Source organism: Halichoeres trimaculatus, unplaced genomic scaffold, assembly GCF_033239565.1.
Source record: "Halichoeres trimaculatus isolate MK-OKI-2021-1 unplaced genomic scaffold, fHalTri1.1 fHalTri1_scaffold_12, whole genome shotgun sequence".
Classification (NCBI taxonomy): domain Eukaryota; kingdom Metazoa; phylum Chordata; class Actinopteri; order Labriformes; family Labridae; genus Halichoeres; species Halichoeres trimaculatus.
Window position 1 is genome coordinate 33,001,354 of NW_027437190.1, and position 114,483 is coordinate 33,115,836.

Sequence of the window (114,483 nt, forward strand, 5' to 3'; positions counted from 1 at the left end):
GAGAGCAATAACAAACACAGAAAACAGTGCAAATAGCGATGTGAAAGAAAAAAATGAGAAAAAAAGGGATGAGAGGGAAAGAAAGAAAGCAATGAGACAGAGACAAAAGGCAATGAGGATGAGAAAAAAAGAAATGAGACAGAGAAAAAAAAAAGCAATGAGAAAAGAGGTAAAGCAATGAGCGAAAAAAGCTCTGAAAAGGAGAAAAAAGCAGCAAAAAGAGAAAAAAGAAAAGAGGAAAGAGAAAAAAGCAATGAGAGCAAGAAAGCACCAAAAAAGGAGAAAAAAAGCAGTGAGAAAGAGAAAAACAATGAGAAAGAGAAAAAAGAAATAAGTGAAAAAGCAATGAGAGAGAAAATCCAGACAGAAAAAAATCATTAAAAAAAGAGAAAAGATAGTGAGAAAGGGAAAAAAGCAACAAGAAAGAGAAAAAAAGAAATGAAACAGTGAAAAAGGCAATGAGAAAGAAAAAGTAATGACAAAAAAGCACTGAAAAAGAGAAAAAAACAGTGAGAAAGAAAAAAAGCAATGAGACAGAGAAAAAAAGCAATGGGAAAGAGAAAAAATGAGAAAGAGAAAAAAGCAAAGAGAGAGAAAAAAAAGCAATGAGAAAGAGAAAAAGCAATGAGGATTCTGTTTATAAACCATGTCAAACCACTCCCTGAACCTTTGAGGCCACAGATGTCTTAACTCGTGTCAAAGCATCGGCACAGTACGATACTTTTTTGTTTTCCTTTGATGAAACACACAACCACAGCCTGTAACTCAGTTTTTACTCGATATGTAACACAGTTCTTGACTTTTCCAGGTCATGACTCCTTCGTAACACACAGATGAAGCGGGGTCTTGAGGTTGTGTTTGTGATCGATTTATTTACAATACACAGATCATCAGGTTCACACCAAACACCTTCCAGTCAAACTTTTAGTTCCCTGAGATCTCTGATCCACGTTTCAGTTTGTGCAGAACCTCCTTGGTCAAGTGTTTGCTGTAGCGGTTGATCTTCCAGTGCCCAGGCATCCATCCCAGCAGGAAGCGGTGAAAATCTGTCCAGGCGTACGCAAACATCTCTCTCCACTCTTTCTCCAGAGCAGCAAAGTCCACGTCTTTTTCCACAGATCGCTTCAGCTCTGCAAAATAGTAGTCCAAGAGTCCTGGCACCCTCCTTTCACACTCCTTCTCATCCATGCAGCTTCCTAAGAAATACACAACATCCTTCATCCCACAGCCTCCGCCCACGTACTGAAAGTCCACAGCTGCTACGTCACATCCGCTGTGGGGGAAGCAGAAGTTGGCTAACTTAGCATCTCCGTGAACGATGGTTTTAAAGCTGCACTCGTTGAGTTTCCTGTCGATGTCTCCAGCTGCTGCTTTGAGCTCAGCATCATCCATCGCCTCCAGCTCGTCTGGCCTCGTCTCGAGATGCCAGTAGGTACCGACGGGCCAGAGACCCTCAGGGGCCACACCCAGGAAGAGAGCGTGGAAGTGGGCAAGCCAGCTGAGACAGGCCTTTATTTCTTTGTCCTTTACACTCGTCCTACAAAGAAAAGAGACATTTAACTGATTATTCACCATCTTTTCAGCCAATTCATTCATTTAACAAACCTAAAAACATCCTATAATTTCAGTTTTCTCTTTGCACATACCTTCTTAGATCATAACCAGCCACATCCAGATCTTCAAGCACGATCAGCATCTCATCTCCCTGAGAGCAAGCGGCCACGCAGGCAGGGATCCGACAGCCCTGGTTGGTGGAGTAGTTCTGGTACCAGTGCGTCTCCACTTGGTAGGATCTGACTTTACGTGCATGAGAGCGATCCGTGCTCCAGCCTCTGGGGTGCTCGGCCTCTTCTGGAAACTTGACGTGTTTGACGACCACAGAGGAACGATCGCAGCCCTCCAGGTGCAGCCGGACGATCTCCCCGTAACCGCTCCACAGAGTCTGGATGCTCTCACCGACATGGAGGGAAGAAGCTCCACACGCCTTCAGGATGAGGTCCTGGTACTCCTGTTTCATCTCCACTCAGGGCTGAAAGATGAGGAAGAGGAAGAAGAGATCCTGATTCAAAATGTAATCATGTGTTAACATTTAGTTGAACTAAATCTTCATCCCATCTGTCAATAAAGCCTGCCACCGCTCTACTTCACCTGCTACAACATCAACAGCCCACCAACTTTCCATGCACCTGTGGCTAACCTCAAGTTTTACAGCCCTGGGAAGATAACTACATCTACAACAAGACAAATCTGGAGGAAAATACTGATTTTAATTCTGTATGCATGGATTCATTTAACTGAAAACGTGTCAGATTAATATACATGCTTGAAAAAAAATAGCAAACAATAAATAATGATGAGTTGAGCTATATTATCAATATATGTCATCAAATTCAAGCATTCTTTAGTGTATTTAAATCTATTTTGTTATTATTTTTCATTTTCAATTTTTCAGAATTGATTGCAATTGTTGCATATTTTTTATATTTTTTTTTATTTATTCTTTTGCCATTTTTTAAAACTACAATATTTTAATATTTGCAAAATTTAGAAAATAAAGAATGATTTGTTTTTGTAATTTTTTAATTTTTTTTTTTTTTTTAAAAGGTCATTTCATTCCATTTTTTTTTCATTTTTGCAAAATTTCGAATCAATTTCTTTCTTAATTTTTTATAAATTTATCAAAATAAAAAATCTTAAGACATCACATTTAATTCAAGAACTAACATCTTGTTTAGGTAATCATTCACTAGATTTAGCCATGTATAGAATTTAATCCACTTTATAGTCTTTATTGTGAAGATAAAGTAGAGTTTTGTGGCTCTTGAATGACTTTAATCCAGGTGAACTGAAGAAAATGGCTCCTATGAAAGTTAAGGTTGCGGACCCTTGAGCTACATCAAAGTTGCCTTTTTGTGACTTTAGCCTTTAGAGGGAGAAATGTATCTAATTACGGCTACAATAATGACTATCTTTTTTCACTAATTCAGCTCATACTGGTCTTTTAAATACACTGTCAGTCATTTCTAGCATGACCACTACTCCTCAGCTGTGATGAAACATCCTGCAGACGATGCTAGGAAGGTTGTAAGTACAAAGATGATCAGTATTTCTTTTCACCCTGGAATAACCTAAGAGTCAGAGCTTTATTTTAGGTATTAATAATACTTAACAGCTGTTTTCTTAACTTTTAGTCTTCAGTCTTACAACTGTCTGCTCACACATCACCATCACACACCAGTTATATTTATCACAGCTGTCTTAAAGGGCAAAAAGAGTTGAATATAAATAGATAAATAGCTACATGCCAATTGGCTATTAAAATAAAATATCTTGATAGGAAAATAAATGATCAATAATGACTAAAATCTATTGATTTTGCCTTAGAAAAGCTGGTTCAACGCCTTTAAACCGTATCATTACTGTAAATAAAAAGGCGGGAAACTGGAAGTGATGATGACTAGGGATTTTCTTGATCAAAATTTATGAATAAATACGAAGATAAAATAAGATTAGACTTATTATGTTTGAATGTTTTCAAGTGTATTGACTCGGCTACGTTTTTACTTCTTACTCTTTAAAGCAAAAGGAAATGGTGTTATAGTGCTTTCTGATGAAATTTTACCTGCTTTCGTTGCATCTGAGGTGATAAATATTATTTACATATTCAAATTAAAGATCTCAATTTATAAAGGACATTTGTTCAGAGTGGTTTTCATGATGAACCACATGCCGATCTTGAATGCGACACGATAAATTTTAGGTTATTAAAAACTGTTTTATGAGACTTTCAGCATTTTAAGTTTTTTATTAAAAGTAATTGTTTCTTATGCTATACTTTTATCTGGAGTGGGATATGAAACAGGACTTGAACCCACCAGCTGACAACTTCTTACAGTCGTTCGTGGACTTTGTCTCTATCACAGTCACTCACCTTAATCTCGAGCGATCCTGACGAAAAGACGTTTTATTCCACACACATGTAGTTTAATCCGACAGATTTGCTTCAATATTTCTCATATATTCAGGAAAAACCCCGCTTCTGTCTCAGTGGTGAGTTTACAGGAAGTATTTCTACTGCAGTCAGTGAAGCGACACACAAGAAGCAACGTCTGCCCCCTGGTGGACTGGAGTGGAACTATAGATGTGCTCAATGCATTTGACTGTATTTGGTTCATGAGTCAGTTTTCATTTTAAGGAAAGAATTATTGAAATGCTTCTGTTCAATAAACAGATTTCTAAAATAGTAAATTTAAATATATGTATGTTTAATAAGTGTGAAACATATATTGACCCCAAAAGATTTATAACTAAATAACTAAAAACAACATTTTGAAATAAATACTATTTCAATAAATAACAGAAAAATATATAATATGGCTTTTGAATTGTGAAATAAGGTATTGTTATCATAAAATATGTTTTATAATTTTTTGATACCAAATTATTGTAATGAAATATTTATAATGATAATTTGAACATTTCATACTTTTTCATTTCATTTCATACTTCATAAATGATGACTTTCAAGTTTTAAATAAAATAAAATAAAATTAAATTAAATTAAATTAAATTAAATTAAATTAAATTAAATTAAATTAAATTAAATTAAATTAAACATTTTTGACTGAGTCAGTTTTTATTTCATAATGTTGTTTTTCATCTGAATGACTTGGTCTGTCAATCAAAGTCAGAGGTTGGGACCTTTGCTTGATCCTTTAAGACCAATTGGTTCGCGAGGGGGTCTAGCTGCTAAATAAAAAGTCATTATCTTAAAAAATATGAAATTGTTAAAATAATCAATATGAAATATTTAATTATAATAATTTGATGTAAAACAACAAAAAAACACATTTCATAATAATAGTGTCATATTTCACAATTTAATGGCTGTATTTAACATATTTCTGTTATTTATCAAAATGATATTTATCTAAAATGTTGTTTTGACTTATTTAATTATTAATATTTTGGGGTTCCATAGAAGACAAAAAGAAAACATAGAGTTAAATAAGTAAATAATAAATAAATAAATAAATAAATAATTATGATAATAATAATAATAATAATAATAATAATAATAATAATAATAATAATAATAATAATAATAATAATAATAATATATAAATAAATAAATAAATAAATAAATAAATAAATAATCGAGTCATTACTGTCATCCAATTAATAGCATTTGGGATTGTTTAACTTATTGAGGTCAACTTAAAAGGCTCTTAGTGAGGAAATGATTTGAAGACACTCTCCACATGATTTAACTAAGACTTGAATAAAAGGTGATTTGCAAAAAGGAGCATCTAATGATCATTTAAAGTACTTTTAATGGTGCGAACAGGGCACAGAGCAGCAAGAAGAGTTCTTATTTGTTGTGTTAAAACTGATTCTGATGCCTCTTCATGAGCAACAGAAGTAAACCAGCCTATCATAATAAAGAATACTTGTTTTTCACTGAATTTATCACCTCAAAATAGAAAAAAAATGTCTTTGTGAGTAAAACAAGTTAAATTTTTGTGCTGCACTACTTGTTTGTAATTGTTAGAGGTTTTCTGTATGTTATCATTTGTGTTTCCTTTGTTTTTTTTCCGCTGCAGAAAGACGGTTGGTTGTATAGCTGCTGAGCAGGGTTTCAAAAGGGAAGTGGTTAAAGGTTGTGCACTTTATACAGTCTATGGTTGTGCACAGTCTGATCTCAACCTGAGATCTCTGAGACAATAAACTCAAGTTCTTTTCAGTGATTCTTCCTTTTGCATGAAAAAAGATCAAGTCTGTGGTCCAACCTAAGGATTTTGGGTCCAACCCCGATAGTAAAAGTTTCAGTTCTTGAACATTGTTGAAGCCACTTTGAATTTCAGATAAGTTTGCAAAGACAGACGGCAGAAACTGGGTTAATGATGATGGCTGAAGGTGATTTGCAAACAGGATCAACTAATGATCATTGAAAGTACTTTTAATGGAGCAAATAAGACAAAAAGCTGCTGAGATGATCTTTTTTATTGATGATACACTCTGATACTGATCCCTCTTTATGAGCTACAGGAGTGAACTCCACCATATCTATTAGATTTATTTATGATATAATATCAGCCTGTGTTTATATTTTCTACAGCCAAGATCTCAAACACTGACTTCATTGATGGATTGACGATGATGATGATGATGATGATGATGATGATCCAGGCAGTAGGGCACGTCCTGTGAGTCGATTAGTGTCAGGATGTTAAAGAAATAAACAAATGTTTATTCTAATTCCTTCAGGAGTTTGAATACATTGAAGGATATAAGAGACGATGACACTTCACAGATGAGCGTCCAAAGACATGAGGTAGGATCTGTGGTTGGTAAAAAGATTATTTTTTTAATAAATGTGAAAGTAATTTCTTTTTTTTTTCTTTGAATATTTTGAACAGTTATGGACAAAATTCTTCTGCTCCTGCTTCTTTCAGGTCAGTGTTGTTTTGACCCTTCCTTAACTTTGTACTGTTCCCTGAGTATTGTGAGTGAGGGAAGGTGTTTGTTATTTATTGTATTTCATAAACAATGTTTTGGTTTGTGTCTCAAGAAAACTATATAATCTACAAAAAATTTCATCCCCTTAAGCTAATTATTTTCTTGTTTCTTTTAATTATTTTTCTCATCTACTGTTTTGATGTGATAAAGTTCATTCATCTGTCTGCCTCATCCCCAAAGTCCATTTATGGCCCTTTTCCACCAGCACGCCTTGGCCCTACTCTACTCGGCGCTACTCGATTTGCAGCGTGTTTCCGCTAGCCTGGTATCTCCTAAGACAAGCCAATTTTAGTTCCTACTCCACTCTCGCTAGTCGATACTAAAAGATGACCTCATGGGCCACTGGCTACTGATTGGTCAGACAATGTCGTCATCAATGAGTCATGAGCGCGACACTCAAAACAAGATGAGACATTAGAGGACGAGCATTTTTAAACAACTGCAAGAATGGTGTCCTGGCAAGTTTCTCCGTGGTCCAACGACAAGGTCCAGACCTTTTGGGGTTTGGTGGCCAAGGACAGGATGGACAGAGCCACGAGAACTGAAAAAGTCTACCAGGAAGTCTTGAGGCTAATGGAGGAGCATGGCTGCCACCGGACTTCCAGACATACGTGTCTTCTTTGCAGCTCGATTGCTCTTGTCTTCGGCTTTATACTGTTGTATAGCTTCCAAAACTCTCCTGTACTTTTCCAGGGTATTTCTTCTCGCCGCCTGCAGCCTTCTTCTGCTTTCTTCTTCCATTTGGTTTGTGGCAAAAAGCCACAGACAGAGCAGCAAGCACACTATTGCCTCCAAGTCCTCCATTGTTAGGGATTGTTGTGTCGCGCACAAAATGATGTGGATGTGGTGTCGCCCAGCTGTTTTATGGCAACCCCGCCCTCCGGTGGTCAAAGAACCAGGCTAGTGGAAACACGCTGCATATCCAGTAGAGTAGAGTCAGGCCAAGGCATGATAGTGGAAAAGTGCCATTAGTCCATGCAGGAAGAGTAGAAAACATGTTTCCCAAAGAAGCCAGAAGGAGCCAGCCACTTATCTAAGGGTGTTTTCACACCTGATAGTGCGCACCCTGGTGCGGCTTGGAATGTCATATTGATACTTTGTTGCCATTTTGCAGTTAGTGCGGTTCCTTTCACATCTGCTTTTTGTCACTCGGGACCAAACGCCGCAGTATTTTGAGAGCGTCATGTTTCCATGACGACAACGGCTAGAGCGCATGTAGCGTTCATTCAGTTGGAAGCTGGAAGCGCCGAGAGAACTGTTTGCTTAAATCAGAGATGATGGAGAGTCAAATAGGCCTACGCCGAGTTTTTATAGTGCTTAAAATTCATTTCTGTATTGTTTGTGTGTATAACCATCTGCAAACGGTAGTGTTTGAAAATGAAGCGGAGCTGCGGCTTGAAAAAAGCATACAGATGCACTGGAGACGCCAATACTTTTTTTTTTTTATCCCCGAGGGGAATTCAGAAATAATGATTCTTACCATGTACTGTGAGATGCCCATTAGACGCAGATACAGACGACCGACAAGGTAATGAATGCCTGTTATATGATAGGCCATATAAAACGATGTGTTTTTGACGTGAGGAGTCAGGGGAGAGCTCTGCTTTTTAGATGAGTATATGAGGGAAGTTAAGGATGTTGGAGTGCGCAGCTGTCCTGCATCACAAACAAAACTTCACGGGAGCCCTCTAATGTCAAACTCGCCGAGTTCGCCTGACAGTTGCATCGCACCATAGTGCGGCCGGAGCCGAACCGAGATCACCTCCTCTGGCCGCACCAGTTTGGTGAGCACCAGAGTCCGATTTTGGTTTCACACCAACCCAAACGGGACCAAATATAGGTCGATCTAAATTTGGGTCGACCTAACACTGCAGGTGTGAAAACACCCTAAGCTTGAATTTAGAGAAGACTGAAGCCATTGTTGAATCAAAAAACCTCAAAGAGACTTCTTCTGTACAGTTCACCGCCTTGGACCACATCAGTCTAGCATCCAGCACCACTGTTAGGAACCAAGGACTTCAATTTTTCATCTTCATAACATCAGGAAAATCTAACATGTCTTGTCTCAGAGTGATGCTAGAAACTGGTCCATGCATTTATATTTTCCAGGCTGGACAATTGCAACTCTCTTGTCATACCAAGGGTCTCTAAAAGTAGTCTGGGAGGTCGAGCCTTTTAGTCATCAGGCTCCAAATCTTTGGAATCACCTACTGGTTGAGGTCTAGGGGGCAGATGCAGTCTCTACTTTTAGAGAGACCGGCTGAAAGCTCGGGACCCCATTGAAGATAGCCGAGCAGGAGAATAGAACTAGAATAGAATGGAACTTTAATTGTCATTGCAACAAGTACAACGAAATTGCAGATGCCAGAATCTCACTCATTATAAGAATTAACCACACAAATCACTTCACCTACTAAGAATGTTCATGCACCACCACCCACGCAATCAAGAAAGCCCTCAGTCCGTCAACCCTTTCGGAACCCAAAGACTTTGGTTTCCGATTAAGCTGCTGGTGGGTCATGGTGAGGACGCCGCCGGATCGCGATTCGGTATCATTTATGGTCGGAACTACGATGGTATCTGATCGTCCTCGAACCTCCAACTTTCATTCTTGATTAATGAAAACACTTTTGGAAAATGCTTTCGCCTCAGTGCGTCTTGTGCGGGTCCTAGAATTTCACCGCTAGCGGCGCAGTACGAATGTCCCTGGCCATCCCTCTTGATCATGGCTCCCAGTTCCAGATCGATCGACGATGAGACGGCGGCAGGAGAGGAGAAGAGGTGTAAAGAGGAGCCTGGAGGAAGAAGATCGGGGTTATTGTATAGGTGTGAAGGAGATCAAGGAGGTACGAAGGTGTGAGGTTATTGAGAGCCTTGAAGGTGAGGAGGATCTTGTAGTCAGTGCCCCCACCCCCAAACCAGTCTCCTCAGGTGTCTGTCTAACATGAGTCGGGTTTACCCAAGGTTTCTGCCTGTTAAAGGGAAGTTGTTCTTCTCCGTTGTAATTTGCTAAATGCTGCATGTTGGGTTAAGATGAGATCAGATCCTGCTACGTACCAGTGACTAACCACATACCACCGTGATAAAGATTATGTTGTTTTCTTGATGATGATGGTCATTTGTTCCCATGTCTCCCTCAGGCCTGTGCTCCTTGTCCTCGTGTGTAATTCGGTATGAGTTTTCTCAAGAAGCAAGAAGCTTCTGCAGAGAGAAGCGTGGAGACCTGGCCACCATGTACAACCTGGAACAAATGCAAACTGCTCTTGAAGCCGTGGGGGGGCAATTCGGACAGGGCGTGTGGATAGGACTCCACATGGGGACTACTCTGAACTGGCACTGGTCTCTGGTTCTGGAGGATTTCTACAAGGTGGGAGAGAAAGACTACTTGAATTGGGGCAGTAAAACTGGTCAAAGATGTGGTGCTTACAGAAAAGGGTTATTGTATCGAATTGTCTGTAGAGCTTTTTATTGCCCAGTTTGCTTTGATGGTGAGTGCTGATGAACAAACAAAGATTTTTACGCATGTCACCCTTAAACTGTCTAAATTTGAGTGTGACAAACACTGGATGCTCACAGACCATCAGACTGAAAAACATTGTACATGATAAAACAAACATGACTCGTGTCTCATTTCTCTTCTCTGTTTATGTTCTCATTCAGTGACAAAACAAGGTCTTCAGCAGTACATCCTCCGCTTAGAAAGAATGAATTGGCCGAGCGCTCGAGAATACTGCAGGACTCAGCACACAGACCTGGTTAGTGTGAGGAACGAGAAAGAAAGCCAGATCCTGAAGGAGCTAGTCGGTGAACACACAGTGTGGACTGGCCTCTTCAGAGACCCTTGGACGTGGTCTGGCGAGAGTAACTCTTCATTCAGATACTGGACAGCAGATACAGAAGTTCACAAGGATGACCTGGGAAAGCAATGTGTGACTGTGAGGGAAGACCATCGATGGGAACAACGTGACTGTGCCCAGAAACATCAGTTCCTCTGCTCCTACGAGAACAGTACGACATTTACATTCTGTCTACTTTATGTTTAAAGACTTTGATATCAGCTGATCAGGTAAAATTATCTTGTAATGAGTTTTTTTCATGATAAACAGTTACAATCTTTGGGTAAATCTACGAACCCAGAGCTAAAATTAGACATTAGTTTTGATCTGTCGTTCTAGGGCAGGGGTCTGCAACCTTTACTTCACAAGAGCCAATTTGACTCAGCTCACCTGGATTAAAGCCATTCAGGAGCCACAAAATCTGCTTAATTTCACAATAAAGACAAAATGTGTTTTTAAAAAAAAGTCTCAAATAGTAAAAATCTAGTGAAAAATTATTTAAACAAGGAAGTTTTTGGTGTTCATAAAATTATAAATGTGATATGTTAGTTTTTTATTTTAACATATTTGCATTTATTCAGAAAAAAAGAAAAAAATTATGTCAAAAATTTCATGAATTTACAAAATTTATGAAATTTCAAAAAGCTGCAAAACTTTTTGAAAAAAAAAAAAGAAATTAAAAAAATCTGTAAAACTTTGCAATAATTCCAAAAATGTAAAAATATGCCAAAATTTTGAAAATTTGCAGGAAAATAAAAAGATTAATTTCAAAACCTTGCATTTTAATTTTTTTAATAATTAGCAAAAAATTGGAGAAAATAAAAAAATGTAATTTCAAAACCTTGCATTTAAAAAAAAAGATTTTAAATAGTTATCAAAATTTTTTTGCAGAATTAAAAAAAAAAATCAAAGCTGCAAGCAGCGTTACATGGGTCTTCAGGGCTCTTGCCAGTATCCCCTGCCAGTCTGTCTTACCAGTTTCCCCTCCACTGTCAAGGTTTTACCTCCACTGTGTCGAACAAAATGAGCCAAACATTTTGGCGTTGGTTTCATCTCTTTACGACATTCCTACTGGCTGCTATGGCCATTTCAGTGTGCCTAGGTGGCACTACAGAGCATATCATGGGATGTTGGGGGTCATGTTTGGTATTTTATCGAAATTTCTGCATTTGTAATGTGTGTGCCAATTTTGGTGAGTTTCTGAGCATGCTTACGGGATGTAATAACGATCAAAGAGTGTAGAAAGGGTAAAAATGTGTCAAGATGTTATTTTGGAAGGTAAATAGCTGACTTCCTGTCTGGGATAGGTCAGGGTGTCAGGGTTTGATTTTTTAGTGTCAATGAGACAAACATTTGACGCTGGTTTGATGTCTGTGCGACATTCCTGGTGGAAACTAGAGGAGTTTTAGTGTGTCTAGTTGGCGAGTTGGCGTTAAAGAGGAAATTATGGGATTTTGGGGGTCATGCATGAATTATATATAATACATTTATAATGTGTGTGTATGAAAAACATAGCATTTTCCCTGCTGTAGTTAGCAGCCACACTGAACTCCAATATAACAAGTGTGTCTAAAAAAAGGTGGAAGCAGTGTTGGATGAGTTTTGATGCTCTCGCCAGTCCCTAATGCTGGTTCCACCTCCATGGTTTCATCTTTTTCTGGCCCTCTTAGTGCTATAACAGTTGATACTAAATATTATTTCCTCTGCAGAGTCACATGACCAGCTGGATGGAACTCCTAGTCAGTGGGTGACACCATCACAGAACTGCAGAGAGAGGATCAAATTCCCAAAAGGTTCGTCATATAAGCCAGAATCTTGACCTAATCTGTGTAAAAATGCTGTATGACTTTGACTTTCTGTGTAGAGGCCCAAATGCGGCAGCCTGTCCAACCTGAAAAGTGTTTTCCCATCTGTTTACATGGAGGGAGCTGAGAGCGTTGACCCATTTTGAGGGCTCGCCATTCCAAAACCGGGTCCGAAACGTCAAAGTCACGCACATCATTTGTAGAGCAGGGTCTAGTCTGTCATGTGAGCGAATTTCAAGCCAATATCTCTTATGGTGTCGGAGGAGATCATTTTGGGAGAAAGGGTAAAAAAGTGGCCACATCTTATTTTGAAAGACAAACTTCTGGCTTCCTGTTCGAGATAGGCAAAAAACACCTCCAGTCTCCTTTGTGCGTCTCAATGAGACAAACATTTTGATGTTGGTACCATCTCTCTACGACATTCCTAGGCCCTGTCAGAGCCATTTTAGGGAAAAAAGTCTTTATGGAAGATTTAATACCCTGGAACTAAATTTAAACTCTAGTTCCTGTAGTCAAAAGCCACATAGTTCCAGGGTAAAGTTCCTGTGGTTGAAAAATCACCTTTAGTTGCTGAAAGGGTAAAGGATCTAGTAACACCAACAACGGGGTTCCAATCCACTAGGTGGTGCTGTCATAAACAACAGGGGTCTTAGAATTGCAGTCCCTGAATCTGCAGCGTCTGTGTCTGCAGACTCCTGACATAAACTCTAACTTGATACTTTTGAGAAAATCGAGATTATCTGTTTTCGAAGAAAGTAAAATTCTTAATGGACAAATTTGCTATGAATGAATTAATTGTGTTTCTTTGGTTTCAGCTTACATGCAGGTTTATAAACTGAAGTTCACCGTAGAGGACTCAGATCTGGATCTTAATGCCCCTCAAGTGAAAGAGGACATCCTGAAACATGTGAGTCTGACACTAAAGAGGGTAGGGATGTGGGTCTGGGTGTTACTTTAATCTGTTGTTTTTGTTTTTTTCCTCAGATCAAGCAGCAGCTGAAAGGAACCAGTGTTGAAGGTGTACGATGGAAAACTCAGCCTGATGGAAGAGTTTTTAGGAAGGAGGAACCAAAGAAGCAGGACGGCTCAGTCTGTAGACCTTAACTGGGAGATTTCAGCTGAACTTGATTCTGATTGGTCGATACATGAGCTGTGTACGGCAGTTTTTCAGGATTTAAATCAAGTGTGTGGCTTTAATCTCTGATTCTGTTTGTATTTATCATATCAGGTCCTTGTGTGAAACTTTGATGAAAGTTGCAAATGTTTTTTAACGTGTGTTGTAGAGTATTTCCACGGAGCCTCTTGATAAAAGAGGAATCCAAACTCGGATGACTCGACTGTAGACTCCCTCGTGTGTTAACCCACAAGCTTGTGTCAGCAACCTGAAACAAAGACCACCAGCCCAAGGGAATCACAATATCTGTTGAAGGCACCTGTTATATGTAATTGAGACGAACTTTGGGGCATTAGGTATTTCCCTAAAAGCTGTGTACTGTGTGACTCAGATAGATTAACTCAGACCAGACGCTGGAAGCAGCTCTGTGTTTTCACTGTACGCCTAATGAGGCTGCTGTAATGAGCTAATTAGTGTGAGATCATTGATATGAGATCACCAGTATGAGGTATTGTTTATCTGCTTGTGTGAACATACAAAATAACACATGTTTCACTTGTGTAAACCTTTTGTAGCCTGAAAGCCTGACCGGGACACCATTAAAATTGATAGGAGAAGACCAAGGAGATTCGTGCACCAATAAAATCTGTAGTACGTGGGAAGGATGACGGGTCATGACATTTGATGAGATCACCATTAAAAACTAAATGAACAGTTCTGCAAGAATTGGAAAGGGGGCGTAGGGCCGCCCCTAAGAAAAAGGTATATAAGAAGCTGAATAAAGACTTTTTGGATGCATTTTGAAGGCTCTGTCTCTTGATTCTTGATTTTTATTGGACCTGAAGAAATAGAGACGTCAAATAGCCTCAACCTGAATTTTAGGACACAACAGTGTCTGCACAAAATCTCTGACCACTTCTGCTTATGTTGTTGTCCCTCTTGGGCCACTATAGTCGAAAGAGTCTAGACAGACCCCCTGCTGTGAGCACAGCTCAGACTGGGGGTGTGGAAAAACGTTTTAATTTAAAAAATGTAAATTGTTTTTAAACTGATTAAACTATTCTACAGTTTGTTGTAAATGGGAAAATGGATTGTGAGTAGGTTGTTATGATGGTTAAACTCCTCTAAGGTAAGCTCAGAGGTGTCTCTATTCTTGGCTTTTACAGTTTTCTTTAGTCACACATCTGAGACACACCCACACACCCCTGAGTACACTGATTTTCACACTTCTCCATGCTGTTAATGTTGAATTTGGTTTGACAACTTGCTATATTAGAAATTCCTAGGTTGGGTTTAGTATGGTGGCCGAGACCCGCCACCGATTGCAAACAAAAGTACCTACAAACAATGAAGAAACACTGCAAACAAAAATAAAAAACCGCTGCAAACAATAAAGAGACCCTGCCAACAACAACAACAACAAAAAAACGCTGCTGCAAATGAAAGAAACACCGCAGCAAATTAAAAGTTCACGCTGCAAATAAAAAAGGCACGCTGCAACGGAAGTGGATTACCGGGGACCATATTTGCCGACACACCGGCGTTTCCTGAGAGGAGAAGTTGGCAAAGAAGAAGAAGACATTGGAAATTGTTTAACGAAAAAAAAAACGAAACGAAAAACTTTCTACTGTGTTGTTGACACTTATTTTCTTTTTCGTTAAACAATTTCCACCCGTCTTCTTCTTCTTCCTCAACTTCTCCTCTCAGGAAACGCTGGTGCGTCGGCAAATATAGTCCCCGGTAATCCACTTCCATTGCAGCGTGCCTTTTTTATTTGCAGCCTAAACTTTTTAATTTGCTGAGGTGTTTCTTTTATTTGCAGCGGCAATTTTTGTTTTTGTTTTTGTTTGCAGCGTCTCTTTGTTGTTTGCAGCGCTTTTTATTGTTTGCAAGTACTTTTATTTGCAGTGGCGTTTTTTTCTTTGTTTGCAGCGCTTTTTATTTATGTTTGCAGTGTTTCTTTATTGTTTGCAGGTACTTTTGTTTTCTTCGGTGGCGGGTCTGGGCCACCGTAGTTTAGACCAAATAAAAAAGTAAAACAGAATAGAACCAGAATCAAATTTATTCACCAAGTACCTCAAGAAAACAAGGAATTTGACTCCGGTGAACCACACTTTCTGTAGAATTGTTATAAACAGACAGTATATATTTAAAAAAATAAAAAAAAATAAAAAATAAAAAAAATAAAAAAAATAGAATAATAATAATAATAATAATAATAATAATAATAATAATAATAATAATAATAATAATAATAATAATTTAGAATAAAATCAAAATTAAAATATCTAAAAATAATAATTATTTATTCCATGTATCTATCCTGATGATTGCTCCGCTCCTTCATGTGGCAGAGAGAGCACACATATAGATTATATTTCACACTTGCAACCATCTGCTTTTGGCTAAAAATGTAATTATGTGCGTGCCAACTGACACACATTTCTCTTCAGAGAATGTGTCATATTTTTTATTGTGTGTGATTTTCTAGGATGTGGGGGAGCGGTGGGAAGGATGAATCAGGCTGAAAAATGAAAATCTTATAGTAATTCAATATAATTTAATGACAAGAGTATATCATATCAGGGACAGAATTCATAAGTTTGACTCACCTTCCCCTTCCACTTGCTTAAAGTGCGGTAGAAGTGACTCCCTCATCCATTCCCTTTGGTATTGTGAAAAAGTACAGAAGACATGGTTGGATATTGAGAAATGGCTTTATAATATTTGTAAACAGAAATTTATATTTACACCAAAAACATGCTTATTTCAAAATGTGATAAAAATGAAATACCCTATGGGATGGCAATTAATATTTTCCTCACTTGTTTACAAGAAATTGCAGTATCAAAACTGAAAAAATAACAAAGCTCAAAGTGTAGACAGATGGAAAATCCTAACGAGGTACTACTTGAGGATTGAGCAAACTTTGTCAGAGGACAAAAATAAACAAATGCAGTTTGACTCCGTGTGGAGACATATTTTTGAAGCTTTGTAAACAATTTAGCTATATTAGCTAAAAATTTAGCCCAACACCACCTGTTGTCTATATGTATGATAAATGTATCAACATTTTTTCTTTTCTCTCTCTTTTGTTTCCAACAGTTGTACAAGTACAAGAACAAAAGAACCACCAGAAATATAACAGCATGAATGTGTGGGTGTGAATGAGTGATTAAGTTTGTTTTACATTTTTAGTTATTTCAATGTGAGTACATTGATTTTTATTTTTATTTTTTTATTTTTTTTTTTGCATTAGGTGTCTTGTCTTATTTGTGATGTTGTCTTGTGTCCTTTTTATTATCATTATTTTTATTTAAAAAGGGGGAAAAAATAAAAATAAAAATAAAAGTGGGTTTTATGTTTGTTGATAAGCAAATGGAATGTGCATTGATTAACTTTGTATGAGCGAGGGAGGAGCTTCATTGTTGTTTTTGTTGTCAAATCCCTTGTACGATCCTTAAAATGTGAAATAAAAATAATTTAAAAAAAAAAAAAAAAAAAAAAAAAAAAGGATGAACCAGGCTGTTCTCCTTATCAGTAGAGTGACCTTGCCTCTCTACGCTCAAAACTTGTGAAAAACTAAACTATGTAACCTTGTGGAGCACACTGTGACATTACACAAAAACCTAAAACACAACATTAATAACAATTCTTTTTACACAAAGCTGTGGTGTCCTGCAGTTTGTGTTAAACTGAAAAAGAATTGCAGAAAACAGCCCCACCTTGAGTATTTTTCACAAACTGTCTCTGATTTACGTTTATATTTGAATTGAAATAAATAAAATAAATAAATAAAATAAAATAATTAAAAAAAAAAAACAGTGACATATATTAATTATAAGTCCACGGTCCAATGGTGTGTACCATTGGTGACCCTTTTTTCTGTTTATGAGGAGTTTATACCTCTTAGCGAACGCTCAATGGGGGTGTTATAAACATGTCTCTCCAGCAGGGGGCGATGATACGCACCCTCGCTGGTGTCGGCCGTTGGTTGAGGAGCCTGTGAAGGTGAAACCACAGAAGAAGGTAACAAAGAAAAGGAGTATGGGAAATACAGCAGCAGCCCGTAGGAAATAACTGTAAAGAATGTAAAGGTGTTGATTTTTAGAGCTCAGTAAAACGCTGCTTACAGATTCAGACGCCTTTAACGAGCATGCGCAGTAGTTCCCGCGTTGGTTTGTGGACTGTTTGACGGAGGATCTTCAAGTTTGGTCTCACTTTGCTTTTCCGTTTGGCGGAGAAGACACCAGGAGCGGCTAATTTATGGTGAGCGAACACACACACACACACACACACACACACACACACACACACACACACACACACACACACAGACACACACCTTTATTCATCTCACAACGGTGAAATCCACATTGTTACAGCTGCTAAAACGAAAGTGTATGGTGAAAAACGTCACTATTAGAATATATTAGATAAAATACTACAATAAGATCATAAGAGTACCTTAAAAAAAAAAAATTTTTTTGTATAAAGACATGGCAAAAATTATCAACAATCCTTGTTTTTTTCAATTTCTAGTTCATTTTGATGCCTGGTGCAACTCAAGGTATATTTATTTGGACAGATACAACTATATCAACAAAAAAAGCTCATTAGAGTTTAATTTAAGGGCCATTTTCCATGGTTTCCTTGATAATGACCAAATGCACTTGTTACCAAAAACGTGCTTTCAGGCATTCCATGTTTTTATATCTGTCTGTTTTAGTCACACACACACACACACACACACTGATGCTGGTGTTAGTTTCAGGCCAGTTGCAGTCAAAAAAACTTGCAATATATCAGCAATATTTCTGTAAACACTGAATAATTATATGTATAGAGGGATTTTTGTTGATCAACAACACTGCATGCACGCGCAACTGTGGTCCAGAGTATAATGGTTTGCAAACTGATGCAGATAAATCAGCAGTCATACAGATGGTAAGCGGCTCCCAGGTTTGTGAAATAGCAGTGAGTAGATGAAGATATCAGCAAGTGGGCAGATATTAGGTGGACAAACCGTGGACACTTACCAGATTGTGACAGACCAGGGGCCTGTACTACGAAGCTGGATTAGCTCTTAGAGAGATAACTTCCAGAATAAGTTTAAGGTTTTCCGTACTATGAATGTGGATCTCTTTTTATCCAGACACGTTGCCCCGGTAACTGATGCTGAATGCCAAACCTGGTCCGGAGCAGGTTAAGTTCCAGGATAAGAGCTTATGGGGTGTGACAGACCGCCTGCTGATCAACTGGTACTCTCGGGCGGGCATAAAAGACCGCTCAGTCACCAATTTGCTCAGCCGGAGTGAAGTCCTCCGGCGTGGGACCGCCCCCTGTCTTTTTTTAGTGATCACACTTCTAAATCTCTTAAGATAATAAATGCTACTGTGCAAATGACTTGCGTGTATTCCAATTATCATGTCATTCTCCCAGATGTAATCCTTCTGGAGTCAGAAGAACATGGAGCAGATAAAAAACAAGAACATCATCACGTCTGATAAGTCTGTTTCAAGCAGTGGCGATTGCTCTAAGACTACAAGGGAAGCTCAGCTTCCCCTAAAATGTTCCCAAAAAAGTGGTGATATGTTCTGCTGTGTGAACATCTCATTGACAAAATCTGAGCTAGAATTCCTTCATCTTTTGTTCAGAATCAGCTACCTATCACAGGTAACTGGCTCCACCTCCTTCTCATTCATCCTGGGAACGCTATGAATTCGTCCCTAAGTTACGTGAGGGCAGCAGCCAACACGGGATGCCGTAAACTTGCTCAGACGCTCCACATCCCCGACAGAGTACATGAAGCTGCCCGTGGCAAAGAACCGCAGGGCGATGCACAATGTCTGTGTGTTAATTCGCATTTTGTGTGTTAGTTGTGTTCCTTAGCCAAACTGTTTTGCAGCTGTGTGACCCATGTTTGTGTCTGTGAAGACACTTGTGGTTTTGAGACGGTTGTCTTTGTGATTTTGTGTGTTGCTATCATGGCATTTGAGTCAGACAGGTTTGTGAAAGAGTTTGATGCCGCTTTTTGGGTTTCACAAAGAGAGACCTTTGTTCAATAGCAGAACATTATGGTTTTGTTACTTTTAGGGATGGATATTGATAAGATTTTCAATACCGATGCCCTTATTGATTCTGCTTGTTGATCTGATTCTTTATCAATTCCTGTTGTGAATTTTCTTGGTACAAAAAGTAGCTTTACAGGTTTTCTGTATCAACAACATTAAATTGAGTTTATGCTGTAAGTGAATAAAATGTAATTGGTCCCTGAGTCTGGATATTTCTGGGCATAATTAAACAGAAACAGGTAAAAATTGCACACAATGTGACGTTGATGTACTGTGTTGTGTTATATTAATAATTCAAGTAGGCCATCTAGTGTCTCTAAGTGGTTATAGCAATGGTTTAAGTTGTTTGGAACCTTTCTGTAGTTATGAAGTCAGCCATGAGCCTTTCATTAGCCTGTTAGCTTTTGACATTTGAAATTGTCAGTAATTTTTACAAAGAGTTGATGTGATATGTTTCTGTGATGAAAGTTGAAATTCTATTCTGAAGCTGAAGTTATACTGATGTATGCTAACTGCTAGCATATCAATGCAGTTTCCCATATACGTTAGCACCAAGCTTGCACTTTTTTGTTATTTTGGTAAATAAGGTGATTTATACCATTTTGAATGTACTGAATATGAAGCTCCTGAGAGAGAGTGATGAACATTTCTTTATGAAGTCAGTTCTTCAGGAAAACTTCAAGCTGAAAATCCTGAATCAGAGTTTTCTTGGGAAATGTTATCTAACTGCTAAGCTAAGATAGCTGCAGCAGACTAGTCGACGTAAGGCCCGGTGGCTACGGCACAATGTAAAGAATTGATAATGAAATCGTTAAGCTTAAAGGCTAACGATATCAATCGATTATGACATTTCTTATCTATTCTTAACAGGAACCCTTTTTCGATTCCCATCCTTTGTTATTTTGCAGGGCTGAGACTAGGGATGGGTACCTTTCACATTTGAACCGGTACGGTACCGATGCCTGGTACCTGGCAATTGGTATCGGTGCTCAACGGTACCAATTTCCAGTACTTTTTGTGTTCATATGGTAAAAAATGTCAATTTCAAAAAAGTTAGGAGTAATAAAATTTCAAATTTCTTTAATTTCACATATTTATTCTTCAATATATAACCTTGCAATGCTGTGTTCATGGCCGGCATGGAAAATTACCTACTCTTCCAGTCCCTCAGAATTTGGTCGGTACCTATAAAAGAGCCTACGATTTTTGAATTTTTTTATTTTGCTTTTTTAACACCAGATAGTGTAAAAAAAGTTAAATGATGATGATGATAATATCGACAGACGATATCAGGAGCCATATTTTCCCATAAAATGCACATCACGTGGGCCAGAGAGAAACATTCTGCTCTCTACTGGAGAAAAGTGGTAACTTTTTTCCAATTCAGTTTATAAAGAAAGACTGAAATGAAGTATTTTAATTTGAAAAAATAAGGAATCCCAATTTTGATATTGTCAAACAAAAAATCTCGATGTATATTTTGATTTTTTTCTCCTGCCCCTCTTATAAAATCATTTACGGGTTAATTGAAAAGGGCATTCTCTGTAAAAACTGTTTTTGTCATGGTTGTTATCTTCTTCAGGTGATACACCTTTAGTGGCACCAAGCATTAAAGTTAAAAAGAAATTGAAGAGAACAAAGGTGGTCTTATCATTTTTTCAACTGGAATACCGGGAGCTGACAGAGACACACGGACACCATCAGGCACAAAGAAGACCATTGTTTAGGATGTTGAAACCAGATCCATCACACCTGGGGGAGGGCTGGGAGAGTAATGCTCCACCAATCCTGGACCTCTGGGGAGAGATTAACTACCCAGGGACTAAAACACCTGGAGCAAACAAAATGAGACCTTTGATGGTCTCCAGACCCCCGGGACCCCAGGTGACTCTGAGAGGCCACAGCAGTGAAGCCTAGAGCTCTGCTGAAACTCAAGATGAGTCCTCACTGACGGAAACCCAGACCTGGACAGACCGGGTTTGTCTGAGAAAGAGGAATCCAACAGACACAGGGGGGCTGGGTTACAGAGACATCACTTCAAGACCCCCATCACTCTTCACTGGAATCTGTGTGGGAGTGATCTGTGTGTGCGTGTGTGTGTGTGAAGGAGTGATCTGTGTGCCCTTCACCCACTATGTTTAACCCTTTATCACCTGAGTCTCAAAAAGCCTTGAAAGACGTTTGCACTTCAAGCTTGAAGTGACTGTACTGGTAAACTGGGTCTGAGGAAGGAAGAATATTTACAGACAAAAATGACTTTTTGCATTTTATTTAAAAATGGTGAGCAATTAACTAATATTTTGGAGGCCTGTATGAGCCAGGCGCCATCTCCTGGACAACGCTGGCAAGTGAAACAGGAAGTGACTTCCTCCAGGAAGTGACTTCCTCTTTAGGCCATGTTGATTCTGCAGGGAACAAAAGGAGAAGCTTCCTTTGACAGGAAGTGTTTAACCACAGACTCAGCTGTAAAATAACTGAGTCTGTGCCGGTCTGGAGCAGCAGAGGGCGGTCTTCGATGTGGACTGGTTTCAGGGATTAAGGGTTTCAGACACGCCGACCTCGTCTCTCTGACGTCTGACTCCTTACATCTCTGTCTGTGTTTCTGTGTTCCCGCAGGATGCCTACTCCTTCGCCATCGACACTCTGGCTGGGACAGGAAGCTCTTCCAATCAGAAGGTAACTCAAACTGTGGTTCAGGGACCCTCAGAGGGCCGTCAGGATTCCAGGGTGGGGTCAGAAAATACTTATCTTTTCTCTGTTCCCTCGTTGATTCCTAGCTTCCTCCCTTCCTTTTCTCTTCCTGTCCTTCCCTTGATTGGTTTCCTCTCCTTGTCTCCTCAGTGCTCCAGCTGTGATGGCACCCAGGCGTGCAGCTGGTGCATGAACTGTAATGAAGCTCTGTGTTTGCCGTGTGTGGCGGCTCACCGCAGAGTGACGGTCACCAGGACTCACCAGATACTGGACCAGCCTCCTGCAGGTCAGAGGTCACATTGAGGTCAAACTGAGGTCACTGTCTCTGTCCTCTGTCAATGAGTGTTAATAAAGTTTAACCTCCGTCTGTCTGTGACCAGGAGCCGTCGTGACTCTGCCCACCAAGTTCTGCAGACTCCATCCCTGTGAGCCGCTCAAACTCTACTGCTCCACCTGTAAGGAGCTCACCTGTAGGGACTGCCAGCTCAGCTCCCACAGGAGCCACAGGTAGGAGGAGTTCAGGCACAAAGAGACGCTCCAGAAACATCCATACACCATCAGAGGAGGTAACAGTCTGAGCACTCTCCTCTCCTCTCAGGTATCTGTTCATCATTGAAGCCATCGTTGGGCTGAAGCTGAAGATGGAGGAGTTGATTCAGCCGGTCGGAGCGTACGGAGACACGATAAGTCAGAGCCTGAAGGACATGGAAACCAGGTAAAGTGTCGGTGGAGCCTTAAAAAAGTATTAAAAGTTGATAAATCACTTGTGGGAAAATTAAGTAATAATTAAAAAAGTCTTACTTGTAATTTTATGAGGTATTACATTTTATTGGTTTCAAGCTTTGACTCCAGAAGTATCCATGAATATTTATTTTCCTCCTCACGACTGTTACAAACTAACCTGACACAGACGTACAGCTCCATATATCTGCCATGAGAATAATCAATTCAAACGAAATTTCAGACATTGATATTAACTCAAATAATCCACACATGAAAAGAAATCACATCGTTCAGGTCCATAAATAATGATTATGGTGAATTAAGTACGATAACACAGGAAAAAAGTATTGAACACACCATGGAAAGGCTGTATACTTTGGCAAGGAAATGCACCATACCACCTGAAATCTGTCAGTAATTATTACTTGAACTTCCAATTAGTGCAAACCAACATCAGCTGGGCTAGAGCAAATTGATGGTCCTATAAAAAAGGTTGTTTTTTCACCAAGCAGTTAAATACCACACACCTCATGATGGGTAAAGGCAAAGAGCTCTCTGAAGACATTCACAACCTGATTGTTGCTCAGCATCAGAGTGGAACTGGTTACAGACTTATATCAAAGCACCTGAATATTCCAGTCAGCACCATTGGGGCCATTATTCACAAGTGGAAGAAGCACCACCTTACCATCAACAGGCCACGCACAGGAGCTCCTTGAAGATTTCTGACCAGGGAGTCAGAAAGATAGTCAGAAGAGGACTCAACCAGCCAAGGACCACCCTGAAAGTGCTCCAGAAAGACTTGGAGGCAGCAGGTACAATTGTTACAGAGAAAACAATAGGCAATGCACTCCACCGCCATGGCCTCTATGGACGCTCAGCCCGCAAGACTCCATTCCTCAAGAAAAGGCATGTTGAAGCTGGTTTAAAGTTTGCTAAACAGCATCTTGACAAGCCTGTAGAATACTGGGAGAATGTTGTCTGGTCAGATGAGACCAAAACTGAACTTTTGGGCTGTCATACTACAGACCATGTTTGGAGGAGAAATGGCTCTGCACATCAGCAAAAAAACACTACACCAACAGTGAAGTTTGGAGGTGGAAGCATCATGGCATGGGGTTGTTTCTCATCTCATGGTGTTGGCAAACTTCATCTAACTGACGGAGCAATGAATGGAGCCATGTATGGGGAAATTCTTGATCTGAATCTGCTGCCATCCACCAGGATGATGAAGATGAGACGTGGCTGGACCTTCCAGCAGGACAACCATCCAAAGCACACGGCAAAGTTGACTCAAATGGTTTCAGAAAAAGAAAATCAATCTGTTAGAATGGCCTAGTCAATCACCTGACTTCAATCCAACTGAACATTTGTGGAAAGAAGTAAAGAAAAGGGTTCACCAGAGGGCACCAAAGAATATTCCAGATTTAAAGACAATCTGTGCAGAGGAATGGGCCAAAATCACACCTGAGCAGTGTGGGCCATTAGTTCAAACATACAAGAAGCTTCTGGAAGCTGTCATTGCAAACAAAGGCTTCTCCACTAAGTATTAGATGAGTCTCAGTTAGTGCGTTCAATACTTTTTTCCTGTGTTATCGTACTTAATTCACCATAATCATTATTTATGGACCTGAACGTTGTGATTTCTTTTCATGTGTGGATTATTTGAGTACACTTAAGTACAAATTTAGGAAACAATGCTGTGAACTATTTGCACTACAACAGGAAATGTTAGATATTTTCCACTCTGTGCTACTGTCGAGTCAAAAGTTCACTTATGTAAAGCTCCCTTAATTAAGATATATCATGCATGGTTGGACACATAATGTAATGAGAAGGTAATAATCTGAGGTCTATACGAGCCTAACTTGATAAACTGAGGCCTGTATGGGCCTAATTTTTTAATTAGAAAGGTCAGAATGTTAGGACACCATTAAAACTGAAGACTGTTACAATAATATGGGAAATGACGAACAAAAAACATCTTGCTGGCACTTTCCACACTCGCTATTACTGTTTCATCCTGCATCAGTCGTCTGACAGCACTCAGGAAACAGGTTTCCCACACTCTTTGACAGAAAAGCTTTTAATGCTAGTAGTCTGACACACTGTATCCAAACCATCTTCAAATAATTGAGCCACCATTCATCTTTGACTAACGTCTCTTCAGCGAATGAATCCATCTCATGTTGTCGCGGAGTGAGGGGAGGGGGTAGAGGAGGGGTCTATTTAAAAAAAACGTCTTTAAAGGTTTTGAAATTAACCTCAGGATTTCAGCAGATACCCTGCTACAGCACTTTTCAGTGTGTGTGTGTGTGTGTGTGTGTGTGTGTTACAGGCTGCAGGACATCAGTCACAGCCTGGGGCAGCTGGCCATGGAGCTGGGAAACTCGTACAACATCCTGACTCAGCAGATCATGACCAGGATGCAGGAGTTACTGAAGGAGGCCAAGGTACGGAGTAGGAGGGTTATTGAAGATGGTTTCTGGGGAGATGTTTACTTTCAAAAGGGGCGGGGCCTGCACTCTTAACTGTTTCTGATTGGTGGAGCAGCCACAGTGTTTTTATTCTTCCCTTCCTCCCCCAGCTGTGATGGATTAGGTGTACTTCCTCCTAATCAGTGGTCTTCTTTGAGCCTGACAGTGTGAATGTGTCTCTGTCAGCTCCTGGTGTTTCAGTTTAAAGAGTGACCCTGTAAACTGGAGACCTTCAGCTGAATGTGTCAGTAGATATCCAGGTTACAGCAGCAGCTCAGACACAGAAGAAGTCCTGGGGAAGTTGTCCTGGTCTAGTCATCAGGGGCGGGCTGGCCATCAGGAAATTCTTCTGTTTTTGTTTTTAAATTGATGACGTTGATAGAACAGAGCCACAGCAGCCTGCCCTGCCAGCAGCAACCCCCGGCAGAGTTGGTGAGACGTCATGTCAGACCGGGTCAGTGTAATATTTTGCAAATTAAGGGGGGGTACGAGTGGCCTCTTTGACATTGGACTGATCCATTTTCATGTTTTGTTTTAAAAAAAAGAAAGAAGAAGGATGGTATGAGTAAGCATGGCGAAAAGAAAGAAGCAAGAAAAAGAAATGGGTAGGGTAGAGAAACTAAGGGCAAAAAAGGTTCGCTGACAAGATATTGTTTATCAAACTTTAAACCAGCTTCAACATGCCTTTCCTTGAGAAATGGAGTCTTGCGGGCTGAGCGTCCATAGAGGCCATGGTGGTGGAGTGCATTGCCTGTTGTTTTCTCTGTAACAATTATACCTGCTGCCCCCGAGTGGCACGGCCACAGCAGGTTAGCAAGTGCAACCTACATGACTTGGCATGTAACCTGCTTGTGTTTTTGGATGTGTTATAAGGAATTTAAAGGTATAGTAGCCATCAATGTTACACCATGTGGATCACTAATCTGCTTTATCGATTGAACATAAAATCCACACTAGTTGACCAGAAACTATATAAAATTCTTTATTACAGAAATATATTTTAAATTATTCAAAAAATACATTTCAGGAGAGTCTCTCTTTGCTCAAAGTTAAAAAGATAACAGTATATTTAAATTCAGGCTGTGCATAATGTTTTCTATGTTTTAAATAGATATGTTTTCTCCCCCCAATATAAATTACTTAAAGCTAGTTTTTATTATTACCTAGTTACAAACGTGGGCGGATAAAAGGCCTCTTGACACCAGTCTGCCCCTGTGTGTCAATATCTCCTCGTCAGATCAGGATTTAATGATATAAAGCTGTTAGAGAAGAACGCATTTTCTCAAAGTCTTCAATGAGCGGGCTTCTTATGAAGCTCAAACACTACAATTTATATCACGGTATTTTTGCGTCATATTGGAAAAACTGTATTAAATCGCAGTTTTCCAACATGAAACAAGGGAAGTCTTTTTTTTCCATTTGGGCTGATAACGCTCTGCCCTCCTGGATGGTATTCGGACTAGGGATGGGAATTTCGACTAATTTCCTAGCCGACTAGTCTCAAATTTTATTTGCGACTAGTCGACTAGTCTATAAGCAAGAAAACTTGCAATTTAATACACATATTAAGTTACAAGTTTTAAATGCAAATGTGTATTTAGGAGCTATTTTAGCCCAAACATTCAGGACAAACTGTTAATTTAAATTTTATTGATGTAACAACTGACTGAATAAAGTTGAACAAATTAAAGAAAAATCCATTTCCCTGAAAACCCTGGCACTTAAAGTGATAGTCCGGGATAGAACAAGTTGGGTCCTATCACAAGGTTTAGGGCAGAAATGACCCCTACAGCAGTGATTTTGTGCAGCAGAAGCCCAGAGCGCTCGCACCAAACACCCCCTCCCTGCTCCTCTGCAGGTTTCCTCTGCACTCAGACGGGGCCATATTTTACTTGACCAAAAACACAAATAAACGGACTCCCACAGAAAAAAATCTGATATCAGTCTGCATTCACGCTTTATTTAGAGAATTTTCAGCGCGTTACTTTCACACAAAAACACCGCTAAATAAGGCTCTAGTTCTCATCATGTGGGAAAACGGCGCTACCTCCGCTGCAGAGCCACAGCTGGCTACGAGGCGCTCGCTGTTTAGTGTATCAGTCCGCACGCACGGTGTGCCAGATATAAACAAACGCAGGTAGTCTGCCAGGACGAAGAGACACGATGAGAACTAGAGCCTTATTTAGCGGTGATTTTGTGTGACCGAGCCTGGTCTCACAATCTTCGCCCTGCAGGTCAACATTGAGGTGTCTACTATGAATGTGGTTTCTCATCGCTCCGGTAGAGTGGTTACAAGCAAGTGTCTGCTTACACAGCCGACAGGCGACCTTGCTGTCATCTGCTGCGTCGAAATACTGCCAAACATTGCTGATTTTGTTGCGCGGTTGCGTCGTCATTTTCCCGCTTCACCTTTCCAAACTTTCTTCCCCAAACTTTGATGCTCTGCCCTCTACGTGACGTGTGGGGGGAGCATGTGGGGAGGTACCTCTCCCTGTCTGCTCCCCCTGTATACAAAGCAGCCGAGGCAGACGCGTGCAGCGATTAACCGACGAGTAAAATACTAAAAGTTTAATGAATGAGTAGGCGGTTAAACGATTAAACGACTAGTCGCACACATCCCTAACTCAGACGGATGCTCTACCCCTCCTTCCCCATCACCCTACTCCTGTGGGCTTGTCTCTGGTTTAACACTCTCTAAGGTCGTCTCCATGGCAACAGCCGTGGCCTTGGCATCATCAGACAGTAGGGACATTATTGAGTGTGGATGGAGATGAAGTCCAAGGCTTAAACATGCACACACATGACCCCAGACTTGTCTGGGCCTGTCTGTCCCACAGCAGGACTCCCAGGTACCACGGACTGAGTCTGAATGATCAGTGACTCAATCACTGACGAGATCTCTTTCTTTCTGTTCTCTCTGGTCTTTCTCTGTCTGGTCTCTGTGGGGGCAGAGGGTGGCAGACTCTGAGAGGGAGCAGATCATGCAGAAGATGATAAAGATGAAGCAGGCTCAGCGGGACCAGAAGTCTGTGTGTGAGGCGGCAGAAGCAGCCAGGAACACCAACGAGCTGCCCGAGCTGCTGAAGCTCTTCACCCAGGTAGGTCTCAGGGTCTCAGGGTCTCAGGGTCTCACCCAGACCCTTAATCTTGGTCTAACGTCACAAACATGCTGACCCACAACACACTGTAGCCACGGTCAGGGTCACGCTCTCTATCTCTCTGCAGGTCCAAGGGAAGGTCCAGAGTCTGTCCAATCAGGACCTGTCCCCCCCTCAAAGGATGTCCCAGATGAAGGTCATTTCTCAGCGCCACGTTTTGGAATCCATGTTAAAGTTCGGTAGGTTTGATACATGGATGGACTTAATTCTCTGACCCGGCGGTGACAGAAGTTCCTCTTTGGCATGGCTAAAAACACAGCATGTACAACTTCACCAAAAAACACGCTTAACACGCTTAACACACTAACGAGCCGTTTTAGCAGTCGCTAGCAGAGCAGCGCCCCCTGGTTCACTGTTTCTCTTCCTTTCTGAGACGTCAGGATCACATGATCAAAGCGTCACATGTTCTGTATCAAAAACAGTGACGTCAGTAGTGGAGATCACCGCATTGGAAACAGACGATACTGAAATCCAGTCCATGAAAGTTCTGATTGGCCCTCAGGGACCTGATGCTGGGATCAGGAGGTGTGATATCTGGTCTTTGTGTTTCAGGATCTCTGGACGTGTCGTGGATCCCCTTCCTGGTGGAACCGTACTCAGGTCAGAACCCCAAACAGACCTCTGACCCTCAGTCTGGGTCCAGCCAGCTCACCCCCTCCACCTCCAGTCCTCCGACTGCCCCCTGGCCCCTCATCTCCTCAGTCTCCACCTCTGTCCCCGCCCTCATGGCCCCCTCTCAGACCTCAGTGACCACGAGCACTAACCAGGTACAGGTGGTGAACCAGAACAGTTATCCTGGTCTTGTCAGTACCTCAGCGGTCCTTCAGTCAGTCTCAAAGATCTCCAGCCAGCTCTCCCCTTCCACTTCCTGTCCTCAGGCTGCCCCCCTGCCCCTACTCTCCTCTGTCCCTGCCCTCATGGCCCCCTCTAAGACCACTAGGACCCAGAGCACCAACGAGGGTCAGGTGGTGAACCAGAACATTTATGCCGGCCCTGTTGGTACCTCAGCAGCCCTTCAGCCGGTCTCACAGACCTCCAGCAAGCACTCCAACTCCACTTCCTGTCCTCAGACTGCTCCCCCGTCCCTCATCTCCTCTGTCTCTGCCCCTGTCCCCGCCCTCCTGGCCCCCTCTCAGACCTCAAGGACCCAGAGAACTAACCAGGGACAGGTGGTGAACCAGAATGTTTATCCTGGTCCTGTTGGTACCCCAGTAGTCCTTCAGCCGGCCTCACAGTCTATCAGTGTAGTCACACTGGTCCAACAGGACCAGCAGCCTGGCCCCCCTCAGAACCAGCCCGCCTTTCTAGACATGACACAAAACCAGACCATGTACCAGGTCCCCGGTTTACCCGTCCCTCTGCTCCTGAATCAGATAGTCCCTCCCTCTGCCCCTAAGCCCCCCAGGCCCACATCCAGAAAACCCCAACACCAGTTTAGAATCAAGTCCATTTCTACGCTGACCACCACAGGAAACCGGACCACCGCTGGACCGGCACAGTTCCCAAGGTTCAGACTGGCACCAGTGTACCAACCCCTGCTCGTCTCTCAACAAATACCAAGACAAAAACCAGACCAGAAACGGCCAGACCAGAGACAACAAGACCAGGGACAACCAGACCAGGGACAACAAAACCAGAGGTCAACAGTTCGGATACCGCAAGACCTGGGACAACAAGACCAGAGACCACAAGTTCAGAGACCACAAGACCAGGAACAACCAGACCAGGGACAACAAAACCAGAGGTCACAAGTTCAGTGCCCACAAGACCTGGGACTAGGGCTGGCCCACACACCAGTGGACTTCAGTCTGGCTAATCAGAGGTCAGCAGACCAGAGACCAAGGCCAGAACACAGACTAGTAGAAAACCATCCATCACTCAGTCCTCAGGAACAACCAGACCAGAAACCAAAGCCAATCCACATCCAAACCCAAGACCACCAAACATATGTGGACAGTGGGTCTACAGTCCCCCAGGAGCAGGATCCCCAGGAGCAGGACCTTCTGTCAGCTGATCTATCTTCACACGACAAAGACCTAATCAGACTGCATCCTATTCTGAGCAATGAACTGCTGAACGGACCGAAACCAGACCACCAGCCCAGCACAAAAACCCAGCCATCAGGACACTCTGGACCGGCTCCTGAACCTCCTTGTCCTCCTCCAGCCACCAGACACACCAAGGGCCCTCGTGGTCTCAAACCCTCGCCGTCTCAGCGCCTCATCTCTGATTTCCTGCCGCCCTCGTCTGCGAAGCCGCAGCAGCCCAGTCCCGTGGTGAGGGCGGTGGCGGACTCAGCCTGTGACAGCAGCGTCCAGCAGGTGGCGCTGAGGCAGCATGAGCCGTCAGAGAACGAACCAACCTCCACCGTGTCAGAGGAACCAGAACCAGAAGTGGATCTGGCTCCAATAGAATCAGAGAGCGACGATGAGGAGCCAGAACCTCTGGACTCTAAACTGAACCAGTGCCAGCCCATTGTGTCTTTGTACCGCCTGCCTCTGGGTCCGACCCACCAAGGAGGTCATATGACGGGGTTTCGGTTGATCCAGGGTGAAGCTGAGGATGAGATTTATGTGGAGGAGATGAGCGAGGACTCTGAGGTAGGAGTCACACACACCATCAGGTGTTCCTCAGGGTGTGTCTGAAGGTGTTTATGGTCTCATAGCTCTGCTAATGTCTCATTCTCAGGACGAAGACCCCGTGGACCAGCTGTCTCATTCTCAGGACGAAGACCCAGTGGACCAGCTGTCTCATTCTCAGGACGAAGACCCCGTGGACCAGCTGTCTCATCCTCAGGATGAAGACCCCGTGGACCAGCTGTCCCCTCAGGAGCCTCTTCTTACCCTGCAGCCTGTCAGCTGCTCCGCCTGCGGCTCAGCCAACGGATCCACGATCTGCTCTGGGTGTGGTCGAGGTTTCCACAGAGACTGTCACATTCCTCCTGTGGGCTGTGACGTCTGGTGAGAACACACACACACACACACACACACACACACACACACACACCTGTAGACCTGACTGAGGATTGTACACTACACATCAAGGTGAAGAGAAGTGGTCTAAACCCTGAGCCCAAATAAAATAAAATTGAAGTCACAGCAGCAATAAAGAAAACAAAAGTAAGAAAGTGTATAGAAAGTGCAAAAAGCTCCATAATAAAATAGATGATGACAGCTTGTCCATCATTGTCCAGTCAGCCAGCCTCCACCTCCACAGGGTCCAGGACTGAGCTTCTTCAGCAGTCTGTTCAGTCTCTGTCTCCTGGATCCTGTCTGCTCACAGCAGGTGAAGCTCTTCCAACGTGGCGTTGGCGTCTGGTGTTAGCTCTGTTAGCCATGTCTGTGAATAGCATGATGCTACTCTGCCTTCTGGTATTCCCTCTGTTGCTGGGTTAGCACAGCTAGCTCGTCCATCTTATTGGAGATAGATCTTACGTTCCCAATAACGATGGATGGAAGGACAGGTCCATGTCGTCACTTCTTAGCTCACACCTGAGAACCAGCACGTTGTCCTCACCTCCTTCTCCTCACCTTGTGGGGAAACATCCGGCCTTGCACCAGTTAGCATTGACATGCTACAGGCTGCTAACAGCTGATTTCACATGTAAACAATGCAGCCATGGTTACATGTAGGATCTCCAGACAAACACAGGAGAAAAAGTAGTAAAGATAATCACTTCTTCCTTATCCCATTTTGAACAATTCCTGAAAATTTTATCAAGATCTGTTTGTTCCTTTTTGAGTTGTGTTGTTCACAGAAAAATGAATGAAAATTGACAAGATTCCAGAGCATCTTGAATGATCTTTTAAGACCCAAATAATCTTGTTTTCAATAACTATGTAAACACTAAAACTACCTAAGAAGAGTGGACTCTTCATTAATGTCTCTCTTCCTGTTTTTGATCCAAAAAACAGACAAAACATACTTTTTTAGATCGCGATCTTCTCCATGATCTCCGTCGTCTTTTCTCACAATGGCGCCGCTCTTTCTCTCTGAACTACGGCGACACATCCCCAGTTGGAGCGTGAGCTGCCTGAACTTTTCTGACTTGCAGCGTCTCTGTGTCTCTGTCATCTCACATCTTCTCCTCATATCCATGCTGAGCTCTCGTCCAAAGAGCACACCGCTCTCACCCACAGTAGTGTATGAGCAGGATTTTGATTGACAAGCTCAGCCACACCCTGCTTCCAGAATTTAGATTCTTTATTTAGGGACCTTAAGCAGATATGAGATTAAAATGTAATTAATTCGATTAATTAATTACAAATCCTGTAATTAATTAGGTTAATTTTTTTAACCATCTGACAGCACAATGAAGAATACTGCTTTGAGCTAACAATAGGAAATGTGACTCCTCAGTCCATGTGTGCCTGTCCGTTTCTGAAACACAGCCGTTGCTAAAGGGGTCAGATTCGTGGGTTTGATTTAATGCGCTTGAAGCTTTTCCACAACTGGTCCTCAGAGGTCAAGAAGAGTCGTTTGCACTGGGACAGGACGGACGATAAATTACACCAACGAAATTCCTCACGTTCTTGTGGTGGGCTGCTTGAGTTTCAGCAGTTTTACTGTCGACCTACAGTTGCTGGTTTGGGTTTTGGCTTTGCTGTTTTAAGATGCAAGAATCAAGATCTACTTCCTCTCTGTGAGCACGTAAACACGTCTGACCGTCTCATCTTTCAGGGTCAACTGGATCTGCTCCCTGTGCCAGGACTTGAGCGACCCCACAGACCCCTACGGCTTCAACAGACCGCCAAGACCTCAGGGACCCTGTCTCAGTGTGTTGGAGCAAAGGGTCAGTGCATAAACACACACGCGCGCGCCTCTTCTCTCTCAGCAAAAATGGCGTCACTCGCCTTGAGACTGAACAGGAGCATGGTTTATCAGAATCCACAGAGTAATGGCGCCCTCTTGTGTCTGTCTCGTGTGTGTTTCAGAGGTGTGAGAGACTCCTGCTGTATCTGAAGGTCGAAGGCTGCAGCCGTCTGTCTAAGGTCAGAGGAAGCCAGAGTCCAGATTAAGGTCTAACCCCTTGGATCAGAGTCTAACGGCGCCCCCTGTTGGTGTGTTTCAGATCAGTAGTGTTTGGTCCCATCTGAAGACGATGTCGGAGCGTCTGAGTCTTCATCGCCCTCCTGGGTACCAGACGTCTGCTGAGGTGCTTTATGACATCTGGAGGCTCTTCAAAGACGCCGCTCAGGTGAGAGTCCAGCTCCTGGATCAGACCAGATCCTCACAGACCATGGGTTCAGCTCTTTGTGCTTTGTAAATAATTATCCTCATCCCTGCTTTGACGCGTTTCCGTCTCACATCTTCCTGAGGTTTTAGTGAATGAATGAGTGAATGAGTGAATGTGCTGATCCTTTGCTCTGGTGTCCAGGAGGACGCCACCATCAAACACCTGCAGGAGTGTTTCCAGGACAAAGTGAAGGAAACCTTCGCCAGTCCTCAGCCTGCAGACACACACACACAATCTGTGGCGCCACCTGCAGGACAGGAGGGGGAGTGTGTGAAGTCAGAGGATGACGAGGTGATGGAGGTGAAGGATGAGGATGGGGATGAGGTGATGGAGGTGGTTGAGGTGAAGGATGTGGAGCAGGTGAAGCAGCAGGAGCAGCAGGAGGAGGAGGAGGAGGGGGAGGGGAGTAAACTGAGCACACTGAGGAAGAGGCTCAGAGACTTTATTGACCTATCAGCTGCTAAGAGGAAGAAGGTGGAGCACGTGACTCCGCCTTCTTTACCGTCACATGATCAGGACCCCTGCCCCTCCTGAAGTGATGGATTCTGGGAGCTGGAGTTCAGCAGTATTGCAGCACTCCTGGTGAGAGTATGACTGACAGCAGAGAGGAGGTGGAGTTTCTCCACAGGTGATTTTTTTTTTTTCTAAAGATGCTCAGAGTTCGTCTCAGACTGTGTTTTTGTGTTTGTTTGAATAAAATATTCATTTCAATCATCACGTCTCTGGATAATCCACTTTATCTGCAAATAGTTTGTTTTTTTTTTCTTTCAAGAGTCTAATCACTTCTTGACTTTACCTTCCGACATATTTTACTATCCCCTAAAAAAATACACAGGAACGGCAGCTGTCAATCATCATTAAACGTTAAAATCTTGTTTTTAACCTCTTATAACTATGGAAAACAAAACTTTTCAGAAAAAAAGGACTTGAATACAAGGCAGCCAAACAATATCTTCAAATCACTTTGTCTTTCCTCCCAGCCCACAAAATGTGATGTTTAATGAAAAAACCTGTACATAGTAGTGCTTGTGAATGTAAAATCCTGACCTAAAACAAGCTGTTTTCCTCCTCCCCGCTGCTGGAGAGAAATCTCAACAGCAGCGTGGAGGAAAATGCCAAAGTTGAAGAGCCATCACTGCTCTGTTTTGAGTAGTGATTGACAAAAAACACCAGATTCTTCTCTTAGACAGCAGGGGGCAGCAGAGTGAAACTGGTCAGCAGTTAGACTCCTGCAGGTCCTGTGTGTGTGTGTGTGTGTTTGCTCACTCGGCGCCGCAGACACAGATCAGAGCAGAGATTTATTTCCTCCTCAGTCTGAAAGACGAACCTGCCTCCCTGAGTTTATAAAGAGGAAGAGGACCACACACACACACACACACACACACACACACACACACACACACACACACACACACACCCACACAAACTTTCTGGTCCCAGTCAACCTCTGTTTAAACTCATCCACCAATCAGACACACTATCCACTCTGAGGCTCCGCCCACATGGTCTATATAAGGACCTGTCTGAGTCCAGCAGCTGATCCTGGACTCAGACCTGAACTCAAACCCCGCTGTAGTCCAGTTCTGTGTGTGATTGGAGATGGTTGTGGAGGTCAAAGGTCGTGTGGAGGCAACGGAGAGCAGCCAGCAGAAGGTGGAGGTGAACCTGCTGCTGCTGGGCGCCAACAACGTCGGGAAGTCTGGTAAGAAGCCACCAGACCGTAACAGACCTTTTTCTATCCTGAGGTCAAACTTTAATTGTTCTTTAACTTTTGTTTATTTTTTCTCAGATTTTTTTTTACCTAAAAACAAAACAAAAAACAAAATCAAATATGTTTAAAACAAATTTTTATCAGCTTCTGACTCTGAACACACACACTCACTGTGCTTCTCCTCTGTGTGTGTGTGTGTGTGTGTGTGCAGCTCTCACCGTCAGGTTCCTGACTCGGAGGTTTATCGGCGAATACGGAGAAATGGGTAAGAACAAATTTGACCTCTGACCTTTGACCTGAGACTGGTTGAGAGTCTTCTCTAAGTCCAGTCTGTGATCTGTTTCAGAGTCCGTTTACAGCCGAGTGGATCAGATCCACGGACAGGAAGTCAGCTTCAACGTCTGGGACTCTCTGTACACACAGGTAACACACACGCGCACACACACACACACCTCCTCCTGATGGATCTGATTGGCTGACAATCTGACGAGTTCTCTGATTGGTCGTTGTGTGTGTCTGTCAGGACGAGGAGAAGAGTTCGTCCGTCAGCGACAAACAGCTTCAGTGGGCCGACGGGATGATCCTGGTCTACAGCATCTGTGACCATCGAAGCTTCGACGTGGTCCGTCAGCAGCTGCAGTACATCCGCCGCCACAGGAAGTCCGTCCCCGTGGTCATCGTGGCAAACAAACGGGACCTCCGACATCACCGTAAAGTCTCTGACGAGGAAGGTCGTCTGCTCGCTCAGTCGCAGCGCTGCGGCTTCTACGAGGTGTCCGCGGCGGAGACGTACCACGGCGTGCTGCTGGTGTTCCACCGCCTGGTCGACCTCGTCAGAGAGAGCCGCGCGCTCAGGAAGAGCTCGGCTGGCGTGCGAGGGATCGTCCGCAGCGTGTCGGCCCGGTTCGGGAAGAAATGGGTCGAGTAGAATAGGAAGAGGAACTCCACTGATAGAAAAGCTTCTGTGACGGAGGGAGGAGCCTAAAAGGTCAAAGGTCAGAGACATAAAGGACAGACACAGGTGGACAGGAAGTGATGATGTAATAATGGTGGAGAAAAGTCAGAGAGCTGTGTCTTTAAGAGAGGGCTGAAGCTGATTGGATGAGGGAGGAGAACGTTGGACAAAAGCTCGCGGACAGACCACGGTAACGTGCTCCCTCAGAGTGAAGCTCACAGACTTTGATGTTAAGACGTTCATGTTCAGACTTTCACAGCCCGCTCAGGATGAACTTCACAGACTTTAATGTTTTGGTGTTTTGAATAAGATAAACCGGAGCCTGTAATTCAGATCTGTGACGACTTCATTAACAAATACAACCAACAACTGGGATAGTTAGTCAGGCTAAGTTTAAAATAAGTAAGGCTAAGTTTGGGTTTAGTTGGGCTTAGTTAAATATAATTATGGCTAAATTTGTGGTAAGTTAAACTAAGTTTAGGATTTGTCCAGCTAAGTTTGGAGTTACTTAAACAAAGTTCAGGATAAGTTATGCTCAGCTCTGAGTTAGTTGGGCTTACCTCAGGGTTAGTTTGTTAGGCTAAGATTAGGATAAGTTAGGCTAAGTTTGAGGTTAGTAAGGCTAAATTCAGGATAAGTTAGGCTGGGTTTGGGGTTAGTTAGGCTGAGTTTTGGATCATTTTGGCTAAATTTAGGGTTAGTTAAGTTTAGGATAAGTTTGGCTAAGTTTGGGGTTACTTAAATAAAGTTGGGGTTAAGTTAGGCTCAGTTCTGAGTTTGTTGGGTGAAATTTGGGGTTAGTCAGGCTGAGTTTTGGATAACTTTGGCTAAATTTTGTGTTAAGATGGGCTAAGTTCGGGATAAGTTAGGCTAAGTTTGGGCTTAGTTAGGCTTTGTTTGAGGTTAGGCTAAATTCAGGATAATTTTGGCTAAATTTTGTGTTAAGATGGGCTAAGTTCGGGATAAGTTAGGCTAAATTTGGGCTTAGTTAGGCTTTGTTTGAGGTTAAGCTAAATTCAGGATAATTTTGGCTAAATTTAGGGTTACTTAGACTAAGTTTGAGGTTAGCTTTAATTCAGGTTAATTTTGGCTAAATTTAGGGTTAGTTAGGCTAAGTTTAGGGTTACTTAGACTAAGTTTGAGGTTAGCCTAAATTCAGGTTAATTTTGGCTAAATTTAGGGTTAGTTAGGCTAAGTTTGAGGTTAGCCTAAATTCAGGTTAATTTTGGCTAAATTTAGGGTTAGTTAGGCTAAGTTTAGGGTTACTTAGACTAAGTTTGAGGTTAGCCTAAATTCAGGATAATTTTGGCTAATTTTAGGGTTACTTAGACTAAGTTTGAGGTTGGCCTAAATTCAGGATAATTTGGGCTAAATTTAGGGTTAGTTAGACTTAGTTTGAGGTTAGCCTAAATTGAGTTTAATTTGGCTAAATTTAGGGTTAGTTAGGCTAAGTTTAGGGTTACTCAAAGTTGGGGATAAGTTAGGTCCAGTTCTGAGTAAGTTGGGCTAAGTTAAGGGTTTGTTAGGCAAAGGTCAGGATATGATAGGCTAAGTTCAGGGGTAGTTGGAATAAGCAAAGGTGAGTTACGGTTAGACAAAGCTAGGTGGGTTCTAGGTCAGTGATGATTATCTATGATAAATGACCTAGCTAGTCAAGGAGAGTTAACAATGAGTTTGGTCTCCTTGGAGACTTAACTTTTGGCCTCTCTTGCAATTTCATTGTACTTGATGCAATGATAAATAAAGTTCTATTCTAAGGGTTAGCTAGATTTGTGTGTAGTTCAGTTTGTTTAGGGTAAAGTCTTATTTGTTAGTTAGTTGAATTATTAGTTTTAGATTTTGGATTAGGATGGGTCAGGGTAACTCAGGGTAACGACAACATGGAGCTAAGTCAAAGAAACTCCAGAGACCAGCATCTGAGCTCTCTGATCAGGTCTGTGTTTAGGTCCAGGTTTGGATCTGATCCAGGTTCTGTCTGTAGACCTGGATCTTTCTCCGAGTTCTGTTCATTAAAGATTTATTCAGGTAGTCTTCAATCTGTTTTCCATTATGTGATTAATAAAAAGTTTTATTTACCTGAGCCTGTGTGTGTGTGTAGGTGTGTGTAGATAAGGGCTTTTTATAGTTTTGCATTTTTATTTAATTTTAGTTTTTATATTATTTTGACCTTTTGTTTTGAATTCCAGTTAAATTTCAATTAATTTCAGAGATTTAGATAGAAATACTGTTGGTTTCCTTTATCTACATTAATGTGATACTACACTTTATTATTATTATTATTATTATTATTATTATTATTATTATTATTATTATTATTATTATTATATTTTTATTTATTTTTTTGATAGTTTTAGTTAGTATTATTATTAATATTATAATCATTATTATTATATTAAAGTATAATAATAAATGAGCTGTGTGCAGTAAATAATTGAAGCTGGCTCCATCCTTCCAACCTGAAACACTTCAGTAATCAACACAACATTTTCACATAACAATATTTAAAATTCTGTCAAAGTCTCGTAGATAACACTGAGATATTTCCATCAAAGTCTGACAGAGAGTCGGAGAGGAAGTGCAGATTTGACAAAGCTTTATTTAAACAGGAAGTCACACACAGACAGGAAATCTTTCCACAAAACCAAGGTTTAACTTTAGCATGAACATCCAATCAGCTTTCAGCGAGTCACAAACATCACCATCAGGAATCACCTGCAACCCTCAGCTCACCTGCAACCCCCCCTCAATAACGACACAAATTTTTATTTAAACAGACTGAGACGACGAAAGAACAGAGAAGAATCTGTGACAGGATAACGATGTCGGGATAACGATGTCGGGATAACGATGTTGGGATAACGATGTCGGGATAAAAATGTTAGGTTATTACTAATTAACAGACTTAAACAAGCAAACAGGAAGTGTGGCGAGGCTAAAAACCTTGTAGACATAAAGCGTTGACGTTTGGGTCAGATCTGTGGCTCGATGGTTTGAAGGTTATTTCGACGTTTTGGTCATGGTCACGTTTGGGCGGGGCTAGCAGCGTGCCGTCTAAAGGTCGTCTGTTGATGTGGTGCTGGCGGCGTTGTCGGTGCTGTTGGGGCTCAGGTACTCAAAGGCCTTCTGGCTCTGAGTGACAAACTGTTTGAGCGGCGTGAGGAGCAGCTCGGTGGCCGACGGGCGGCGAAGGTTGACCACACTGTCAGAAGGGGGCGCCAGACTATCCACCTCCACGGCAGGGGTGTCTTTCAGGCTGGAGCGGCGGCGGCCATTAGGCGGGTCGGGGCTCTGGGCGCTTCCAGATGTTCTGGTGGCGCGGGAGTAGAGGCTGCGGCGACGGCGAGGACGGCCATCCATCGCCTTCAGGAAGAGACTGTTGGCAGAGCTGCGGCGAGATGAGCTGCCGGTGGTGAACTCCTCCTGGTTCAGGAAGTCCTCGACCTCCTGAGCCGAGGGCTGCTGCAGCTGAGGGACAGACAGGGAGGAGTCAGTGAATCAGGGGGCGCCATGACAGGTCTGATGTCACCTGGAGGTCAGGTGAGAAACTTACTGACCTCAGTATGTGACCTCTGTGTTTGACCCCAGTGTGACCTTAGTGTGTGACCTATGTGTGATCTCTGTATGACCTCAGTGTGTGACCTCAGTGTTTGACCTCAATGATTGACCTCTTTTTGACCTCAGTGTTTGACCTCATTGTTTGACCTCAATGTTTAACCTCTTTTTGACCGAAGTGTGTGACCTCAATGTTTGACCTCTTTTTGACCTCGGTGTTTGACCTCTCTGTTTGACCTTAGTGTAACCTCAGGTGTGTGACCTCAGTGTTTGACCTCTTTTTGACCTCAGTGTTTGACCTCGGTCAGTGACCTTTCTGTTTGACCTTATAATGTGACATAACTGTATGATTTCTGTGTGTGATCTGTTTTTGACCTCAGTGTGTGACCTCTGTGTGTGACCTCACCAGGCTGTAGAGCGGCGTGGCGTTGATGACCAGCTGCAGGAGGATCCTGGCGAGCTCCTGCAGGTCTCCGAGCAGCTGCTGGATCTGGAGGGGGAGGTCTCTGATCTGACGGATCGGACGCAGCTCCGCCAGCATCATGGCCTGATTTTTGACCCCGCTCAGGGTCAGCTCCCTTAGGCTCTCTGCGCGGTACACCAGCGCCACCAGCAGGCCCTGCAGGTACTGCAGCAAGTCTCCAACCAGCTCCAGGACCCGGCCCAGACCCAGCTGCAGGGAAAAGACAGGGTCATCAGCTCAAAGAGAGAAACCAGGAGGAGGGCCCCCCCTGAGGAGCTGCATTGGTTTAACCCTCAGTCTGACCCTCTGACCCAGACTGGATCCTAAAACACACAACTACGAAACCAGAACAACATGAACCAGACCTGGATACAGACCAGCAGAGGCGTGAGGATGGTGACTACACCCACAGAGACCAGGACAGAGACCAGGTCAGTTCAAGTCTAGAAGAGGACTCTAAAGCAAGTCTATTTCGCATTTCTGCAGGTCTCTGAGGTCTTCCTGAGGTCTCTTTCGGCCTTCAGGTCTCTCAAAGACAACAGGACCTGGACTTTGACCTCTGACCTGCTTCACTGAAAACAGATAGCCAGAAACTCATGAGGACCTGATCCAGGACCAGTGCCACCTCTCTCACTGGCTGCCTAATAAGACAGCTGATGGGCTCTGAGACCTGGTCCTGGGTCAGACCTCCTGGATGCTGTAACCCACAGCTCCAGGTCCACATCGAGACTGAAGTGATCCAAACAGTAAAACGGTCACGGAAGAGGATCTGAAGGATCTGAGGACCCATGAGGACCTGCACTGTCTGATGAGGCTGTATCCAAGCCTCAGGTCCAGGTCCAGGTCTGAGAGTAGACCATCTGCTAAATGTACGGCTTTGTTTGTTTTAAAATACTAAACAAGCAGTTCTGATTCTCTTTGTGTGTGTGTGTGTGTGTGTGTGTGTGTGTGTGTGTGTGTGTGTGTGTGTTATCTCTGCATCAGTTCAGACTCTCTGAGCGGCACGTAGGCTCACAGATGGATCTGTCCTCAGGAAACTGACGTTTATCTTCTGAACTGGAGCTCATTAAACTGGACACAGTGTGTGTGTGTGTGTGTGTGTGTGTGTATGTGTGTGTGTGTGTGTGTGTGTGTGTGTGTGTGTGTGTGTGTGTGTGTGTGTGTGTGTGTGTGTGTGTGTGGAGCAGCTACGTGACAGTTTAGCTCCTCTCAGACTCTTACATCCTGCAGCTCCGAGCTTATCACAGTACTAGAGTCCAAAATTAACCTGCTGAAGTCACACACACACACACACACACACACACATATACGGACACACACACACTCCATCCTTTGGGTGTTGTGAAGACGTGTCTCAGATCTCCGTGCTGATTAAAGGGACGGCTCAGTTTGTTTTGGAGCAGCTGTTCATAAACAACACAAAGGGCTTTTACATAAAGCTGTTTGAAATCGACCAATCAGGAGCCAGATAACATCCAGCTGCTCTCTGCTGAGGTCAAAGGGCGTTTAGAGAAGAAACATGTTGGTGTTTAATGAATGAATTAATTTATTATCTAACTTTAACCTGATTCTTTTTTATTTTTCATCATCAGCGCTCATGGCATCTGATGAATATGAGGATGAGGAGGGTAGAGTCAAGTTCTTCCTCAGGTAGAATACTTCATGTTGACCTGATTGAACCACAAACTTTCTTCAACCTGAGTTTTCGCCAAGCAGCAACCTCCGGTCTGAGAATATGAGACAATGCTGAAGTGCTAAAATCTGCTGTTTCTCGAGCGTTCGCTTGAGGCTAGCTCCAGAAGTAGCGGAAGTCACATACACACCAAGCCAAAAAAAAGCCGTTTTCAAAGCAGAAATTAACATATTTACAGCCTGGTTCAAAAAACGTCTCCTGTCTGAGTTGCTAATTTTACTACCGGCTCCCACTGTAGGGGGTGAATCTTTTTCTAACTCGGCCGTTCAGAGGATATTAAGATTGCAAGCTCGCCCAATAAGAGGCACAGCTGAGGGTCACGTGACGGCCGGCGCCCTATGGCTGCCAGCGAAGCCCTTGCCACTACCAATATGGCCGCTATAGCCGATCTGCTTCGTTTTCTGTTTCAGAAACAGACGGGTGACGTCAGCGAGATTACGTCCATGTTTTATACAGTCTATGGTTTTCACCTGAACACCTGGGGAATGAAGATAAAGTGTGTATGTGTGTGACTCACCATGTCTGCAGCGCCCCCCAGTGTCCTGACGGCTCTCTGCAGCTGCTCTCGCACCTTCATCATGCGGTGGTACAGCTGCAGGCTGAGGCTCAGCAGGAGCGAGCGGACCCTGGTCCACAGACTGGGCTCCTCGCCGTCATCGTCCTCCTCGTACTCCTGCACCCGCATCTCCCACTCACGACCTGAAACACACACACACACGTTAAAAAACATGGCGTTTATCATGGATGTGCAGTTTCTGGACTCAGTTTCCCAGCATGCCTCTGTACTTACGCAGCGTAGCAGGGAGAGGCAGGTAGTAGGCGGTGGCGTCCTCCAGGCGGCTCAGCACGTCGTCCAGTCCTGAGGTGGCGACTCGACCCACCTGGCTGTCCTGCAGCAGCCGGACGGCCCCCCATGCTGAGTCCGAGAGGCGCTCCAGCTGGTCCAGAGCCACATCCAGACCGTCCACCACCCAGACCTGCACGTCGTCCAGCGTCAGGAAGAAGGCGTCCTTCAAGTGTCCCACCACCTGAGGGGGAGGAGACAACACCTGGTCAGCCTCGATCTGTCCTCTACGGCGCTGATATAAGGTTAGAGCGCCCCCTGTGTATGTGTGTGTGTGTGTGTGTGTGTGTGTGTGAGTGTGTGTGTGTTTGAACCTCGTCTGTTGATTGGTTCAGGATCGGGAAGTTTTTCTCCAGACGATCGAGACCGACCAGAGCGAAGTTGTTGGCGACCTCAACTGAAACAGAAGTAAATATCAGACAGACGACCAATCAGCATCCAGCATTCAGGAGGCATCATTAGCATTAGCATTAGCATTGTTACAGGTACGCACTCTGCGGCTCCAGACTCTGGAGAAGGGGCGTGGCCTGCGTCATGGCCACATTAGAAATGCGACGGACGCTGACCTCGGCCACGCCTCCCATCAGGCCTAGCAGAGGGTAACGACCTTTGACACCCGTGTAGGCTGATGTCATCGTCTGGAACGCCGAGCGGACCAGAGGCAGGCGGGAAACTCTCCACACAGCGCTGTTCTGGAAAATAGGGGAGTGAAGGGGCGGAGTCAAAACACAAGGATGGAGATAAACTGAGCAGGGGCTGATGGGAGATGTAGTCAGTGAGGGTTTGGATGTTTTTTGTAGTTTTAAATGTAAATGCTGTAGGTTGTTGTAGTTTTTATGAGTGTGCTGGTGGATGTTGTAGTTTTTACCTCTTGATGATCGCTCATGTCTCCTTCTCCGAGTCTGCGGAGACAAACAGAGGAGAATTCAGGGGTCAGACTCGGCGTGACGTGGCGGACTTTCTTTAAAGTCAGCGTCTGGAGGAGCATGAGGCAGTCAGCTGCCGCTCCTCCACAAAGATCTCGACTGTTCACGACAAACCAGCATGAAAATCAGCTTCGCCCTGCGAGGAGGGACAGGACGCCATGTTGTTTGCAGAGCCAGGGGGTCACGTCACAAACGCCTCATTCAGGGTTTCTGACGAAGCTCATAACGAGGAGCTGAGACGCTCGGAGGCTGAAGATAATCAGGTTTATGACTCCAGGAAGCTGGGTCTTATAAAACCTGGTTCAGACTCATCCCAGAAACCTGCATCAGGACTTGGATCTTGATGTCAAATCCAGTTCTCACAGAAAGACGTTGGTTTTAGAGGACGAAAAGTCTCAGAATATAAACTGAGGAATGAGTCGAGGCTTTGACGCTGAAAAAAGTTCAGGTTTGTGTTAAAAAAAAGTTTAAAACAGACTTTAATCTTCTGAATTATGTAAAAAACATTTTAGTTTTTTTTTAAGTGGAATAAAAAATTAAATTTCCTGAACCAAGAATAAAAAAACAACATCATAAAAGCTGAGGTTAAAGCTGAGTCAGAGCCACAGAAACAGGATGACTGCACCGTCACAAATCAAACCACAGAAACTTCCAGAGCAAGAACAGGCGAGGCCACACCCAGGTGGCTGATGGGAAAAACAAATCTGATGCTAATTAAGACACGTAAACACAAAAATACTTCTCAAAAAGTGACAAAAACAGCAGCAACAGTTAATCAAAACCAAAAAAGTACAAACTAATTTTTATCGATCTCCTGCTTTAAAAACTTTTTTAAATTTTCTTTCCATGCGTCACTTTTTCAACACTCTTTTTTAAAGCTGAATGAAATGAACTCATTTTTACTGATCAGAAAGTTTTTGAGACTAAGTTAAAAAACCTCTAACGAGCTCGTTAACCTTGTTTCCGATTGGTGGTCTGATGGTTCCTGCTGGTCTACGGGTCAGAAACAAAGATCAGGTCTTACCCCATTAGAGAGTCTGAGGTGCAGTGGAGCAGCTGAACCAAAGGAAGATGATGAGGAAGATGAAGATGATGAAGACCCTCTGACTGTATGATCTGATGCTAAAGAGTCTGGATACTTTTTGAGGTTTGGACGAGCCGCCCGATTGGCTGGATGTGACTGATGATGTCACCGATGATGCTTGGAGCTGTTAACAGAGAAACTGAATCAGGCGCTTGGTGGGCAACGAATCGATTAACAGATCCTCAATGAAGTCATTTAGTGATACACACACACACACACACACACACACACACACACACACACACACACACACACACACACACACACATACCAAATGGTGTTCATGTCTCTTCATTAATTAGGCATCACTTCCTGCTGTCAGTGAAAGGTCACAAACACCCGGCATTCATTCTCAACTTCCTGGTGCTCAGAGAGGCAACATGGAGACAGCAACAGAGGCAACCACATGGAGTCAACGATAGGGTGACAACATCATGACATCATGACATGGAGTCAACAACCTAAAGTCAACAACATGAAGTCAACGACAGGGAGAGTTAACAACAGGGAGAGTCAACAACAGGGAGAGTCAATGACACAGAGTCAACAAAACAGAGTTAACAACATGAAGACAACTACAACACGAAGTCATCAACTCAAAGTAAACCACATGGAGTCAATGACAAAGAGAATCAGTGACAAACAGATTCAATGAAACAGTCAACAACATGAAAACAGCAACATGACATTATGACATGGAGTCGACAACCTACAAAGGCAACCACAAGGAGTCAACAACAGGGAGTCAATGACACGGAGTCAACAACACGGAGACATAATCCAACATCATGAAATAGAGTCAACAACAAAGAGTCAACAAAACAGAGTTAACAACACGAAGACATAATCCGACATCATGAAATAGAGTCAACAACAAAGAGTCAACAAAACAGAGTCAACAACACGAAGACATAATCCGACATCATGAAATAGAGTCAACAACAAAGAGTCAACAAAACAGAGTCAACAACACGAAGACATAATCCGACATCATGAAATAGAGTCAACAACAAAGAGTCAACAAAACAGAGTCAACAACACGAAGACATAATCCGACATCATGAAATAGAGTCAACAACAAAGAGTCAACAAAACAGAGTCAACAACACGAAGACATAATCCGACATCATGAAATAGAGTCAACAACAAAGAGTCAACAAAACAGAGTCAACAACACGAAGACATAATCCGACATCATGAAATAGAGTCAACAACAAAGAGTCAACAACACGAAGACATAATCCGACATCATGAAATAGAGTCAACAACAAAGAGTCAACAAAACAGAGTCAACAACACGAAGACATAATCCGACATCATGAAATAGAGTCAACAACAAAGAGTCAACAAAACAGAGTTAACAAAACAGAGTCAACCAAATGGAGTCAACTACAGGGAGTCAATGACACAGACTCAATGAAACAGAGTCAACAACATGAAGACATCATGACATCATGACATGGAGTCAACAACCCAAAGTCAACCACATGAATGACAGGGAGAGTCAATGACACAGAGTCAACGAAACAGAGTCAGCAACACAAAGAGTTCAATATGATATTAACATCACAGAGTCATCAACAAAGAGATGATACACTGAGCCAACAACACAGGCAACAACACAGAGTCAACAACATGGAGTCAACGACAGAGAGAGTTAATGACAGAAAAGTATAAAGACACGGACTCAATGAAACACAGACAACAACGAAGACGTCAATATGAAAACATGACATGGAGTCAACAACAAAGAGTCAACTTCACAGAGTCAACAACACAGGCAACAACACAAAGTCAACAGCACAGAGTCAACAACACAGGCAGCAACACAAAGTAAACACCACAGAGTCAAAACTATTAAGTCAACCACATGGAGTCAACCACAGGGAGAGTCAATGACACAGAGTCTATAACACAAAGATGACAATATGATGTCATAACATGAAGTCAACAACACAAAATCAACAATATAGAGTCAAAACAACAGAGTCAACCACAGGAAGTCAATGGCAGGGGATTCAACAACATGGAGTCAACAACACAGAGTCAACTACTAAAAGTCAACCTCATAGGGTCAGCAACATGAAAGCAACTACAGGGAGAGTCAGTAACAAGAAGTCAACAACCTGGAGTCAACAACATGAAGTCCAGGACAGGGAGAATCAACAACACAGAGTCAGCCTCAAAAAGTTGACAACATGTCAACAAGTCAACAACAAGGAGTCAACGACATGAAGTCATGACATGGAGTCAACGACACAAATTTAACAACACAGACAGCAACACAAACTCAACTACATGGGGTCACTGACAGATGGAGTCGACAACACAAAGTTAACTACATGGGGTCAAAGACATGTAGTTAACTACAAGGAATTTATGGTAGGGAAAGTCAACAACAGAGAGAGTCAATGACACAAGGTCAAGAACACAAGGACAACAACATGAAGTCACAATATGGAGTCAGCAAAAAAAAGTCGACAACATGAGGTCAACTATATGGATCCCACATCAGGTAGAGTCAACAACACAGAGTTGATATCATGCTGTTGACTACATGGAGTCAACCACATAAGTCAATAACATTAAGCTAACTACAGGAAGTTAGCAATACAAAGTCAAATTCAATGAGTATATGAAATGAATGGAATCAGCAATGTGGAGTCAACAACATAGGGTCAAAAACATGGAGCCAAAGACACAGGGTCAATCACACAGAGTCAACACCATGGAGTCAGCGATGTGGAGTCAGCGATTTGGAGTCAGCAATGCGGAGTCAGCGATGTGGAGTTAACGACATGGAGTCAGCAAATTAGGGTCAAAAACATGCAGCCAAAGACACAGGGTCAATCACACAGGGTCAACCACACAGAGTCATTGCCATGGAGTCAACGCCATGGAGTCAGCGCCATGGAGTCAGCAACATAGGGTCAAAAACATGGAGCCAAAGACACAGGGTCAACCACACAGAGTCATTGCCATGGAGTAAACGCCATGGAGTCAGCGGCGTGGAGTCAGTGATGTGGAGTTAACGACATGGAGTCAGCAACATAGGGTCAAAAACATGGAGCCAAAGACACAGGGTCAATCACACAGGGTCAACCACACAGAGCCATTGCCATGGAGTCAACGCCATGGAGTCAGCGGCGTGGAGTCAGCAACATAGGGTCAAAAACATGGAGCCAAAGACACAGGGTCAACCACACAGGGTCAACCACACAGAGTCAACGCCATGGAGTCAGCGGCGTGGAGTCAGTGATACGGAGTTAACGACATGGAGTCAGCAACATAGGGTCAAAAACATGGAGCCAAAAACACAGAGTCAACCACACAGAGTCATTGCCATGGAGTCAACGCCATGGAGTCAACGCCATGGAGTCAGCGACGTGGAGTCAGCGACGTGGAGTCAGCAACGTGGAGTCAGCGATGTGGTGTCAGCGATGTGGAGTCAACAACATTGACTCAGTAACACGGGGTCAAAGACAGGGGTCAGTCTGGGGGTGTTCTTAAGTCTTTGATTCTATGGACTGTGATTGTGGGTAAATCAGGATCTCTAGTGGATCCCAGTGCCCCCGTCCTGGTCTGTAAAGGTTTCCCAAAGCCCTGGTACAGACTTCTCTCAGTGAAGGGATCAGCTGTTTTAATGTCAGATGTTACGCTGATGACACTCTACATTACACGCCTCTCTGTCTGCTCTTCAAACGCTCTGTTCCTGAATCTGATACGGGATAATTCACATTTCAAGCATGAATATCCACAACACTAGTGGTCCTGGACTCAGATCCTCATGTTGGGAGACCCAGAGGAAGTCTGGGGGGACTCTGATGACCCCTAAACTTAAACTTAGACTTCTTTTTGACTCTTCCTGGTGTGTTCAGAGTTCAGTCCTCCAGGTTTGGTTTCTTAGAGAGGACTCAAGTTTACGGACTGAAAAACAATTGTTCCACATCCGTGAATGACTCCCTTGTGTTCAGGATCAGACTGGTCCTCTTTTTCTTAACTCTGATCTGAGTGAATCAGCAGCAGCTGTAAATCCAGAGATCATCCATGAAGCCACTGAGCCTCTGGCTCCAACAGATGGCTCATTTTCATCCCAAGATCCGCCTCATTTGGGAAATGTCATCTTTCTGATAGGGAAACTCTGAGTGTTTGAGGTTAAACTCAGAGATTAAGGACGAGTTCACACATCGTAGATCACAGCCTGTCGCTGCAGGGGGAGGCAAAGCTCTCAGCAGAGCCAGAGCCAGACCCAGATCCTGGGAGGCTCTGAGGGTCAGCTCACAGACCCAGAGCCCAGTCCCTGATCAGAGAGGTGTTTTACCACCTGATCCAGATTCTGACATGTCGTTGTTTTTAAATATGTGAGGCCAGGGTTTTTAGAGCTCACTCACACACACACTCACACACACACACACACGCCCATGTGACTGCAGTGCTCACAGAGTCTGATCATGAGCTGCATCACATGATCTGATGGTTGATGGTTCTTATATCAGACAGAGAGAAAGACTTTAATCTAATGCACTTACTCAGGGGTCTGCAACCTGTGGCTTTGGAGCCTTATTCAGCTCTTTGACTCCTTTGCAGTGGCTCCTTGTAGCTCTGAAAATATCATTAAAATAAAGGTCTTTTAATATTTTTCTTACCGAGGTTCTTCATGATAATGAAACAGACACAAAGTAAAAACATAAAATAATATTTTTACTGAAAATGCATCACCTCTTGAAATAAAGCTTTTAATTTTTTGTGATTTTTTTTGCAGTTTTCTTTTAATTTTTGGGGGATTTTTTTTTATTTCAATTTCTTGACACTTTTGCAAATTAAGAAAAAGAGTTCCATATTTTTTTGAAGATTTAGCAAAGTTTTGAATCTTTAATATAAATCCCTCTTTTTTGCAATTTTAAAAAAGTTTTTACAATTTTGGGAAATAAAGCAAAATTTTGAAATTGCATTTTAAGTTGTTTTTTTTGCAATTTATGACATTTCAGCATTTTTTTTGTGAATTTGCACTTTTTTTAAATAATTTTTTTTTATTTTGCCTTTTTTTAAAATTTCCAACTTATTGAAATTTCATACATTTTGCAAATTTATAAAATCTATGACTCTACAATTTTTTTTAAAATTTGCAAATTTATTAACTAAAAACTAAGAAATTACATGTGCAAATTTATAAACACAAAAACTTCTCATTTAGATACTCATACAGCAGACCCCTGCACTAACTTTACCCAACTACCAAACTAATCGAAACCAACTGATAAAAACCTGAATCCAATCTTATTCAACTAACAAAACTGCCAAACTAAATAAATTAATCTACCTAAAAACAAACCTCAAACCCAAAAAGTTGTAGTTCCTGGTGTGTCCACTAGAGGCTGTCTCTACAGGTCAGTCTTTGTGGCTCCTCTAGGTGACACAGACTGCAGTCAGGTTGAAACAGCATCTTGTTTTCACTCTTAAAGGATGATTCATGATGAATCCTTTCCTCATGTTTCTGTACAGCTGCAGATATGAAAGACAGGGATGAAGGAGGACACCTGCTGGACAGTCAGAGGTATTACATCCATGTTTAAGATTGAGTCAACACGCCTGATGTCTGTCAGGATCATAGACTGAAAAAATGGATGTCATTTTGCTTGGCTTGAAGTGGGGGCACCACAAAACTGCTCCCCCTGGTGGCTGGCTGCAAAATAGGTAAAAAAATAAAAAAATAAAAAAAATAAAAAAATCCATCTCCCCAGTCATTCCAGATGGGCTGTGGCCAAACTTTGAAAAATTAATACACCTTGTAGAAATGTTTCTCACATCTGATTGTTGTGGTGATTTGAAGATATTAACCTGCTGTTTTGTATCCAGGTCCACTGTTTTCTGAAAAGTTTTGTTTTCATTAGTCATAAGAGGTTAAAAACCAGGTTATTAGTCACATTTAATGATGATTGACAGCTGATGTTTTTGTGTATTTTTGTCACCAGGCTCCACTCAGATTCTTTGCGCCGCTGTGGCGGGGGTATTTTGTCTTCTTTGATCAGAATGAGCTGAAGCTGTTTTTGTCTCCTCCTTCAGGTCACATGTTGATGGAGAGAAACTTGAATCTGACAGTATTTGTAACCAGTGCTGGATGCTGTGTGACAGCTGCTGTCTCTCAGTCAGCTGACTGAGTGATGGACTGATCTTCATGGAGCTCATCAGAGCTGATCTGGACCCTAATTTCCTTCAAATGTCTGAAAATCCCCATTTCATGCTGGTCTGTGGTCTCCATTCAAAGCCTGCGGTCAGGGCTGAAGGAAAAACAGAGCTGACATAAGAGGACCTGTGGGGAATTTCCTTCCTCATCCAGTTACATCAGAGAAACCAACAAAGGTCCTACAGTCAGTCCCACCAAGCAGACCGGTTCGGTTCGTCTCAGTACGGCGCAAATTTTGTGGTGTTTCCACTGACTCATCCAAATAATCGAGACGAGCCGTCCCACTTTTTGGGACCCTTTCGTATGGGTGCCAGACTGAACCGATCCGCTCTCTGAAGGTGGAGCTACAACACTGCAGACCGTTGATTGGTCAAAAGAATCGTCACTTATCAGCTTGGCATCTGGCTTACACGCCACCTACCACCAGAGGGCACAGTTTGCTGTGGAAACACAAACGGGTCAGGCTTAACTGTACCAAACTGCTCTGAACCGAACCAGACTACTTGGTGGAAACGTGGCTAAAGAGACCAGAAACCCCTGAGGCAAAACCTGGACTTCCTTCTGTGGACAAACATCTGACTCTCTAAGCCTGTTCTTCCTGTACAGACAGGAAGTAGATTTATTTGATGAGTGTCTGCCCAGAGACGTGTTAGAGACGTGACGCTCAGCGTACGGTTAGCTAAAGAGTTATCACACAAAAAAATGAAACCCAAACGAGGCCCCGCCCCTTCCTGCACTAAATCCACCTGCCATTGATTCAAAGTGAACTTTATTTAAAATGACTTCTGGGACATACACCAGCATGTTAAAGCTACGGTCTACGATCTGAAACCCAGCTCGGCTGATGAGACACATTTGAAAAACGCTGCCTCACTCACCCCTCCCCTCCGTGTTTAAGACCCCGCCCCCCAGCTCGTATCGCCCTTTTTCGCCTCCTAACATGCACCCTCCGAAAGAGCAAGAAGCCGGCCGGCAGAAAATGTAACCAACAAGACAGTCATCCTCCTTGTAACACACAGTGGTAGCTTTTCAATTAGACCGGCGTGATCAAAACCATGAATTAGCCGGCGAAGCAGGTCTGGCGTTGCCAATGCCAGCTGATCAGAGCAGAGTCGACTGTGGGCGAGGCTTTACCTTTTTCACCAGCTCAGTTTAAAATGCTAAAGATGTGTGGCTAACTTACGCTAAAATCTGTTGACAGAGCCGACCCGTTCCGACCAGCAGCGTTCAGTCATTAGCCAGTACAGGCTCAGACTAACCAGAGTTATTCAGCTGACATCTCCCACTGTGGTAAACAAAGTCATTACCTGTTCAACAGAAACTCAGCTGTCTCGGCGTCAGTCTTCAGACCCAAATCCCTCTGCAGATTTTTCCACCGGTCGTACATTTCTCCAGTATTAAGTCTCTGTTGGCACCTGTATGGCTCATAATTCTTCCTTGCTTCAGCCTTTTCCTTGAAACTTTTTTGTTTTCTTCCCTTCCCTGTGGAGGGTAACAGTAACAGCTTCCTGGTTTCGGTCTTCTCTGGCTCCATGACGCTTCGGTAGCTGAGCAGCTAGCTGACGTGAGAGGGGTAGTGGGGAAGGACGAGTGGGATGATGGGCATGACGGTGCGTAGCGAGGGAGACAGAGGTTTGGATGGACTCAACTATTATGCAGCTTTGCAGTGGATATACTGAATGGATATTTTTCATTCCTTTTTGGTCTTTATATTGTGTAGATTGGACCAGAGGACCACAACAACCCTATAAACGGTGTTATTAAGATGAACAAAGCTTCCAAATCGTAGACCATAGCTTTGAGAGCCAGCTGTAGAGACAAGAGCATGTTTGAGGAACTTTATTGTCAGTTAGATTTGGGTTTAGCAGTTTGTCTCCTGTCCCATCTGCTAACATTGAGGGGGCGGAGCTTATGACTTCAATGTTTTGGCTTCAGTGGCAGGGAACCGTCATGTCATCCAGCTTTTAAAGAGAAGAAAAGTAACAGAGAAAACCCTCCTGCTTCCTCTTCTTCCTCCTCTCTTTGTCTAATGTAAATCTGATCTTGTCATAAAAACTACTTCCTGAGTCCCTCAGAGAGTCTGAAGTCACAAAGTTAGATGCTCTATTTAAAACTCATCATGGTTTGATAATCAGCAGCTGGGGGGGCCGTCATGTGATGAGAACAGCCAAGCATTCAGGAGTTTTCTAGGAATTCTTCAAGGTTTGAACTATCTTTTTACAATCTTTTTGACAGTGGGGCTTTTTTTTTTGTAGGTTTATGTAAGCGTTTGAACGCACTTCCTGTTTTATTTCCCCACATGTTGTGATTGATGTCTTGATACTTATCTTACTTTAACCGTCAGAAACCTGAGATGATAAAGTCTGTTTACGATCAGTTTCAGATCAGCTGTTGGTAAATAATCGAAAAAAAAATCGTTTAAATATCTATTTTATGTTTTATATTTGAAAATGAGGGGATGTTGAGAAATTAAAGATGTTAACTTGTGATAAAAAAATGCATTTATCAGAAATTTGATTCAGCTTCTGGTAAAATCTTTCAAAGTAAAATACCAGCTGACAACAGATTAAAGAAACTAGTCTTATTCTTATTCATGATTTTCTTTTAAAACTGACTTACCTGATCTTTAGGCTCTGGATCGTTCATCTTTGGGCATTAAAAACAGACATGCTCTGTAGTGGAGATCACTGCATTAATAAAAACAGAGATAGGAATGTTTCTTATTTCGCGATAAAAGTGTAATTCAATAGAAAAAACAAGCATTGAGACGAGGCGTTCAGGGCTAACTTGTTTTTATTTGCACGTCCAATTAGTGTTAACAAACCTAACAGAGAGGTTAGCATCCAGGTCTACAGCAGGGGGCGCTCAAACACACTAAAGCTCTGAGGACATCAGACAGGAAGGAAACCAGCAAACATGGCAAACATCTGTACAAATCTACAGTCAGTTCATCAGAGTGAAGTTTGGTTTATACACGTTGTTAATCTGAAGGTTACTGAAGGAGCCCAGGCCTCCCAGCAGATTAGACTGGGTTAGACCGGGTTAGACTGGGTTAGACCGGGTTAGACTGGGACTAAATGTGCTTTAAACTCAGAGAGGAACAGTCATCGCTTTAAAAAACTCTGATCAGCAAACCAAACTGGAACAATCACTAAAAAACACTCAGACCACTTCAAACAGCTCAACAGCGCCACCAGCAGGCAGGTTTCAGCAGGGGCATGATCACAGGGAGGGAGGGAGGAGGGGGAGTCTGGAAGGACAGGTGAGGGTAAGAGGACAGCTAAGGTGGAGAGGGGGAGGAGGGAGCTGCAGCTGCTGAACATGTAAATCGACATCATTATCTCATTATGTCATTGTTTACATCAACATTATCGTCCAATCAGGATCAGGGAACACACCACAGACTGTTTATCTGCAATCTGATTGGTTGGTTTTCTTAAAATGTCCCTTTTTCTCCTCCAACATCATCCTGAGTCTAAAATCCAACGAAGCAGTGAGATTAGCTTAATGCTAACAGCTTTAGCCTGGTTTAAACTTCTAGGTTTATTAGCGTCATGCTAACACAGATGGTCTGAAGACGTAGCTTTTCATGCACCTCATAATAAATATAAAGAAGCACACACTCAGACACACAGCAGAGAGATCACACTGCCACCTAGTGTTGAGGTGGAGTACTGCAAGATGGTGCAAACAGAGACATCACTAATGCCTGTAACGCTCGTACTTGCGTTGAGCCAGCAAGTTGCTTTCTGCTAACATCTCAAGTTGTTATTTGCATGTTAGCCAAGTGCTAATGCATTACTGCAGAAGCCTTGTTTTAGTGTGGAGCTTAATGCAAACATTGTAGCTGTCTGCTTAAAGCTTAGCCTCAGATTATATTAGCATCATGCTAATTAATGAGTCTTATTTCACCATAACTTGTTTTATCCTGTTTGGAAAATCTCAACATTGCATTTTCAGTGTTGGCTAGCATCTTTTTCAATTTCTAGCTTCATACCTTCAGTTAAGCATTGTGCTTATCTCTTAGTTTTGTTTACACACATAAACTTTAGCGTATCATGTTTTCCCGACATCATTCTGAGTTTAAAATCCAAGGAACGCAGTGAGATTAGCAATTAATGCCAAGAGCCTTAGCCGGGTTTACACTCCTCCATCAAACCCAAACCAAAGCACACAGTGCAGGTTTATTAGCCTTGTGCTAACACAGAAGGTCTGTCCGTAGCTTCTCATAGCGATATAAAGAAACACATACTGCCATCCAGTGTTCAGGTGGAGTACTGCAAGATGGTGCAAACAGAGACATCGCTAACCTATATAGCGCTTCTGATGGCGTTGGGCCACCACAGAAGTTTGAACCAGGCATGTTGTTATTCTGCTAACATCTTAAGGTGTGATTAGCATGTTAGCCAAGTGCTAATGCATTATTGTAGAAGCCTTGTTTTAACATGGAGCTATATGCAAACATTATAGCTGTCTGCTAAGAGTTTAGCCTCAGATCATATTAGCATCATGCTAATAAATTAGCCTTATTTTACCATAACTTGTTTTATCCTGTTTCTCAGTAGCATTTTTTATTTCAGTGTTGGCTAGCATCTTTTTCAATTTCTAGCTTAGTATTGTGCTAACCTCTTAGTATTGCTTAAACACATTAGCATTAGCGTAGCATGTTTTTGTAAACAACACAGGTGGTTCCTCAGGTGCTCGTGTTTCATACGTTTGGTTGTTGTTTAAAGTCTTCAGCTGCTAACTACATGGAGAGACCTGAAGTAGCTAACCGATAACGCTAATCTTAGCATGCTAGCATGTCACCTGTCTGACTGAGGTGAGAGTATGGACAGGTGATATTCAGAACAGCTGAAAAGGAGACATGAAACCTGACCAGCAGACCTCACACCATCAGGATCTATGAGAGTTACATCCTAGCTCAGTTAGCTTAGCATAATCAGACATTAACTTCTATTTTGAGATGTGACACACATTAATCTGTGTGATTCTGTAGTTAGTTCTGTCATGCTAGTTTGTGACGCTTCAGTCTCTTCCTGTTTACACAGATGGTTTCTCCTGATTGGACGGCGCTGCAGGCGTTTTCATGTAGGTATTTAAGCTAATTTGCCCATTTTAACGAATACACTGATGTTTCTGCTTGTGTGTTCTGAGGTTTTTAAGGAGCTGCTGTGATAATGAGATACTGAGATAATGAGGTCGGTGTCACACACGGCTCAGCCCCACGGCGCCCTCTCACAGGATCTGCTGAAACATCAGAAAATTAAATATGGTTCATGTTACAAAGAAGTATTTTACAGGGTGTGTCAGTCTGCTCGTCTTTGGAGCTGATCTGTTAGCGTCTACAGTTCGGTCCGGAGGAGGTCATACGGTGATGTCACCTCCTCCTCGTCCTCCTGCAGGAGGTCAGGAGGCGTCGCTCTCTGGTCTGCAGCAGCGATGAGCGGCGTGGCGTCTGATTTCTTTTAGAGGATCTGTCACACTTCAGGCGGGGAGCATGCTGCCTAAATCAACCCAAACAAAACCCCGAACACGGAGATGGCTCAGCGAGTGGAGGAGGATCAGGTTCTGGGTCTGAAGCAGGTTCTTATGGGGTCCTACGGAGGAGTACTTATACTGGAGTATATCGTTAATAAGCAGTGTTAGTTTCTGCGTCTCATGGAGCTGAGTCCTCTTCCTGTGGGATGTTTTTCTTTTTCTGGGACAGACATGCGATGAACTGCATGACAACAACAGCACGAGGGGACTTTTTCTTTTTTGAATCATTGAAGCATTCCTTCCCCCGTCCACACACACACAGCCGAGGAGACACGAGAACAGTCGTAGAAATGGACGTCATGGTTTCTTTTAAAAACTCTGCTTCTTTTGTTTCTGCAGGATTCTTTTACACTCGCAGACGTGGTAGAGAGATAATACAGACAGAGAGAGAGAGTGTGTGTATCTATGATCACAATAGTGTGTGTATGTGTGTGTGTGTGTGTGTGTATGTGTGAGGTGTGTGTCTGTGTGTGTTCTGTACACTGAGTCTGTTTCTCCAGGCCTCTATCTGCTGGTCTCCTCCTCAGTACTCGCTCAGGTTGTGCCATTTGGAGATCTGCCGGCGCGGGTTTTCACAGACCTCCCTCCAGTGGGAGGCGCCAGAGGGGGCGGGGCTGTGGAGGCCGAGCAGCAGGCGGCCCAGCACCTCGTTCTTGGTGGTCCGGTCAAAGTCGACCACCAGGAACTCCACGGAGATCTCGGGCAGCAGCTCTGGCGGGATGTCGTAGATGAAGGACTCGTTGAAGACGGGGTTCAGCGTGCACTTCTTCACGTGAGTCTTCTTCTTGGCGATGCGTTTACGACCGTAGAACACGTTCACTTTGACGTACGGGTCTGAGGAGGACACAAGGAGGGAGGCTGAATGTACAAACTGTTTGTAAACATACAAAATCAAACAGATGTCTGAAAATCCTGAACTGCATTTCTGATAAATGTTATTTTTAACGTTTCCTCAGCTCATTTATTGTTCCTGTGCTGTTTTTAGTTGACCAGCTGCAGCAGCATGAATGTTTCAGTCTGACAGAGACTGGAAATGCACCATGAAGAGATTTTATTCTGAGACAGTCACAGTTTCACAGTCATTTGGATTTTAATGCGTTCATTAGTTTCATGATTTGTAGTTTAGTAAACTCCACCAGTTTGCAAGGAACTATCTTTTTTACAGAAGGAATTATTTTGTTAAAGGATGTCTAAAACTTCCTGTACATATGTCAGATTTCATGATGGCAGCCTGTCAGGGTCAGAGTCTGATCTTTAGATTTTACGAAACAAGAAACTCTTCTTTTATACTTATATTACTGCAGGTCATTTTTGCCTACGGCAGAATTTGGGGGAATGAAAGGATGAAATGTGGTTTTCGATGCCAGCCTGTCCTAAAATCTACCTGGAAGCAGGCAGAGAAAAAGAGAGGGGGGATTGCTATTTTTACAGTAGAAGAAGAAGACAGTGCTTTTTTGTTTTTGTTGAGGAAGATGAAGAAGAAGAAGAAGAAGCAGAAGAAGCAGAAGAAGAAGAAGAAGAAGCAGACGAAGAAGAAGCCGAAGGAGAAGAAAGAGAAGAAGCAGAAGAAGCCGAAGAAGAAAGAGAAGAAGCAGAAGAAGGAGAAGCAGACGAAGGAGAAGGAGATGAAGCAGAAGCAGAAGAAGAAGGAGAAGAAGCAGAAGAAGAAGAAGAAGAAGCAGAAGTAGGAGAAGCAGAAAAAGGAAAAGAAGCAGAAGAAGCAGAAGGAGAAGAGGCAGTGAAAGAAGGAGAAGAAGGAGAAGAAGGACAAAAAGGAAAGGAAGAAGAGGAACAGAAGAAGAAGCAGAAGGAGAAGAAGCAAAGGAAGGAGTGTATTTCTGTTGTTTTGCTTGAAAGAATTGGTATTGAGTAGGGGTGGGTAAAAAATATTTAGGAATCAAAATATTTCCTCGCCCAATTTAATATCGATTCAGCAAATCCTCTAAATCGATTCATCTCCTGGCAAGTGAGGGGGACTGTGAGTGTTATGTGCGTTGTTTGGACGAGGGCCACCAGAGACCAAACAACAAAAAAATGGCAGCCAGAGCATCAACAGCAGCATAGAGCCAGGTCCTTTAGCTTTTAAGTCTGACCTTATGGTTGTTTTATATGGTTGTTTTAAAACGTGAGGTGACATACCACATATGTTCACATGGGGCATAAATCCTGAGGAATATCGAAGCTAATTGTGAGGTTTTTGGCAATACCCAGCTCTAGTATTGAGAGTTTTTTTTCCAATAGAGAATCACAAACATGCATCACACGTGTGTAAACCATCAGATCTTGGTCCAAAAAGATCAGGAAGAAATGAAGAGAAACTGGGACTGACAGGGACTAAAAGGAGATTCAACTTTATCATCTATCTCTGTCAAACAGAACGTGAGCTGTCAGAAGGTGATGTGATCTGTCATGGAGCTTTCTGCCTGTTGCTTCTCCAGCTATTAGACACGTCCCGCAGCATCTGCACCATCAACATGATGATCAGAAAAAAATCTGAACCCGCTATGTGGATAAAATTCTCATTTCTACACACTGCTCCTTCAAAGTTATTTGTTTTTATTCTAATTGTAAACTATTTAAATGTATAGGTGAATGTAGTTTGCCTTTTAATCCAGCAGGGGGAGCTCCAGAAGCCCTTAACCAGCTTCACATGTGGCCTGCTCCACTGACCTAAAGTAACCTGAGCCCTAATGTGGGGTTTATCTTATATTTCAGACCCACAGGTCCCTGTAAGCAGGAACTGTCTGTGCCTCTGATTGGATGAGCTTGTGATCTTAACGTTTTTTCTAAACCACTGATTTCTTTTTTTTGGCCTGGTGTGTTTGTAGTTTCTGGTCTTTCTGCTGCCTCAGGTGGACACTTGAAGAACTGCAGCTCTTAGAACTTCCTCTCAGGCTTTATTTTCATAAACTCCTTGATGTAAACACTGCTCTGAAGCTCCCACAGCGCCCCCGTGTGGTCAGCGGTGTGTACTCACTGGCTGACAGGCCTGTGATGTCCATCTTAGGGAGGTGTCGAGCCTTCAGGACGACCACGCTGAGGCGGTGAGACACGGGCTGGTAGGACAGAGACGCCAGGAGCTCGCCACGGCTCTCACACTGAGAACACACACACACACACACACACACACACACACACACACACACACACACACACACACACACACACACACACACAGGGTAAATAACTGTTAACATGTAGAGAGTTAAATAACATCTTTGTTCAGTGAAACAACATGATCACATTCTGGAAACCTGAGGTCAGACACACACTGAGAGCAGTGTTTACACACACACACGCACACACACACACTTCCTGAGGAAAAACAGGAAATGTCCCTTTAACCCCGCCCCCTCACCTGCATGTTCCTCTTGCTGATCTGCTGGCTCAGGTGGACTCGGCCTGTGCTGGGGTCCACGCCCTTCAGTGGCACCACAGCCTCTCCAATGACATCATCGCGTGCAAAGCGGTCGAAGCTGAGCACCAGGAAGTGCAGCGTGAGCTCGGGCAGCGCGCTGTACGCCACGCCGTAGAAGGTGAAGGTCTCATCGAACAGCGGGTCCAGGGTCTTCCTCAGCACGCGGGTCTTCACGCGGTGCTTCTTCTCGGGCAGGATGGTCATCTTCACGTACGGATCGGAGCTGCCCGCCTGTTCGTCCATGGCGGGGAGGCCCCGGGCCCCTACGATGGTCACCACCAGCGCCTTCTTGGGGAAGTTGTAGTCCACGGTGAGGCTGATGGTTCCCAGGCTGGGCTCCGGTTCAGGCTCCGAGGAGGCGGGGGTGAAGGGGGACGCCGTCTTGCTGCTGGTCTGGCTGCTGCTGGCGGAGCTGCTGTCCAGACAGCAGTAGTCTGCTCGCACCGGCAGCGCCCGCTCCAGACGGGCCTGGCTGTGGGCGGGGCCTGACCCAGAAGGCGGGACCAGATGACTCATCTGGAGCTGCCCCGGGACGTCCAGGATGTTGTTCTCAGCGTCCACTAACACCATGCCCCGCCCCATGGCGCCAGGACAGCCTCGCTCCCCGTCACGGTCCGAGCGGTCTGCGCGCCGGATGCCCCGTACAATCCTCTTACTGCTGCTGAGGGATTCTGGGTAAATGCTGATGCCCTTCAGCATGTGGATGAACTTGTAGGGGGGGTCCTCTGCGTCGCAGTAGCGGTCGCCGTGCAGCTTGTAGCGCCCAGAGATCCTCAGGTATCTGCGCTGACAGAAGGACCAGAGCAGGACCAGAACCACCACCACCAGAACCAGAACACCAGCCCCCAAGAAGCCCGCCAGGACCGGGGACATTGCTGAGACACAGAGACAGAGACAGAGAGAGAAGGGTCAGATTCTGTTTTTAAGAAGCAAACAACATATAAATCTCCCATGATGCACCAGAAGAGGATCAAACACTGTCCAGAGGCAGCACAGAGGTATGACATCATCATTTTTTCACAGTGACATCAGCAGAAAACACAATGATGTCACCACAACAAACCTCCTGAGATCTCATTAGGAGCATCATGGGAGGAGGAGGGAGGAGGAGGAGGAGGAGGAGGAGGAGGAGAGGGGGAGACGGGGGGGTGAAGACGAGCAGCAGCGGTGGCAGGAGGAGGAGTCTGTGGAGCTCTTTGTTCGCTGCGCACAGAGGAGGATTGTTGTCCCACAAGGACATTCTGATGCTGCAACACACACACACACACACACACACACACACACACACACACACACACACACACACACACACACACACACACACACACATATGCCTTTAAATGTCCTGTGCTTTGCTCCTCTTCCCTGTTTTGACCTTGTTCAGCTCTTTTTCCTTCAGTTTCTCTAATGCACCAAAAACTCCCTCCAGTCCTCTTCCTGTGGACTGGGCTGAACCTGATCCTCAGGATCTCTGGTTTTAAAGATGTTTAGCTGAAGCCTGATGATGCTGCAGCAAAAAGCAGCTCAGATTTCAACGCAACTGTCTTCATGATTCTCAGAGCTACAACACACACTTCATTGTGAGCAGCTGTGTGTTTCTCCCTGTATGTTAACGAACATCATGGTGTCGTTACAGGAGATGACTGAATGAATGAGAGAGGAAGACCATCCCTCACCTCATGGCTGCTCTCACACAGGTGAGTCTACATCACAAAACCTCAACTCTAATCAAGTGTCTCTGTCTCATTTTTAGTTAAAACAGTCTCATTACGCATAGAGGTCGACCGATATGGGTTTTTTGGGGGCCGATGCCGATGCTTTCCAAATTTGGGCAGCCGATGCCGATATGCATAGCCGATTTTTCCAGTTTGATATTCAGGCCGATTGTTAAATAAATATATATTTATCACATTTTAGTGAAACGCAGCAATTTCTGAGCAACTAAAAGAAATCTATTACAACAAGTCGTGTCCAGTCCTCTGAACATTTATTCAGCTTTCAAAACAATGAAATATTTTGTCTGAGTAAACACACAATGTAACAAGCAGTAGTAAACATTCACACTCTTCTTAAAATGTCAAAAAAGAAATTTAAACTTATTAATTTAATTTGAACAAAAGTATGTAATGTATCCAAGTGGTTCCACAAGTTTGAGGTGCTCATCTTTTTTGTGCCTGATCAAAAATTGCGTCATTTTATACAACGGATCAAAAATCGTCTCTTTAAAAGAAAATACGGCCGATGGCCGATAGAGACAAATGTCCAAATATCGGCCCGATATATCGGTCTACCTCTAATTACGTATTGATTGTGAACTGCACTGCACTGACGTCCATAAAGTTTATCTTATCTTAACTTTTTCTTATCCTAATCTAAGTCGCACCCACCTGACAGCTCCAGAAACACCTGATTAAAGACATTCATGGACAAAGATGAGGCCTGACTTGTTCTAATGTTCGTTCGCTGTTTAATTTTCACATGTAGCTGTTTGAAAATTACGCAAAGACAAAGAGTTTTTTTTGTGTTATTTAGCAACATTTTGTTTTATCCGGCTTCATTTGCCCTGTGATGTGACAACCATCCCATCTCCCATCTCTACTAAACACTACAACACGGAGACCACCAGCAAAGAAGACTTCGTCCTACACCCTTTTGAACATGCAACAATGAAATAAAATAAAATAATAAACTAAAGAAGAGTTGGTTAAAGATAAATAATAGTTTGATAAATTTGACTCAATACTGATTTAAATGATGTCGATTCAGTAAGAAGCAGAAAAACACAAATGAACAGAGCATCTGTCCACAGCTGTTAATTATGAACTTGTGTTGTATGTCAGTGGTCCCTAACCCCCGGGCTGCGGACCGGTACCAGTCCATAGGTCAAACGGTACTGGGCCACACACAAAAAATACTCAACCTACATTATTTTAGTTTGATTTTTATCTGATTCTGAATGATGTTTTATTTTGTGTAAAATGACCAGATTCTGCCCGTCATACCGGTCTATGACTCATTCTTGATGCCAATCCCCCAGCTAGTAAAATGGACAAAAAAACAAACACTTTATAAAGTTTCTTTGAGCAGGGTAAGAGTCAGTGAGGAGACAGAAGAAGAACTGGTCCGTGAATATATTATCAGACATTAAACTGGTCAGTGGTGCAAAAAAGGACGGGGACCGCTGTTGTATGTCACCTCACATTCTTAATAGAGATAGGTTGATGTGGAATTTTTGGGGCCGATACCGATACAGATTATTTGTAGGCAAAGATGCCGATAACCGATATTTGAAGTCGATATTCATTCGACGTCAAAGTGAAAATATCGGTGTAAAATATTTTGAACAATACAAACTCCAACACTAAACTGCAATCAAATGTCTTCAAGCATATGGTTATTACACAGCTCCCAGGCTCAGCAGCATGTTTTATGAAGTTAAATAAAAACTTTAAAAAATAAATAGGTTAAGTTTCTACAGTAAATAAAGTTTTCCAAAATTTTCACTGTAACTGCAATAAAACTGGACAGAGTTGAGTTTGTGCTGCTTTTTACAGGCATGTAATGCAGTTAAATTAATTTTCTGTTTGGTTTTACGTGACTGATTTTAAATGACCATCTAGGGCTTCCATAGTGTAAACAAAGAGAAACTGTGCAGAGAAGCATCAGAGCCAAAACAGCACAGTTTTGAATGGGTTTCATATCGGCCGTCGGATTCAAAAAAGGCCGATATGCTCCAAAATGCCAAATATCGGTCTGATAATTGGCCCAGCCGACAATCAGTTTATCTCTAATATTTAAGCAATAAACCAACTCAAACATCAGACTTCAAAGTAGAAGGAGCTGGTTTTACGCCTTCGTCCAGACAACATAAATAACACGCACAAAACCTTCCAATGGCCAGGAGGTGAATCTCAGAGGATTTGCTGATTGGATACTGGATTAGGCTGGGAAATGATGCAATGCATTCATTGATCAATATTTTTCCCACCCTTATTCCCTGCTGGTGAAAAGTGTGTGCTAAAAGTGTGACCTTAAGCATGTTTAAATTGTGTGTGTTCAGTTAAAACTTTTTCCAACTCTCTTTTTTTTTCTTTCAAAAATGTGGGTTTAGTGAGATCATACATTTCATAAATGAATAAATAATTAATATCAATTATCATAATAACAATATCTATCAGTAAATTCTGAGTACTGCCATTCTGCATCAAAGCTTCATCTCAAGACTTAAAGTGATACTCGGGGATGGAACAAGTTGGGTTCTATCACAAGGTTTAGGGCAGAAATTACCCCTACAGCAGTGTTTTTGTGCAGCAGAAGCCCAGAGCGCTCGCACCAAACACCCCCTCCCTGCTCCTCTGGCGGTTTCCTCTGCACTCAGACGAAAACCAAAAACACAAATAAACGGACTACCACTGAAAAAATCTGATATCGGTCTGCATTCACGCTTTATTTAGAGAATTTTCAGCGCATTGCTTCCACACAAAAACACCACTAAATAAGGCTCTAGTTCTCATCGTGTCTCTTCGTCCTGGCAGACTACCTGCGTTTGTTTATATCTGGCACGCCATGCGTGGACTGATACACTAAGCGGTGAGCGCCTCGTAGCCAGCTGTGGCTCTGCAGCGGAGGTAGCGCCGTTTTTCGACACAATGAGAACTAGAGCCTTATTTAGCGGTGTTTTTGTGTGAAAGTAACAAGCTGAAAATTCTCCAAATAAAGCGTGAATGCAGACCAATATCAAATTTTTTTGGTGGGAGTCCATTTATTTGTGTTTTTGGTCAAGTAAAATATGGCCCCGTCTGAGTGCAGAGGAAACCGGCAGAGGAGCAGGGAGGGGGTGTTTGGTGTGAGCGCCCTGGGTTTCTACTGCACAAAAACACTGCTGTAGGGGTAATTTCTGCCCTAAACCTTGTGATAGGACCCAACTTGTTCCATCCCAGAGTATCACTTTAAGCAAAATATCCAGATATAGATCGAGTATTATCATCTGGCCTAAAAATGTGGAGATGCTAATACAAAGATAAACCTAGCATCAGTCCCTGTACAAGCCCCTCACAATGCTGTGACCGCGCCCCCCCTCAGTCAGAATGATCACATTGGGCAGACACACACATGAACATACATAAACACACACACATCCTGAGGTTTGAATCAGTACCCACGGCTCACTGTGACACACCAACATCTCCTCTTCCTGTTGTTGTCAGCGTTCATTCAGACTCAGCCTCATGATGTCATGTTTTGGAAAGAGCTGAAAGAGCTCACTGCTTAGCAACACACACACACACACACCACACACACTCCCCTCTCAGAGAGCCATCAGGAAGTCAGCTCTGTGCCATAAATTCTGAATTTAAAGAAAGTTATTTAACTGAAACCTGCTTGTCTGGTGTCAAATCCTCACAGGTAAGAGTATGATCGAAGTCCAAACTCTGTGAGAGTCAAATAAAGCAGATACTGAGCCAATCATTTGGACGACTCAGCCAGACTTGGTCAGAAACCGGTGTCAGGTTATTCAGTCTGATCAAAGACGACAGGAGCAGAAAACAGAGGCTGTTTGAGTCCACTGCTTCACTTGTGACTCCTTTAAAAACTAACAAACAAAGAGAGACAGATTTAAGGCTCTGCAGTCACCGAAACCTGGACCCAGCTCGTTTAGAAAGCCGTCAGTCACATGACAACAGCAGGTTGTGAGGGCATAACCTCAACCCCCACAGCTGTGTCTGACTCAAAGTATGATTCAGAGCTCTACAGGTGTCCCAGTCCACATCCTGACAGGTGGATGTGAGAATAATGGTCTCCTCACCTGGTCTCAGTCTGGTTCTGACAGTGAAGGCTGTGATTGGCTCCTGTCATTAATAACTCTAAAAACTCTGAATCAGTCCCAAAGCTAAAGCGTCAGAGCAGTTAGTGACGCTCTTGTTCTCCTCTCATATCTAACACCCTCACAGTAAAAATAGACTCCTGATTCAACTCCAGAGCTCAAAATGAGAAATCCATCCTTAACGCTGACGCACAGTCACAGGCAGCTCAGTTTAAAGCAGAATCAAGATAAAAACACATCTGTAGGATCATATTTAACTATTGCCATGAATGATTTCTTTTAGTTTAGCAGATAACAAGATGTAAAGACAGGAGACTGTTCATCAGAATGTCTGAATATCATATGTGGTGTTCCACAGGGGTCTGTACTGGGACCTCAATTAATTATGTTTATATATTATTTGCTGACAACACAAACATCTTCCGTCCTAGCGAGACTGCAGCAACTTTTGAATCACTTCACAAATAAATGAAACAAAAATATAGTTCAACAAAAACAAGTTGTCACTAAATCTGATTAAAACGAAAATGATGATTTTAGGAAACGACAAAACACACACTCAAGTCTGGGTACACATGGAGGGTTTAAAGATTAAAAGGGCAAGCAAGTGATTGTAGCATTTCAGTCTTAGCTACAGCAAAGCATGTTCTAGACCAAAAACCACTCAACATTCTGTATAATTCACTATTTTTTTCTTATTTAGATTTTCTTATTTAGACTGTACGGACGGGGAAGGGGGAAGGAGAAACACTAATGAACTTCCCGTCGACCACTTTTCACTCTGCAAAAAAGAGCGATCAGATTTATTGGTAATGCTGATTTTTAGGCACTCAAGAAGGACTTCTTTTTTGAATCCAAAACTGTTACATTTTTTGACTTGGTGGCGCAAGAAAAAAAACAGCTCCAATATTACACAGAGCAAGAAATAATTTACCGCCAAAAATCATTTAGAAAATGTTTCATGATAGAAGGGGGGGTTTATGATTTAAGAGAAAATACAAACCTAAAGGTTAGAAGTGTGTGTACAGCATTAAAAAGTTTCTGTACAGACTGAGGGCAGAACTGAAACAGATTTTAAATCTGTTCAAAGAAATTAATCTGCAAAGGTTCATGATTGAATAAATATCACAAACTGTGAGCTTGTTGTTGGACGAAAACTTTACAGGGTATGGTAAATACATTTGTATAGGAACGTACAAAAGATACATTGTTTATTAACTGTAGATGTTGTTGATAAATCTGAGACTGTGTTATAATAAGTAAGTATTGCAAAATTGAAAGAATTAGGATTTTTAAAGTGATACCTCTACCTACTCCTTTTCATTCCTTTCAACTGAGAACCTTAAGAAGTTATTGTCTTGTTTTTGTTCTCATTTTGTTTTCATTTTAAAAAAAATCATTAAAAAAAAATCATTTAAATTCAAGTCTTTCAGTTTCATACCTCAAACTGGATGGACGTTACTTTAGTTACAGGGTTACAAAAAAATGATTCACATAAGTATCAGAGTTATTGTTTTGTAATTAAAATGTTTCATTCTAGTCTTTGTTTCCAAGCTAAGGTGGATATAAGTTACTGCTTTTTTTCCAGCAAAGTGTGAAATGTTTTTCTTTGATTATCTAGTAACGTGATGTCAGATCTCCTGGATAAATACTAAAAACTGACTCACATTTGATGTGCAATTTTAGGATAGCATGGCTCCAGATATAGTCTGTTGACGCATTAATTAATGAGGAAAACTACAGTTTATTTTCATGACGCACTCAGCAGTATTTCTGCTCTTCGTCTCAACACGTGTGATGATTAATCCGACAGAACGAACACAGTGAACTGTCAGTGCTTCATCGGTTGAATCATTGTGGACACTTTGTGCTGTGAGCAGACATGGCATTGTGTCCCTGAGCTGGCTGTTTGAGGATTGAGGCCTCTCTAATCCTTCACATCTCTGCTGAGAAACAAACAGAACAGAAACAACAGCCGCTGATCGCACGTCACATCCCAACACTTCTAAAGTCAGGAGGGTTTCATCCTCAGCTCGGCAAAGAAATGCGTGACTTCCTGTTTGGATCCGTACAGCTGAGCCAGTTTTTACAGACACCAGCAATGTCTCTCTTTCCAATGTTATCTGGTTTCTCAGAAACAATTGAATTGACTGAATATATTAGGGCTGCAGCTATCAAATATTTTAGTATTCGAGTATTCTACTGAAAATCCCATCGATTAATCGAGTAATCTGATAAAAATACATTTTTGTTTGGTTAAAGAGCAGTTATTTTTCAAATGAAAATTTTCCTCTTTAAGAAACAGAATTTTCCGATACAGCATGTCAATAAGAGCACTTTCTTTGGTAGCTTCAGAATTTGTAAACACACTTTGACACATTTTTTGTGCCTTGTACATCTCATCAAATGTTGCGGACCAAAATGGCACCTGTTTTGTAGAATGACCGATTAGTCTCCAAACTCCAGAAAAGAAGCTAGATTTGTTGCTAGTTGCTATTTTGTATAAGAGGTAGCTTGAGAGGTCTGAAAACTCTCTTAATATGGCCTCAGCTCTATTTGAAATACCACTCTTTGATCTTTTTAAAAATTAAACGATTCCTCGAGGCAGAGAAAATTACTCGAGTATTTTTTGTTATCAAGTACCTCGAATCATTCGAGGAATCGTTTCAGCTCTAGAATATATACATTTGATCTGTTTACTGTCATAAAATAACAGCTGTCTGATTATATTGAACTTAAAAAATAACTGACCCATCATTTCAAATATTATTTTAAATCTTTTAGCCTCAGACACAGGAAATGTGTTGCACCAGAGAAACTCACCATAAGTAATAACAAAGAAATGATTATTTATGAGAAGCAGAGGTGATATTCAGTGTCAGAGGAGACATAGGTTGTTTTTATCAGGACAGAATCGTGTTAAAATATGACACAGATAATTTGAATGTGTGAAAATCAGGCAGCAATTTTAAACAGTATCTTTTCTGGTTAAAATTATAATATTTTAATGTTTTTATAATTCAAAACATTTCAGTAACAGTCTGTGTCCACTGTTTTCCTCTCTAAGCCCTCAGTTTGATCCGTAAACCGGTGATTAATCGACGGATTGGGGATAATAACAGCGCTTCTCTCAGAGAAACATCTCCGGGCACAGACATGACGTCAACCTCTACCCACCCTTACGGGCACGCGCACGCACACTGAGGCCCACGAGCGAGGCAGACTGTGCGTAGGGGCACGCGCCGCCCTGTTTGACGCGTCTGCCTGGATCTTGTTATTTTACAGGTTCACAAGAATACAGGCGATGTTTTAACGTGAAATCTATTTAAAACGATGTACAACAAATCTAAAATCACTGCTTGTGTTTGTATTCGTAAAATCTTACACAAAGGTTAACACTGTCTTCATCATCCATCGATTACAGACGCTTTGGTGAGGAAAAAAATCACACTACAGAGGATTTAGTCGAGAAAATATCAAAAATGAATGTAGAAAAGGACGAAAAGTCGACTACTGATGGAATCCATATTAACATAGTGTGAAAAACAGCGTAAAAAATAACGGGTGTTGGCATCTTAACGCTCCATTAACTGGGTGTAGACAGCTCATCAAGATGACACAGGACATTTCTGACACACACCGCTGTTTAAACCCACAATGAAGCAGAACAAAAACCTTACATCCACACACAGAGTGTGTTTAATATGACTTAATTCGACGTTAAATGACACAGAGATGGAGCAGAGAGGCCCGGTGCTCACCGTAGGCGGGTCCCAGCTCGATCATGTCCGCCATTTTGTGGATGAGGGCAGGATGCGGTGCTGACGGAGCGGGAAGAAGAGAGCAGAGATGGAGAGGACACCGACTGGCGACCTTTACTTCACATCCATCAAGAAGGGCCAAGAGGAGGGAAATCACCGAAAACGAGTCTCTAATCCGGGGACAAAGACCTCATCAGTCCGCTCGGAGGGTCGAGTCCGTGTGTCTGCTCCGCTCCGTGCTCAGTGATGCTCGCGCGAGGATGCAGGGAGGCTGCGCGGAGGAGCTCGCGATGAGACTGGACAGAGATCATCTAATGAGGCGATGACTCACACTGCGAGAAAAGACAATGTGCTAAGTCACGATAACTGCCCCTTATTATCAGGAGATCTCCGTGGAAACTCTCAGGTTTACTTTACACTATCTTGCCCTTTTGTCACGTTTTGCACTATTCCACTCTACTCATGTAAGTTTCTGCGATATAGCTTTTGCCACGCGCCATTCACCATCAAACTTTATCTTTGTTTAAATAATCGTTGTCAGATAACACTTAAACTAGATATGTAATCTAGATTTCCAAAGAAACCATATAATCCTGTTCATAGTTAGATTGAAAAGTTGAAGGTGCCTTCTTAGACCCTTGTACGGTATTTCCGTGCAGTTTCCGTGGTTTCCACAAATGCCAGCGGAGTGAGACATCACTCCAGCATCCTCTTCAGCGCAGTGGTCCTCGCGGGAGTGGAGACTCCACCCCCTGTGCTGCGTCACCACAGTGTTAGGTAATAAGCAGGAATGGTACCTGTGTGGACACAAACAGCTGATGGAGAGGAGGTTTTCAACAGGAAGTGCGTTTGATGACATTTTTGGATTATATTTCCTAAATTTGGGTCTTTGCTCTTGGTTTTGGGCAGTCATCCTCCACTCTAATGGACTGATATGTGTTTTTCTCCCGTTTTTATTGTTTTCTTTATCATTAAAGTCTATTGGGCAGCCCATCTTCCCATTTTAACTACTCTAAAGCTTATTTTTCAGGGTTTCCATTTCCTTTAAGAACTCAACTCAAACTTATTTAAATGTTTAGAAGAAGTACAAAAATGAAAAAAAAAAAAAAAAAAAAAAAAAAAAAAACGACCCAACTAATAAACAGCTCTAAGATAAATAAAAGCAATGACTGTATAATAAGAAAAAAAAATAAGATGGAATAAAATAAATTAGAATTTAATTAAGATTTTGCCAGATGTCCACTTTGTCTTGATTAAATGTCAGGGAGAAGAAGTGTGTCTATATAGATGATAGAAGAAAAAAATAAATAAATAAAGTGAGTCGATTACCATCGTACACTGAAGGAAACATAAAGCAAACATGAAACACAGGGTGATCTTTTAAAAAGTGGCCAGACTGGTTGAGTGAGAAGAAAACACCAACGGTAACATAAAGAGGTGTATCCTCCACCTGTTCACACTCTGAGGGAAAATGTTCAGTGTAATGTGATTTTTCAAAAAATAAATATACAACAAAACTGAAAGCTAAGCAAGTATTTAGCCTTATTTTCGGTAGACAAAAACAAAATAATGATAATGTATTAATACAAGAAACCAAACAAAAACACTTTTAAAACTCCAGGCATTGTTTTTTGTCCATAAATAAGACATTTTCCAGACTTGTCAGCTCATATTAAATTTTAAAGGATATTTTTTTCTATAAAATAATGACACAAACACTTGGTTAGATTTCATATATTGCAGTCACTCCTCAGACTTCTCTGTTTACTTGCGTTTTTTCTGTCTAAACACCTCTGACCTTTGTTTAGACACTTATACTAACATTCAGGCTACACCTCTTGCAGTGTGTCCTGGTCTGTTTGTATGTTTGCTTGTTTACTTCAGAGCGACATCCGCCCTGTGGTCTGAAACTGCAGCCAGCTCAATGTATTTAAGTTTTATTCAAGCTTTTATCAAGGAGGCTCAAAGTGACACCAGCAAGTCCGACAGGAAGAGGACACAAGCAGCAAAGACGAGCTTTAGGTTGGATGGAGGAAAATCTGTCATAAAGTGTGTGTGTGTAACACTCTCAGTGTCAGCTTGGTATTTGTAGTTTGGCTCAGAGGGTGTTTGATGATTGCTGACCCCTCCCCTCAGCATCACTTACCTAACCTTTAAGAATGTCGAATAAGTAAATAAGTATTTAAATTTAAAAGAGACCAGGAAGAGATATATACTTTCCGAATAAAAAATGAAAAGTTGAATACAAAATTTACACATGCTGATCAACTGAATGTAAAATATTTAAGTTTGTAAAACCGCTTGTAAATATGCAGATTCACACACACACAAACCGCCTCCCACACCTGTTTCCTGCTTGTGTGTGCGTTTGAGAGTTAGCCTGAAGCTCAGCGGACGTGGCTGATCCTCACTTCCCTTCACTCCTTCACCTGGACGCCTCCACGCTCAGGTGAGTGCCTCCTGTTGGGTCGTGTTTGAGCTGATGTTTCTGTTCCTGAGAGCTGCCGGACCATAAATTTGGAGTCAGGTAGACTGGGGGTGATGTTAAATGATTCATCTGTTCACAGACTGCTCACATCATGTTCTCCTCACAGCTGGAGTCAGACGTGTTTTCAGAGAGGGAGTGAGGAAGGCAGTGATGGGTTTAAAAAGTAATCTGTAACTTTTCTTTACTCCATACAAAGCTAGTGATTGTTTCCTTTCCCCTTTGACTCCGAGTTAGCCTCTCTGTGTCATAAGTGAAATTACCAGCAGTTGTGTTTTTATCTGCAGCAAAGATCAGAGTATCAAATTACAGGCTACAAGAAAAACACATCTGGTTCAACTGAAGACAAGAGACAGGTTTTAGATTCCAGTCTAAGTTGATCTAAGTTGAAACAATCCTTGTACCTGGATACAAAGATGTTGCTGACATTTTTCCTTGACAAACTAAAGTGATGGGCATATTTTCAGCCACTGGACCAACAGCACTGAGAGTGAAAAAGTGGTATCTGGCATGCCTCTCATTCTGAGTGAAAAAAGCAGTTCCCTAGTGGCATAATTCAGTTTAAGAAACGGGTGTGCCAATTCCTTAGTGGCATATTCATGTGATAAAAAAAAATCCGTAGCGGCATATTCCAGTTCTCAAACTGGTATGCTGCTTCATTATTGGCATATTCCAGTTTGAAAATGGTATGCCTCTTCCTCAGTGGCAAATTACAGTTTTCAAACTGAAATGCAACTTCCTCAGTGGCATATTCCAGTCTGAAAACAGTATGCCTTTTCCTTAGTGGCATATTCCAGTTTTTTAAGCTGGAATGTATCTTTCTTAGTGGCATATTCCAGTTTGAAAAGGGGATGCCAATTCCTGAGTGGCATATTTCAGCTTTCAAACTGGAATGCAACTTTCCTAGTGGCATATTCCAATTCTTTTAACTGGAATGTAAATTTCTCTAGAGGCATATTTCAGATTAAAAACTGGATTAGAACTTCCTCAGTGGCATATTCCAGTTTGAAAAAGGTATGCCTCTTCTTTAGTGGCATTTTACAGTTAAAAAACTGGAATGCGACTTCCTTAGTGACATAATCCAGTTTGAAACCAGTATGCCACTACCCAAGTAACATATTACAATTTGAAAAACTGGAATTAAAATTCCTCAGTGATTTAGTTCAATTTGAAAACAGCATCCCTTTTCCTTAGTGACATATTCCAGTTTTTTAAGCTGGAATATATCTTCCTGAGTGGCATATTCCAGTTTGAAAACAGCATGCCTTTTCCTGAGTGGCGTATTCCAGTTTTTTAAAGCTGGAATGTATCTTTCTTAGTGGCATATTTCAGTTAAAAAAGTGCAATGAAGCTTCCTTACTTGCATATTCCAGTTTGAAATAAGTATGCCTCTTAATTAGTGGCATATTCCAGTTTTTTAAGCTGAAATGTATCTTTCTTAGTGGCATATTCCAGTTTGAAAAGGGGATGCCAATTCCTGAGTGGCATATTTCAGCTTTCAAACTGGAATGCAACTTTCCTAGTGGCATATTCCAATTCTTTTAACTGGAATGTAAATTTCTCTAGAGGCATATTTCAGATTAAAAACTGGATTAGAACTTCCTCAGTGGCATATTCCAGTTTGAAAACGGTATGCCTCTTCTTTAGTGGCATTTTACAGTTAAAAAACTGGAATGCTACTTCCTTAGTGACATAATCCAGTTTGAAACCAGTATGCCACTACCCAAGTAACATATTACAATTTGAAAAACTGGAATTAAAATTCCTCAGTGATTTAGTTCAATTTGAAAACAGCATCCCTTTTCCTTAGTGACATATTCCAGTTTTTTAAGCTGGAATATATCTTCCTGAGTGGCATATTCCAGTTTGAAAACAGCATGCCTTTTCCTGAGTGGCGTATTCCAGTTTTTTAAAGCTGGAATGTATCTTTCTTAGTGGCATATTTCAGTTAAAAAAGTGCAATGAAGCTTCCTTACTTGCATATTCCAGTTTGAAATAAGTATGCCTCTTAATTAGTGGCAATTTCCAGTTTTCAAACTAGAATGTGACATTCTTAGTGACGTATTTCAGTTTAAGATACATGGTATGCCTCTTCTTTAGTGGCATATTCTTCTTTTTTTTCAACTGGAATGTAATTGAGTGGCTTATTCAAGTTTGAAAATGGTATGCCTCTTCCTTAGTGGCATGTTACAGTTCAACAACTGGTATTCCACTACCTAAGTGGCATATTCCAGTTTTCATTCTGGAAAGCCAGTTCCATCAGAGGTATTACACTCATCTAAGACAAATATATAAGACTGGTAAATTCCATTTCCCAATGCCAGGTGCAGCTCTTAAAAGGCATGCCTGTACCACACTGACTGTCATACTTTGTTTTTCTTTGGGGTTTTTTGACAGCTATAATTATGGCAGTAACAGGCCTTGAACTGCTTTAGGGGCTTTAACATGATACCAAAAAAAAAAAAAAACTTGTAAAGCACTTTGTTTTGCAGTTGGTAGTCTGCATGCATGTGTACAACAGGTGGCAGTTAGCATTTGGTTTGTTAGCAGTCAATTAAAAAGAAGCAATATTCTGCATCCAGTTCTGTTAGACTGGATCATAGACTGTGTATGGAATGGACAAGGTGGCTCTGCAGTTAACAATTGTACGGTTTTGAAGCCAAAATACACCCACCATTGTGCATCCAGACTCTGTACAGTAGGGGCTAACAGGGACTTTGAGAGAATCTGAGAGGGGTCTGCTGACAATTGTTTTTTTCCTTTAAGAGTCTAATCTCTTCTCGACTCTCTCTCCTGACGAATTTTACCCTTTCCCGAAGAACTACCTGAGAACAGCAGCTGTCAATCATCGTTAAATGTGTCATAAAATCCACTTTTCAACGTCTAATATTAATAAATAATAAAATAATATAAATCTGAGGAAAGTAAACTTTTTTTCAGAAAAAAGGAGGACTTGAACACAATATACAACCACAGCATTTAGATGTGAGAAACTTTTCTACCAGGTGTATTTATTTTTCAAAGTATGAGCACAGCTCTGACTGGAGAGACAGAGTTTTTGACCCATACTGCAGCCAGCCACCAGGGGGAGCAGTTTTTTACAGAGGGTATTGATGATTAAAGACATTGACACTAAATAAGATCCTGCTTAAACAATTTGTTAAAATATATACGCATCGCAATCTTGCAATAAAGCTTTAAAATATTTTTGGGATTTTTGCAGTTATTTTGTGTTTCAAATTTTTGACAATTTTGCAAAAAAGAAAAAATACACTTTTAAGAAAGATTTTGCAAATTTTTGAATTTTTTGCAAAGTTTACATATTTTTAAATTTTGTGCAAATGAAATAGAAAATTATTCCAATTCCTTGGCTTTTTTTTTGCAAATTTTAGCATAATTTTTTTTATTTTAATTTGTATTTCAAATTTTGCAGATTTTTCAATTTTCAAATCTATTTTCTTTTTGAAACTTGTTGAGGTTTTTGCAAATATTTTGTGTCGCAATTTTTTGTCATTTCTGCAAATGAAGGAAAAAAACATATTTTTTTTAAGTTTTCGCAAATTTTTGATTTTTTTTTTTTTGCAAAATTCACGTTATTTATTTTCTGCAAATGAAAATTGAAAATTGTTCAGATTCCTTGGATTTTTGGCAAATTAAGCACATTTTTAAAATTTTCATTTTAATCAATAATTTTGCAAATTTTTCAGCTTATCTGGAATGACTGGAGAGACAGAGTTTTTGACCCATACTGCAGCCAGCCACCAGGGGGAGCAGTTTTTGCAGAGACCTCACTTCAAGCTGAGCAAGATGGCATCTATTTTTTTTAACAGTCTAGACTGGACCTGGTGACTAGACTAGCTAGGCTAATGCTAATCAAGCTAGCTGATTGAACACCCAGTTTCACCGAACAAGAAAATGGAACGGGTCCAGTTTAAGCTGATTCACTGAACACAGGTTTATGTTGCTCCAGCAGAGCTGGTCCTGGTTCTGACCTGAGGCGGTGTTTGTGTGTGTGTGTAAAGAAAACACACATATACACACACATAAACGCAGAGCGTGTCCAGCTCCTGGGACCACACCTCTCTCAGCTCCTCACTGACCCTCCTTTCTTCAGTAGGTTTGACCCTCATCATGGCCGACACCACCAGGTCTCTGAACACCGTGCGGACCTTCATTGAGTCCAGCAGAGGTCTAGACCCCGAGAGGAGGATGAAGTTTTACGACACGTGGGCAGAGACGTATGAAAAGGTGAGAGGACATGAGCTCCCAGGTGGGATCAGACACTCAGGTGAGAACAGCTCCCTCTGGTGGACGTCTGGAGCACTCAGCACCAGGACGTCCACTGAATCTAAACGTGATCATGTCTCCAAAGTGGTGCCCAGACCGGCCCTCATGTGGGTTTTTATCTCTGATGACTCTGACCCCCTTACCCTCAGCTCCTCACGTTTCAGATAAAGTGTTTCCTTCACCACAGCTGGTCCCGGTGAAAGTCCAGCATGAGATGAGGTTCAGCCTTTCTTAACTCTGCAGCTCTGCAGAGGGCTGCCTGCCTAGCCTGAGAGTCCTGGTCTTTTGGTCGGTCCAACTCAAACAGCAGGACCATAAAACCTGCAGGGTAGATTTAGAAACAGGTTTTAGCAGGCTTGAAGGTCTCTCCTCGTCTTTAAACACATACTTAAACAACGTGCCCCCCTCCCCCTCAACCTGGTCTGACAGGTAACAGGTCTGATGAGAGGATCTATGGCTCCAAAAAGTCTCTCTCTGTCTCTGACAGGACTCAGAGATGTTGGACTACAGGGCCCCAGCGCTGGTGGTTGAGTTCCTGGCTGCAAATTTCCCAGAGAGCCGTGAGAACGTCAGGGTTCTTGACGTGGCCTGTGGGTCTGGGTTGGTGGGTAAACTGGTGAGTCAGGATCTTCTTCAGGATGTTCTGCTCATAAACACACAGCTCAGAGTTAATCCTCTGTCAGCTTCACTCACTCATAAAATAACCCTCCTCTTTTCAAACAGATGTCTGAGCTGGGCTTCAAGCACTTTGTGGGAGTTGACGGCAGTAAAGGCATGCTGGATCTGGCAGCACAGAGCGGGGTCTACCAGGACCTCAGACAGGCTTTACTGGGAACAGAACCCCTACCTGCAGAGACAGGTACTTTCAGTCTTTACATACTGAGACCTCAAACAGAGCCGAATGTGGAGGGGGCTAAAGATACAGCTGCAGGAATGAAGACAGAGGGGTGCAGTTCACTGAGTGCCCACTAGAGGCTGTACAAAGAATTAGACCAAGGGTCTTCAACCTGCGGCTCTTTGACTCCTTTGCAGTGGCTCTTTGTAGCTTTAAAATAATATATCTAAAACAAAGAATTTTTGTTTTTCTTACAGAGGGTATTGATAATAAAAACATTGACACTACATAATTTCATGCATTCACATCTTGCAATGAAGCTTTGAAATATTTTTAAGATTTTTGCATATATTTTGTTTCTAATTTTGACAATTTTGCAAATATAGAAAAAATACGCTTTTTAAAAAGATTTTGCAATTTTTTACAATTTTTGCAAAATTCACATTTTTTCAATTTCTACAAATGAAAATTGAAAACTTTTCCAAATCCAGGGAATTTTTTTTGTGCAAATTTAAGCCCATTTCTTTAACCTTTAATTTTTACTTTAAATTTTACACATTTTTCACATTTTTCAATTTTCAATTTTTTTATATATATTTTTGCAAAATTTACATTTAAAATTCCTGCAATAGAAAATTGAAAGATATTCATATTCCTTGAATATTTTTCAAATTAAGCACATTTTTAAATTTTTTATTTTTCTTTCAAAATTTTGCAGTTTTTAATTATTTTATTTTATTTTATTTATTTTTTTTTGATGTTTTTGCCCATTTTTCTGAAAATTTCTTTTTTAGTTGAAATTTCGCAAATTTTTTAATTTTCCATATTGTGGAAAATTTTGGTTAACTTTTAAATTTCCATCTTAATTTTTTTTATATTTTCGCAAAATTTGGCCTTTTTTCACTTTTTGGAAAATTTTCGCAAAATTTTGCAAGTTTATGAAATTTCTTACATGACAGATTTTTTCAATTTCTTTTAAATATTTGTAAATCTATTTCAAAAAAAAAAAAAACTAAGACATCATATGTACAGCTTTGTGAACACAAAATACTTCTTGTTTAGGGAAATATTTACTAGATTTTTTACAATGTGCAGAATTTAAACACTTTTTGTCTTTTTTCAAAGATAAAATAGACTCAGTGGCTCTTGTCTTAAATCCAGATGAGCTGGAGGAAAAATGGCTCTTATTAAAGTAAAGGTTGCAGACCCCTGAATCAGGCCTAACTTTTAACTCCTCCTCCTCTGCTGCTCCTAGGTGCATTTGACTTAGTGGCGATCATCGGCGCTTTACGTCCTGATTTCGTTCCGGTCAGCGTCCTCAGAGAACTCCACCAGGCCGCCAAACCAGGTAACCAGAAACGCTGTGAAAGTCACACAACCAGACTTAGATAAACAGACCATCTCTTTAACCTTCTGAAGCTTTGATCCTCAGTCAAACTTGTGACTGGCCAGGACTGTCACCCCTTTAAAACCTGCTCCTGACCCTCCAGGTGGACTAATCTGCATGTCCAGGGTGGACCCAAAGTCAGAGGCTGGAGCTGAATACAGACGCTGCATGGAGCGGGAGCTCCGGCTGATGGAGGAGGAGGGGCTGTGGACTCCTGTAGCTACAGCAGAGATGGACAGATACATGGTGGACGTCTATAACCAGCACACACAGGTGGAGGGAGAGGAGAAGGAGCAGTACCTGAGTGGGACCATCTACCTGTACAGGAGCTCTGTTAATGAGTCACTGCACAGCTGAGGCCTGGACGGAGCACCCGGCTCACACAGGAGGGGGATTATCAGTCCTGGCTAATCTGACACATCAGCAGACTTTACAGACTCAGAGCAAAGTGTGACGACAGCAGGTGATCAGAGCGCCATTAGCTCAGAGTCTGTCCGACAGCCAAGAACCATAAAACTGAGGAGTCATAAAATCTGTCCAAGAAATTACATTAAAGAGAAGAAACACACACGGACTGGTGGTTTTTTATTTCTCTCACTGTGTGTGTGTGTGGTGTGTGTGTGAGACCCTTAAGGCCTATTTCTCCTCCCTTCACATATGAAAATATACCCTTTTTAGATGACAATACCATCACTGTGCTCATACTTCTGTGCATCCTGTATGTTGGCATTGCTGTTCACCAATACAGCCACCAGGGGGATTTAGCATCTGCCTCTTTTTACTCCAACAGCCAATAGAAATCAATTAGAAACTGTGTTATTTTGGCTCTGATGCAACCGCACCGCTGTCTACAGTCACTGCTCATGGTGCGTTCCATTTGTACTCGGATGTCGGAATTTACAAGTTCTGAGCGGGAAATTTCAGCTGGAACGCCATCTTTAATTGGGGGTGATGTGGATCCCCCCGACTTCCCAGTAGGAAATTCCGACTTCACGTGGCATTCCAGTTGAAATTTACCACTTGGAATTCGTAAATTCCAACTTCCAAGTACAAATGGAATGCACCATTACACCACCCCTAAGTCTTCAATCAAAGATGGCTGCCCCAGTTGTAAACAGGAAGTAAGCTCCTGTTATATTCTGTTTATTTTAGAAAACCAAACGTATGTCATGTGTATACTTTTATTTGTTTAACAATAATGTCAACATTTGATCATTTTACATCAAAATTAAGATGTAGAAAATGAACAGTGTTGAGCACTGTGTAATGTTAATGTTAAGCAATGACGATTCTGTTAAACTAACGTTAATTGATTACACTATCGTAACTTTTTTAGCCTAATCCCTGCAAAACGACACCAACACGAAACTGTGAGATTAAGTTCAATGTACTTTTTTTTCAATATTACATTGAAATTATATTTATGTTAAGGAGTAAGTGTGTAACATTATTTAACTATGCAGTGATTTTTATGTCTATGATTCCAGTGAAAAAGAGGAATTTACGCGGAAGCTCATCAAAGAAATTTGTCAACAATGAAGAATCTTCTGAAGGAAATCTTTCAGTTTGCTTGTTTTTGTCTTGTGTTGTGTTTTGTTTTGTGTGTGAGTGTGTTTTTTGGGGGTTTGGTTGGTGGGTTGTTGGCAGGTGAGGGGGAGTACTACTACTATTGAAAACAGAGTTTGTGAGTTTGATGAGGAACCCTAGACCTACATAGAAATGTCTAAGTTAATGTGTGCATGTTAAGATTTTTTTTTTAATTGTTTGTTTATGTGTCATTATGAGTTAACAGACTTTTTTGCTAATTATTATTGCATAAATATTGGTCAATTGTTCCACAGACACCTCCAATGTGTTCGATTTTGAGAATCACCGCTGTGCGCTGAAAGACAACTCCAATTCACCTGGTGGCGCTGTTGCAAGAAAACAGCGCTGTAAAACTGCAGCCGTGCTTAACAGCCAATCAGTAGTCAAAGCTGTGGATGCACACTCTCTCTCACACACAAACACACTCACATCGAGAGGAGAATGTTTCTGCAGAACGTTTCTCTTTAAACTATAATAAAGATGCCAGTCCTATATGACTCACAACTACTCATACAGTTACTGCCAAAAGCGTTATGCAAACATAATCGGCAGCTCTGCTCGCTGGCAGTCCCTCAAGACGTGTCCTTTAATCACTCCAAGGATCAAGGTTGCTGACCATGTTGATATGGAAATAGTACATGATGTTATTAGTGTAGACTCAACACTCAAGGGCCGTGGGAAACAGATGTTAAACAGCCTAACTGAGAAAAGGAAAGTAATCCTTAACCAGCTAAATTTGGTTAGCGAAAGTCTGATAGCTTAATGCTAATGGAATAACTCATTAACAGGCTAACGCAGTTAGCACCATATCGTACTGTCTTATTTTAATCGTCACAAACAAAAAATACTCTTTTTTTGTAAATACCCACAGGATTTTTTTTCTTCAAATGATAAGACATGATTTTAACTGCAAACATTTAGCTTGTTGCTGCTTCTCTGCAGAGTTTCTCTGTCTGCTCTATGGAAGCCCTAGATGGCAAGAAAAAACTTGTGAACTCTAAAAAGAAAAATATTGCAAATGCATTACATGGCTATAAAAAGCAGCACAAAATTAATTCAGTCCAGTTTTATTGCAGTTAAATTTTGAAAAAAAAATTTTTTATCAAATTTTTATCTAACTTTTATAAGACATGCTGCTGAGATTAGGAGCTGTTTGATAAACATATGCTGTTTGTGCTATTCAAAACTTTGACGACAATGTTTTTACTTTCACTGCAAATAAATATTGGCTCCAAACATCGGTCTTCTCGACTACCAATAATCAGTATCAGCATCTGCCATGAAAAAAAAACTCATTGGTCTATCGCTAATTGTGACCATAGACTGTAAAAAAAATGGACGTCCACTTGCTCGGCTCGAAGTGAGGTCTCCACAAAAACTGCTCCCCCTGGTGGCTGGCTGCAGTATAGGTTTAAAAATCTGGCTTTCCAGTCATTCCAGATGGGCTGTGGTCAAACTTTAAAAAATTAATACAACTCGTAGAAATGTTTCTCACGTCTGATTGTTGTGGTGATTTGAAGATATTATTTGGCTGCCTTGTATTCAAGTCCTCTTTTTTTTCTGAAAAGTTTTGTTTTCATTAGTTATAAGAGGTTAAAAACAAGGCTTTATGTTACGTTTAATGATGATTGACAGCTGCCGTTCATATGTATTTTTTTCAGAGATTGTAAAAATGTCGGGAGGTAGAGTCAGGAAGTGATTAGACTCTCGAAAGCAGAAAAAAATATTATTATTTTTGTCACCAAGCTCCACTCAGATTCTCCCAGAATCCCTCATCGTCTCTACTGCACAGACTCTGGCTGCACAACTGCTACAATGGTGGCGCCTGACTCGGCGGTATTTTGGCTTCAAAACCGTACAATGATAAATAGCGGAGCCACGCTGTCCACTCTACATACAGTCAATGATTGTGACTGTGGAGAAGGTATTGCAAATATACTGCTAGCACAAAAAAAAAAACAGAGTCAGAGTTGTAGAAGGCAGCGGTTGGTGAGGCAGTTAAATACATCATCCAAGTTTTGCCATTATTTCTTCTTCGTGTCTTGCTAGAGCTAGCCTATCTAGTAACAGCAATACTGCCCCCATGGTTTCCGGTGGTACTGCTCTGTTTTCCCGTATTCGTAAACTTTATGGAAATGTGCAAAAATACAGACAAAATGAATGCAGAGCACAGACAGAAGGCCCCTCTGAAAAAAGCCAGCTGTACACTGTAAAAAACTGTAACCTTATCAAGTGTTTTTGCTTTTTTTTCAGTAGAAAAAGTCTTTTTAGACTTAGTATGAGCCACATTCACCTGACCAGTCCAAAAACATGTCTCATTTTAAGTTATTTGAAGAAAAAAAATGAGCTCTGAGTTGCCTGTAACAAATAAAAAAAAATCTGCTAATGGGACAAGAAAAATTTGCCCAAAAATGTGCTTGCAACTAGAATTCCATTGGCAGATTTTTCTTTACTTGTTACAGAAATTCAGGCCTAATTATCGTCTATTAATTGAAACAAGACATTTTTTCTGGACTAGTCAGGCAAATGTGGCTCATACCGAGTATAATAGGACAATTTTTACTTAAAATAAGACAAAAACACTTGATAAGATTTCAGCTTTTTGCAGTGTTCAACTGTATAAATGACAGGTAAATGCAGATCCTATAAAGTAGATCTGATCCTCACCTGTTTGCAGCCCTCTCCCCCAATAAAACACACACTGTTCCTCGATTTCCTGGTAGACCTGCAGGTCTCTCACGTTGTCTACCTGAGTCAGGTGGAGCGGACCAGCCCCCTCCCCTCGGCTGAGTCACGGGAGGTTCTTCTGATAAACCTGTTCACCTCTGCACCTGATAAAACTCCTTCAGCCCTCACACACTCACACACTCTCAGCCTCACACCTGCTCCTGAGCCTGCACCTCATCCACACACACAGGTGAGTCCTCCAGCTCTCATCCACACACACACACACACACAGGTGAGCCCAGTTTCTAATCAGCTTTCATTCAGAAATGTTGGCTTCAGATTAAACTCTAATCGAGGGAAAGAATCTGAGAAAGATCAGACCTGTAATCCATCCTTTAATCCCAGTTATCAGACTTTTAATCCAGATTAGAGCGATCCAGACCTGTCAATTAACTCTTTTCTCTTCAGGATCAGATAATCCAGATTAACTCTGTCCTTCTTTTAAAGCTAAAACTAGATTCTTCAAACCTGTTTTAGATTCAAACTCTAACAGATTGAGTAATCCAGATTACTTTATCAATGAACAGATGCTCAGAGTGGGATAGTCTCACAGCTTGATGGATTTAATCCTGGAGTGTGGGGTCAGACTATCTCACAGGAACATATCCTGCCTCCAACATATACATCTGCAGTAAATTAATCTGCTCTCTCATCCCCCGTCAGACCTGAAATATTTCACTGTAATCCAGATTAAAACCAGTCCTCTACTCTGGGTTTTAACACAAACTGCAGATTTCATGTGGATTGTCTGTTTAATCTCTTTATAACTATTTAATCACAGATTACTCCAGAGGTCACATGGGATTAAACATCACATGGGTTTAAATGTCACATGAAAGTAAAGGTCACATGGGTTTAAAGGTCACAGGAGATCATTTCATCATCATTTCATTGCTCAGTCGTCCAGGTCTCTCTGACCTTCGAGGTCAAAGTCCAATCCAATCCAGTTTTAGTTGTATAGCACCTTTTAAAACCAATAGCAAGGTGCTTGATGATAAAATAAAATAAAATACGGTTAAAATCACATTAATAAAAAAAATAAAACAATGCAAAAGAAGTAAAATGTCAATAAAAAACAATCTACTTATCTTCAATTTCACATTACACTCAGGCTTTAACTTTGTACTTTCTTGTATCTTAAGATTTATATTACTTTTTTTGTTTTTAACACTTTTTGAAGGAGTAGTTGTAACCAAAAAGCAATTTCCCCTCGGGGATCAGTAAAGTATTTTTGACTTTGACGCTGAGATTCCTGAATTCCAAAACTTGGGGACCCGAGCAGCAAAGGCCTGGCGCCCCCTTTAGTGACCAGTCTGGATTTTGGTACCAGTAGTCGAGCCCTGCTGGGGGTCCCAGGGAGTAAGGAGGTCACACTGAGGGCTTTAAAACAAGTCAAACCTTAAAATCAACTCTCAAACTCACAGGTAACCAGTAGGGGGCAGCAGCGTTTGAGTATTACACCTGCTGATGCCAGAATACAGAGGAGATAAAAGCTTGAATGACGACTTCCAAATGTGCACGGGACAGAAAGGACTTTATCTTATTGAGCAACCTTAGTTGCGTATGATTGTACTACCGTAGTCTCCTGTGCATCAAAGGCCAGCCGACTGTGGAGTGATCTAGAAGAGCGGCCTTATCACCGCTGACAGGTTACGTAACCCCTGTAAATCAGAGCAGCTGCCCAAGGCGTCAGGAAACACTCTGTGCCGGTTTTTCCACCTCACCTGTCAGGTGTCACACGTGTGAAGGGTGTCCTCTCTGACAGGTCTGAAGATCCTCATCACCATGTCCGACTGCACCAGAACCGTGGATGACATCAAGACCTTCCTTCAGTGCTGGAAAGGTTACGACTCACAGCAGACGGCGAGCTTCTACGACGTCTGGGCCAAGACCTACGAAGAGGTCAGAGAGCAAAGGTTTAGCTTTGAGATATACAGAGTTAAAATGTGGGAAAATATGCTACAACGTTTGTCATAACGTAAACAAAAACCTGTTCATAAAAGTAATGAGATTTCTAGAAACTGAATCAGAATTATTGTATTGAATTTGAAAAGCATGATCATCTCGCTACATTCCTTAAATTCAGAAATACAGTTTCCGTTGGTGTTCGATGTCAGTGAAACGCAGCCCAAAATATCATCATATCACCACAGCATTTGGTCGTGAGAAACATTTCTACCAGGTGTATTCATTTTATAAAGTTTGACCACAGCCCATCTGGAATTACTGGGGAGACAGAGCTTTTGACCTGTACTGCAGCCAGCCACCAGGGGGGTAGTATTTGTGGTGACCTCACTTTGAGCCGAGCAAGATAAAATCTTTTTTTTTTTTTTTTTCCGTAATTGATAGTCTGCTATTGCATTTAAGGATAAGTTTGGTTAATACAGCTTTTACATTGTTTATAGAATGAAGTAGAACAAAATACTCACCCAGAAGGCTTTCCTGATCCAAGCAGTGCTTCAGGAGATATTCAGTTCCAAAATCGTGCAGCGGACGTCCGTATGATGGGATCCATCGGGGCATAGACAGCGCCGCTCCTAAAACTGCATTAACCACCCAAAAACTCATGTTTTTCACCAATATTCCATCATGGTCCACTCTGGGTTAGTCCTCTGCTGCAGTCTGTGTCACTCCAGACAGCGCTGTGTGGCTGTACTGACCTCTAAACTGACGAAGACTTTGTTTACGATTGCCCCTCCGCTCATACGCAGTACTCTCTGGAGAGCTGACTACACTTCCTCCTTTCTTGAGTGGCAAATGTAAACAAAGTCTTCGTCAGTTCAGAGGTCAGTACAGCCACACAGCGCTGTCTGGAGTGACACAGACTGCAGCAGAGAACTAACCCGGAGTGGACCATGATGGAATATTGGTGAAAAACACAAGTTTTTGGACGATTGATGCAGTTTTAGGAGCGGCGCTGTCTATGCCCTGATGGATCCCATTATACCGACGTCTGCTGCACAATTTTGGATCTTAATATCTCCCGAAGCACTGCTTGGATCAGGAAAGCCTTCTGGGTGAGTATTTTGTTCTACTTCATTCTATAAACAATGTAAAAGCTGTATAAACCAAACTTATCCTTTAACTCAAAAAATCGGGAGAAATTGCAAATCAGAGTTTAGCGGGGGTTGACTGAAATGGCGGTGGTGGCAGGTATGGTCTTACCATCACGTAATGAGTCCTACTTTCCGCTTTATTTCCACTCCACCAGGACTCAGAGAAGATCAACTACAGGGCTCCTAACCTGGTGGTAGATTTCCTGAATGCTAACTACCCCACTAGCAACCGTGGAGATGTTCAGGTACTGGATGTCGCCTGTGGATCAGGACTAGTCGCCAAACTGGTGAGTCATAAGCTTTCATCATAACAAGTTTCTCTTCAAAGAAAAACCCTTGTGGTTCAGGAGGTCTGAAAGTCTTCTAGGGGGTTCAGGGTCCAGGTTGATGCTGGTTCTGCTGTTCCTGTTTGAACAGATGCTTGAGCTGGGCTTCAAACACTTTGTGGGAGTGGACGGCAGTAAGAACATGCTGGATCTAGCTACTGCAACTGGGTACTACAAGGATCTCAGACTGGCTGTACTGGGAACAGAGCCACTGCCTGCAGAGTCCGGTACACTCCACAAACACACACTACATACTCTACACACTCTGGTATCTGTTTGTGGTCTGAGGAGTATCGACCAATCAGGTGCATGCAAACCAGTCACTGTGGAGAGCAACAGCAGGAGTTCTAGAACTCTGAGGTCATAGACGGAATTCTGTCTTTTTGAAAACTATGGCAACCTCTTTAACATTTAATAGCTACATATGACTCTCTGGAATTAACATTATAGGTATCAACAACATAATTATGACTAGTCAAAATTGAATTTTGACAAGTCAAAAATACAGTTGGAGAAATCTATAATTCAGTTTCCACTAGTCACAATGACAGTTAGAGATATGTGTAACTCAGTTTCCACTAGTCAAAACTGAGTTACAGATATCTGCAATGACTCCCGAAAGCTGCCCTTCGCCTCGTCACCATCCTAAATGTCACTTGCAGATATCACTAATTCAGTTTTGATTATCCAGAATTACCGTTAAAGATATCTTGAATGTGATTTTGACTGTCAGAAATGTGTTCATGACGCTGGACATGTGAGGCTTCCCATTGGATACTGACCCAAATAAACTGGAGGAGAGAAGAGAAAAAATCATTCAACAGTTTTCTTTGCAGAAGAAATGGCGATTGCGGTCATCAACCAGGTATTTTGAAAATGCCATGAAATAGAACGAATTTATAATCAGGGACTTTGAGGGGAAAAAGAGCTACGTTCACGAGAGAGTTGTGCAAGAAATCTACGACTTGTGTCATCATTACAGATATCTGCAACATCAATTTGCCTAGTCGAAACTGTTTCAAGATATCTGTGATTACATTTTGACTAGTCAAAATAAAAAGATTAAGATATCTAGAAATTGAGATATCTCTAACCACAATTAATTTAAAGATATCTGTAACTTGATTATAGATATCTGCAACTAAATTATGGCTACCCATAAATCTAGTTGCAGATATCTACAATTTCATTCTGACTAGGCGTAATTCCAGTTCAAGATATCTATAACGGCATTTTGACTAGTCAAAATGTGATTTAAGATATCTATAAATGCTATTATAGATATCTTTAATGAAAGGGGGTCGAAGATATCTTGATTTGGAATTGTGACTAGCCAGAATGAAATTGTAGATATCTGCAACTAGACTTATGGATAATCATAATTTAGTTGCAGATATCCACATCTCACATTGTGGCTATCCATAACTGAATTTAAGATATCTGTAATGAGAAACCCCACACACATGAATGGGGAAAGGGGCGTGATTTGTCCTAGGAGGAATTAAGTTGTGGATATTTGAAATTATAATTGCGGATAGGAATAATCATTGTGGATATCTGAAATGTTCAATTTGACTAGGAGGAATTGAATTGCGGATATCTGTATTACATATCCAGACTAGCTTTTAAATGTTAAAAGGGCTTGCCATAGAAAACAGCTTATTTTGGGCTTGGTGTGTCTGTGGTTTCTGGCACTCCCAGAGCCAGTCTCAAGAGGACACTGAAGAATAGCAGATTTCAGCACTCATGCTTTGTCCCATGTTTTCAGACCAGTTTTCGCTTGCTAACAGCTCCCTCTGCTGGTTTCAGGTACATACGATGTGGTGGTGATCGTCGGCGCCCTCCGTCATGAGCACATTCCAGTCAGCATCATCAGGGAGCTCTGCCAAGCTGCTAAACCAGGTAACTGTCTCACCAGAACTCTGTGTTTGTCCAGGATCCTCCTGTACCCGTCAATTTTGGATTGAAAATAAGATAAATTTTCTGGTGCACGCTGTGAGCTGCCCCACCCAGGTATAGGGGGTAAAATAAGGTAGTTTCCCGGCCAAAACGGGAGACTTGACAGCTATGGTTTCTTCCAACTGTCAGCGCCAACCTTGCAAGAACTGCCACCGAGGCTACAGCAGGTGGCAGTTTTTCGCAAGGCTACTGGCAGAGTCCAGTTTGAAGAGACAGAGGAATGCCATCCATCCATTTTCTTAACCGCTTATCCTGTTCAGGGTCGCAGGTGGCTGGAGCCTATTCCAGCTGTCATTGGGCGAGAGGCGGGGTACACCCTAGGCTGGTCGCCAGCCAATCGCAGGGCTGACAGAGGAAAATGTTGTTCTTTTATTAAGGGACATTGACAGGAGAGTACCAATATGGGAGGACAGATAAGAGGGTAAATACGGTAGTTTCCCAGCCAAAACAGAAGACTGGACAGCTATGCTCCTCTTGCACCTTGAGAAGTAAATGCTCACCTGAGGTCAGGTGGTCCCCTAAAGCCCTATTCCATCAAGCAGTGGTTTATATCACTACGGTTTGGTATGGGTTGACTCGGTTAAGACTGATCCTATTTGTGTTTCCACAGCCAACAGAGCCCCCTTGTGGTAGGCAGCATGTAAGCAGGATGCCGATAGCCCCATCAGTTACGCAATATGATGACGCTATAGCAGTGCAACAGTGTACAGCGCTAATGAGTCCCACGAAGAAGGGAAACTCAACAGGATAAACAAAGAGCAAGGATGTAAGACATCCAGTAATTTGTCTTCTTTGTGATTGGCATGTGGCCCTTTGTTACAAAGTTCAATCAGAGAAGACTGTGTGCAATGAGTAGGGATGTCCCTATCTGATACACTGATCGGTATCAGCCCCTGATATGGCTACTGTTGGGGGATCAGATAGCATCAGATTTTGTTACGTGATTGGGACTGATCCAGTTTTCACGTGTTTTAGCACTGTTACGCTTTACGGCTGCTGTAAATCAAACCACACTGAAAAAATTTCTCTTTGGAAAGCTACGATAGTAAAACAGCATCTTGCAGCATTTGTGAAGTACTTGTTCTTTGAGGAGGAACCAACAGGGCTCACTTTAATACAACAAATATGATTCGTCACTTTCAATGTGATCACCCAACCCATATGGGATTTATCAGAGAAAGGTATCAGGTCGGTTTCAGGTTAGTTTCATATCATGACAATATCGGGGGTCGAAAAATCTGTACACCTAGCTGTGGGGAGAAATACAGCTGCTATGACACGGTAAGTGACAATTCTTCCGACCAATCAACTGTCTGCAGGGTTGAAGCTCCACCTTCTGGGAACTGATCGGTTTAGTTTAGCACTCCCATTGGAAGGGTCCCAAAAAGTGGGACGGTTCATCTCAGTTATTTGGGGATCTGTCCCAAGGTTAGTTTGCAGAAATGCCAAAAAATGTGTGCCGTGCGGAAACAAACCGAACTGAACTGCTTGGTGGAAACAGGACTTAACAGTTCTTTGAATGGGACTGTACACCAGCTTCATGACTGACAGTCCACCTGTCCAGGTGTAGCTCCGCCTCCCATTCAATGACAGCTGAGACTGGCTCTGTCTTCAAAGGGTAACCCTGACAGGTTTTTCTTGCTCAGAGCTCAGACTTCTGTTATTCATGATCAAGTCCATGTTCCTGGACCAACAGCTGGGCATGTATGGGATAAAAACTGCAAAGTATTTTGAGATATTTTAGATTTCACAGTGGGTACAGTCTTGTATCTCTTCAAAAATTAGAGTATTGATTGTCTTCTAGTTTTTTTATTTGGGTCTGTCAGACTGAGGTTTACCGTTTGTTTCTCCTCTCTCCATGACCGTCACGTCCTCCAGGTGGCTACGTCTGCATGTCCAGAGTGGACCCCAACTCCGAGCTGGGAGACAAATACAAAGAGTGCATGGAGAAGGAGCTGCGGCTGATGGAGGAGGAGGGGCTGTGGAGCTGTGTGACCAACGAGGAGATGAAAAACTACATGATCGATGTTTCGAACAAACAGGAGGACAAGTTCCTGGTGGGGACCATGTACCTGTACAGGAAGTCTCTGAAGTAGATCAGGGTTTGAAGATTGGTCAGTGTAATATTTCATATCGAATCGTGCAGGTGACTCTTCTCCAGATGTACGCATGAGGAAGTTTCAGTAACTGTTTGAATGTTTCTGTCGTCACTGAGTGGTTGTTCAGCTTTTTCACAATAAAAGTCCCTGAGGGCCTGTGTCCACTTTTCTCTGATGGCAGCGCTTGTTTTCCAAAACACTTCAGTCTTCATGATGCTACTGTCCAGACTCACATCTTTACAGGTAACAGGTTGTTTTCCAACTACACTAGAAGTGACCCAGATGTACTACTGATCAGTTGGACATCTGGATCAGTCTACCTGGCATACTGTTTCCTACAATGCACTAACACCATGACTAACACTGTTTGTCTCCTGGTGGGACTCAGGTTCAGGTGAATTACTGCCATCTAGTGCAACAAGGTAGCATCATAACTACCACACAATAACATAAATGTTGAACAGTGTGAGACAGAAGTGAAGGAAACACTGTTAAATCTTATCACTTCCAGTCTTATAGAGGTTTTCGCTTTCACAAATTCATTACAGCCCACATAAACCACTGATACACTTTTTAAAAACCATACATGGGTTATGTGGAAGTGGTTTTTCATCAGCTGTAAAAGTAAAACCCCAAATCCTCTGATAAATAAAGAGCCTACACAATTCATCACAGAGCTTAAGTACCTTGGCTTTGTGTTTGACAACAAATTTGAAATTTATTTTAAGCTAGTTTGTTACTGTACCCAACTGTACAGAAAAAAAGTGAGATGTCCTTTGTTCCACATGCCATCAAATTTCACAATGAATAGGTGTTTTAGTCATATGGCTGCCCAACCTGGTCTGGTCTTTAGTGTTTGAACTTGGTTTTTAATGTTTGATACGTCCGGTTATGTCACGTCCCAGTGATGTCTGTGTCGCATGTTTAAAATACCTTTGTATGAATTCTGTTGCAACTTGATTCTCCCAACAAGGGATGATAATGTGCTACTGCTACTACTTAATTTGTGTCTTCAACTGACAATTAGGCCTGATGTTCCCAGACCCCACAAATCATCACAATCTCAAAATTTCCACAAACAAAGGCTGATGAAAAAGGGTTTCGGCTGAAGCAGAGCTGATAGATACTGAATACTTGTTTTCATTTCCTCAAGTCAAACACTGCAAAAACTGAAATCTTATCAAGTGTTTTTCTTATTTTCAGTAGAAAATTCCTTTTTAGACTCAATATGAGCCAAATTCACATGACCAATCCATAAAATTGTCTTGTTTAAAGTTATTTAAGGACAAAAATGAGGTCTGAATTGATTGTAACCAGTAAAAAAAATCTGCCAATGGAACAAGAGAAGAGTTACTTGTAGTAGGACATTGTTCTAGTCTCAAGGAAATTTTCAAGCAATTTTTTCTTGCTCCATTGGCAGATTTTTTTACTGGTTACAAGCGATTCAAACCTCATTTTTGTACTCTAACTTGAAACGAGACATTTTTCTGGATCGATAAGTTGAAAGTGGCTCATATCGAGTATAATAAGATGATTTTTACTTTTAAAAAAAAAAAGACAAAAACACTTGATAAGATTTCAGTTTTTTGCAGTGAACAAACACAACCAAATCTAGGAACAAAATCTTAGAAATGTAATTTATAGGTTCAGACAACTACAGGCTCAAACTACTAAAGGTTGGAAAATCTTGGATTCAAGCAACTTTAGGTTCAGACTACTATGAGTTCAAGCTACTGTTCAGACCAAAGTTTTTTCTTTCGAGAGTCTAATCTCTTCTTGACTCTACCTTCAACATATTTTACAATCCCCTAAAAAAAATACGCAAGAATCGCAGCCGTCAATCATCATTAAATGTGATGCAAAGCCTTGTTTTTGACCTCTTATATGAAAACAAAACTTCCCGGAAAAAGAAGACCTGAATACAAGACAGCCTAATGATATCTTCAAATCACCACAACAATCAGACGTGGGAAACATTTCTACCAGGCGTATTAATTTTTTAAAGTTTGATCACAGCCCATCTGGAATGACTGGGGAGATGGATTTTTTGACCTATACTGCAGCCAGCCACCAGGGGGAGCAGTTTTTTATAGAGACCTCACTTCGAGTTGAGCAAAATGACGTCCATTTTTTTATAGTCTATGGTTCAGACTACTTCAGGATAGACCACCATAGGTTAGACAACTATAGGTTCAGACCCTGACTAGTCAAGCCTCCTACAGACTGCCAATAGAAACAAACAAACTTCTATTGGTTCAGTTAAAAGGGTTAGACTGCTATGGTTTAGTCTACTGCATGTCCAGACTGGGGGCTAGACTACTACAGGTTTAGACTACCATAGGTCCTTGTTGGTTTGGACTGGACTACTACAAGTTCCTGTTCCTGCTTTGGGTTCAGCTTGGCTTCACTCAGCTGATGTCTGTCAGTTGACTGTTTCACAGCCTAACAGGAAGTGATGTTTTCATTTCATATTTTGTTCTTGTCTCTTGGAGGGACATTCAACAAGCCCTAATGGGTTTCTTTAGCTCCTCCTGCGCAGCTCCTAAAATTTTTGTTTGTTTCTTTGTTTTGATCTGATCTTTTCCCAATCATTATTATAATGAAATCTATCAGTTCTTTAGTCGAACAACGCCTAAAGATCACAAGAAGAGGATCTATTTCTCACTTCAGAATTTATTCTGGTCACAGGTAAGGTTTACAGAGCTGGTCCCAAAAGGATGAGCCCAGATATTGAGAGCAATACAATTTTACAACAATCACTGGTATGCCTATTCAGAGGTTGGGTTTACCTTAACACTCAAGAGTAATTGGCCATTTAACAGGATTGACACCACTGTCTCAACCCACGGCGGTGTCAGTTTTCAGAGAGATAAACATGTATAACATTTTGTTTTCTCCATTTTGTGTTTTATTTTCTATTTGTGCCATAAATAAATCAATAATTAAACTGAATTCAGGATGTGTCTGTGGGCGGGCTGAAGTGGAAGTGACGGCGAAAGTAGTGGAGCTTAGAAAACCCCAAATAAAGAGTTCTCTGAAAAAAAAAAAAACAGGAAGTGAAAATGTTTTCCTCTTTGTCTGTCTCTCAGTTTGACTTTAGTTTCTCTGACTGGTTAAGTCTACTGCATGTCCAGACTGGGGGCTAGAAACTACAGGTTTAACCACACAGCTGAACACTAAGGATGGCAGGTTGGGACAAAAGGCTCCTGTGGGACATGGTGTTTCTGTTTCTAGGTAAGACTGAAGCATCTCTTCAGATTTTCTTTATTTGAACTCTTTATTTCATGTCCTATCTTCACTGAACTCTGAAGTCTGAGCTGGTTTCCTCGACTCTGAGCTGTGATAGGGAGTTAAAGGACAATTCAGTGATTTTAGAGTGATGGTAGATTATTGTCACTGTTGTATTTCTTTGGTGGGGTTTCTGTGTGCAGGTGCAGCAGGTCAGCGTGTGGTCTACCCGCCTCCTGTCTGTGGTATAAAAGGGTCCACGGTCACCCTGCCCTGCACCTTCACACCCAACGACACCGTCATCCAGGACGGGAAAGTCTACCCCATAAAGATTGTCAGAGTCCGCTGGTGTCAGAACCACGAGATCTGTCAGGGTAAGACCCCGTCCGTGTACGACAGTGACCCAACAGAGGAGAACAGTTCCCCTCAGAACAACAACCCCCGCTACACGTACCTGGGAGACAAGAGGAGCAACTGCACCTTACAGATCAGAGAGCTACAGAAGCAGGATGAGGGTACGCTGCGCTTTAGGATGGAGGCTGATCGCTCCAAAGGACACTTCACTGAACGCTCAGGAGTCAACGTCACCGTCGCTGGTGAGACAAAGACTTTAACTAAGACTAAATGTTGAGAAATGAGAGATGAGGGGTCACAGGAATATATATATATATATATATATATATATATATATATATATATCTTTTTTTTTTTTTTTTTTTTACATGAAGTGGAGTTAAAACCCTCTTTATGTCCCACAGACCTCGTCAAGATGAAGATCAGGAGCTCGCGCAGTGGAGGAGAGGTGACCGAGGGTGAAAACTTCTCTCTGACCTGCACGTCAGTCTGTACCTTTCACCAATTGGAGGTCACATGGTTCAAGAATGGCCAAGTCCTACCCGAGACTGGCCCCGTCCTAAGGCTCACACCTCTGACTGCAATGCATTCTGGGAATTACTCATGTGCTTTGAAAACCAATGGTAGAACGCAGTCCCTGCCATTCAGCCTGAAGGTGGAGAGACAAGGTTTGTTCGGATCAGGGTTCATGTTTCTACAGAGTGAATGGATGGATGGATGGATATATGGATAGATAATAAAGAATGATTGATGGATAATTAAAGGACAGTCATTGAACAGATTGATGGTTGGATGAGGGATGAAGGAAGGTTTTGATAATGAAGCTAATGGATAGATGGATGGAAGGATGGATGGAAGGATGGATGGATAGATGGATGGATGGATGGATGGATGGATTACAGATGGACAGTCATTGGACAGCTTGACATACGGATGGATGGATGAGGAATGATTAATGGATGTATAATGGATGATTGATGGGCAACCAGTGAACAGACTGATGGATGGATGGATGGATGGATGGATGGATGGATGGATGGATGGATGGATGGATGGATGGATGGATGGATGGATGGATTATTGAATGGATGGATACATGGATGGATGATAGATGATTGATGGATGTATGATGGATAATAAATGGACAGTCATTGAACAGATGGATGGATGGATGACAGATGATTGATGGTTGTATGACAGATGATTGATGGATAGTCATTGGACTACTCAATGGAAGGATGGATGGATGGATGGATGGATGGATGGATGGATGGATAGATGGATGGATAGATGGACCAATGGATGGATGGATGGATGGATGGATGAAGTTTGATTGATGGATGTATGATAGATAAATGGACAGTCATTGGAAGGATTGATGGATGGATGGATGGATGGATGGATGGATGGATGGATGGATGGATGGATGGATGGATGGATAGTTGGATGGATGGACGGATGGATGGATGGATGAGGTTTGAAGGATGGATGTATGATAGATGATTGATGGACAGTCATTGGAAGGTTTTATGGATGGAGGGATGGATGGACAGACGGACCGACGGACAGACTAAAGGACTGAGGGACCGAAGGAAGGAAGGAAGGAAAGACAGAAGGGCAGAAGGCAGAATAAATAATGGTGGAAGATGGACGGATGGATCAATGATAAATGGATGATGGTTGGATGATGAATGAAGGAAGGTTTAGGTAATGGAGAAGATGGATGGAAAGATGATTGATGGATATATGGACCAATGGATGAATGAATGATGGTTAAGTGATGGTTGTTGGATGGATTAATGGATGGATTAATGGATGGATGGATGGATTAGGGTTGGATGAGTGTATTGAGTCAGTCTATCTGATATTCAGAGAGTAATTATCAAACGTCAGCTGATCGATAAGGAAAGGTGGTTTCCTGTGTGATGAAGGTCTTTGTGTTCATCAGGACAGAAGAATCATCTTCCTCTGATAGTTGGAGGTGTGTGTGCTCTTCTCCTCGTTCTGTTCATCCTCTCTGTGGTCCTCTACGTCTTTAAAAGGTATTTTACAAATATAAACGTTTAACCTCTCTGCTTCAGTCAGGATGACTAGAGCTGTGAGTTTATCTCTTATATCTCACATGCTTCTCTGTCCGGTTCTCACATCGCCTGGTTCCCTTTTCTTGATGATTTGATGTTTTTTAAGGAGGAGGTCTGCAGAGAAGGAGCAAAGCACTGTGGGAGGAGACGTAGAAACAAAGGTCAGCCCATATCCTGCTGTTTATCTCATTAAACACAAACTGAACACGGAGCTAACGTCATCTGATGAACATGTTCCTTCAGGATCCTGATCACGTCTACAGCGACGTCCTGCTGACCTCTGACCCTCAGGGAGGAAGTCCCCCACAGGAAACCAGCCCACCTGTGGAGGATGTCAGCTACGCATTTATCCAGTTTACACACCAGAACAGAGACAGGTGAGGTATCGCACCTGCTTTCAGTGACAGCTGCTTGCTTCTCTCAGTTGAAACACACTCTTCCTCCTCATCCTCTTCCTCCTCTTGTCACTGGATTGATCTGATCTCCCGTTGGTTGTTTTCAGAGCGGTGGAGCAGGTGGAGGACCCCGTCATCTACAGCTCGTTGGCCAGCAGAGGCTGAACATGCTCATGAATATTAGTTTATATTCTATTTTATTTTGTAGATTGATTTTGTTTTCATGTTTGTGTAAATATTTCAGTCTTATATTGTACAAAATAAATAGATCGATTCAGACTGAAATCATACTTTGAACCAGGCTGTAAACATGTTTATTTCTGCTGTAAAGATCAGCTTTTTGAATGGCTGTGGATGTAGTTTCTGCTATTTCTGTACACAGCCTCTAGTGGACACTCCCAGAACTGCAGTTTATTTTAAAACTGGATGTTTCTGCTTTGCAAAAGTGTAAGAATCTGAACCTGTTTTATGAGGCATTTTGTCCTCTGATGTCTGAATCACTGTGGCTGGTGTAGGATGATTGTCCTTGCTGGCCACCGTAGGTTCTGTTGCTTGTAAAGTAGGTGCTGTATAAATAAAGGTTTGTTTAGTTCAGGGGTCTGCAGCCTTTACTTTCATGAGAGCCATTTTGCCTCAGCTCACCTGGATCACAGTCATTCAGGAGCCACGAAATCTACTTCATCTTCAAAAAAATTGCAAACATAGTAAAACTAGTAAAAAATTATCGAAACTAGAAGTTTTTTGTGTTCATAAAATTGTACATGTGATGTCTTTTTTTAATATCTATTAACATTTTCAGATATAAAAAAAATAAATTTGTAATATTATGCATTTCTTAAATTTGCAAAATTTATGAAATTTCAATTGGTTGCAAAATTTTTGCAAAATTTAAAATGCCAAATTTTGCAAAAAAAAAAAAATTAAATTGTGAAAAATATTCAAAAAAATTCCTAAATTTTGAAATTTTAAAAGTTTGCCAAATTTTTTGAATCTGCAGAAAAAGAAAAAAAATTGCAAAGAAATGAATTCAAATGATAAGCAAAATTTTAGAAATTCAAAAAAGTTTTATTTTTTTTAAATAAATTAAAAAAAAATTATTTAAAAAAGTGTCAAAAAATTGTAAAAATCTCAAAAAATTTAAAGCTTTATTGACAGAAGTGATGCATGGTAGTATAACAAAACGTTAACCCATCATTTTATTTAGTGTCAATGTCTTTAATTATCAATGCTCTTTTTAAGAAAAACAAAAATTCTTTATCTTAATCATATTTTTTAAGCTACAAGGAGCCACTCCAAAGGAGTCAAGGAGCCGCATGAGGCTCCAGAGCCACAGGTTGCAGACCCCTGGTTTAGTTGATTTTGAAAGGAGTTGTTTTTGTTTTGGTCTGATTACAGGAATGAGTGATAGAAATATAGACACTAAACTTTATTTCAACACAAACACTGAAGAGGGAAGTGAGAGAGAAGAAACAAACACACATGTGGTGGTGATGAGGTGTTCCTGTTTTAGATGAAACCACTAAATGTAACCAACCGAAACCCACAGCATCAGAGAAATATAAAATCAAGATTTAACACTAACAGAGTTTAAACTTTAAAGGATCAAATTATTGAAAATCAAAACTCATTACTTTGACCGGAGCTCAGGTATCACCTGTTTGTAGAGAAACCTGTTTGTTTGGCTGTTGGAGAAACTTGTGGAATTGTTCCCAGAAAGCTGCAGGCCTCACAGGGGACTGGTTTTTCAGGGCATGTCTCTAAGCTGTATGGTTCTGTCTTTACAGACGATAACATGAAAGAAACATGCAGCCGTCACATGTATCAGCACTGACCTCTCGGGGTAAAGGTCTTTGTTGAGCGGGGTGAAGCAGAGAGTCTGTAACACGTCATTCTGAATGCCCTCTGACTCTGCAGACTCAGCAGGTCTCTGAGATCCTCTCTGGTTTCAACTGTTTGTTCATTAGAGCATGTTTCCTTCCTCTTTAATGAGTGAGTGTGAGCTCCTCCTCAGACAGCACGAGGCGTATGTGATGTTAGACTCAGCTCATGAACCTCTCTGTGTCTGTTTCACTCTCCTCAGCTCTGACTCCTCACACAGACCCAGATTTAAAGGAGTATTTAATAAAACACTATGGAAGCCCTGAGAGGACATATATCCCTACTTTTCACATCATAGGTTTTTTGTTTTTTTTACAGGAGCACAGAGTCATTTCCTGCTGTTTTCTTCAGGACTATACCTATTCATCTGGCAAAGCTTGTTTTCTGGTGAGAACCAGATCATTTCCTGTGATGGTTAAAATTAAACCACAGTAATGGTCACTATGACAGGTAGCGGTGTTTTAAAACTCTGCTAAAACCACTCTGGATCATCAGACATAATGCTGCCCTCTAGTGGGCGCTTTAAGGAAATGAAAGCCCCTCGCAAAAATATATTCAGAAAAAAAAAGAAAAGAAAAAGAAAATTAGTTATTTAAAAGAAAATTTTCTTTTGTGTGTTTAAAAAAATAAAAAAAAGTTGTTATGCCAAAGCCACATAAAAACTGGATCTTAAGGAAAAGACAAAAAAATGTCATTATCACAGGAGGAAAATAGAAATATGTTATTGTGCCAAGTATAGCTCAGTATAAGGTGCAAAACAGGATGTGAACATGTATGAAATAAATGCATTGAGCTGCATAAGGTGTAGTTAGGTGCAAACTTTTACTGAGTTTATTACTGAGTAATGATACTTATACTACTTATAATAACTTCTAGTGGTATCAGAGTTAGAAAGATCTGAAAAACCCTCCAAAATAAAGTCCACTGAAAAAAATATGTGGCCTGTTTTACGGAATTTCGTTTACTTGAGACTCAGATATTATATCTTATTTGTTAAATTTCTAAAAATTAAAGTATTTCGTTCTTTATTTTAAACAGATGTGTTGCTTACGTTCTTTGACGGGCTTTTATTTTGGTCATCAGTCGCTTCAGTTGAGGCTCCACTTCCGGAGTGAAGTTTACCGTTTCCGGCTGAAGATGGCGGCGCCTGATGAGTTGTTTTGCTGTGAAGGAGACTGGGGTCTGCCCTCCGTCAGCACCGACTGTCTGGTGGTTCTGGTGAGTCTCTATCACTGCGGCATGGACCGGGTCAGAGCTGGTCTCAGGGTCCGGTTCACAATAAGGACCCCCGGTTAGCACTGTGCTGCTAACGTTAGCATGCTAACACTGACTGACCGATAACAGCGCGAGCATGGAGCCGATTAACTTATTAACCAATTAATGAATGAACTGACAGAGAGCGGGAAATAGTGATACATAAAACCGAACCTGGACCGGTCCATCTGAAAGACTCGGCTTTTTAACCTGACACCTTCAAATGTCAAACTTATAACGCTTTAGGTGTGATGATGTCACAGGTGGCGTACAAACGTCACCGGAGCGGCAAACATCATCAACGGTTGATCAGAGTTTAACGGTTGATTAAAGCAGGAGATGATATCCTGTAGAGTTAACGTTATGCAGCTTAATGTGAAACACACTGTATCTGTCCTGGTTTCAAACTTTATCATCCTGAAATTACAAAAGCCATGATTCAGGAGTTCATCAGGAAAACAGACCAACATTTGATGTAAATAACATCAAACAAGAGGACTTGTAGTTAAACAGCTGTCAATACAGCAAACACTGATTTTAAAATTTTTAAAGGAACATTTCAAAGAATTTAACTATAGTCTGCTTTAATTCCAGCAAACTAAGAAAGAATGAAGGATAAACCACAGGAACAGACTTTATCAGCTCCTTATTCTCCATAAACTGATAAGAGTTAAGCCCAGGGGTTTGCAACCTGAAGCTCGGGAGCCTTATGCGGCTCTTTGACTCCATTGCAATGGCTCCTTGTAGCTTTAAAAATATCATTAAGATAAAGGTCTTTTAATATTTTTCATACAGAGGGTATTAATGATAATGAAACAGACACAAAGTAAAAACATAATATATTTTTTTTTACTAAAAATGCATCACCCCTTGAAATAAAGCTTTAATTTTTTGTGATTTTTTTTTTTGCAGTTTTTTTTTTTATTTCAATTTTTGACATTTTTGCAAATTAAGAAAAAAAAAATCCACATTTTTTGAAGATTTAGCAAATTTTTGATTTTTTAAAATAAAAATCCCTATTTTTTGCAATTTTAGAAAGTTTTTACAATTTTTGGAAATAGAGCAAAATTCTAAAATTGCATTATTAGGGTTTTTTTGGCAAATTTATGACAATTCAGCATTTTTGAGAATTTTGCACATTTTTAAATTACATTTTTTTATTTTTCAAATTTTTTATTTTTTACTTCTTGATTTCCAACTTATTGAAATTTCTTCCTTTTTTTTTCTTAAATTTGCAAATTTTTAAAATAAAAAAAACTAAGAAATCACATGTGCGAATTTATAAACTTCTGGTTTAGATAATTATTCACCTGATTATACACTTTTTTTGTCTTAATGTGAAGATAAAGTAGATTTTGCGGCTCCCAAATGACTTTTATCCAGGTGAGCTGAGGCAAAACGGCTTTGGAAAGCAAAGGTTGCAGACCCCTGGTTTAGCCAAAAGTGTGTTTGATCAATGAAACCAAGCATACACACAGTGTGTGTGTGTAGTTCAGTATATGACCACTACAGGGCAGCACCTGCACACCAACACTCTCACTGTGACTGATGGAGCTTCTTCTGATCTAGAAGTTCACAAATTGTGGGTTGTCAAATGCTTTCCAGAGTCAAAAACTATTTATAATTTCATATTTTATCCATTATTGTCAAAATATTTCAAACAGATGTTAAACTACTGTTTCTTACTTCTTTGAACACAGCATAGATTCTTCTTCTAAGTTGGTTTTTGGGCTTTTTTATGCCTCTAACAAGATAGTACAGAAGAAAAAAATTTGAATATCAATACAGAGGATTTGCTGAATTGTTGTTATTGAATTGAGTGGAGAAATGTTGCATCATCAGTATTTATACCCACACCTAGTAAATACACCATTAAATATCAATAAAAGAGTAAATTAGTAAGATTTGTATACATAAATCAAAAAGTGAATAAGTGAGACTTTTATATAAATCAAGGTGAGATTATATTTAAAAAGTCCTGGGAATAAACTCAGACTGTAGATGAATTTTCCGTCTGATAACTCGTTGGTGTGCCGCTCTCTGACAGTTTAAATAACTCAGATTTAAACCACTCTGTGGATCGGGCTGACTGACAGAGTCACACACGCACGCTGGCTGCGGTCTGACCACCCAGAATGCACTGCTGTTTCCATGACTGACGTATGGCTGCAGGATCCAGCCTGCAGACCACGCTCAGGGCCACAGAGCCCTTCTGACTGATCAGACCTGATGGGATCGTGTTTGAGTTGGACGCAGATCTGAGAGCTGAGCAGCAGCAGTGCATTCTGGGTGATGACGCTGCTGGGAATCTCTGTGCTGCTTTTTCCAAACCACCAAGGACCCTGGACCTGAACAGCAGGTCTGTGTTTAACCCACAAGACCCAGATCAGGTCCAGGTCAGGATCAGGAATGCCTCAAAGAGCCTGAGACGAGACAGAAAAACAGGAGTCAGAGTTTATCCAGCGTTAGTTATGTTCCTGTTGGCCACTTCATCTCATGCAGACTGACATAGTTTGTTCTGCTGTGTGTGTGTGGATGTGTGTGTGTGTGTTTCCGTGTGTGAGCCCCTGGTTCACGAAGAGTTTTTTCTGGTTGTAAAAGTTGAATGGAGCTTTTATTTTTTTATTTCCAGAAGAACTGAGTCACCTACAACTCTTCCTGTAAAAACAGACGCACACACACACTCACTCATTTTTAAACCTGTGTTTAGCAGAAGTAAATGCTGAGCTAAATATATCTAAGTTTTATTGAATAATAATCTTTTTTTTAATTTTCCTCTTTGAGTCCTACAGAAGCGTAGTGCATTCACTTGAAGAAAAAAAAAACAACTCAGGTTTTTCAGAGTAATTTATTCTTCGGTTTGTTTTTTTGTGGTAATTAATTTTGTTTTTCTGATTAATTTTTTTTCTATTGGTTTGTTTTTTGTTATAATTATTAGTTTGGTTTGTTTTTTGTTGTAATTATTTCTGTTTTTATGAGTAATTTTTTGTGGTAATTAATTTTGTTTTTCTGATTAACATTTTTTTATTGGTTTTGTTTTTTTGTTATAATTATTTCTGTTTTTATGAGTTTTTTTCTGTTTTCAGATTACTTTTTTCCCTTGTTTTTTGAAAAAAAAAAATCCTGAAGTATCGAGATACTTAGAAATCCCACGAGAACCTCAACCTGCTGTTTTTTGTGGTAATTTTTTTTCTTCCTGTTTTATGAGTAATTTTTTTCCTGAAGTATCGAGCTACTTCTACCGGTCCGTACCGGGTCAATAAAGGTAAGGTATTAGCCACGCACAGGGTATGATGCCCTTGTTTTGTTTTCCACTTTATCCTTATATTTTATATAAGCCTATTGTTCAATGTAATACTTAAGGAATAGACGAAGATGTGGCATTAAAAATGCATTGCTTCTACATTGGAAAGCCGGTAGAAAGTTAAGGATATGGCATATATGTGCCGAACAGGATCTCTGATCCGTGAGGGACACAGGAGCCACCACACATCCACGGGAGTCGTCTGCAGGTTGGAGGTTCTCACAGGATTTTGAAGTAGCTCGATACTTCAGGAAAAAATTACTTAGAAAAACAGGAAAAAAGTAATCTGAAAACAGAAAAAAAAATTACTCATAAAAACAGAAATAATTACTACAAAAAACAAACCAATAAAAAAAATATTAATCTGAGAAACAAAATTAATTACCACAAAAAATTACTCATAAAAACAGAAATAATTACAAAAAAAAACAAAACCAAATAAAAAATTGATCAGAAAAACAAAAAATAATTACCACAAAAAAATACTCATAAAAACAGAAATAATTTTAACAAAAAACAAACCAATAAAAAAATATTAATCGGAAAAACAAAATTAATTGCCACAAAAAACAAACCGAAGAATAAATTACTCTGAAAAACCTGAGTTGTTTTTTTTTCTTCAAGTGAATGCAATACGCTCCCGTAGAGTCCTGCTGGAGGGTTTGAACAGTTTTATGTCCAGATCTCGCCCTGCTCCCCGTCTGCAGGCTCATGATCTGATGTGTGTGTGTGTTTCTCGCCTTGCTCCTTGTCTGCAGGCGTACGCACAGTTTGCAGGAGCTCCTCTCAAGCTGAGGAAGATCTCAAACCCCTGGCGGAGTCCGAGTGGTGAGCCAGTCCCTCTTCTGTATTAGACTCTTTTTATATTTCAGCGCTGACTCAATGGCGAGCGTGTTTTTCATGTTGTTGTTGTGATTGTTTTTTAAGGAACACTTCCTGCCCTGAGGACCAATCAGAAAGAGACTCTGTCCAGACCCTCTGACATCATCATCCACCTCAGAAAACAGGTAAGGCTGAACGATGTGGAGCTGTTTGATCTGTCTGTTTACTCTGGGTGAATCTTTTCAGAACAATTAGACTTTGGGAATGTCTGTTTACTTCTTGGTTTTCTGATTTAATCCCTGAGCAGAGAGAAAATGTGTTTAAGACATGAAAGTAGGAAATATTCACTGATTAGATGGAGAGGAAACACCAAACTAAGAAACTCACAGTCCTCCAAACCTTCAGCCTGTGCAAACATGTAGAGGGTGTAGTAAGCTGCAGCTGTGTGTGTGTGTATGTGTGTGTGTGTACACTCGTTAAAGCACAGGAAACACAGGAAGCTGCAGACTCAGACACATTCCTGCAGAGAGGATAATTCTCATAAAGCTCAGCAGGCAGACGCTGCTGCACGACTTTAAACCAACCTGAGCTCAGTGTAAAGACAGGTCAGGTGACCTCACACTCACCTGGACGCACACACACATCTTTATGGTGCTTTATACAGGAGGCTGGGTGAGAAAAAAAGAAAACAGACACACTCTGCTCTCATGATGCTTTCACCAAGTGATCCTGAAGATTTTTATCACTGGTTCTTTGGAATCAGGGTGTTCTGTTAAAAAATGCGTCCCAACCAGTTGAGGTCCAGGGCGTCCGCTTCTCTGCACATGAGCAGAGCATCAGTTAGCGACGGTTTAAGAGCAGAGCGTGCTCTCTTTAAATATCCTGAATAAATAAACCAGGAGTCACACGTTGTCTTCCTGCTGTCTCAGAAACGATCAGAGACGTGGAGTGTGTGTTGTCGTGTCTTTGATCTGAGTCCAGCTGCCGTTAACCACAGAGAGCTTCTGAGCACGCTCACAACACCTGCACAGACTGACGGCGTCTCACCTGAGCGTAGACACACCTGATAACTACCTGCTGAGTGTTTACAGAGGGGAGCAAGGGGTTATTCACGCACACACACACATACACACACAGATGTTTAAATGCTAAAACATGCCAGAAACAACTAAACTTAACAAATAAACTTTTTCCCGTCTTGCTTTGTTTTTTTCTTTGTTGTTGTTGTTTTTATTTATTTTTCTTTTTACTACGGTGGTGTATTCCAGTCACTTGAAAAAAAAAAAACTCCTGTTTTTAGGACATAACTACCTCATAAAAACAGAATTTAGTAATTTTAGGTTTTTTCAAAAAATGAAAAATGAATAAATTCATTCTTTTACGTGATAGTATCTCATAAAAACAAAAGAAAAATCATAAATAAATATTTTTAGTTTTTACAAGATAGTGTCTCATAAAAACAGGAAAATCAAAAATAAAAATTCACAAATTGAAAAAAAAAATAAAAAAAATCTGTTTTTATGAGGATTTATTTCGTTATTTTTTGGTAATACTTTTCATTATCGAAAAATATTTAAATTTGTTTAAAGTTGATTTTTTTATGTATATATTTTTCAACAGATAAAATGTAGATGAGCCAGAAATTGGTGTAGACTTTTTCGGAGCTTTTGTTGTTGTGGTGTTTTTCCGCCTCTGCATCCAACTGTACCAATCAGCCAATCAGAGAAGCTCTCCAGTATCATTATAAGCCACGCCCCCTTTAATCCCTGTATAAAGATAATGAGGTTCAATTGAGAGGAAGCTGGATCAGAGGTTTATTTTAGAAACTAAGTTCAGAAAGTTTCTCAGAGAGGAGAACAAACTGAAGATGAGATTAAAGGTGTGATTTATCAGCCTTCACATCCTTCCCTCTTTAACCCCCGTCCCTGAAGCAGCTGGAAGACATTACCCAGCATGCTTGGCTCTCCACGCTGCGGTAGGTTAGTCAGAAACCACAACGACAGAAGAGCTACTGGAGAGAGACGATGATCTGACTCCTGTTTCCTCTCCTCAGCAGCTTCCTGTAACTCATCCTCTACTTTATCCCTTCTTCTTCTTTTTCCTCTTCAGAGTCACAGATATGAACTCTGATAGACTCCTGTGTGTCGCATCTCTCTGTGGTGCGTTCGTGTGTCCTGTATCTCAGTAGTTAATGTGGGTTCTGTGTGTTTTTCAGAAGTACAATGCAGACTACGACCTGTCGGCGAAGGAGGGGGCGGACAGTCTGGCGTTCATCTCTCTGATGGAGGAGAAGCTCAAACCTGCTCTGGTGATGAACTTTACGACAGTTTGGTCTTTGAATCATGATTCACAGTCAGAGCATCGTCCAGTGCTCATGCTCCCTCTCTTTCAGATCTACGCCTTCTGGGTGGAGCCGAAGAACTACGTGGATGTGACGCGCCGCTGGTACGCCGAACACATGCCATTCCCGCTGAACTTCTTCCTCCCGGGGCGGATGCAGGGCGGGCAGCTGGAGAAGCTGCGTCTGCTGCGAGGAGACGAGGGCCTGGAGGCCGGAGAGGAGCTGGAGAAGGAGGTGAGGACGAGTTTAGGTGTTTCAGACGTGTTCCCAGACCTCACGCTGCCTGAGTCCATCTCTGAGCTTCTGGAAACATCTTACCCCTCCTGCAGTGAGCTCATGAGCTGCATTCTTCCACGGTGACCTCAGGTTTGTTTCCGAACGCCCGGCTGCAGCTCGACGCGGTCGGAACAGTTTCGGGGGAAAACTCTCCTCAGAGTCTCTCTGCTGGAAAATCTGCTGCTTCAAAACCTCAGCCGTGGAAAGAGGTCAGAGGTCACGCAGCGTTCAGGGAGCATCGTAAAACAGCAATTTGTTCCTGTCAGGATGGAAACCTCTGGTGTAGAGGAGAATCAGGGAGACGTCTGTATGTCTGGTGAAGGATCTGAAGATCCTTTATGAGTGATGGTGGAAAATCTTAGAGGAACTCTGCAAATACTGAACTCCAATCAAGTGTTTGTCTTATTTTTAGTCAAAGTTGTCTTATTATGAGCCTCATTCAGCTGACAAGTCCAGAAACATCTCTGATTACAAAGAGTTAAAAGACAAAAATGACGCCCAAAGTCACTATCAGCTGTCCCACAAGTTGCTAAAAGTCGCTAAAGGATTTTGCATAATGAGTATTTTCCATGTAATTGTCATAGACGCTGTAGGAGAGAAAAAAAACATATTTACAGCCTGGACCAATTAACAGCTTGAGTTTGAGGTGCAGATTTCGCTATCGGCACATACTGTGGAGTAGGGGTGGGAGAGAACTCAAACGTCAAATGTCAAAAAAAAAAATTCATATTCAAATTCTTCATTTCAGTCTTTGTTTATAAACTGGATTGAAAAAATGTTACCACTTATAATAAACTCTTTAGATATTATCATCATCATTTAACTTTTTCTCAGGGTCTGGTGTTAGAAAAGCGAACTAAAAGTCGCAAAAATCGTAAATATCGAAAAATCACGATCTAAATCAAATCGGCACCCCAAAAATCGCAACAGAATCGACTCGCGAGAAAAGCATATCATCCCAGCCCTACTGTATGGTCAGTGAATCTTTTCCTAACTAGGCGGTTTAGAAATTATTAGGCTTGTTTGATTGTCCAATCAGAGACGCAGCTCAGGTCATGTGACTGATGGGAACCCTGTAGCTGTTATAAAGGAAACTCACTGCTGATATCATAACCAATGTGGCTGCATCTGCGGATTGGCTTCATTTCACGATTTCAAGAACAGACGGGTGTCATCAGGGAGCCTATGTCCATGTTTTATACAGTCTGTGGTGACTAGTTGTTTTTTTGGAAAAAAAAAGGGGGGGGGGGGTCTGAATATATAGTAACAAAGTTGCTAAGTAGGCGCCTGAATTGTTTGTAAATAGAAAAAAAACCTACCAATGGGCTAAGAAAGATCTTCGTTAGTCATTATTTTGAAGTTTCGTTATACACAAGAGAGTATTTTGCTTTTTTTATTCTGTCCCTCTGGGGCCCCCGTAGTATCTTCTCATGATTTACAGCTCAGTACATCTCTGTTTCTCTCCCTGGTTAGTTTCTGCTCTGGCTCCTGTCTCTTTAAGAACTGATGTTAAAGTCCTTGTTCTTGTTTTTAAAGCTCTACTCGGCCTTTATGCTGCAGCTCCATCAATGAGGTTCTAGAATGTTCAACGTCAAGGACAGAGAGCTTTCTGTCTTTGTGATGTCATAACATTCCAGAACTCTCTGCGCTCTGAAGGTCAGAACCATAGACTGTAAAAAAAAAATGGACGTCCGCTTGCTCGGCTCAAAGTGAGGTCTCCACAAAAACTGCTCCCCCTGGTGGCTGGCTGCAGTATAGGTTTAAAAATCTGGCTTTCCAGTCATTCCAGATGGGCTGTTGTCAAACTTTAAAAAATTAATACACCTGGTAGAAATGTTTCTCACGTCTGATTGTTGTGGTGATTTGAAGATATCATTTGGCTGTGTTGTATCCAAGTCCTCTTTTTTCTTAAAAGTCTCGTTTTCATTAGTTAAAGGAGGTTAAAAACGAGGCTCTACGTAACGTTTAATGATGATTGACAGCTGCTGTTCTCGTGTATTTTTTTCAGCGATTGTAAAATATGTCTGGAGTTAGAGTCAGGAAGTGATTAGACTCTCGAAAGAAAAATATATATATATTATTTTTGTCACCCAGCTCCACTCAGATTCTCCCAGAATCCCTCATCGTCTCTACTGCGCAGACTCTGGCTGCAAACTGCTACAATGGTGGCGCCTGAGACGGGGGAATGTTTTGCTCCAAAAAATGATAAATGGCGGAGCCACGCTGTCCACTCTACAGTCTATGGTTAGAATAGGGAGCTCTCTATCCAAGGCCTTGTCCACACGTAGAGGGGTATTTTCAAAAATATATCCTCCCTAATTGAACTGGACAACTCTGCCGATAAGTGTGGCTTGAAGCGCGCCAAACCCATAGGGGGCAGTGTTTTTCAGACGTGAAACCTGTTCCAGCCAATCAGAATGAACTGCGGTTTGGTGTGGACATGGCCTGAGTGTTTTCCTTAAAATCTGGTGAAGATCTGGTGTTATTTTTAGAAAAGTGTTTTGATCAGTTACAGACAGATTCAGGGACTGCAGCAGTTTGAAAATCTGCACATGCTCAGTTTGAACAGCCAGCTTTGGTACTCTTTATATCAATGTGTGAAACATGGGAATGTGTGGTTGTGTTTTTGGAGAGTCAGGGATCTTCTCCTCACTCACTAACCCTCAGTCTGATGCTGTCTGTGTGTGTATCTGTGTGTTTCAGTTGTACCGTGATGCCGCAGAGTGTATGAACCTGCTCTCCCAACGCCTCGGATCGCACAAGTTCTTCTTCGGGGACTCGTAAGTTCAGCCAGCCTTGAATTCTTCCCTGACCTGTTCGTTCACACATGATCCTCAAAACATGAAGTCTGATGGAGGTTTAAGGCTAAAGATGAGTCAGATTAACCTGGTCTGAAGCAGCAACTTGCACTTTAAGACTATAAAACTGATGCTGAAGTGATACAAACTGCAGTTCCTGGAGTGTCCACTAGAGGCTGTGTGCAGAAACAGCAGAAAACACATAAGCGTTCATTCAAAGAGCTGATCTTTTCAGCAGAAATATGTGAATCTGTCTCTGTCTCTGCAGACCGTCGTCTCTGGACGCGTACGTCTTTGGTCACTTGGCTCCTATCCTGAAGTCCAAACTCCCCAACGGGAAACTGCAGCAACACCTGAAGTCTCTGGACAACCTGACCAACTTCTGCACCAACATCCTGCTGCTGTACTTCCCTCAGGACGGCCGAGGTGAGAGGGCAGAAAGATGTTTGATTCCTCTTTTTAACCCTTAAATTTGTCTTTGTTTCAGTTGTTCATTGAGAATGTTTTATTTTGTAGCCATTTGTACTTCAGGGCCACCGTAGTTTGATCTCTTACCCTGTCCTCCTCATCAGCAGAGAGCTCCACTCAGAAGACGGCGTCCTCTTCTGAGAGCACAGACTTCGACCACGTTCCTAACAAGCGCAGGAAGCAGCTGCTGTCGGCGTTGGTGGCTCTGGGCGCCATGCTGAGCTACGCCCTGCTCACCGGCATGGTCTCCATCCAACACGTCCAGCAGGAGGCGCTGGAGGAGCCGCCTCACCTGCAGCGGATCGGCTCCCCCGAGGAGGAGGAGGGAGACTGAGGAGATGTGATCCAGAAGAGGTGCATCATGGGACTTTATGGACAGATGATGTTCAGTAAGGAAAATCAGTGATGTCTCACTCTGGAGAGGTTTTACATCACCAAAGAGAGGAGGAGTCTCAGAGCAGACAGGAAGTGAGTGTTGGACCTGGCTTATGTACAGAAAGAATGACAGGGTCCCTCTCTGGATGTTTGGGTTTAAATTTGTTTAATTTTTTCCTTTTTTTAAGTTGTTCATAGAGAAAGAAACACCTTTAACTCATTAATTTAATGTTCCTGATCTGTTACTGTCACCACCGTTTGTTACCTGATAATATGACTTCAGCACAGACCAGCTGTTGTTCCCTCTGACACAGAATCATCACCACCACAGAATAAAGCTACAGATGAATCCACTAACCTGCTTCTCCGTGATGTTTGGGAACCAGAGTTGAGCCAAGCTTCACCCTGGTTTACCAAAAAGCTTTATCTGTTTGTCGTTTTGTTTCACTTTGTTTATGTCTTTCTTCTCCCATGCTACATCCACCATCGTAGCTGCTCTGATTAGCTTCCCCTGGGGACAGTCGACAAGACCATGTGACAAAGATGAATGATGATGATGATGATGTCTACAAATTATATCTGGAGCCATATTTTCGCAACAAATACACATCACATGTGAGTCAGTTTTTAAGATTTATTCAGGGCAGGGGTCCTTGTAGCTTTAAAAGTATCATTTAAATAAAGGTCTTTTAATATTTTTCTTACAGAGGTTATTAATGATAATGAAATAGACACAAAGTAAAAACAATATAATATTTGTACTAAAAATGCATCACCTCTTGAAACAAAGTTTTAATTTTTTGTGATTTTTTTTGAAGTTTTTTTATTTAAAAAAAATAATAATAATAATTTCAATTTTTTGACATTTTTGCAAATCAAGAAAAAGATTTCCACATTTTATTTGAAGATTTCCCAAATTTTTGATTTTTTTTTTAATTAAAAATCCTTTTTTTTTTACAATTTAAGAAAGTTTTTACAAGTTTTGGAAATTAGGCAAAATTTTGACATTGCATTATTAAGGGTATTTTTTTCAAATTTGTGACATTTCTGCACTTTTTTGAATTTTGCACGTTTTTAAATCACATTTTTTTATTTTGCAAACTTTTGATTTTTTTTTTATTTCCAACTTATTGAAATTTCATACATTTTGCAAATTTATGAAATCTATGACTCTACAAATTTTCTTTTTTTTGTTTCTTAAATTTGCAAATTTATTAAAAATAAAAAACTAAGAAATCACGTGCAAATTTATAAACACAAAAACTTCTTGTTTAGATAATTATTCACCTGATAATACACTTTTTTTGTCCTAATGTGAAGATAAAGTAGATTTTGCGGCTCCTGAATGACTTTTATCCAGGTGAGCTGAGGCAAAACGGGTCTTTGGAAAGTAAAGGTTGCAGACCCCTGACTTAGGGGATCTGACATCTTAACTTTTTTCCAACCCAGCTTATTACCAAAGGCTAAAATCAAGGATTTGAGCAAAAAAACAAAAATTTAAACTCAAAATCATAATTATAAATTGTCTAACAAAAAAATTCTAATACTACGATGTAATGTTTTATTCTCTCACCTCTGCAAAACATCAACATACAGGCATAGGAGAGGTTGAGGCTGACACAGACACTGATACACATGTCAAACAGACCATTTTCTTATTGTTTTTTTTGTTTATTTTTTTGGGATATTTGGAAGTTATTGATATTGCAATTACAATAGTAAAAAATACACATTAGAAATGACATTTTAATGCATTTGAAAGGCTAAATTGTATTTTTATTTGTGATTCCTGCAGGAATATGTAGTGCTGCACAAGCCCTAAAACCACAGTGCAGTGCTGCGCTCACACTTTACGCACAATTTAGGAATCAGACTTTCACTCTGACTCCAGGTTTGGTGACTGGACTTGAACATCTCTTGAATTAAAATAATAAACACACTAGAGCTCAAAGTGATCAAAATTGAATGGCAGAAAAAAAAGGACATGAGAAAACAAAATATGTATAAAGTTTGTTTTTTATCTTGTGTGTCAGTAGTTTAGATCTGACCCGTAAAAATATACATCCACACAACATGAACAATTTGAAACATTTTATTTTTTTGGGGGTTGTTTTTTTTTTTTTTTTTTTAAATTCAGTTTATAAACTTTATAAGGTAACCGGAGCACCCGGAGAAAACCTACATAACACAGGGAACATAGAAACAAAAGCAGACACTTAAAGAGAGATGCACTCCATCCCTCTCTGGATGTTACAAAGAACAAATAAAAACAAAAACAGACACTTTGAGGGACAGGTGGGACATTCAGACGGTCATGGGCTTGTTGGCGAACATGAGCCTGTCACATCTGAGCTGCAGGTCGCTCTTGTCTTGATGAAGTTGGCGGTTTTCCCGCTTAAGCTGGAACATTTCATCTTGTGCTTTGTGGAGCTCCTTTTTGGTCCTTTCCAAGTCGGTGCCCTGGACGCTGACTCTGAGCTCAGCGTCTTGGGCTTGTTTGAGCTTGATGTCGTACAGCTCTTTCTGATGTCTCATTTTCAGAGCGAAATCCTGCTCCGTCCTCTGAAGCAGCTCATCTGATCTCTTCCTCTGGTTGTCTCTGTGCACTCTCATCATGTCCATCTCTCTCTCGTAGTCGCCGGCAGCCGTCTGAGCTCTCAGCTTCAGCTCCGAGGTCTTCATCTGCTCCTCTCGGAGTGCGTCTGTGAGGGATGCCAGTTTTTTGTTGCTCTCCGACTCTTTTTGTTTAAGCTGCTTGATTGTAAGCTGCAGCGTACTGTCGGTGGACTTCATGCTGTTGTATTCCCTCTGAATGTCCTCTAGTTTGGCCTCGATGTCTCCTTTCTCCATCCTCAGTGTTGTCAGGTCTTGGCTCAGACGCTCAGAGGCAGCGTTGGCCTCTCTCAGCTTGTTTTTATAATGTGATGAGGAGGATTTACGTGGACTATCTTCAGCCTTCTGCTGAAAATACTGCGATCGCAGCTTTTCTTTTTCCAGGGCAGACACGAGTTTGTCTCGGGCCGTCTGACTCTTCTCTAAAGCGAGGCTCTTCTCTTTGAGCTCCGTCTTAAGAGACTGGATCTTACAGTAGGCTTTTGTGAAACGAGCCCTCTCCCGCTCCAGTTCTTTCTCCAATTGGCTGACATGTCGTCCTGCCTGAAGTTCAGCCTCACTTCCCAGGTTTTCAGTCTGAGGCAGATGATCCAGCTGCTCTGATTCTTTCTGATCCTTCTGGTCTTTCTCAAGGGAACGGTTCTTAGCTTTGACCTGCTCCAGATCTGAAGTCAAAATGTTATTCGTCTCCTGCAGTGAGGAAATGATGGCGTCTCTGTGCTTAACGTCAGTCTGTAAGCTCTGAATAGTGAGGCACTGTGACTGTTTATCCCGCAGGCGTTCCTCCAGGAGGCTGTTTTTCTGTTCCAGCTCTGAACGGGACTTCTTCAGGTCACGTTTCAGTTGGTCCTCTGATTCCTCATGACTCTGAAGCTCAGCTGTGAGTTCCCTGATTTTCCTACTCTGCTGTGATTTGCTCAGCTGAAGCTCTTTCTGCGACATCGACAGCTCTTCATATTTAGCCTGGAGAGCCTGATACTGCTGGCTCTCTTTCATGTACTTCACAAGTTCTTCCCGCAGCTGTTTATTTTCACAGACCAGGTCTGAACAGCATTTCTTCAGGTCACGTTTCAGTTGGTCCTCTGATTTCTTGCGGCTCTGAAGCTCAGCTGTCAGTTCACTGATTTTCCTACTCTGCTGTGACACCAACAGTTCCTCACATTCGGCCTGGAGATCCTGATACTGCTGGCTCTCTTTCATGTACTTTGCAACTTTATCCCGCAGCTGTTGATTTTCCCAGACCAGGTCTGAACAACATTTCTTCAGGTCAGTTTTCAGTTGGTCCTCTGATTCCTTGTGGCTCTGTAGCTCGGCTGTCAGTTCGGTGATTTTCCTGCTCTGCTGTGATTTGCTGAGCTGAAGCTCTTTCTGCGACATCGACAGTTCTTCACATTCGGCCTTGAGAGCCTGATACTGCTGGCTCTTTTTCATGCTCTTTACAAGTTCATCCTGCAGCCGTGTATTTTCACAGACCAGGTCTGAACGGCACTTCTTCAGGTCACGTTTCAGTTTGTACTCTGATTCTTCACGGCTCTGTAGCTCAGCTGTCAGTTCGGTGATTTTCCTACTCTGCTGTGATTTGCTGAGCTGAAGCTCTTTCTGCGACATCGACAGTTCTTCATATTTGGCCTGTAGACAGTCATCCTGCCGGCTGTCTTTCATGCTCTTTACAATTTCATCCCGCAGCCGTGTATTTTCACAGACCAGGTCTGAACGGCACTTCTCCAGGTCACGTTTCAGTTGGTCCTCTGATTCCTTGCGGCTCTGAAGCTCAGCTGTCAGTTCCCTGATTTTATCGCTTTGCTGTGATTTGCTGAGCTGAAGCTCTTTCTGCGACATCAATACTTCTTCATATTTGGCCTCTAGAGAGTCATACTGCTGGCTCTTTTTCATGCTCTTTTCAAGTTCATCCTGCAGCCGTGTGTTTTCACAGACCAGGTCTCTATTTGTCTGTGTAAG

At 41.7% G+C, this 114,483-nt stretch overlaps 10 protein-coding genes across 14 annotated transcripts; 7 read left to right on the forward strand and 3 right to left on the reverse strand.

Moving 5' to 3' along the window:
• Positions 1 to 745: 745 nt before the first annotated feature.
• pkdc (protein kinase-like domain containing) lies at positions 746 to 4,101 on the reverse strand. The gene is made up of 3 exons (XM_074683978.1): positions 3,932 to 4,101; positions 1,647 to 2,029; positions 746 to 1,537 (listed from the first exon to the last, which is right to left on the reverse strand). Exons 2-3 carry the CDS (start codon positions 2,015 to 2,017, stop codon positions 925 to 927), a joined length of 984 nt encoding a protein of 327 aa, XP_074540079.1. The 5' UTR covers positions 2,018 to 2,029; positions 3,932 to 4,101; the 3' UTR covers positions 746 to 924.
• A 5,613-nt stretch (positions 4,102 to 9,714) lies between these two features.
• Positions 9,715 to 14,043, forward strand: LOC141801271 (uncharacterized). The gene is made up of 5 exons (XM_074684251.1): positions 9,715 to 10,007; positions 10,180 to 10,527; positions 12,065 to 12,148; positions 12,976 to 13,067; positions 13,145 to 14,043. Exons 1-5 carry the CDS (start codon positions 9,752 to 9,754, stop codon positions 13,262 to 13,264), a joined length of 900 nt encoding a protein of 299 aa, XP_074540352.1. The 5' UTR covers positions 9,715 to 9,751; the 3' UTR covers positions 13,265 to 14,043.
• A 3,222-nt stretch (positions 14,044 to 17,265) lies between these two features.
• On the forward strand, positions 17,266 to 34,251 carry trim33l (tripartite motif containing 33, like). Of its 2 annotated transcripts, none has more exons than XM_074684307.1 (14): positions 17,266 to 17,543; positions 21,965 to 22,024; positions 22,190 to 22,325; positions 22,420 to 22,546; positions 22,638 to 22,754; positions 25,101 to 25,215; positions 28,191 to 28,337; positions 28,465 to 28,576; positions 28,950 to 30,997; positions 31,086 to 31,357; positions 33,078 to 33,189; positions 33,332 to 33,388; positions 33,469 to 33,594; positions 33,775 to 34,251. In XM_074684307.1, exons 1-14 carry the CDS (start codon positions 17,541 to 17,543, stop codon positions 34,165 to 34,167), a joined length of 3,825 nt encoding a protein of 1,274 aa, XP_074540408.1. In that variant the 5' UTR covers positions 17,266 to 17,540; the 3' UTR covers positions 34,168 to 34,251. The 2 variants fall into 2 exon arrangements, with proteins under 2 accessions (XP_074540408.1, XP_074540409.1); XM_074684308.1 differs by having other exon boundaries at positions 31,122 to 31,357.
• Positions 34,252 to 35,155: 904 nt separating this feature from the next.
• On the forward strand, positions 35,156 to 36,517 carry LOC141801155 (ras-like protein family member 11B). The gene is made up of 4 exons (XM_074684105.1): positions 35,156 to 35,335; positions 35,556 to 35,609; positions 35,691 to 35,767; positions 35,868 to 36,517. The coding sequence occupies exons 1-4, from the start codon at positions 35,233 to 35,235 to the stop codon at positions 36,270 to 36,272; spliced, it is 639 nt and encodes a 212-aa protein (XP_074540206.1). The 5' UTR covers positions 35,156 to 35,232; the 3' UTR covers positions 36,273 to 36,517.
• A 2,527-nt stretch (positions 36,518 to 39,044) lies between these two features.
• plin6 (perilipin 6) lies at positions 39,045 to 43,839 on the reverse strand. The gene is made up of 7 exons (XM_074684219.1): positions 43,720 to 43,839; positions 43,345 to 43,543; positions 43,166 to 43,248; positions 42,798 to 43,035; positions 42,525 to 42,706; positions 40,258 to 40,524; positions 39,045 to 39,764 (listed from the first exon to the last, which is right to left on the reverse strand). Exons 1-7 carry the CDS (start codon positions 43,837 to 43,839, stop codon positions 39,351 to 39,353), a joined length of 1,503 nt encoding a protein of 500 aa, XP_074540320.1. The 3' UTR covers positions 39,045 to 39,350.
• Positions 43,840 to 53,802: 9,963 nt separating this feature from the next.
• Positions 53,803 to 69,861, reverse strand: LOC141800523 (synaptotagmin-11-like). The gene is made up of 4 exons (XM_074683116.1): positions 69,590 to 69,861; positions 59,945 to 60,879; positions 59,564 to 59,684; positions 53,803 to 57,420 (listed from the first exon to the last, which is right to left on the reverse strand). Exons 1-4 carry the CDS (start codon positions 69,621 to 69,623, stop codon positions 57,110 to 57,112), a joined length of 1,401 nt encoding a protein of 466 aa, XP_074539217.1. The 5' UTR covers positions 69,624 to 69,861; the 3' UTR covers positions 53,803 to 57,109.
• Positions 61,395 to 79,101, forward strand: LOC141800526 (methyltransferase-like protein 27). 2 transcript variants are annotated; one of them, XM_074683120.1, is made up of 7 exons: positions 61,395 to 61,701; positions 71,905 to 72,038; positions 76,189 to 76,322; positions 76,849 to 76,977; positions 77,085 to 77,220; positions 78,452 to 78,544; positions 78,687 to 79,101. In XM_074683120.1, exons 3-7 carry the CDS (start codon positions 76,206 to 76,208, stop codon positions 78,938 to 78,940), a joined length of 729 nt encoding a protein of 242 aa, XP_074539221.1. In that variant the 5' UTR covers positions 61,395 to 61,701; positions 71,905 to 72,038; positions 76,189 to 76,205; the 3' UTR covers positions 78,941 to 79,101. The 2 variants fall into 2 exon arrangements, with proteins under 2 accessions (XP_074539221.1, XP_074539222.1); XM_074683121.1 differs by lacking the exons at positions 61,395 to 61,701; positions 71,905 to 72,038 and having other exon boundaries at positions 75,955 to 76,322.
• A 5,581-nt stretch (positions 79,102 to 84,682) lies between these two features.
• LOC141800527 (methyltransferase-like protein 27) lies at positions 84,683 to 90,477 on the forward strand. The gene is made up of 5 exons (XM_074683123.1): positions 84,683 to 84,799; positions 86,109 to 86,240; positions 86,371 to 86,506; positions 88,089 to 88,181; positions 90,117 to 90,477. The coding sequence occupies exons 1-5, from the start codon at positions 84,683 to 84,685 to the stop codon at positions 90,332 to 90,334; spliced, it is 696 nt and encodes a 231-aa protein (XP_074539224.1). The 3' UTR covers positions 90,335 to 90,477.
• Positions 90,478 to 93,439: 2,962 nt separating this feature from the next.
• On the forward strand, positions 93,440 to 97,057 carry LOC141801172 (sialoadhesin-like). Its single transcript, XM_074684127.1, has 7 exons — positions 93,440 to 93,571; positions 93,769 to 94,161; positions 94,324 to 94,587; positions 95,868 to 95,961; positions 96,107 to 96,161; positions 96,244 to 96,377; positions 96,503 to 97,057. Exons 1-7 carry the CDS (start codon positions 93,520 to 93,522, stop codon positions 96,558 to 96,560), a joined length of 1,050 nt encoding a protein of 349 aa, XP_074540228.1. The 5' UTR covers positions 93,440 to 93,519; the 3' UTR covers positions 96,561 to 97,057.
• A 2,313-nt stretch (positions 97,058 to 99,370) lies between these two features.
• On the forward strand, positions 99,371 to 110,261 carry mtx1a (metaxin 1a). Of its 3 annotated transcripts, none has more exons than XM_074683118.1 (8): positions 99,371 to 99,491; positions 103,590 to 103,659; positions 103,759 to 103,838; positions 105,869 to 105,961; positions 106,046 to 106,228; positions 108,974 to 109,050; positions 109,337 to 109,494; positions 109,641 to 110,261. In XM_074683118.1, the coding sequence occupies exons 1-8, from the start codon at positions 99,411 to 99,413 to the stop codon at positions 109,868 to 109,870; spliced, it is 972 nt and encodes a 323-aa protein (XP_074539219.1). In that variant the 5' UTR covers positions 99,371 to 99,410; the 3' UTR covers positions 109,871 to 110,261. The 3 variants fall into 3 exon arrangements, with proteins under 3 accessions (XP_074539219.1, XP_074539220.1, XP_074539218.1); XM_074683119.1 differs by having other exon boundaries at positions 109,644 to 110,261; XM_074683117.1 differs by having other exon boundaries at positions 105,869 to 106,228; positions 109,644 to 110,261.
• Positions 110,262 to 114,483: the final 4,222 nt, after the last annotated feature.

Bases quoted from the DNA above. Each gene is read 5' to 3' on its own strand.
- pkdc (XM_074683978.1), bottom strand. From the start codon at position 2,017: ATGAAACAGGAGTACCAGGACCTCATCCTGAAGGCGTGTGGAGCTTCT. The intron at 1,538-1,646 runs GTATGTGCAAAG...TTTTCTTTGTAG, and splicing joins GCTGGTTATGATCTAAGAAG to GACGAGTGTAAAGGACAAAG.
- LOC141801271 (XM_074684251.1), top strand. From the start codon at position 9,752: ATGTACAACCTGGAACAAATGCAAACTGCTCTTGAAGCCGTGGGGGGG. The intron at 10,008-10,179 runs GTGAGTGCTGAT...GTTCTCATTCAG, and splicing joins TTGCCCAGTTTGCTTTGATG to TGACAAAACAAGGTCTTCAG. The intron at 13,068-13,144 runs GTGAGTCTGACA...TTTTTTCCTCAG, and splicing joins AAGAGGACATCCTGAAACAT to ATCAAGCAGCAGCTGAAAGG.
- trim33l (XM_074684307.1), top strand. The intron at 28,338-28,464 runs GTAGGTCTCAGG...ATCTCTCTGCAG, and splicing joins TGCTGAAGCTCTTCACCCAG to GTCCAAGGGAAGGTCCAGAG. The intron at 33,595-33,774 runs GTGAGAGTCCAG...TCTGGTGTCCAG, and splicing joins TCTTCAAAGACGCCGCTCAG to GAGGACGCCACCATCAAACA.
- LOC141801155 (XM_074684105.1), top strand. From the start codon at position 35,233: ATGGTTGTGGAGGTCAAAGGTCGTGTGGAGGCAACGGAGAGCAGCCAG. The intron at 35,336-35,555 runs GTAAGAAGCCAC...GTGTGTGTGCAG, and splicing joins CAACAACGTCGGGAAGTCTG to CTCTCACCGTCAGGTTCCTG. The intron at 35,610-35,690 runs GTAAGAACAAAT...GATCTGTTTCAG, and splicing joins CGGCGAATACGGAGAAATGG to AGTCCGTTTACAGCCGAGTG.
- plin6 (XM_074684219.1), bottom strand. From the start codon at position 43,839: ATGCTCCTCCAGACGCTGACTTTAAAGAAAGTCCGCCACGTCACGCCG. The intron at 42,707-42,797 runs GTAAGTACAGAG...TGTGTGTTTCAG, and splicing joins GCCTCTCCCTGCTACGCTGC to GTCGTGAGTGGGAGATGCGG. The intron at 40,525-42,524 runs GTGAGTCACACA...TTTTCCCTGCAG, and splicing joins TGGGGGGCGCTGCAGACATG to CTGGGTCTGGGCCGGGTCCT.
- LOC141800523 (XM_074683116.1), bottom strand. From the start codon at position 69,623: ATGGCGGACATGATCGAGCTGGGACCCGCCTACG. The intron at 59,685-59,944 runs GTGAGGGGGCGG...GTGTGTTCTCAG, and splicing joins TCAGCAAGAGGAACATGCAG to TGTGAGAGCCGTGGCGAGCT. The intron at 57,421-59,563 runs GTGAGTACACAC...TGTCCTCCTCAG, and splicing joins CATCACAGGCCTGTCAGCCA to ACCCGTACGTCAAAGTGAAC.
- LOC141800526 (XM_074683120.1), top strand. From the start codon at position 76,206: ATGGCCGACACCACCAGGTCTCTGAACACCGTGCGGACCTTCATTGAG. The intron at 77,221-78,451 runs GTACTTTCAGTC...TGCTGCTCCTAG, and splicing joins ACCCCTACCTGCAGAGACAG to GTGCATTTGACTTAGTGGCG. The intron at 78,545-78,686 runs GTAACCAGAAAC...CTGACCCTCCAG, and splicing joins CCACCAGGCCGCCAAACCAG to GTGGACTAATCTGCATGTCC.
- LOC141800527 (XM_074683123.1), top strand. From the start codon at position 84,683: ATGTCCGACTGCACCAGAACCGTGGATGACATCAAGACCTTCCTTCAG. The intron at 86,507-88,088 runs GTACACTCCACA...TGCTGGTTTCAG, and splicing joins GCCACTGCCTGCAGAGTCCG to GTACATACGATGTGGTGGTG. The intron at 88,182-90,116 runs GTAACTGTCTCA...CACGTCCTCCAG, and splicing joins CTGCCAAGCTGCTAAACCAG to GTGGCTACGTCTGCATGTCC.
- LOC141801172 (XM_074684127.1), top strand. From the start codon at position 93,520: ATGGCAGGTTGGGACAAAAGGCTCCTGTGGGACATGGTGTTTCTGTTT. The intron at 94,162-94,323 runs GTGAGACAAAGA...TATGTCCCACAG, and splicing joins AGTCAACGTCACCGTCGCTG to ACCTCGTCAAGATGAAGATC. The intron at 95,962-96,106 runs GTATTTTACAAA...ATGTTTTTTAAG, and splicing joins GTCCTCTACGTCTTTAAAAG to GAGGAGGTCTGCAGAGAAGG.
- mtx1a (XM_074683117.1), top strand. From the start codon at position 99,411: ATGGCGGCGCCTGATGAGTTGTTTTGCTGTGAAGGAGACTGGGGTCTG. The intron at 103,660-103,758 runs GTGAGCCAGTCC...TTGTTTTTTAAG, and splicing joins CCCCTGGCGGAGTCCGAGTG to GAACACTTCCTGCCCTGAGG. The intron at 109,495-109,643 runs GTGAGAGGGCAG...CCTCATCAGCAG, and splicing joins CTTCCCTCAGGACGGCCGAG to AGAGCTCCACTCAGAAGACG.